Source organism: Lepisosteus platostomus, chromosome 9, assembly GCF_059453375.1.
Source record: "Lepisosteus platostomus isolate fLepPlt1 chromosome 9, fLepPlt1.hap1, whole genome shotgun sequence".
NCBI classification, from domain to species: domain Eukaryota; kingdom Metazoa; phylum Chordata; class Actinopteri; order Semionotiformes; family Lepisosteidae; genus Lepisosteus; species Lepisosteus platostomus.
The window spans coordinates 51,735,871-51,847,675 of NC_142619.1; the positions used below are offsets into that span (position 1 = coordinate 51,735,871).

The 111,805-nt window shown below is 36.1% G+C and overlaps 4 protein-coding genes across 11 annotated transcripts; 2 read left to right on the forward strand and 2 right to left on the reverse strand.

The window, feature by feature from the left end:
• Positions 1–617: 617 nt before the first annotated feature.
• cdhr5-rs (cadherin-related family member 5, related sequence) lies at positions 618–26,697 on the forward strand. Of its 2 annotated transcripts, XM_088645480.1 has the most exons (16): positions 618–828; positions 5,925–6,068; positions 7,182–7,390; positions 8,200–8,256; positions 8,535–8,627; positions 9,676–9,762; positions 10,904–11,014; positions 11,456–11,626; positions 13,462–13,552; positions 14,033–14,139; positions 14,989–15,189; positions 15,957–16,088; positions 19,385–19,463; positions 21,364–21,560; positions 24,130–24,150; positions 25,248–26,697. In XM_088645480.1, the coding sequence occupies exons 2-16, from the start codon at positions 6,002–6,004 to the stop codon at positions 26,133–26,135; spliced, it is 2,511 nt and encodes an 836-aa protein (XP_088501606.1). In that variant the 5' UTR covers positions 618–828; positions 5,925–6,001; the 3' UTR covers positions 26,136–26,697. The 2 variants fall into 2 exon arrangements, with proteins under 2 accessions (XP_088501606.1, XP_088501607.1); XM_088645481.1 differs by lacking the exon at positions 24,130–24,150 and having other exon boundaries at positions 619–828.
• A 296-nt stretch (positions 26,698–26,993) lies between these two features.
• LOC148655194 (uncharacterized) lies at positions 26,994–36,391 on the reverse strand. 6 transcript variants are annotated; one of them, XM_088645482.1, is made up of 10 exons: positions 36,104–36,387; positions 35,813–35,937; positions 34,865–34,983; positions 34,508–34,624; positions 33,610–33,756; positions 31,606–31,694; positions 30,780–30,856; positions 28,667–28,750; positions 28,320–28,440; positions 26,994–27,283 (listed from the first exon to the last, which is right to left on the reverse strand). In XM_088645482.1, exons 1-10 carry the CDS (start codon positions 36,104–36,106, stop codon positions 27,032–27,034), a joined length of 1,134 nt encoding a protein of 377 aa, XP_088501608.1. In that variant the 5' UTR covers positions 36,107–36,387; the 3' UTR covers positions 26,994–27,031. The 6 variants fall into 6 exon arrangements, with proteins under 6 accessions (XP_088501608.1, XP_088501610.1, XP_088501609.1 ...); XM_088645484.1 differs by having other exon boundaries at positions 35,813–35,932; positions 36,104–36,386; XM_088645483.1 differs by having other exon boundaries at positions 35,813–35,965; positions 36,104–36,385.
• Positions 36,392–37,241: 850 nt separating this feature from the next.
• irf5 (interferon regulatory factor 5) lies at positions 37,242–58,491 on the forward strand. The gene is made up of 9 exons (XM_088645490.1): positions 37,242–37,617; positions 49,115–49,322; positions 51,697–51,883; positions 52,302–52,327; positions 52,729–52,756; positions 55,013–55,459; positions 55,743–56,132; positions 56,889–57,007; positions 57,139–58,491. Exons 2-9 carry the CDS (start codon positions 49,149–49,151, stop codon positions 57,334–57,336), a joined length of 1,569 nt encoding a protein of 522 aa, XP_088501616.1. The 5' UTR covers positions 37,242–37,617; positions 49,115–49,148; the 3' UTR covers positions 57,337–58,491.
• Positions 58,492–59,725: 1,234 nt separating this feature from the next.
• Positions 59,726–91,175, reverse strand: tnpo3 (transportin 3). 2 transcript variants are annotated; one of them, XM_088645489.1, is made up of 23 exons: positions 90,878–91,175; positions 84,477–84,677; positions 83,047–83,120; positions 82,555–82,711; positions 81,359–81,502; positions 79,955–80,130; positions 78,658–78,796; positions 77,047–77,190; positions 76,339–76,446; positions 75,794–75,885; positions 75,564–75,703; positions 73,701–73,892; positions 71,549–71,640; positions 71,161–71,237; positions 70,312–70,372; positions 69,974–70,114; positions 67,700–67,816; positions 67,188–67,282; positions 66,688–66,844; positions 66,035–66,202; positions 65,133–65,245; positions 61,950–62,038; positions 59,726–60,518 (listed from the first exon to the last, which is right to left on the reverse strand). In XM_088645489.1, exons 1-22 carry the CDS (start codon positions 90,995–90,997, stop codon positions 61,978–61,980), a joined length of 2,769 nt encoding a protein of 922 aa, XP_088501615.1. In that variant the 5' UTR covers positions 90,998–91,175; the 3' UTR covers positions 59,726–60,518; positions 61,950–61,977. The 2 variants fall into 2 exon arrangements, with proteins under 2 accessions (XP_088501615.1, XP_088501614.1); XM_088645488.1 differs by having other exon boundaries at positions 69,974–70,126.
• Between the last annotated feature and the right edge of the window lie 20,630 nt (positions 91,176–111,805).

Consider the following 111,805-nt stretch of genomic DNA (forward strand, 5'->3'; position numbering starts at 1 on the left):
ATATTTTGATGATGTAATGAAGACTGACTGGCATTGCAAAAACAATATGTTTATGTATGGACCCATAGCAAGATCATGTCTTGTGGAGAAGAACATTACAGCTACTCTCATCATATGTAGGTAATGGTGTGTGGTATCCAGCCCCCTTCACCACTGGGACCAGACGGGTACTGAACCCAAGACTCTGGTGATATCAATGCCATTCACTAACCACCTGGGCCACATGTAATAGTCATAAAATCTTTGAAAGACTTTCCATTGTTTACCATAATGGAAAATTAATGTGTTAATAGCTTTATCTCCATGTAAGATAAAGCTCCATGTTTTCATGTTTAAAATGTGATTCCTTTATTATATTCTGCTGTCTTTAACATATTGACATATTGATATGGTTAAGATTCCTCAAAAATGTTTTTCTTTTAAAAATGTAATATTTCAGTTTGTGCACCTTGATATTCCATGCTGTTTTGTCACTGACACAGTTCTAACAGTTTTAACTTGCTCGTCTGTAAGAATTTCCTAGCTGGTAGCTGCTCTGACATGGTCGTTCTCCAAAGGCATTGTCATTATTCAGTGTGTTAATTCTTAGCTTGGCTTCTCGGTTTAACCTCCCTTTCAGCTGTCAGTTATCCTGTCCTGGAAATGCACTCTAAGCCCTTTCTGCTGGAGGATCTTAATTCTCTGAAAATACACAGCTCTTACAGACGCTCTTGTTTGAAAACCAGTGTCTATGTGAAGGACTTTAAAAGTTAGGCATGAGAAGGGCATTGCAGTGGATAGTCATAAGGAGCACACTGGGAATTTTAAGAATCTGAACATCTCTTACCGGTAAGTAATTATTTTATTTATTTATCTTCATTTTATTTTTTTATCTTTTATATTCTTCTTGTCTGTGACTATGAATACCTAAAACAGAAGTTGTGTCACCTTTCAAGTCATGAAAGGTGACTTAATAAAATAAAAAAATATATACAGGTATTGTTGACATTGATGCCATATGTGAATCAATGTACTGTTTGTGTATGTTTATGTAAATAGAAAATACGTTACTTCAGAGTTTAACATTCTTATCTCAAGGTTCCATTGACTTTCATTGACTAACATATGAACTTTGTGTCATTTAAAATGTGTATGTATTTTAAAATTACGTGTTTCTGAATGTATCTATAACTTTTTACAGGTAATTGCACTTCACTATCTCTTTAACATACTGTAGGACATACAGGTTGTTTTTTCATTAAATCTTAAAAAATATTCTAGCACATAGAAATTGAATTTAAATTCTGATTTTGTTGTTGTTTGCTTTTGTTGTAGAAATTGCTGTAATTTCCTAATTAACTGATCTTCTTTCCACAGTCTGTTTTCATACTGTAAAATAGTAGAGGTGTGTATGGTATATTTGACCACAGGTGAAACTGGTGCTGACTCCGATGGAATCAAGTCAAGTCCTTTTTAGAAAAGTTTGATCTTGTCTGTGCTGAGGCCGATGATGCTATTTGATTTACTACTGGATTATTTGGGTGTAGGGGTGGCTGGGGTAATGGGAGGCCCAGCAGGAGAAGACTGTAGAGCCTAAGATGTCTTCTGGGTGAGCATCAGTGCTGTGAAATTTAGAGGTCAAGAGGAGTAAGACAGGAATGCTCTTATTTAAACTTTTTTAATTGTGATGGTTCACGAGTACTATATCATTAAGACCTGTTAATAATAATATTAGTAATTTCTGGAATTATCTGAATTATCCCCTTATAATTTGTGTCATTTTGAGTAAAGAGTTCAGCAGTAATTGAACAGCTTGTCATGACAACCAGATTAGAAGCCAATGTTGCCTGGCACAACATAACAAAGAAGAAGGGGGGAAAAGCATTTCAGGGTATACGGTATTTGTGTATCTTAGCGAGCTTATAATGCATCCCAGTGTGAAGCTTCAATTTATATCTCATTCAGTGTATTCAAATCATAATGATTATATGTTGAGGTCCTTCACAGAATAGTCACAAAATTAGTGCATTCACATCATGGATAAAAAACAAACCTGTTTTATGGCAGTTTGATGAACAGATACTGGGCTGCTCAGTTAATGATAAAAACCACACAAGAATTAGAACTAATTGCATGTTACATAACCTTTTCAATTAGTTTTGTGTTAATGAGTTGGGGTTTTTCATCACAAAAATAAAGAAAAGAGACATGTTGCCACCATAAAATATTGCACTGCCAATAGCCTCCTTCGGCTCTGTCCCAGTGATTTCCAAATATTTTTAGTCAAAATACGCAGTGCACTTACTGTATGCTGTGCACAAAGCAAAAACCATAGCACATCCAAAGAATAAATTGCAGAAAGTTCAAACACATAAACTTGAAATGAAGGTTATTTGTTACATTTCCTGAGTAAGTTTTCAAAACCCAGTATCCAATCAACAAACATAAAAATATGTAAACACACCATAGTCTGAAGGAGGTAGTGGTGAATCAATGTTAATTAGATCTCATTACTGGTACAACAGTCTGAGCCCACCCTCAGACACAGACAGACATTCACAAACATGCACAAAAACTGTCCTTTTATGTGGGTGGCAGTTTCCTGTGTGCTCAAAATGTGTGTCAACATGCATAGCACAACCAGGTTCATGAACGATAGGAGAAGAGGCTGAACCAAATTCTGTCATAATCCTCTTAATCCATCTGATTACCTCAGTGGGTCAGGGGCCTGCATCCTGTGTCATATTAAACTCTAATTATGACACTAATCCTTAGGGCTAAGACAGCAAAGTGGAAACAGTTACTTTATTAAATGTGAATAGCCTTTGCTATGTAATGCAACTCCACAACAAAGCACTAAGCAAATTATAAACTATTTGTTTATCATTTTGATGTTACTTTATCATACCAATTTGTATTCAAAATATCAAAGTCCAACTCTATTGTACTCTAAATTCCCAACTCATTTATCTAAGTATGTGAAGTATTTGGAAACAATTATGTAATACACATCACAGTTAAATAAAACATTAAACAAAAAATATAGCTCTTTAAGTTGCTTTTGTATAGTATATTAATATTGAAGACTATGCTCATGCTTCAATATTGAGAGCCTTTTCAATATTCACAAATCATTACAGATTGAGTGCTTGTTCAGTAGATTAACCATATAATGTGTGTTAAAACAACCACTTTCCTCCACTCAACCTTACATTATTTGTGGATTATGTATCCTGTACATGTCCACCTCTTAATAGTATTACAGATTACCCTGGGAGAACGCTTTGTATCTAAGATCCTGTCATGCAGTTATTTGGTTGGGATTTTTCTGGGACATTTGCCAAATCTAGACAAAGCAGACATACTTTCACATTTTTCATGTAAAGTAAACCCTTATGTAGCAGCTCAAAGTTTCAGACCATCACTTGTGAAGACACAGTTATAAGTCTCTTATTAACACATTAAACAGACATGAATTTCACAGTAGATTTATTCTTTATATCCTGAATAGTGTACAATAACCACAAACAGAAGAAACAATTCATTATATATTCCAATGAACTACAGAGGATATTTCTTCTGTGCACAGAATGAATTATGGACAGAATCATAAATTAAGATTAGTTTGAGATTATATTTAACAAAACCTTTAAATGGACTAATTTTTGTTTTTGGATTTTTCAGTTATGAATTGAAAATGATAACATCATACAAACTGTTTAATGCTAAATGCTGTATTTTCTAGAAAGGAAATATACATTCTTAGGAAATGATAAAGTGAAACCTTCTGTCTTGGGTTGCAAATGTTGTTATCTACCAATACTATACGAAAATAAGAGTTACTGGAATTGCATATGCATTACCATATAGAAAATATCTACTTGAACATTGTTCATTATAAAATAATGTGAAACGTTTCTTTTTATTCTTTCAGATTTAATGTTAGGTAGTATTTGTAATAATGGCAAATGAGTTATCAAAATATGAATGCTACCAGAACTGAAAAACGTATTTTACAGAATATTTGAGTGAAGCAGCTGGTAATGTTAGCACCTCCTTGTCTCAAGAATGTTTGGAAAGGATTTATAGTGGTAGCAAATGCGTACACAGTGACCTCATCTAGAGCATAAAGTTTCTGCTTTGATCCTCTTAAAAGCTTGAGGGTCAAATGCCCTCCAATTAGGTTGAAATCTCATAGAAACACCAAGCACACTTTTAACCTTTGTGACTTTTCGATTTTCAGTGACATCTGGTATTTCAGCTTAAGCTCAAGTTGCTCAATAGTTGTAATTGTTATCCATTTACCTGTGACAAAGATCATGGTGTCATGTTACAGTTATTTAAAAATCAAGAAAGGTTTGACCTAACAAGGAAATAACGATCACTGTATGGCCAATACACATTTGTTTATGGTACCAGTGATTCAAGCCTTCATATAATTATGTTTTAGTAACTATAAATAAATAAGTGTGGTGGAAATCCTGTAAGATATTACACTGGAGTCACAGAAACCCAGTCAAAGATCAAAGCAGAGGATTCAGGTTTCATCAGTACTACCTACAGGTATAAGAAAAGCTCATCCTGTTTAATTTATCTGTTACACTGAGGTCTCAAGTGTACCCAAATCGTCTTCAAATCTTGTCTTTTGGCACTGTAGTTATATTGTCTGTTTGAAATGTATATTGTATATAAGCTGGACTGGGCTCTGATGTTCTGGGCTCATCTCATAGATGTGTCTTAGAACAGCATTTCAGAGGGGACGTCCCACCACATACGGTACATGCATACAAGAATAAATCACCTTGACAAGCCCTGCACTAGGCAAGGGAATGGCAGAGACAGACTCAGAGGCACACTGTAATTAAGGATATACAAAAGCTTAATCGTTGAATTAGCATACAATTATATTTGGCTTTCTTAATTAATCAGAATGTAGGGATTTACAACACAGATGCATGTTAGCCGAGTCCTTATGTGCACAGAAGAAAAAAACAGAAAGAAATACACCTTTTTAGTGAATGAGTTGCTGTAAATGGACTGAATGACTTGCTCTGTTAAGTAAATAAGAGCACACACGTGTAGTAGGAACACGTTAATCCTACCAGTAGAAAACAACTTGTGTTATTCTGTGTTATACTATGGTTACATTACTATGGTAATTTTAGGTATACTTTTAACATAATTTTTCTGTTTCAAAATATCCATTCATTTTCTGATCCCTTATCTAATATAGTCTCATTGGGGAGCAAGCAATAGGTGCTTATGCAGTATACACCCTGGACGGAATACCAGTCCATTGCAGGGCACACACAAACACACACTCACACTGGCCAATTAACCTTTGAAGTGTATAGCACCCCAGGAATTGAACCCTGAGCCCCAGAGCTGAAAGACAGCAATGCTGGCTGCTTTACCACCATAGCATCCTGTTTCAGGACTTGTCTTTTCTTATAACATATTTAACAGAAAATTCAGTTGGCACTTGGAAAAATAACAGTATCTGCTATTAAAGCCATGAAATATTGATTTTCAGTGTAAAGAGTGTGGTTCAAGAGTGTGGTGAACCAGGGTGAATGCAGGTGGTTGCTGATGGCCTTTCATTGCCTTTAATAGAGTCAACTGGCCCACCTAAAGTGCTGCCTCCAGGAGGCAAAAAACAGTCCTTAAGCTGATTCAAAGGAATTAAGTGAGATAAGGGTCCAAAAAAAGATTTTGTACAGTCAAGTTTGTGGGAGGGGATTATGTCTGCTTACTATTTCAGTGAAAGCCATTTTATCAGATTTGCTCCTGCAGAGAAGGCTATTAGCAGTATCTAAACCAATTTAAAGGCATAATGAATACAGTACCTTGAAAATCAGTGCTTGGCATTAAACACAAAAGAAAGACAAACCAAGCTGAAAAATCCTTTTTATTTGAAGTAACAAACTGCCTAACTTTCTTTTAAGGGTACTGGCCTCCTGGAATTGCCTTCAGACTGAATTTGAGAACAAAGCTGACTTTTGCTCATTCAAATCTACAAAGAATGCTGAAGATTTTGAGGATATTCCTTTGCCAAATGGCAATGAATTTCTCCTGTCATATTGTCAAAGGTATTTTTGTTTGGATTTTTATTCTGTTTATAGTGTATAGATTATATTATAAATATTGAATATTGATTAACTGTTTTGAAACAATATTTGAATTAATAGAAATCAATCTTTCTTACCATTAAAGACCTATAACTATGAAGTCTGGGCTTAAATTTTTCAGCAATTATAACAAACATAAAGGAAATAAATCCCTGGAAGGAAAGTATTTTAATTATTCTCATTACACATAGAATCAATTTATTACATGAAGCTCATTCCTGAAAAAAAAACTATTGTGTGGAGCATTTCCTTTTCAGGTAGCAAGGATCAGGATACTATCACACAGAATTGCTAGACAGCAGTATTTTAAAGTTGAGGTGGCTTTTCTGCTTTATTTTTCAAAAATATTAAAAAAACATGATTTCTAAAACACGATAAATCACAAACTTTTTTTAGAAAGAAAGTGGATGATGCCATCCCTCAACAGAACAAAAACTGTACCAAAACTAACCCCAACACACCTCTGTCCCCTGTCTCCCCATCTGCTTCCAAACCTACTCACTCTGATTACACACCACAACCTCCCAGTGAGACATCATTATATACAGAAACAACCCAAACAAACCTAAGTGAGAATGTACATTCTAAACCATTACTTAATAGTGCAACCATAGTATTAAGAGTTAGATGGGCAGAATGGCCTCCTTTCGTTTCCAACCTTTCTAAACTATTGTACACAAAGGCAAAAGCTGTATTCCATGTGTTTGTGGACCATTTTTGCACTCTCTAACGACAGATGCTTTGTTATTACAGTTCTTCCACTGGACAGTATAATTCATGTCTACTGTGTTATTATTTGAAAAGAAATGTATAAAGTCTGCTCAAACTGGTGAAGTCAAAGGGAGTGATCAACCCATCCCAACAGGACCTGCTGCTGTTCTTGGATTTCATTCTAATCCATCTTTGTTAATTAGCCTATTTATTGACTTTGTGCAAATGCCCATTTCCATTGGTGCTCATTTTCACATAACTATGAAAGCTAAAGGACAGTAGGGCAAGGTCACATCCAATAACTCTGGAAACAACGAGGTTCCAAAGTAGCAGGAAAGATCTAAATCCTTGTTTTTGTGACAGCCAACCTATGCCTTGGAGGTCAAGATATTTTTGCTGCAGTTAAAGAAAACAGCCCCAATGGAGAATTCATTGCAAACCTAAGCATTATTGGGGACCCTGGAGCCAATAGCATTCGTTTGTGCCTCACTGGAGACAATGCAGATTGGTTTTATCTAGAGAGCAAAACCATCAGGTTAAACACATCTTCCACAAGAGTACTGGATCGGGAGGTAAGATACCATGTATTCACATGTTATTTACTGTTTTTATTTTGCAGCAATAACATTTATTGTGTTAAGAGGTGTTAGTGGGGCCAGCAGGGGGTGCTCACCCTGCGGTCCATGTGGGTCCTAATGCCCCAGTATAGTGACGGGGACACTATACTGTAAACAAGTGCCGTCCTTCAGATGAGACGTAAAACCGAGGTCCTGACTCTCTGTGGTCATTAAAAATCCCAGGGCGTTTCTCGAAAAGAGTAGGGGTGTAACCCCGGTGTCCTGGCCAAATTTCTTACCAATTGCCTTACCAATCATGGCCTCCTAATAATCCCCCTCTATGAATTGGCTACATTACTCTGTTCTCCTTCCCACTGAGAGCTGATGTGTGGGGAGCATACTGGTGCACTATGGCTGCCATTGCATCATCCAGGTGGATGCTGCACATTGGTGGTGGTGGAGGGGAGTCCCCATTACCTGTAAAGCGCTTTGAGTGGAGTGTCCAGAAAAGCGCTATATAAGTGTAAGCAATTATTATAATAATAATAATGATAATAATAATAATTATTATTATTATTATTATTATTGTTATTGTTATTTATTTTTAGTTCTGTTCTTCTGTTAATGATTGTAACATTTCTGAAATTTCATGGATTTATATGAGTCCTATAACCAACAGTCAATGGTACAGATAAATAAGACCATACTGAAAAAAACAGTTTCTAAAGGTCATCGGTTTTGTTTTAAATAATTACCTCAGAAAATATTATTCTAGTGATGCCTAGCAAACTAATCAAGGTGTGTTTTTTTGTGTTTTAATTAAGGTTCAGGGATCTGTCTTGATGGCCTCCTTAACTTGCTATGAAGATGACACAATACAGGTATTTCTGCAACAAAATCATTTTAAGAAGAAATTATTAGCAATTAAACGTTACAACTTGAAAATAATGTTTATCAGGATGATGGCTTGAGTGAGTGTGTACAATGAAAACCCACTATGTACTGTAACCATGTTTGATAGCTCCATCTTATCTTTCCACCAAGATGTCTTATTTAGCAATAAAAATGTTTCTTGAACACCTTTCATCCTTTTGGAATTTATATTGTGAAATATGTTCTGTTTGTATTCTAAATTGTTGATATACAATGTGTTTTTCAGAGTGTGTACAGAATTATGGTTGAGATCTTAAATGAAAATGACAACAGACCAAAATTCCTTGAGCACTCTATTACAACATACAATATAAGTGAGGTAGGAATTGTCCTTTGAATTTGTTATGCCATACATTGAATTATTTTTTATCAATTATTTTTTGGGAGATGTCAAAATCTATTTTCAGGGATGAATAATACCTTTAAAAATAAATGCAGACTATTACTTTGCCTATAGTAAATTAGTAATGTATAAAACAGTTTTTAAGTTTGCTTTTCCTTTGGCAAAATAGAGCAAAAACATAAGGTACAGTACATCCAACATGGAGCAATTATTATTCTTCAGGCTCAGGAAGGCGACTTGCGGGTTAAGAGTATGATTTTCTACACAAAGATAATCCTAAAAACACAAGCTGTTCAAATTTAGCTTATTTAAAATGAAGGATTTTGATATTGAAGTGGTTGCAGCAGTCACCTGAATTTAACACCACTTTAATGTTATTGGATAAATTACCTGTAGAATGAAATAGAAAAGTTTACTTAGCATTAATATTCTCTAGTAGTTTATTAGAACTAAACTGATAACATTATAATACACTACAATGCTACAGCTGAGTAATAGAATGGTTATATTATATGCAAATGTTAGGTAACAGTATGTGCTCATAAGTGAGGTCATTTAGATGTTATAGCCATTTACTTTTGCATCTTTTGCAACATCATTTAATAATTTATTTTACAATATCATTTGCATTTTCTTCTGAGACAAGTAATACATTTTCAAATGTATTAGGCAAGTAGTCTACTGTATGTTAAATCCCCATTTATTAGTTGTATCTACTGTATGTTTAATGGTTTGCATTGCCCTGTAATTTCTAACAACCAGTATATGCATACTAATATTCTAATGCACATCACCTAATAGCCTTCCACAAGATAAGCAACAAATAGAATTGACTCTAAGCATACTGTACTGTATGAATAATCCACCAGAAGACCTAAACTAGTTTGTAGCTTTTGGAATCTTAGATATCTGAAATATTATAAGCAGCATTGAATTTCACACTTCTTACCTAATTAGAAATTTTCTAAGACCGTAGAAGGCATGACAGGGTTTACGTTTCTAATTTATGCCCTTTGATTTTCAGCTGACTGCTGTGAATACTGTCCTATTTACAGTGCAAGCTAAAGATGCAGATGATGATACCATAATGTATGTTATTGACCCAGCAATGGTATGTACCCTTTGAAAAATTCGCAACTCCTAGCACAGTTTGATTGAATTGATTGAGTTTTGTCATTAAATAAGGAATCCTTGTTTACAGTCAAGTTCAGCATTACTACAGTAGTGTCCAGTCCTGGTCCTTTGGAAGCCAGTGTGTCTAGGTGTCTAGTTCTCCTTAAATCAGCTGCATCTGAAGAGCTAGGAAAGGCTGTTAAATTTGTCCTGCACGCCACAAATTAGCTGATTTAGCTCCTAAAGACCACAGATGAAAATGAAACCCTGCAGATACACCATCCCTCCAGGAACAGGTGTGGATACCCTTGGATTCGTGTTATTCTGAAAATAATAATAATAATACAGTATTCATATCCTTAAAACTAAATCACAAGCAGTCATAAGACTATAAATCAATACACATATTACAAATTTGTGTATGATTTACAAAGAATTTTGTTATGAGAGTCTTTCAGCTTTGGAGTATCCTTCAACACAGTAACAGGTGCCAGATATTAAATGCAGTGTATGCCAGCAACTATATCATCCTGCAACTCTATTGAGCCCTGCAACTCACAACTAGCAACCCACTGAACTCAGCAGGTGTGAGCCTGGTCAGTTCCTGGATGGGAGACCTCCTGGGAAAAACTAAGGTTGTTGCTGGAAGAGGTATTACAGGGGCCAATAGGGGGTACTCACCCTAGGATCTGTGTAGGTCCTAATGCCCCACAATAGTGACAGGGACAATATACTGTAAAAAGGTGCTGTCCTTCAGATGAGGCAAGAAAATGAGGTCTTGACTCTCTGTGGTCATTAAAACTCCCAAGGTGTTTCTTGAAAAGAGTAGGGATGCTATCCTAGAATCCTGGCCAAATTTCCCATTGTCCTTTACCAATATTGGCTTCCTAATAATCCCCATCTATGAACTGGCTTCTTCACTCTGTTCTCCTTCCCACTGAGAGCTGATGTGTGGGGAGTATACTGGTGCACTATGGCTGCCATTGCATCATCCAGGTGGATGCTACACGTTGGTGGTGGTGGTGGTGGAGGGGAGTCCCCATTACCTGTAAAGTGCTTTGAGTGGAATGTCCAGAAAAGCACTATATAAGTGCAAGGAATTAGTAGTATTATTAATTGTCTGACATGTCTTTTTACAGCCTGATGCCAGCTACTTCAGGATTGACCTGCCCAACAGTGGGAGAGTGGTCCTGGCCAAGCCTCTGGACTACGAAACAAAAGCCCAGCTACAGTTTCTAATTTTTGCAGTGGTAAGCCAATTAAAAATTCTTCATGATTTGATTAGTAGGAATAATAGGCCAGTAATTTTTAGGAGAAGTCAGGATTTCATGAGCAATCAAGTCTATATGGTGGTATTACTATTTCTGGATCTGGAAAATTTTCAATTGATCTGTTTTTTATCTTGATTGTCCCTATTTTCTATTATGACCATATGTTCACCTCAATTTCCAATCATCTCTTTGATTTGAATAATCAACCAGATGAACACACCAGCTCATTTATTTTCCAAGATAAGATGCCAAAATAACAATGATCCATATCTTCTCATTACATGAGAAATTATACAAATGGAAACAGGCTATACAACAATACCACTTGTAAATGACTAGAGTTGTAGGCTCAAAGTTATTCAGTTCAAACTGCACTTCTGTACAATTAACCTTTAAACACCCCTTGATATCTTGATACAGGAAATGAACACTAAGCAAAAGCACAATGCTTCAGCCACCATCAAAATCAATGTTTTGGATGGAGATGATCAGTATCCACAGTTTCTTCCATGTATTCTCTTATCCCAAGACCAATCCAGATCAGTGTGCACAAACCCTATTTATACAGTCAACATCACAGAAAAAGAGCAGGTAATATAGTATTCTTACTTTTCTGTAATGTACGGTATGTACTGCTACTGGCCTTCCTGCCAGGATACTGTCAGCAAATAAGTTCTCGTTGGTTTTTCAGTACTGAAATTCTGTCCACCGCAATATATCTTAGTTATTATTGTCAACTCAGGACTTTCACGTAAAAAAGCATTGTATTGTTACTTATTTTCTGTTGATTTACATTTACTTAATTCACACCAAAGTGCATATTTATATATGGATGGTCTTCAATTTACATTTCTTGTATGCAGCTCTGTTACATGTTGTATAGCAGGTCATGCAATTGCATTTATTTAAAATATAATCATATACTGTATATAGTTGAAGAGAGTATAATTAACAATCACACTGTTTTATACTGTACAGTATATAGAAGATGTTTAAGACAGTATAATTAACAGTCATACTATTTTGGTAATGAATGCAGAACAAACATAACTACATGTGGTTTTAAATTCTACAAAATGCAATTTTCCAAAGCCATGGATGTGTGAAGATCTCTTCAGCCTCCCAAATTTACATACAGTATGTTTAAAAGTATGTTATTTAAAAAAAAAATTGAATCACCATTTGGACAATTAGTGCAACTATCTTAATGTTTTGGGATTCACGGTGCACTTCTGTACTGAGTTTGAATGTTCCCATAGCCCCTATATGTGTTGCCTGTGACGGACTGGTGTCCCACCCAGGGTGTTCTCCTACATCCAGGATGAGCAAGGAATAACTTGGCTTTCGGTAGCACCTGAACTATCAAGATGCATTATGACTGAATGTCTTTACATGCCCCTGTGTCACGACTCTTCAATTTTGCAGTCGAAGATTGCAAGTACAGTACAGATAATGCAATGTACTGTGTATTATGTTAAACATAAATGAAAAGTTCAGGTGGGTAGCTGCGTCAGCATACGCAGGCTGCAAAGAAACAAGTAATAGGTTTATTCCATGCTGGAAAAGAGAAGAAGAAGGCTCCACGGCCAATACATTGCATGTTCTTTCTTCTCTTTTCGGCATGGAATAAACCTATTACTTGTTCCTTTGCATACATGAATAGTTTATTTATTCTAGGAATTTCCTAACAGTAACCTTATGTCACCAAATGCACTAAATGCTAGTTCAAACCATATGTTGTAAAGTAGATAGTATCCCATACTGTATGTATTCTCTATCCATCTGTCCATTTTCAATAACCACGCAGTTCAATACAGAGCTACAGTGAGCCAAAGTCAAATCCAGCAAACAATGGGCACAAGGTGTGATAGACCCATGCCAGTCCATCTCAGAGCATCCAAGGGAGGGACAATTTCTGGAAAATAATTAACCTAGATGACATCTTTGGACTGTGGGAGGAAGGCTGATGAAAATTTGTACAGGCATGAGAACAATATGCAAACACCGTGCAGAAAGCTGATTGTGCCAGAATCAACCCCAGGATCCAATAGCTGTGAGGAGCAATGCCAACTGCCACAGTGTCACCCTCTATGCATTAACATATGTATTTAACATAAAAGAGTGATTAGGCTAAAATAAACCATTCTTCATTTTTCTGTTTTATTTAAAATAGAAATACTGTGTTGTGTTAAGCAGCAAATAAGACAGTGCTATAATATTTTTAGTGTGGAGGAAAATTCTAAGATAAGACGGGTCTAATAGCTGTTCTTGTCACAAATAAAAAAGGTTTTTATGCTAAAGATTTTAATTTAACAAGTTCTCTTCAGTATCCAGGACAACTCTTTAAATTCTTCTCTAGTGAACTGCAATGAAAAATACTGGTAAGAGCCTTGATGCTTTTTAAATTATATTGTCTTAATTCACAGGATATCACTCTGCATTTTTTTCCTGGTCCAATTCATGCTGAGGATGGAGATAAAGGCCTGAGAACGCAATTATCATATGCTATTTTATCAGGTTGGGCAAAAATATATTTCTCTTTAAAACACTTTGCTTTCATGGTAATATTCTATAGATAAAACATAAAGTGAAGAAATGTATTGAAATGGACTACATACAGTAGAAGGACTAGATTGCTCAGGATTAGATTAGGTCTTCTGAAAAAAGCTTGTTAGAAGTTAAAAAAGTATGTTAAAAAGTTAAAAGGGTGGTGAAATGGTAAAAAAACAATAGATTAAAAAGATGTTCCAAATTTTGGAACATCCAGGGTTTAGGATCTCAGGATACATTGAAGTCATCATCATTCAGAAATAAGAAATTAGTTGCTCAACTATCCAAATACCTTTTCATTAGACATATTGTACCCATAAACCATTGCTTTGATTATTCTATCTTTATATTATATAAAGTATAAATGTTATAGATAACATTTATTATTGCTGTGACATAATTTTTATAATTGATTTTTGTAAAAACTGTACATTTATTCTTCCATAGGTGCTGATAATGGCAGGTTCCAAATAAACAATGTAACAGGGGAAATTTTTATGACAAGACCTGTGGAAAACAGGCTGCTGACACCAAACCTCAGACTTCGAATTATGGTAAGTGACATATTTTACTAATATAAGATTTACTTAAATTACTGTAGTCATACACGTATAGAATATATTAAATGGTGTAGATTTATCTACTGTATATAAATAAGTATAAGTTAGTACCAATAATTGTTTATTTTTTAAAAAAAATCATAATTATTATTTTGCCTGTCATTGCTATATTAATTTTTAAATCCTGAAATGTCCCATACAGAGTCTGAAGAGAAAGAAAGATAAAAAAAATAATATATAATAATAGCTGAGCATGCATGCTTACTTGTTCAAAGAATTTGTCTAGTGTTACTTTCTAGAACCATTTAATACCTAATTTGCTGAAGAATTATTTGTGCACCTGGTATTTTAGTTATGAAAATAGTTTGTATTTTGGAATAAATGAATGAATGATACATACATAGTGCCTTACCAAAGAATTCACACCCTTCCTATTATGTCCAATTTTGTGAAATTACAAAATTATACACATTTCCTTAACTTAATATTTTATTCACAAATCTGAATGCTCAAATTAAAGACCTCTAAGAGGAGACACATTAATACATGTAATTACATGTAATAAATGTAATTACAAGAAATGTAATCATAAACTAAACAGAATAACATGAAATATGATGATTGCACAATTAATTGCACATAAATTCAATATTTGGTGGAAGCACCTTTGACTGCAATTAAATCTGTTAGTCCTTTTGAAAGTATCTACCAATTTTGAACACTGGCTTGGTGCAATTTTTGCTCATTCTTTTAGTCAGATTTGCTGCAGTTATCAAGTTGTTTGGAAATCGTTTTTCCAGGATTTGGATTGCTGTCCTTAACTACAGTTTTGCCTTGTCACAGGCTGCTCAGGTAGATGACCCAAAAAAGTACACAGTGGCCACAGCACTGATCAGAGTGTTGGCTGTGAACCAGTATCCACCACAATTCAACAGAACAACCTACAAGGGATTCATAATAGAAAACATCAGCCCTGTAACTTTCGTATCAACATATGGGAATACAGTTCTTGTCATCCAGGCCTATGATCGGGATTTCAGAGATGTAAGCAGGCATTCCTTTAATATTATGCAATAAACAGCACATTTCCTTTGCTCCTCTGTTACGCTGAAAGCCTGTAGAAAAGTAATACAAGTATTCATACATTGTTCTAAGTTAGTACTGTACATTAAGGAGGTTGTATTTTTTTACAAACTTGCCTTAATACATGGAAATGTTTGAATATCTATATCTATATTTATCTATATTTTACATACCAATGAAATAAGATCCCTGTTAAATACATCTTTATAAAATAAATGGCATTATAATAACTCACATGACCACTTATAACATTTTTTGCTTCAGACTCCTGGTCAGTCCTGTTCATTTTCAATATACAGAATGCCTGATTAAAAGTAGTTTGTATTATATATACTGTATATCATTTCATTTTCTTGCTGGCTACAAAATGAATGTGCTCCTTGTTAAATTCTTCATTCAAAATTGATCCCAATTTTTTCCACCTCTAATCTTAGTAAATGATGAGACAAAACAGTGAATTCTAGTTTTATGACCTTAAGGTTGTGCTGATTTATTTGATCATTTCTTTAACAATTTATTTTTTCTTTCCACTTTATTTTGCAATAGTTCATTGGCATGGAAAATAATCTAAGTAGAAATATTGAAAATGACTAGTAGGTTCAGGAAAATATACCAGTTAAAGTAGATACAGAAACTAAAAAGACAAGTTACAACTGATGATTTTGACTTATTTTAATGACTGGAAAATTGTTGCATATTTGTGGATAAACTGTATGGATTTATTTCAGGGAGTAAATCCTAGAATCCATTATACTCTGAAGCCAAAATCAAACAACACTAGACTTTATCAGATCACACAAGAGGGATTTCTAATTGCCAAAACTGATGTACTCCGTGCATTTGAAAAACATTTTCTGGAGGTAAGAAAAATGGATTGTATTTTTTTCTTTTTGCTGTGACTAGTTAGAATCCCATAACAATTATATTCAAATTTAGAGACACGTCAATGATTTAAGACTAATTAAAAAATAATTTCAGCATACTGGATTGTCTTTCACTAAGAAAATAACTTAATATTTTCACTTACTAATTAAATACCAATGTATTAATAATTATATTACAACAATTTGGACAATATATTATTGTCACTACCACCAACCTGCCTAGACCAGCCCCCAAGAGGACTAATCAGTTTCAGCAGCAGGGTGATAATTATAAACACCGCCGCACGTGTTAATTCAACATCAGACGCTTTACCGTGCGGCAGGCTGCATTATTTAAGCCTCTCTTACCCATGTATCGCTGCTCGGTAATGAGTAAACTTCTCGTGAGCTCTACCTAGCGTTTCGTCACCTTTTCGTCTTCCTGGTATTTTGACTACACCTTTTTCGCCTTCGGAGTACGGATCTAGCCTTGCCCCTCGGATTGTTTACCACCAGTGTCGTTACCAGATTATTACCTACCGTTCTCTTTTCGACCTCGATTCCGTCTTACATTTTGGATTGTTTGCCACCAGTGCCTTTACCGGACTTCGACCTACCTTTCGCCCTCTGACTACGATTTAGCTCCTTGTTGGCTTCCTAACCTCCCAACGACTCCTGCCTCTGCATCGGATCCCTATCACCTCTTCAGAGTGTCATTACAATTATTTTCTATCACAGTCACCACTCGTGATACTGTATAAACAATAATCTTAAATTCTTTTTAACAATTTAAAATATTGTAGTATGAAAGAAAGTAGCTGCCATGAAAAGTACTTAAGCTACATGTCTTAGTACAGACTGCTACAGTTGGAACTACAGTATGCTAAGACGCTTTGTCAGTTTTGACAGGGTATACTGTATCTCCTCTGCCAAACGTGCTTGGTATAGAGTAGTTGTAAAACAACTTACTTTGTGTTATATTCTGGGTAATTATTGGGGTTGTGTGTATTAGTAGGTTAGATACCTACAGTACATGTGATTAAACTAAGAATAAAGGTTTTAAACATGAAACCAATTAATCAATTTGATTGGTTGCTAGTAGTTATAAGATATGAGGTTCTCAGTCAGCTGTTTCTTGTAAGAATTAAGTATCTGCTTTAACAACTGTCACAATTGTAGTCCCTCCCCCTTAAGGGCGCTCCGGCTGTTTCACTTTTGAGTTGATTTTGTGCACCTGCTCCCGGTTCCTGCCTCCCTATAAGAGCCAGATGCGCACTCTGTTCCGGGCTCTGCATTGCTTCCCGTACCAGGCGAGTCCGGGACCGGTAGCGTCTGGTCCCATTCCCCCCCTTGTTCCCCCAGACCCTCCACCGGATCCCACTCCGGTTTTTAATCCTGTTTGTCTTCGTCTCGGATGGACCGCCCGGCTTTGGACTTTTGCCTCATCTTGGATTTCCCTTTGGACTCTGTTTTGGATTGTTTGCCCCAGACTCACCCCCCTGAACACCTGCGCACTATGGACACGCCCCCTGTTTTCATTCCTGACTGCATGCCTTTTGTTTTCCCTGTGTTTTCCTCACTCATCCCCGGATTGTGTCATCTGCATAGGGTCTCGAAAGAACATGGCTCTGTAGTTTGTTCTAGACTTCTACAAATCTATGGGGAATGAAGAGCCTCTAGTTCTCAGTCTTAAAATCACTTCCTCTTTGATCCTAGCTGAGTTCAGTGTTTCCTGTTTCACTGTTATGTCTGTGAGTTTTTTAATAAATATATATAGATCAAGTACCTTTTCTAGTGATCCACGCAAGCTTGAAATGAACCATCTCCTATGTGCCTGCCTTCTTTGCTTACTGCTGAGCTAGTAAACAGACCACTAGTTTCTGCATTAATGCCTTCAAAAATTAATACAGTATGTGCAATACTGGCAGAGACATACCCAAAATGACTTGCAGAAGCAATTGCTGCCAAAGATGTTTCCACCAAATTTTGAGTTCACAGGTCCTAATACTTATTCAATTAACATATTCCATTTTTTTCTCTCTTTACTTTGCTGACATCTATTGTCAGATACTACTGTTAAAAGCCTGTGCACAGCACTGCATCTATGCAGACAAGGGAAAACAAATCAAGAATTGTGATACATACAACAGTGCTTGCTTCCTTTGAAACAAGTTGTACTAACACAACAAGAATCCTATTTCAGATCCACAGGCCTATACGGCTTTATATGAATGCAACAATCTTTCAGTTTTACCAGTACAGAATATGATAGTGAGTGGAACAGTCTAAAATATAAATCAACACAGAGGTTCTCACTCCTAGTCCTGGGGAGCCACATACCAGCTTGATTTCATTGCAGTTGCGCTTTTTGCTTTAACGAATCTTTAATTGAGCCAACTAGTATTTGACCAGAAACTTTGAAAGTATTTTTCTACTCAAAGGTTGGAGATGATGAGTAACACAAGAATCCCAGCAGTTAAAAGGTAACTTCCTACATATTTAATAACTGAAATAGCAAATTAGTTCAAATTTTACCTATTATTAGGACTATTAAGGGTTTAGTTTAGTGCTCAGGTGTACATAAACAAGCAAGAGTGTGAGTGTCCAGAGCCAGGATTGGCCCTGGATGAACTCAAAGCAATACATTTATACATTTTAAATCATTCTGTGTTTTTCAAAAAAACTATTACTGTTGAAAGTGGAGATGAGTGGTACGAATTTCACTTTCAGTTAGGAGCTCAGAATCAGCAGAATCATTTCTAATTTTTAAACTGTAACAGAGCAGTTGGTTCTGGAGTTTAAAAACTGTCTTAGGCCACTAAACCGCAATGTTAGGACACTCCAGAGACACACAGAGAAGTTAAAAAGAATTTGAAATCGGGCAAGTTGATTTTCCTATATAATGGTTCGACACTTGACAGAGGTTGTCTATTCAGTTTTGGAATAGATAAGACAATATTGTCAGAAAAGGACACAGTCTCATGTGGGGACATTAATAAAAAGGACAAAGCGACTGCTTCTGTGTCAGTGGTGCTAGTAACAACAAATGTTCAACAAATTTACCTGGTCAAACAGGATCAGTTCCAGAACAAGGGTTATTGGAAAGATGAGATGATAGTGGGTCATAGTACAGTTGGAAAAACTATTGATTTCAGGGTGTCCCCAGTTCTTTACTTCCTCATATTATACAGGGGTTACATTTGCGGAGGTCCACGACCTGCTACCAGGGTAAGAGGACCTACTCCAGGACCTAATGCCACTATAACTACCTGAATTGACAATTGTTTTTGCAGGTAGTTGCTACAGATCAAGAATCAGGAGAAACTGTGAAAGCCTCAATTGATATTGAAGTTCTTCAGAAAGGTCAACAAGGTACGCCTTCTATAGTTATGAACCATTTATTCATATTCAGTTTAAAATAAAATAAATTATTAATTAAACATTCTTCTGTTTATTTCAATATGTGATTGAAGGCCTTATTTCATGCACTGTTGGTGCTCGATTTATACATCCAAAGTAGTAATATACTTTCATAGACACTATTGATCTTTTTTAGGCTTCATGGGTATCAATGACAATTATTTTTAAGTAGGTAATTAAATAAGTAACCTCCTGGATTACCCTGCTCTCAACTGAAGCAACATGCTTTGGAAATTGGCTTACCTCAATTATCTTCTTAAGTGTCTGACTGGTGCTCAAAATAGGAGAGTTTAATTATTTGACAGAAGTATGCCATGCTACATCCTGACAAATTGAGGTAACTCTCGGCTGCTGAAAATAAGATAATACAATATAGTCAAGCACAAAAGAAACCAAATATTCAGATTTAATAGATGTATTAGAGCTGAGTATTGCAGTTGGCTTCAGCAAGAGTCAGTATAAAACTCCCAAAGTCCCCACACATGTTGTTTTCCTTTATACAGTATCTAACAAGCCAACAGCCATATCAATCTGCAACTCACAACTGGCAGCCCACTGAACCTAAGCAGGTGTGAGCCTGGTCAGTACCTGGATGGGAGACCTCCTGGGAAAAACTAAGGTTGCTGCTGGAAGAGGTGTTAGTGGAGCCAGCAGGGGGCGCTCACCCTGCGGTCCATGTGGGTCCCAATGCCCCAGTATAGTGACAGGGACACTATACTGTAAACAGGCGCTGTCCTTCGGATGAGATGTAAAACTGAGGTCCTGACTCTCTGTGGTCATTAAAAATCCCAGGGTGTTTCTGGTGAGCGTTCTGATGCACTATGGCTGACATCGCATCATCCAGGTGGATGCTGCACATTGGTGGTGGTGGAGGGGAGTCCCCATTACCTGTAAAGTGCTTTGAGTGGAGTGTCCAGAAAAGCGCTATATAAGTGTAAGCAATTATTATTAACATACATCAGTGAATAAAATAGGCATACATTCTCTCTGATGTCATGTCAGATGTCCTTTGCCTGCAGAACATGGTGAATTAATCTCTCAGCATTACCTATAAATGGCCTCTAAGCAGGCAGGTCATTTTCATATGGACAGTGAACTAATGTTATTCTGCTGATGTGGTACAATCACATCACAATCACAATCACAATCAGCCAATACTGCCTGAAAACAATTTTTCAGGTGGATCAGATGGATTTATCTGTCCTGTGCTGGTGTGCCTTCCAAGATATGACCTGTCCCTCAGTGATCCAGTTTCCTAGTTTCTTAGACTAGTTTACTAATTGTTGATTAATATTATTTTGTTCTATAGAAGTGATCATCTTTTATTCAAGCAGGGCGGGGTCATATATTTTGCTGTTGCTGTATGAGATTCATATTCAACTCATTTGAGTTAACTTGACACAAATAAGAATTTTGAGCACCTGATGTTTAGGAAATTGCACGATTCAATCTCAGAATGTGTTTATCAAGAGGTACAATAGGATCAATTCCATCAAAACATTATTCACGTCCTTAATGAACTAATGACATAAACCAGTTTTCATTGGGCATTAGTTAATACACTTTAATTAAGCTGTTATCATGCTGTTGCTTCCAGGATACAGGAAATGAATAAAATATACTCCAGGGCATTTGATATAAGTTTGAATAAGTAATTTAAAACTGAGAGATTCTACATTCAGTAGGTTTGCTAGACTATATTCATTAATTTTCTAAGTAATAATCAATTGTTGAAAGGAAGAAATTGCGACTTGCTATATTATAGAAAGTTCATTACAGGATATAGGAGAGTGGTAAGGAGAGTGGAAATCCAGCATACTACATGTATAATATCTATTTTTCTGAACTTCAGTTCCATTGAGTCCCTTCAGTGGAAGAGAAAAACTGTACAGCATGATGAACATGAACGTACTTGGAGGAAGCATGGGAGTAGCACTGCTTCTCCTGATATTTGCTCTCTGTGTGTTTCTTCGGATCGCAAAAAATCGAAGACAGCATCAACACACTGCAGACAGAGCTTCGGTTGCACTGGAAAAACACCCAAATGTGGTAGGTCCAAGTTATTTGACCATTTCCTAACATTCTCTCAATGACTGGACTTGCAGATGTTTCTGAGAAATAGAACATCAGTTGAAGTGTCAAAAGAAATATCTTGCTTTAACTGTATAATGTATTTGCATTTGAAACCAAGAACAGGAGTAACATATTTACTGAAAAGGTTGTGAGAGTATAGAACAAGCTACCCCACCATGTTGGTGAAGCTGAAAGCCTGGTTTCTTTGAAGAAACAGCTGGATGAGATCCTTGGATCAATTAGCTACATTTACTTGTAATGCTTTTACTCAATGTTATATTCATATGTCATTTATCACCACACCAAGTCTACCCCTTTTTAGAAAAAAATCAGGACAGCGCTTTCGTGATTTTTCAAACACAAGACGAAACACAAAAAGTAGTTCAAGTGGGTAGCTGCGTCAGCATGCATAGGCTGCAAAGGAACAAGTCATAGGTTTATTCCATGCTGAAAAGAGAAGAAAGGAAACACAACCTAGGCTCCACACCTAAAACGTTGTGTTTTCTTTCTTCTCTTTTCAGCATGAAAGACAGAAAGTGCCTTTATTTAAATGAGTACAATGAAAGATGCATTCAACATTTCAGAATTGTGTTTTCCTTGTTAGGCAAAAATCAGTTGTATACATAATGTGGTCATAAATATTTCTCATTATGGCACATTAATTTTGGAATTTTAGTTTAATTGTCTGTGAATAGTCAATTGTATTCATCATATTAATAGAAACTGTTGCACATGAATCTCTATGGTTTCAGAAAAGTTCAGGTCAGTAAGTAAGATAAAAATCGAGTTCTGACGAATGACTTCTTTTCTGTACATTCTTCCTGTATTTCAGTAGTAGTTTATACAGTTGAGTTTCACAGTAAAGTAACATGATTACTGAGACTGTATTGTGCAGTTAGAAGATTGTTATAGAGCCCACTCCTCCCTTAGTCAATTTTGGGAAGTGTGCCCCAAGCTGTTTTATAATAATGGTAATGCATGATCCTTCAGGGAACATAAATAGACACAGCTATATTTCTGTCTGCATGTCTAAGATGTTTGTCAAAGCTGTTTATTATATATTATTATTTTCCAGTTACTATTGGATTGTATTCAGGATGCAATAATAATTGAACTACTTGAGTTAGATCTGTGACCTTTGTATGGACGAATGATGATTTTTTTTCTATGGGCTTCTGAAAATTGTCTGTTGTTTATTTAAGTAAAGTTGGAATGATACCATCAGACCCAGAAGACTGGTTAATTTTAAGTGCTTCTAATACCATCAGGCTTCTGCCACTACTATACTAATACTTTTTAATCTAGAATTTACTGTAGATTTGCTCATACTGAGGCATGTTATATATTTCTTCTGTAGTAAAAACATGAGTAAAATTATTCATTTAGCCATTTCCTTTTCATCATTTAAAAATGTCCTATTATTATATATGTAATACTTCATCCACTACTGTTCATTTGTGGTTTTAACACTGAGAAAGCATTTTTTATTTTTTTATTCATATTACCCTACAAAAAATTGAAAATTAAAATTAAAAAAGAAAATCTGGTGTTCATTTTTCACTTTTGTCTATAGACTTCAGGCACTGACATCAAACTAAGCTAAACAGGATAATGGTATGTTCATGGGTCTTTTGAGTGCCTTATTATCCAGTAACAAAGACTTGGCCAACATGAGATTAATGTCAGCTAATTGTCCCACTATTTTTCTACCTTCAATATAAAGTGGTTCAATGTGGTCAATTCTCATTGTTCCAAGAGAGTAGAATATAATTGCCGTAAAAATAAAATACATAGGAGCTGTACATATTAATATTTTTTGAGTGAAATGCTTATTAGAGTCCATAGTGAACACATTAAATTCAAGTGAAAATGCCAGTTTAGACTTTACTGTCCCGACACTTTTGGAGGGCACTGTATTTTAGCCTCCACTTCTCTATGTGCTGTATCTCTTGTGTTTTCAAATATCTTCTTTTAATTTTGCATGTAAGTTCTTGTATTCCACTTAAATAGATATTGTTATTTTTAATTATTTTAAAAATGTGTTTTCATTTCTCTTTGAATTGTTCCAAATTGATTTATTAATCCATTTGGGCCATTGCTTTCTTACTTTTCTTTTTCTTTAGGAATAAACAAATTCAGTTCTTCAAGTATAATATCGTGTTTCCATTAATTCTCTACCAGTTTTACGTATATTTAATTTCATGACAGTATGGCTTCCTGAAATTTTAAATCATCATTTTGTACGTGTCAGAGCATGACCCTAGTTCACTAATGGCTCTTTCACCTCTATTTCAGTTGATTTAACTTAATATATAATTTGAAAAGACTGAATCAAAAGAGATATTTCCCCTTGTACTTATAGGTGCTCTCAGTAACAAAGCAGTCATTAGCCATTAAAGTAAGGGGATCATCCTGATTGCCTGATATAAGCTTTATGGAGTGAATTACATCCTAATGATGCTACAGAAAACAAGAATGTAATACAAATAATCTACAAACGTGTTTCTCATTCCTGCTTTTTTCTTTAAAAATGCTGCTTATATAGAGCTTAAGGTGGTTCCAGTTGGTGAGTTTTGGGTTTGTTAGATTTCAGTGTTGGTGAAGTAACAGTGTTTGTGACAATTAGATATATAATCTGTTTTAAGATTGCATTAATAACACAAACATGATGGCTTCACTTTTAAAGGCAAATCTAAAACAATATAAAACATTATTTGTTTTTAATAATACTTTTTTTTTTTCGTGACAGTATTACTCTTCAAATATTTTTTATCCATCAGAATTATCAGAAAGCCTCTCTTCCCATAAGCCACAGTTTTAGTTCCATAATATACTGACCAGCTTAAATAATATGCTGCAAGATAAAGTTTGACTAGTTTATGTGACATTGCTCAAATGTTTTAAACCCCAAGAAGCCCATTTTGGAAAAACAAAAAACAAATAACATAACAAAGATTTAAATCAGGATGTAGGATTTCAGAATTTAGTAACAGCCACATTCTAACTGTAACACATTATTTATTCACTGTCTGTCTCAATATGTGGCAAGTCAAGGTAACAAATTCCATCTCTGTACAAGAACATCACTTTCATCATACGGGTGGTTCATTGTGAGTGACAAAGCTCATTAGAGAGACACTAGGAGGATGTGACATACAATAATACACATTTTATGCACATTCAAGCCTTAGGAATGTGCTTTGTCATATTGAAAGAATATGATGCAAAACACCAATGGACAATGATTGGGGGGAGTCAGAAATGTATCACACCACACTAGACGTTAAACTTCCTCTACTCCATCTGTTTAGGTTATTAACTCAGGCTAGACAAAAATCTATACATTTCTATACCATGAAAGGCAGAAGTAATTGATAAAAAATGTTAATGCGCTTGAAATAATATTGCAAGAAAATAAACCTTCACCTACAGTACATGTGGTAAAAGCTGGTCAGTATAAAGTCTTTGTTATTAATGTTATAATTTTCTATGCTGCGAATGCAAAACCTAGCTTTCATTTACTACATGATCGTCTTCATATGGTATAGCTTAGTCTTAGGTGAAATGTCTTCTAGAGAGATGGAAATCCCTCTACAACTGAACCACAGACTACTGTTATACCTACGTTTTATATAAACTGCTTGTCTTTTCTGTAATCAAAAGGTGAACCCTGGAAGACCCATGCCTCTGGTTGAGGAAATCTCCTATCAAAACGAAGGGTACTGTGACTTGGGTGAAGAAGAGACAGCGTCAAACATCCATGGCAAACAGGGGGTTTACGTTAAGAAGGAAGACAATATAAATGTCAAAACATGTAACAAACAAAAGGAATTTTTAAAATTTCCAAATAATACAGTACATTCACATAAGAGGCCTGCACAAGAATCTGAAAGCACGTCACCATCTATTGTGTCCAATGGAAGAACTACAGAGCGATCTGGCTGTAAATCCGTTTGGTTTAATGATGATATGATAGTTAAGGAACATGATTCTACCACCAATCAAAATCCTGATGATAGTACTCAAGAAGCTAACCTTCAAATGGAGAAAACAAATTCCCAGATGGCCAATGTTGAACCATCAGCACAAGACCAGTCTGACAATGGGATGTGTGAAAAAGAGAAGACATTGGCGGAAGGAAGTACAGGAGAGAAGCATGACACATCTGAGTCACAGGATGATGACAGTCTCCTAAAAGACTTAGAGGAACATCACGACTGTGCTGAGGAAGTGCTGGAAAACCCTTATAAAAACATGTGCCCTGCGATTTGTGTTATGGGTGACAAAGTAGGTACCACTGAAGATGAGCACAGCAATGGAACAAACTCTAATGATGACCTGCAGTTAGAAGACCCAGAGTCAGGTCAAACAGAAACAGAGGCTGAAGCTTTTTTACATTGTGGAAACCCTCCAACACATAATGATGAAACAGTGTCATCAACTGCAGAAAATGAATCTGTGACAAAAGGTAGCAAGGCACAGAATCTGGACTACGACAGCACAACACAAACAGGGCTTTTGTTTTTCGTAGAAGATTCCATAGAATTCTAAGAGTTTTGATAATGTTGAGCTGAAGCCAAAAGTACTGTGTTTACGGAAAATCATTTCAAATATATTTGAGCACTTTTTAAAAATGAATAATGATCCTCCAAGTAAAATATTTTAATTAAAAATGAATACACAATTACCTCTTTTTATGAGTTCTTATGTATTTGCCACTCAAAAATTGCTAAAGAAATTTGATCGTTTTCAAAGAAACTTGTGTCTTGTCGGAAATTATTTTTGAGATGTGAACAGCCTTAATATATTTTATGTCTGAGCAGGACATTAAATGTCATTGCAATGATGAAAGAGTGACATTAAATGAAATGATATCGGAAGTATACACAGTGCTATGATAGAGCCTTTGTGATAAGAAGTTTCTAATGTCTCCTTTGTTGTTTATTTCAACTGTATGGAACATTATTTATCATTTAGTCATCCACACCTTATTTTATTGATATAGATTACCATCAAATCACTAGGTTTGCCTCCAAAAGATTGTATAACTTTATTAATAACAACTGTGATGTGATATGAATGTAATAAAGAATACATTTTGTGACATTAAAAATAGGATGGTGTTTTTATTCTAAGTAACAATTGTGCAGGAAAAAGTGCTTCTTATTTCCATTAATTAGAGAGCAGCAGTATGAAATAGTGGTTAGGAGCTCTGGCATCTAGACTGGAGGTTTGTGTGTTCAAATACATGTGTTACAATAAGAACAAAAGCAAGGTATTTCACTCAAATTTATTGATTCTAAATCCTATGCTACAATTCGAGTGGGACTCTCTAGGTCACCAATGAAAATGTGAATTTCTTCATTGATTTATCTGGTTAGCTAAGGAATCAAATCCAGGATGTAATAATAGGTTTAAAACATCTTTATTAATTTTAAAGGATTAGTTTACACGTCTTCTAAATAAGTTGATGTGGATGTCTTATTTATTTCTACAATTCTAAAGGCTTTCACAATCACAGCTATACGCTGCATGGTTACTCTCAGCATGTCAAAAAATGGATTAAACAGATCCCTTAGGCTTGAAGATACATTGAGCAAAAATATCATCATGGGCTGAAATGCATGGCTAAATAAAACAACCAAGAGGGGTTTTATCACATGATCCCCGAGTGCTGTCATTATCCCCACGACTAACACCTGAAAAACAAATAAGAACTTAAGAAAAGTTGCAAAAGGAGCAGATGATTTGGTTCAATGTCTCAAATAAATCAGCTATTCCCACATAGCCTGGATCTAAGTAGCTTTTCTTTCAGATATGATTTGTACCTCTGTAATATGTAATACGTATGAGCATTGACATACAGGCATCTCAGGTCTAATCTAAGGCTGAATGCAGTGATGTAAAGTGGACAGAGCCTTACAGACAGAGCCACTAGGATGACAGAAAATGATCTCCTGGGAAGTTACTGATTCTCTCAAAAGGTATCATTCTAGTTTCAAGTTAAATAAAATCAGATGATGTTTTGAGTGTTTTTTTTCACTTACACCCTATATAAAGTGAAGCATTCTTCAATCCTGTAATTACCATCTCATTTATGGCACTGCATTTAATCTACGCCCCTTTAAGACACTCCTGATCACCATCACTTGCTGTGTTCTAAGTGTGATTGGCCTGTTCCTGCACTGATACTAGGGCTTACAAATGTCACCGTTTTATCTTTGACACAATATTTGACACATCTATCTGCATACTTCTCTAGCTCTCTCTTGGGAAACTGTGCAATGTTTCCCCAATCCCAGTCCTGGAGGCCAGCACACTTGCTGAATTTTCATGTCAACCAAGATTAATTGCTTAATTGAAGGCTTAATTGAGCTAACATGGTGCTTGTTTGAAATATGTACAAGTTCAGTTTCCTACTCAGAAATATATAATTGTATATAACTATATTACTAGATAGTTAAAAGGCAACCAAAAACACCCAATCAGTTCATTTATCCTATTATCAAGTCACTTAAAGTTTCAGTTGTACAACTGAGAGCTTGGCAGTAACAACAAACAGCAGGTGTATGGACCTCCAGGATCAGGATTGGGTTACAGAGCACAAAACTTCTTTTTCTGACATATAAATTTCCTTATTAAAAGAAAGAAATCTAAATCCATTCTATTATGTTATAAAGAATTAGGCTAATAAAAATTGTAAAATATAGTGATAACATCTGTTGTTTTACTTACATTACATAGAGATTGACTAACAAAGTCCAGCATCTCAATTAGAAATATCATGATGAAGTAAAGGGGAACTCTTAGGATCCCAAACACCTTTCTCCAGAACTGATGAATGACCATTTTGAAGCTGCAAAACATTTTTTCACAGTGGAATCGAGTTCAGACTAAATAATCACATAAAAATCACAGTTAAAAAGTTCTACCCATAGTACATTATTAGAGTTCCTACTCCTAAAACACCACAGAAATGAACAAATGCGGTTTGCACCTCTAATGCAAATTCACAATGAATCCTCACTTTATAAACTTAAGTGGAGTCGACTTTGAATTTACTTTTTCAGCTTAACCTGTACCTGTCAGTCCCTTCAGATACACTTGCGTCTTCAGGTCCCTTTCTAGATTTATAGAAATGCTGTTGAGAATTATCATACATTTGGCTGCAAAGCAAAATAAAAATAAGAATATGAAGGCATGTGGCTTATAAGATGGTATGCAAAAACTACAAGTAAGTTAAGATAAGCAGAATAATGCATACTCTCTTCTCAATAACATCTAATTGTGCGCTGTCAGTGTTTCGGCAAACAAAAGCCTTCATCAGGACATGTGTACTTGAATGAATGAAGATGTTATATCAACTAACATTAATTAGTTGGAAACATCACATATAAACGTAAGCTTCAGTGCCCGAATCATTGGGTATTAATGTGGAAAATCCCAAATGTTTCCATTTTAAAAAAAATACACTATTAAAACTGACATCTTTCCTAGAGATGGGAACTTTCTCAGTATTCACATTCAATGTCCTCCACATGTATTCATACCCCTGATGAAAAAGCAACTATAAACATCAAATAAACAAAAGTTTTACATATTGGATAATGCTTCTTGCTTAAACAAAATCTGGAAAACATTTTACAATACTCTTAATAGCATTGCACAGATCAAAGTCATACTTATTATTAAAAAATCAGAAGTCCATAAAAAAAGAGTTACATTTGTTCACACCCCAATAGTTAGGATTTTGTAAAATCTCTAGTAGGGATTACACTAACTATATGTCTCCTGTAGTGTGTTATGAGGCTCTGCCACTTCAGAGGGGAAATTTATTAACATTCCTACATGAAGAATTACTCTATGTCCTTCAGACCCTGCCATCTTGAGTTACGTACAAATGCTCAATTAGATTGATGACTGGAAAGTGAGAAGGTCAGTTGAGAACATTTATTTTGTGTGCAGTTAATCATTCCTTTGTCAAACTGGATGTATGCTTTGGATCATTGTCATGCTGAAGTATCCATTTTAAGCCAACCCTGAGCTTCTTGGCAGAAAGAACAAAGTGTCTGGAAAAAATGTCCTGGTACATGTTTGGAGTTAATGATTTTCCCCTTCTTGACAAGGACCTGTAAATGCAAAACCACCTCAAACCTTAATACACCACCCACAATATTTTGTAATGGGAATTAGTGTATTCTCAATTACCTTTATTTTAGGTCAAACATAATGGTGATAAGCATGTCCAAACAACTCCATTTTCATTTAAACTGCCCATAATAGATTGTTTAAATTCTTCTTCTAAAGATGTCTAGTTTGAGTTGCCTCTTTTAGTGGTTTGCCTCAGAAGAGGTTCCTTCCTTGCAACCGAGCTATGAATGACACATTCACACAAGCAACACAAAATGGTCGTTTTCAACACTTTGTATCTTGAAGATACCATTTTGTTTCACAAATTATCTCCCGAACCACTTGTGCCACAGCCCATGATGGCACGATACACTTACACTCTTTTTTCCTGGCAGGTTTTCCACTGTACCAGTACCATTACAGTTTTTAATAATGGACACTAAAGTGGAAAATGATATATTCAGTTTCTTTTTAAAAGCCATCTCCCAACTCATGGGTGTCATTGACCATTTGCCTGCATTCTTCAAGGTGCTCTCTGACCTTAACCATGATCATGCTACCGAGTACAAACAGCAAGCCTTTGAAGGCATCTCTGTAGTTCTTAAAGTTTCCTTTACCATCCCAAATACAAGAATGTTATTTAGAATGGAGGCTTTTAATGAATTTTATTGAAAAGAATACTTAGAGGTGTGAATAGTGTAACTGTGACCCTCTTCTTTTCTGAAATTAAATTAAGTATTTATGACAAATATGATTTTGCTCTTTGCAATAGTATTAAGATTACAATATCACATTATCAAATCCGTAGCTCATTCTGCTTTAGGATGTTTTTTGCTCCTCTTTCATCAAGGTCACAAATTAAACTGGACGGCACTGCATTTATATAAGGAAATTACATTATTGGCTTCAACAGCAAAAAGCATGAAACTTAATCAGTGGATATCTCATAGATAGCACAAAGGTTTCAGATTGTACAGTATATTGTCTGTATATGAAATAATACAGCATACCGCTTAGGTACAATACATTACTAAGCTTTAGAATTGCAGTTTAGAATTTGCTTACCCTTCATCACTGTAACAGACATTTCCAAAAATTTGATCTTCAGGTGTTTTTTTCTCTGACTCTCTATTTTCAGCTCCCTGTGTGAATTCAATGTTGTCATGATGTATCTTAGTTTTTTAATGTTAGAATTGATCATAAAAGTATACATAACTGTATATTTACAATACTACAAATGCAAACATAATGTAGTGATAAATTTAAATATCACCAAGATTACAAAGCGAAAAAAGAATTAATCACCATTCTTAACATGAAATGTTATTACATTTTTGAAACAATGTTTTGCATTGATAAAGGTTTCAGAAGAATAGAGTGCTACACAAATTACATTTGTAGAAATAATGTAGAATGTCTATGCACTGATAAAACAATACTTAACAATACTAAAAAAATGATTTTTTGAAGAATGTAAGGTAGCATAGGGTTATTTTGAATGGCAAGTATAAAATACTGAATAGTTTCAATCACATACTATGTATTCAGAATGAGAAAGATTTAAAAAGTTTTTTATCCCAACTTATCTAAGGGCTTGAGATGAAGAAAAAATATCTACAAATAAAGCTGACTAAATCTTGAGACAAAAAATGGAGATCTTCAAGAAAAGAAACAGACACCTCCAAATACACATAACGTAATTTTTTAGGTTCCATACTGGACAAGATTACCGGATGATGATGCGCTTTGAGACAGAAACAATATGCACTGCTATATCTATATATGATATATAAAGTATAAATGATATCTGTATTTCACTAATTCCACATTACATTATTACTTTGGTGTATATAAAACCATTAGCCCTGTGATAATTCACTTTGATACCAACCTGGCTCTGCTCAGAAGCACCAGCAGTTCTCTTATTGGGCCTCAGGCTTTCTCTTCTCATTATGCCAATGGTTCTGAGAAGTTTGTTCCCTTTTATATAAGATTCACAAGAAATATAAACCATATAGAGCATGATCAGTTCAGTAGCATGATCTTTAAAAGACCATAAAACTACAATGAATGCCAAGAATAGGGTAATTATTATTCATATGATCACGACTGTATGGTAGGTATGAAGATAGGATATGTCATTAAGGGAAATTACATCTTCAAAAGTTGGTAAACTGCAGCCTTATGCAGGAGTTTTTACTAAACCTTGTATCAAACAGTGTAAATAAAACAGTGTAATTTGTACAATTACTGCTGGACTGGAAGTTTTCTTGCAACTGTTGGCAGAAAACATCTCAAATGATAATAACAGCTTTCTGTACAAAAATATTTTCACAGTTCTTTCAAACTTTTTCCCCAACATCCCTTGCAGAGCATGACAATAACACATGATTCTAATTAACACAAAAACAATGAAACATATCACTATGGCCAGCATGAGTAATAAAGACTGCTAAATTATCAGCATGGCTGAAGGTGATCTGCCTATGAGACAATATACCCAGAGATAGAGTACTGCTTCAACAATCGGCAGACAAACCCAAATAAACCAAAAAAAACAGCTCTGCAAGAGATAGGTCACATCATGGAGAACAGAAAGTTACTTCATCATCTCTGGACTGTCATTTCTATCCTAATCACACATGTAACAATCTTCTTACTGCAGTGTCAATAGCACAAGAAATTCCAGGAAGAAATGGCCCACGCAGAAAGACAAATTTGCTGTAAACATGCTTGGAAGCTGTGCTAGGTTGAAAGATGAATTTACCCTATTCTGTAGGCCAAAGAATGTTTGAAGCTGAGTCTTAAGTACAATATCTGGTTAATCTCTTAACAGATCTTAACAGACCTAAAGTGATCAGGTTGTGGTTGGGTGTTATGCTGACTGTTGCATTATTCAAGCCAGCCACCTGGGCTATGTTATGATTTGGTTGAGAAACTCTTCTAAAACAATAATGCCTTAGGCCTTCCTTTTCAGCTTTCTTTCCTAGCCTGGTCTAAAATAACATCTGTGTGACCCATTCACCAATGCAATCACTAGCAGTCAACCACAAGCCGGCAACAGCTGCACAGGATGAGTAGTGAAATATTCCACAACAGTGTGTCAAGAGACTGTGTAGCAGTGCTGCCAAGACTGCATTAGGTAGGTAACACCCAATACTGATTTTGTAATTCTTCCATTTTGCCACTGTCTTATGTTTCATACTGAAACATATTAGACCTCTTGACATCTAGAGACAATTCTCTACTTCATTTGTATTTTCATTCACATTTTGAGTGATATCGTATTCATGTTTATATAAAGTGAATACATTAATTAATTATTCTTTTGTGCATCATTATAAAATAGCATGTCAATATGATGGAATCATCCTCTGTGATTACATTTTTATACATGAAATGATGTAGTAAATGCCAATATCACACTCATTATATGTAATGGGAGTCATGAAACAAAGTCATCAAATTTTTAAATAGCAATGCGGACACTGAATTATTATTGTTTTTAATGGGTAATTCTCACACAAACACGTTAAGAGATGCTTCCTTAACGTCTCTTCCTCTTTGGAATAAAATTAAGAAAGTAGTGTGCCTTAATATTTTTGCAGTTCAAGTGAGTTAGCTCTTTAAAGATACTACCGCCAAATTTGCACAAAACAATTTTGTAGTAATATAATTCTCCTATGTGAGATGTTGACTTAAGTTTTATATTTCATTATCAATGGCAGTACTAATTAAGTCAGGCCACTAGACAACTCTTCAGAGTACTAAGCAAAAAAGTGTCTATAGGAAAATTAACACTAAATCCATGCAAGTCATATAAAGAGTTATAGTATTAAACTGTATTGTTCTGCAATATTCCAAATTAAGATATTTTAGAAAAAGAGCAACTAACCTTTTGATTTTTGTTCACACAGGTTTTTTGGATGAGATTCATTCCCATTACTTTTAGCCATAAATAAGTATTCATGTCCATTATACACTGACGTCGTACTGAGAGGCATTTTTGTATTTTTAGCACAGACATCACTGGTGGTTTCCTCTGTAACATATTAATAGGAAACAAGGATGTGCAACGTTGTGCAGGATCCCTTAGTTGTAAAATTATACAAAGCAATGCAAAAACAAAATGGAAACCTTTGATTTTTCATGTCTATTTCCTGCCTAAAAAGTATTATCCATTCATCGATTTTCTGACTTCTTTTCCCAATACAGGATCACAGGAGAGCTGGAGCTTAGCAATGGGCACAAAGTAGGATTCGTCTGTTATGGGAATCCAGTCCATCACAGGACAGACACACAAACACACACCAGGGCCACTTTTCCCAGAACCCAACTAACCCACAATGGCTATCAAAAACATTCAAAAATTGTGATTTTTTCTAGTGATCGACATAAACTACTGTACAACATCAAAGTGACAGCAAAATTGTCATGTCCAGTCCATCGCAGGGCAAGTCGAGCCAATCATACTTGGGGACAATTTGGAGGCTACGGTAAAGGCCGAGAGGGGAAATCTTGCCAGCAACCCCTAGTCTTATCGAGAAATGGCCGGGGATCTTTAATGACCACTGAGAGTCAGGACCTCGGTTTAATGTTTCATCCGAATGATTGTGCCAACTACAGTATAGTGTAATAAACCTTTACTTGATCCTTTGCAGCCTATGCATGCTAATGCAGCTACCTACTTGAACTAAAACAAATAATAACTGATTGATAAAATAATCACCCCCTTTACTATGAGACCTAAAGTAAATAGGCAGAGCAACCACTTCTCTTTAGAATTGACATACCTTGTACTTGGTCAAGTGATGCAATACAGGTGTTGATATCATTGTGGGTTTCCATCTTTTGATGTTTGGAGTTAGAATCCAAAGAGTTGCCACGATTCTGTATTACATTTTTCGGACCTTGGCCAAGAAAATGAAATAATGTTAACTTTCTTTTATTTATCAGAGTCTGACAGGGTGTAAATAAAAGCAAAGCCATTAAAAGGAGAAGCAGGCTTGTTCGAGTTACTAATTAAAAAGAAAAGTAGCCTTTTTTATTTTGCGCTCAGTTTCCTTTGGAAATGATCAATATTAGTCTATTGCTTCTTGTGTTTGCAATCGCTCTGTCTTTGAAACTTCTCCTTTTGTTTAAAAGTCTACCTTTACTCCCCTCACGGCTGTCAAGATTTCCTGTACAGAGAAATGGCTGGACCACACTATTCAGTAGCGACCCTTCTACTTGCTGCAAAGCACTGATGAGGTCAATACTAGATGACGATCTGAACAACATTAAAAAAAAGAACACAGAATTTCATTAAATACAGCAAAAATGAACAATTAAAGGTCTTGGGTTTTCAAATTAAAAGCAAAATCATTATGTAGGTACAAACTTCTAACCACAGAAGTGTTCTCATTTCCATTGTATTATGTTTTGCCTATCAAAGGCTTACCTCTAGCATCCATTGTAATGTTTACCACACTGCTGAAATACCTGTCCTGATAAATCCAGCTCAAATGACTTAACATAGCTGTGGCATAAAATGTAAAAATATTTCCCATATTACAAACATAAACATATATCATCATATTAACACATATTTTGGGAATTTAATGTAATAACAGAAATGAAGCCATATTTGACAATGCACAGCTTTGCAGGTTATATTTACTACAATTAAGATATGGCTATATACTGTAGTACTAATATTTCACAGTACCTAAACATCAAGTGTTGCATATACAATGTAACATAATAACTTAATGCATATATAATAGCTATAAGCTGAAAACTGTTTTTCTTTGAACATTAGAATTGCCTTCTGAGTAAATTGTCTTCATTTTTCAACGACCAACTATACGTCTTTGATGAACAGTCAGGCACCTAGTCTTCAAATAAAAAACCTACCTTCCTTTAAATAATTTATAATTTATAATTTTATATATTGAACAATCAAAATGGCGTTGTTTTTTTCTTCAAATTAGGGATTTTTTTAAAAGAATATGCGTACAGTATACAACACATAAACGAGGAACCCTACATTGCTTTAAATTTGAATATATACCACACACGACACATCCGATTAAAAACAATACCGTATAAAAAGCTACCTGGTTTGGTTTAAGGATGTCTGTTGTTTTTCAGTATTTTGGTCTGATACGCTGCTACAGGCTGCTTTTTCGTTCTGGATGCCTTCATCCATATCCCACGAGATTACACTCTCAGAGTCACTGTCCTTTGAAGAACACTTAAAATAAATTACACTTAAAAAAAGAGAAAACAGAAAAAAGTTATTAAGAAAACCTCACCAATACACAATTAGGCTTAAATGCGAATAACCATTAATTTGTTTTTACCTTAAATTTACCTGCTTGTTGTAGTGTTTGACAGACTTTACTTACCATTTTGGATTAAGCAAATTAAACACGTTTCCGTTTTTGTTCAATCTGTAAAACCCCAAACAGCTGATTTAAAAAATCTTTTCCGCAGTCCACAGCTGCTGCAAGCCATGCAAACATTATAAAAACTAAAATAATACCGACTGCAAATGGGATTACTAGTATTTCAACAGTAAAATCTATGCTCATATTACGTTTGATAACTCTAAATTAACGGTATATTGCCAATGTCCATTACATCTATTTGGAATTAAACATCAAATGGAATTTGGAAACTTGTAACAAAATAAAAAACATATCACTCGGTAATTTGATGTTGGTTGCTATAGAAACTACCTAAACATGACAGAGAGTTTTTCAAATAGAGGCCTTAAAGTGTTGGTATGTTTCAAGTGAAAAAAGGACAAAAACAAAAAATGTATCTGTTTGCGGTATAAATATTTCAGTAAGACAGCATTACCACAGTCCGGTAAATGTAATAAAATTGTAGCAGTTTAATGAACGTTGATATTCACTAATGACAGAATATCAGATAAAAAGTTTAGTACAATTTACTGGCGTTATTTTATCGTGAACTTTTGTCCAGAATCCAAACGTTTAACTTCGTCTTTACTGCCATCTAGTGAACGATAGAGAACCTATCTCTCAATAATGTTTTAATAAAAATGATTGTAAATGTCCTATGATGTGTTTGTACTGTAAATGTCTGTAGATGTTGTGTTGATTGTATACGCTTTGGCAGCAATGTAATTCATCCTTCATGCCTATAAAGCTCTTTGAATTGAATACGGGTAGGCAATACCTACGAGTAGGCAACTTCACAAAATACTCTTCATTCTTTGAAACTCACATAACCTCACATTTTGAGCAGGTGATATTATTGGGAACCGATCGTTGTTAATAATAATAATAATAATAATAATAATAATAATAATAATAATAATAATAATAATACACGACAAACATGAATTATTATTATTATTATTATTATTATTATTATTATTATTATTATTATTATTATTATTATTGTTATTGTTCTTATTATTCAGATAGACATCATTACAAATTGGGAACAGGTAGTGCTGTTATAGCCTGCCTACAGACGGTCATACGAATTACCTAGCAGCTTCCGTCTGAGATTACTTTTGACACCCGGAAGGGTGGTACTTACTGTATGTAAGTTCTGCAAACTTCGCGTCACTTTCACATCATGTTTTATATTGTGCAACAAAATCAGGAAGAACAGAGGAACTTTGTATTAGTAACTCGTTCCTTTTATTTTTTTTTTCTTTTTGGATGATTTATTTGAGACGCGACACTACAAGAAAGGGGGTTTATTGAAATCTGCCCGAGACAGAGCGGACGCAATACGTTGGAGCCTGTTGTCTATATATGCAGTGACACCTGAAGAGCCTTATTTGTACTCAAAAGGAAACTGTTAAGATCGCACAACAGGAACGAAAACTAATTAAAATAACTACCAGAAGTAAAACAAACGTTTTACAACGAAGATTTAGGTGAGTAAAATGAAATTCAGATTTTTTAAATTAATAAATTAAATGTTCTAACTTTATAAAACATGTAGAGAAATGTTTGCATATCGTATGCATTTCGCAGCGTTAAATGCACTATGTACTTTATACTTAACAATTAGGTAATTTATTTATTAATCTAATGTGATATGCTGCAAATATGACCTCGCTGTAGGTTCGCTCCATGTTTCACTTTTGAACCAAGCCAATAATACGCGTGATCCAAGTAAATGCTATTTTTTTTCTAATCTTTTTTCTTCCATGTATTTGCTGTGAAATGCAATTTAATATTTTATGTACGTGTAGTTTAATTAAATCGACACTTCTGTTATTATTTTATTATTATCATCACCTTCGAGTCGATGACGAATAGATAATTAATGGCGATATACAGTAGATTTTAGAGAAACCTTTATTAGGCGACCAGAGAAAAGTTATGAAGTGTATTTTCTCTGTGTTTGTAGTGACATCTCAAGTGTTTAATGCCATTGTGTTAGAGATACTGTATGCAATATGGAAAAACAAGGGAATAATATTAAAAGAGCTTTAGTTAACTGGAACGTCATCTAGGCTTCTGGGGATCAATTCAAATATGATCTTCATTTTTAAATTAATATACAACTTTTAATATACGCCTGGAAACTGGTGTTTAAAATAAGCAGAATTTATTCTTTAACTTCTGTTTAACTCGTGAAACCTGAATTTATTTGTGGAGTTTTTTGTATATAAATCTGAAATACCTTTGTGATGGGAATTATGTTGTATCATATTTTTATTTTAAGAAGGCAGTTGCGCTTCTTAAATTTAGGATACTTCAAGATATGTTGTACAACATGTCAAGTTTTATATGAAATAAGAAACCATATTAGTTTTGTCAAAGGTGAAAATGATTCAGGATTATTAAACAGTGCCTTTAAGCAAGTTAAGTTAAGCAAGCAAAGAGAATGTATATATCAGTCTTGTAATTAGGATTCATCCAGTTCCTGCAATACTATGGTTGACCTGAAGCAAAGATCATTTGAAGACTTGGGCACTCAAAGCTTCCACCATTTCAGTTATGCTGCTCACATGGTTATCATTACAAGCTTCTGGAAGGGTAGACCTAAAGCTGAACGTGGTAAAATATGCTAGCAGGATGGATAACTGGGAGATAAAGGGGAAGACAATTAACAGTCTTTAGAAACCATGTCATTGAACTAGGACTGTCTACCTAGAATCACTACTTCTAATCCTTTTTAGGCACAGAGGTAACAAATGGAGTAATTCTTACTTTGTTTAAAGAATTGCTTTGCAGCCCACTGGCATCTCAAGAAAAATTAGTTGGAGAGCACCTTCATGTGGAAAGTGTTAATATACCAGACAGACCAGGCCAGTCTGCTGTGTTATTTCAGATTGGTTCTAGATTTGTGTGTGTAAAACATAGATTAAGATAATAGAATTCTAGTTTGTCTTTGTTTCTGCTTGATCTGGAAGACTTTATCCTTTCATTGGAGACTGCTTCTTAAATACCAAGATTATTTAAAGTGCATAGTGTTTTTTGTATGTTCTGTATAAGCCTTTTATTTCATCACTTAATTATATTATTCAGTTTCATTAGATTATTCTCCAGATTTCTAAATTATTTAATCTTTGTGCTGTACTACATCAGTGCTAGGGCAGACATATGTTTTTAGAAAGTTTTCTCAAAGGTACCTTCGCAAGTGTGCCAAGGTGACAAAATTATTATTTGGTTTTGCATAAAACATTACAAAAAAGCTAAAACACTAATAATCTTCCCCATTGTATTTCCTGTCAGCTACTATGATACAATCAATTCAGTCAGGAACAACAGTCCAGAATGAAATCGAACACCTATTAAAAAGTATTCAGTACCGAAAGAAGTGAATTAATTTGATATTACAGATTGTGTAACCAAATCCTCCACTTTAAAAATGATGGTTCTCCATTTTCTTTTATATGCTTTTTATACAATGGTAAGCTGAATTCACCTTAGCCACTGCCATGTTTCATGCATATAGGCCATTGTGTATGTTTATTAAATGCTAATTCTGTACCTAATATACAGTATATGTATGTATCATCAGTGCTACAACCTCAGTTTTTTTATCTTAATCCTTGGGACAGGTGTAATACTTCAGTGTAATTCTTGTAATAAAAGTAATGTTCAATCACAATGTATGTTTTCTTGATAGGCTTCCTGTAAATCCCTACCCACATGTTTTCACAATGAAAGTGAACGGCAAGTAAACTAAAGGGAAGGTGCAATAATATTTACCATATGTAGAGTTCACTGGCCAAACAGTTTTTGAAGTAAAGTAGTTAGCAGAGCAGCATATATTTTGCCAAGCAGGTGATGGCATGCTGTGGGATAAAAAGTATTACTGCAGTATGTCATTTGTAAATCTGAAGCAAGTAGTAGTGTGGTGAAATCTGCCAAGTTTTCAAGTAAATCAGTGTTTTTATTGCTATGATAGCGGCAGTTTGAAGTTTAAGATAAATGATGGTCAGACGGCCATCCTAGTTTGTACAACATGGTGCAATAGCGGAAACCCTGTTTCACCATATCGTAATTGCATTGTCACTACAATGAATGTTGCTGAGATTTAAATTTGACAAACAGTTTTTGGAGCAAAGCATTTTTCACCAAGCATGTGATGATCTCGTAAATGTAACGGGAGCCGGTCCTGTAAAGTGCGTAGTTTAGGACCCCGTGCAGACGGTATAATCTGGAAGTGACTGGAGTAGGACACCGGGGGAAGGAGAGCGGGATCAGGACGGGATGACAGACCGGGGGGCTGTGATGGCAGTGATCCGTTGCTCGGAGGGCGTGGCGAAGGCGTACGTGTCCGAAACAGTCCAAAGGGGAAATCGGGGCGCAGTCCAAAAAAGAATAGCCATGAGGTCCATCTGAGACAAGGAACAGGGAACTTGGAACCAGGAACACAGAAGTTAAAATCAGAGTGACGAGGCCAGGTGCTCTGAGCCCCGGACTCAGCTGGTCAGAACACCGTTTGTAAGCCGTTTGAAAGGGCAGTGCTGGTTGGAATACAAAGCATTCACAATCCCACCCAAAAGAATCCCCAAAACACTGATGCAGATTTCAAATACAGGCTAAGACTAAGTCATTTTGACTGCAATTATGCCAGAACCACAAATAATGTGCATGTAGCATAGATTGGATGAAACGTGGGTTTTATGCAAGCTTGAACTTGTTTGATCAAGTATATTTGGATATACAGTGAATGAAAAGCACATGTGCTGTAGGTGACAGAACACAAGTCAGTGAACAGGTGGCAGCCCTAGCAGCTACTAGCAGTAGTAGCACAACCTAGCCTGAGATTGGAACTCTGTGGGGGGCAGCAGAAAATGTTGCTGTGACCCAAAAGAGTAGCCTGATGTGAACACCATAAGAGAGCTGCTGCTTCCTGAGGTTTGCTAGATGGAATGGATGAGAACATTTTCCGAGTTGAACCCCCAAAAAAGATGGAATGTCATCTACAGTACACGTATGTGGCTGGACGCTTTGGGAAGGGAAAGAAATGAGGGCCAACGCTGACCAGTTGGATGCCAACCAAAAGAGGTGTAAATGGGGTGGACCATGCTTGCTGGACCACCGGTGCTAGAGGTATCGTGGGGATGAACGAGAATGTTCTGATCTGGTGCAAGACAAAAACTAAGCAGCCTGTCAGCTGCATACAAGTATACTGGGACAGATAAGCCAGGTGCTGTGATGCCGCACGCTCATACCTGCAAGGTGGAGTGGGAATCAGCGACTGGTGGCTCCTGCAAGCAACAAGAAAATAAAGATTGGGGAGAGGGAAGAGACAAAACAACAGTTAAAGGCAGAGGTCATAGGTATAGTAATTTGGATGCTTGACTAGACTTGGAGAGAAAAAATGGAAAGGGGGGAGAGCAAAGGGATTTGGAAGAGAGAGAAGGGAAGGAAAGGGGGGGATCAAACCGCTGCAGTTGTGATGATTCTGTAAGGCTTGCCAACATCAGGAGAAGTGAGAGAAAAATGCAGATGGCATGGGGACCAGAGCCACTTCCTTTTAGTGAAGAGATGAGGCTGAAGAGAAAGCAAGAAAGCAATCTGATCCTGGATGAATGTGATGAAGTTAAGGTCCTAGGAATGCTGAGTGCGAAGCATAGCTGTCTGCAACAAAATACTATTTCTAGAAGAATCTGCATGTGCAACATGGGAGTTTAATGCGTAGGAAAGCGGACATGTGAGATTAGAATTTGATTTCCACCTGAACTTCATTTCAATAACACCATTGGGTCAGTACAGTGGTACCAAGTCAATAATAGTTTGAATTATGTTATCAAAATGGTGGGCAGACAGGCCTTGTGATTTATGGGGGAAACGCATTTCTTCGAGTTAAGCTAATTGGTCACATAGTGCTTGAACAGGAATAGTTTGTGCAAGAGGTCACGGAGCACTTTGCATCATTTCAGGAAAAGGTTTGTGACCTAGTGTGGGTGTAGCAATTATCACAGCAAACATGCAGGTGCAGCTTTAAAAAAACTTTGTTTTTTTATATATCTTCCAAGTTTCAATTCAATCAAATGAGTAGTTCATCTTTTAAGATTTTGAAAGCGTTTTCAAGGTCTTGATTGAACCAGGATCCAAATTTTTGTCCCCAATTCCATATGGATTATCTGTCCCAGTATACTTAGTATGAATTTTGCAAGGCTGTCTAGTTTGTGAATGCAGTGTCAAAACTGAGAATTAAAAACAGCATAAGGAAATCTTTAACCCAAATTGCTAAATTATGTTAAAACAGTAGTTTTTTTTATTTATATTCTATGCAGAAATACTTCAAATAATCATAATTCTTGTCAAAATTCTTAACACTTTGAGAGGCCATATGAAAGGAGTTGGTGCCTTATGGAGCACAGAAAACTGAGCAAGCATGTTGGTTCAGTGATATATTGATAGATTCGCTTTTGGATAAAAGAACTTTGTGTTGTGCAATGGCTATCCTTTTTGTCTTCATACAGGTGAGGGGTCAAGTTAAGGTTAAATGGAGAAAAACACGATGGCCCACTGTAAAGTGAAGTGGAAATTTAATCTTTAATAAGTACCATGTTATCTTAAGAAAGTGAAGTAACATGAAATAGTATTTTTTTAATTTGGCAGTAGTGCACAGAGGCAGAGTTATTAAGTTTATTTAAGTGGCACACTCTTCCTTCCTCATTACTTTCCACTCCTTTGCCAAGACTTGTTTGGATTTTTAGAATGATTTTTAATTGTATTGACTGGAATTAAGGGGTAGGTTTAGGTTATACATCATCTATAACATTATACCTTCCAGGATTTGTGAGTTCACAGCTGTTTTGTACTGTAGCAGATGCATTAATAAGTGGTCAGTGGCTGGAATATTCAAATGTTTTTTTGTTATTATGTTTAATAACCATAATTGTTGTTAATGATTCTGTCTTTAGGTGCTACAATAAACATTGTGTGTGTTATATTAGTTATGTCCTAGTTGCTCTGTTCCCACACAATAATCTGCTTTCCAGTTAACAAAACCTATGGTGTTGGCAAGCATATGAATTTTGTTCAGCACTCAACAGCACTTGTGTGGTGTAGTCAGACCATAATAGATTATATAATAATATATATTTTACATATATATTACATATTTATCTATAATGTTAATTTTTTAAGCCACGTTAGTTGTAAAATTTAAGTAAGTTGTTAGATTTTATTTTTATACTGAAATAATTATCTAAAAAAATGTACACAGTTCATTTTCATTAGGTAATTTTTCAGTTATAACATGATATAGCAGGTCCTTTCAACACTATACATATGATGTATAAAAGATTGTACTTTTTTGTCAGATACATAATTTTAACATATTTTCAAAGTTTTACTTGAATCCAGTACCCTTTTATTTTATGCACTTTTTTAATATTGTTGATATATCCTTGAATCTCTTTTAATTTATAGAATATTTTTGCACTGACATTTTATTGAAAAGACATGACTAAATTAGGTAAAGTTATTATGCTAATTAACATTTATCATAAGCATTGTGTGTGGCACCCATTGGAAGCAATACAACCCGGTCTCTGGTGATTTAACACTCATGCAACAAAGTGAATTGGAGTGATCCTTGTCAATCATGAATCCGAAATCTATATGCTTTTTCCTCCAAAATCATACATCTTTCATCCTTCCATCAATATTCTAACTGCTTCATCCAAGCCAGGGTCACAGGGGAGCCAGAGCCTGCCTTTGCAAGCACACAGGTGCAAGGCTGGGTACAACCTGGACGGGACAAACACAAACTTACACACACTCACACCAGGGCTAGTTTTCCCAGAAGGCAATTCATCTACCACAATGTCTTTGGATGGTAATAGCAAACCAGAGCACCCAGCGGAAATCCACAAGAACACAGGGAGGACATTGAAACTCCCAGCAGATAGCATCCAAAGTCCAGAATTGAACCCAAGGCCTCAGCACTGCAAAGCAACAAAGTTAACCATTGGCACCCTGCCACCCATTTTAGTAGAGTGATAGTTTTCTTTTGATGTTCAGTGTAGTTTCATAATCCTTCCTGTTCTTATTAGCCTCTTGGATGGCATGCCTTTTCTGTCACAGTTAAGATTCTGTTTACAAATCATGGTTAAAATTACATGTCATTGCCTATAAGCCTCTGACATATGACAGTTGATCTGAATGAAAGTGTAGTCAAATGCTCCCAGCATAACATGTAAGTGTTTCCATTTTTCTGGTTATCCAGTTGAATGAATGGTGAGAGGAATTGTTCACTTTAAACATTCAATTTTTAACTCATGCACTTTTTCAACAGGGGACAGAGCTGGCGGATTTTCAAATAATGAATGGAATGTCTTGTGTCACAGTGAGGAATCAGAGTGATCTTTCTGCTTTTGCTTTTCACAACTCAGCTTTTATTTCATTTCTGTATTTTAACCTAATTAAAGCAACATTCCAATTTCTTATTAAAGGTCTGAATCTAGAAAACCAAAAAAAACCCAACTAAAGTTCTCACTTCCTTTTTTTTTTAAGCAGAGCAGCCTTTTTGGATAAGAACAATTAAAGATACATACAGAACTTTTTACAGTATGTAACCTTTTCTTGCACCAATGGTCTGTGGTTTAAATGGACTATCTGTGCGTGAAAAAAAATGATGATGATGACATGATCATTTTTAAAAGTACACATGCTCCATTAGTTTCACAGACCTAATCACAGATCACAGATCATTAGTACTTCTCTTGGATTGGCTAATGTTAATTTAGCCCAGTTTTGTGTTTCATATACTAATAAGTAAGTACAAGTTATTTTTAACACAGTAACTGTCTACGTAGGGGTGGCACAATAGCACTGTGGTTAGAATTGCTGCCTTGCAGAGCTGATATTCTGTTTTCAATTCTGGATCTGCTGTGTTATCTGTGAGGAGTTTGTAATGTATGTTCTTTCTGGATGTTTTCCTCCCACATTACTAAGAAATACTGGTAGGTTAATTGGCTTCTGGAAAGTAAATGGTCCTGGTGTGAGTGTGTACAAATCTGTGATGGGTGTCCTGTGCAGGCTGTACCCCCACCTTCCACTCATTGCTTGCCAGGGTGAGCTTCAACCCTGAATTGGATGAGCTGTTTAGAAAATTGATTAATTCAATTGTCTGTGTACATAATGATCCACAGGACTTTAGCAAATATTCAGACCAATTTCAATATCTTTTAAATGTTCTTGAAGCAAGATGTTATAAATGTAGTTACAAGTATTCTAAAAATGTTCTTGACAATTGTAATTTTATTTTTATGTCAAGTCTTCACAGCAAAGGACTGACCTGACCACCAGACAGAACTATAAATGCTTGCTTCTGTTTGCCTAGTCAACAGTTAATCAGTGACCTACTGTATAAATGTTTTAGCAGCTTGTTAGTCCTTTCTGTTATTTTAATAGTCTTTCTGTGTGTAGCCTACGAAAGAGTGGAATGGCATATTTTTCTGTCCAGGTGAATGATTAAAGTAGTCTGAGGCCTGGTTATTGTCATAAGCATTATTGTGCACTTTCACTGGCAGTCAAACAATAGTTTTCAGGAATTGCACTTGATAAAAATAAAATTTCAGTGGTGCTACATGTAGGTATGATTCTAATAAATCAGAGGTCATTAAAATACTACTAATGTCAAATGACAAAAATGATAAGATAATTTGTACTAAATTGTTAGTCATACATCAAACCCATTATTGTATCAACATTTTTCTTTGTGATACACCTTGTGAGTTGTGATATTCTAGTTTCTGCTCATGGATGTTGTAAGGCTACAAAAGGGTGCAACATTGTTTGTGTCAGGATGTGTGTTTTTTTAGTTACAGAACAACAAAAATGTTTTATTTTACACTTTTGTACAGCTAATAGAATGAAAAAAAAATTATCATACATTTTAATAAATGAAAGGATTAGTGCTTTATAACATGTAATGTCGTGCATGCCTTAAGGAATGCTTTTCCTCAAGGAAAAGGGAGAACTGTTAAATGTTTCAAAAATGAAAATAAGTTGTGACATTTTTTAAAAAAGAAAATGGAAATGATTTAGCATGCCAATATGAATGGCATTATGTTCAAAAAGGTTTATTAATAATTAGTAGTCAGGACCTGGAGCCATTTCAGCTCTATTAGATATTTTATTCTATTCTATCGAAAGCGACATATTACAGTTAATCTTAAAGAATGTTTTAGATGTAAACGATTTGTGACATACTGACCACTTTGTAATCCACCTACAAATTGCAACCCACAACTTCTTTGGAGCTTGAAAACCAAAGAAATTAAGTCAAAACAATAAATACATAAATACATGAGAACAACCAACAGTAAGCTCAATTGTGAAATGCCTTTCATTGCATGTATGCTAAAAGATGAAGTAAGAATAAATTATACAGCGACTGCTACTAATTAAAAGCAAAAGCTATATGAACAGTGTCAGAAACATCCACATAGTTCTGTGTAATTATACTTAAGAATTTTCCAATTGAAATGTTGAACATTGAAAATTTTTCTCAACTATTTGCCAATATACAGGTGTCTGCATTCCAGACACTTTAATTACAGATATATAACATATAACTGTTGGTCATATACAGTATTATTTCAGACTTAGCTGCCCAATATTACAAAGGGAAGAAGATAAGAGCTGATACAGAAACAATTATGCTGCGTATTTTCATTTATAATCTCCAACCATTATCATAGAATGAACCCCCCTGATTAACAATAATTTGAACTGCTGCAGCTCTTGAAAGGAAATCTTTCAGTCCTTTCTGCTTTCTTGGTCAACAGCATGATGTGTGAACATTTTTCTTCATTTAAAATTTTCCTTTAAATTTTGGAGGGATAATGTATTGGCTTATTTTGTGTCGTGTGATATTATGACTACTGAATTCCACTGAGATATACTCAGGAACAAGATATTGAAAGATTGAAAATGAAAGGTGGGGGGTGGGGTGGGGTGGAATTTACTTTTTTTTTAAAGAAAACGTTAAGAAGTAACACTTGGGGAAACTCGAGAATGAATTAGCTGCTGGAAAAACACACGCTGAATGGGCTGAGTGGCCTTCTCAGTTGCCACCATTCTTGTTTTCTAACCAGTAAACCGCCGTCTAAACCCTGTGCCGTTCTGCAAGTGATTACATTGTTATAGTCGTCTGGCAAGCAGGGAAAGAAAGCAGCCCCTCCAGCGGCATTAAGCAGCTGTGGGCCAATATCCATGCCTCTGCTGCAAGTATCTGCCTCATTGCTTTGCAACATGTTACAACATGCATGTGTTGGTACTCAACGCCTAAAGCTCACTCCAGCACTCAGCCATCATTCCGTGTTGGTTGATATACATATCTTCCATTTAAGATGGCTTCTGACGTTGGGTTATTGACTTTTGCATAAGGGGGATTTTTGTATTTTGTGTCCTAATTAGCTCTGGAGGTGTGTTGAAAGGTTAGAGACCAATATAAATTATAGTATAGCTTCATTAATCAGTGTATTTTCATCCCTTGGAAATTATGTGCTGTGTAATATGCAGGTGGCTTTTCATGCATGTACAGTGTGCTGATGGCATGCTTTTGGCATTGCCCAGACACAATTTTGCATATTTTGCAAATGAAAAATGTAATAGCTGTGCCAGTGACTGAGATCGCACCACTCAGAAAATGGCAAAAAAGAGAATCAATAAAAAATAACAAATTTAGGTTGTTTAATTTGAAAGTAAAAAGCATCATGTGCTTACAGTAGTACTGTCTTTGTACTTTTGCTTTTGTAGTTTTGCAAATGCAATTTTAGAACATCTCTTTCAGATATATGTCATGCTTTTTTATCTGTTTGATTCTTCTTTCCAATTGTAAGAAGTACAAATTGTTACTAAAGGCTGACCAGACTTTCTTAACATCCTCATGCAGTATAACTTTGTTTGCCATTGGAGTTAAAACAGTCACCTTCACTCTTTTTGTCTTGATTATGTAAGGAGAATATGTATGGTTAGGTTTAACTTTATATTATCAATGCAGCTTAACCATATAAGCTTTCTAAATGAACATTGGGTATGCCACTTTTTTAAAGTACTATATTGCCTTAGTTTGAAGAATGTAAGAGCTAACAGCCTATTATATCCTTGATCTGGTGGCAGTCTTGTCGATTAATTGACAGATTTCTAAAATTCTTACAAGCTGAATAACATACTGAAGCCTGTGGTCATCAGGGAAGTTCTACATTATTAACTTTGTGCCAATTCAATTCAATTCAACTTTATTGTCATTAAACTTACACAGGTGCATAGTATAATGAAAAGTGTTTCTCATTAGTCACTCAGGTGCAGTATATAAATAGGACAGAAGATAAGACAATAGACAGTTACACAATAGCAATAAAAGTAACATGTAATAACATAACATAAATAACATGTAATCAAGTAATCGAAACTGTGCAAAATTCCGCAAACAGAGAAAATTTAACAGGACAAAAACAGTGCAAGGTAATTCTTGGAACAGTGCAAAAAAAAATAGTATGGTTAAAAGTAGTATGGTTAATTAATAAATATTAAATATTATTATGCCTGTTACAGTTTTACTGGGCTATCGAGGGGACAGTACAATTTCGGCTTACATGTGTGTGTGGTGGTGTAGGAGTACAGTCGTTGTGGGTACAGGAGGACGTTAGGAGAGATCATAATAAGGTGGAAGGGAGTGGGGGCGTCACCAACTTGACAGCTCTGGGGAAGAAGCTATTTTGGAGTCTAGTTGTGTGGGACTGGAGTGACCGGAACCTTCTGCCAGATGGTAGGGGAATAAACAAGTTATGACTGGGGTGAGTGGGGTCAGACATAATTTTGGTGGCTTTTTTCACTAAACCAGCTTTTTTCATTAAACCAGTGCATATGCAGGATTTGAAATATTTAGTTAATGTTCAGATTTTTGGTTCTAATAATTTTTTTCTCGCTATTCTCGTGCAGCTCCCCCCTTTTTTTTCCAAGCAGGTTTTTCATCATGAGCATTCAGCCTCGGAGAATCCGTCTGAAGCCCTGGCTGATTGCCCAGGTGAACAGCGGGAAGTACCTGGGGCTACAGTGGCTAGACAAAGAACAGAAACTCTTCCAGATACCCTGGCGACATGCCACTCGTCACATGCCCACCCTGGAGGAGGAGAACACTATCTTTAGGGTGAATCCCTTTCTATCCAGATGGTATATTTTACATGTGAAAGCTGCAGCAGGTGCAAAGACAATATTTCTAAATGCCAGTGTGTGCTGGCAAACCAGCACAAGGATGACAGAGGTGCAAAATACTAAGCGTCTCTAAATACAAGTCTATCAGATATTAAAAGTAAAAGCAAATCTACAGATATCACCCCTGTTTTCTTAGTACAGCTAGATTTACTAATTATGGTCAAGCAGTGTGCTCAAAGTTTTCTGCTTTACTTGAAAAGATAGATTCAAAACCATTTAACATGCTATATTATGCTATTATAGTCTCTTTTGCATATTCTATTAACTGTCTCATAATTTACTGTTTTATTGAGGAAGTAGAGTAAAGGTTCCCTTAATAAAAGTAGCCCTAATTCTCTAATAAATGTCAACGTCTTCTCTTGGGACTGTATAACTAACATGTCAGTGTAGTTACTTGTAATATTTTAAAAATTTGCAGCATGCATAAAATATTTTTGTTTTTGATTCTGGCTGAACAGTCAAATATGTTCTTTGACAAACCTCCCAAAGTCAACAGTGTATGAGGCTAGGTAAACAATGTGAAAGAGACCTGGTGACATCCACATATTTAGTGTGACAAACCGTCTCTCAGATGACTCATTGGGAATAAGAAAAAAGTATCTGGCCCGAAGAGAAAGATTGTACCACCATATACTGTATAATAACGTTTCCACTAGTCATCTGATAGAAGCTTAATCTTCTTCCAGGACCCTTTGTAATGTAAAAGAACCACCTGAAAATAAGGAAATAAAACATGCTAAAAATGGTACTTTTGTTTCCTTCAAAGTAATGACAGAGTTGTATATACACATGCACTAGACATAGAGATGAAAACCTTCATTATATTGCGTATACTTTTCTTTCTTCACGTATTTTTGTCTGTGAGTTTAAGGGAATTCCCGTAATTAAGTGACTGGCTATTGATTTTGTATAATTGTAGCTTTTGTAAATACTAAGGCTATTTGGAAATCATTTTAGCAGACTTTTTTTTCTGGTAAAGCTTGAAAGGTTTTTAAGACTTATTTTATGAAATAAGGGTTTTTGCCAAATTGTTCCATTAAAAAAAATAATTCTGAAAAAGAATTTAATGTTCTCCACCTTGCTTTAAAAATATTAAATAATTTCCTGTTTCCCATAGAAAATAATAATATTTGTTAAAAAAGGAATAATTGCAAGAATAGGTCATACATAAGAAAATGGTCTGCTTTGATGACCTGTGAGAAGCTAGTTTAAAAAGTATGTGCTAAGTAATTTTTTTCATCATCAGTTTAAGTTTCAGTTCATTCTTGAGATTAAGCAAGAGTACAAGCCATGTCTTGTGGTGTGAGGCAAGAGAAGTACTGTGGAGTTCATTACCACACATTTGGGGATGTTTACCATCGATAGAACATTAGTGTTATTATTGGACACTAAAAAAACAATAGTTTTCTAAGATGTTTGCACTTTAAACTCTGGACTGACTTCAGAATTGATCTTGAACTGTAATCTTGGAAAGTACATTTTGTAATGTTTTTTTTTAAATAGACTTGAACACTTTTTTCTTCATTACGTTCTGCAAATATAACACTTTTTTATTTAATGAGGTTTATAACGAAAGTTCAGGGATGACCACAGACTCAGCTGTCAGTAATTCCAAATCAATACCGATGTCAACTCCTCACCAAAAACATTAGAAATATGTATGTGATCCCCTTCTCTCCCTCATACATGTCTTTTTGCATCCCACCTCCACCCCATCTCCAGTTTTGCAGCTGCCCCTTGGTCACTCGTCACTCTGCATGGGGCACCCAGCCTCCTTGTCCTATGGCCAGGAGGTGAAGTCCTCAGCCAAGAGTGTTAAGCTATTGTAAATAAAAGACTTCATAATCCTTTCAGTATACTCAGTTCTTAGGGTGTTGTTATTCCCGGTGAAATAAAAAGTAATACGGAAAATCTTGATATATTCTAAGACCTTTTACAAAAAATAAAAAAGCACGAGATCCATTCGTTTGTGTAAGTAGCTGCTTACATAGGTGGAGTATTTTAGAATCGTAAGAAGGTGCAGACAAAGTTGGAGTGGTGCAAAGCTAGCACAGATTTGTAATGCATAAGACCTTTTAGGAAAGAAAAGTTCGTATCATGCAGTGCAAATCAGAATTGGAGGTGGATTTGTTGTAGAATCTAGTGAGCTTTTAAACATCTCTAGGAAAAGGTAAGGGTCAAGTTAAGAACTGTGGAATCCTTTGCTGTTTCAGCAATGCCTTCTCACCCCCCCCCCCTGCAGAATAACTGAGCCATCAGTTAATGCTGTCATGACCCAGTAGTTTCAGTTGCGCGTTCCCATCTAACAGGCCTGGGCACTGGAAACTGGGAAATACCAAGAGGGCCTGGATGAGCCGGATCCGGCAAAATGGAAAGCGAACCTGCGCTGCGCCCTCAACAAGAGCCGTGAATTCAAACTGAAGTATGACGGCACCAAGGAGACCCCCGTTGAGCCTTACAAAATATACGAGGTGTGCGACCAACCGTATAACGGAGGTAACGGCAACAAAAGAAAAGTGAATTTCTTCTGCAGTTTTACAGAAACGTTCTCATGGGGAGTAACATAGTAATTTTTTTCTAAGGAACTGCTAAACTTATATAAGCAACAGAACTATGACATATAATCATACAAGGACCTCTTTTGGAATTCCTGTCTTTAACATTTTAGAGTACTGATGAGTTTTTGTCAAATGTTTTTAGTATGTTCTGCTAAAGAGTTTAGACAGCTCCACTAAGTGGAGTCAAAATGAACTGTATAAAATGTTACGGAGAAGTCATGACAAATATACTGTAAATTACATTTTATGACATGGTTCAAGTACAGGTTTCATTATTAGGATGTTGACATTTTTCTTTGGTTAATTTTTGAAACACAACACCACTAAAGGAAGCTTGATTTTTTTTAAATCCTCAGATGCAGGTGAAGATGAAGATGATGAGGTAAGATAAACATAACTTTTTGTTATATAATAATAATGTAATAATAATATTCACAAAAGAGCAGTTATGGATTTAAACTCCAAATAAGTAATAACTACACTGAAATTAGGCTGAGACAATTTAAAAGTCTTAAATGGCATTTTCTGTGATCACAAAAGAATGGTAAATGCATATAACTGATTCTAACGAAAACAACATCGGTAACAATATGCAAGTTCTATAAGGTCAACAAGCCAGGTGGATGAAAAAAATTGTGGGTTAGTGGGTTAGATAAAAGGAATGTGTGTTTTGAATTTGTACAGGATATATTTAATTGTGATACCAGAATGTCTTGAAATCTTCTATTGTATGTAAGCTAATTTACTTTAAACTGTAATTAATATTCTTATTTTTATTTTCAGCTACCAAAAATATGTGGACTGTCTATTGGTGAGTTATTTTACATCCTGCACAGGATATATGTTAAAAATGAAATAACACAATGTGCATGTGGTTTAAGCTGCAGCATTTTCTGCTAGGACATTCCTGTATTATGTAACTGTGGCAGTTTACTATAGCAGTCTGGGAAGGCTGTTCTCCTAGATAATAAAAGTGCTATAGAGATCAGGGTTTCATCTTCATTAACTTGGCTGGGTAGCCTAATTCATACTCCCACTACTCCCTCAAGACTAAAAAGGGTTCACCACTTTTAGCCTGTCAACAAAGAACTTTCCCTTAACCCTGGGAATATAACGGGTTACTTTTATCTGTAGTGATTCCAGAATTGCAATATTTGTTATTTAGTGACCAAACCTGTATACAGTAGTCTAAAGTGGTCTGGTTAGTGCATTGCACAACTAACATTCCTTGGTGTAAATGTATACTTATAATGATCTCAACATTTTGTTTGCCTTCTTATTGCTTCGCTACATTGCCTAGAAGATAATGTCAACACCTAAGTCTTTTTCATAACAAGCCTCTGTGTTTGTATTACAACCATGCAACTACCTACACTTGTATAATTTAAATGTCATCTGCCAGGTGTTTGCATTCTATCTAAATGTATTCTGCTGTTTCTGCATAGGTTACTAATCCACCTATTTTGATTCGAGCTACAAACCTTAGTTTACTAAGAATACCAGAGTTTAGATCAGTGATACAAAGTAGGGAAAACTATGGTCCTAGTGCAGATCCCTGTGGCACTCCACTAGTTATATCACCCCCAGTCTGAACACTCACCCCTTAGCAATGCTCTCTGCTTTCTCTCCATTAACCAGTTCTCAGTCCGAATATAAACTTGTCCACAGATTCCTGCTGCCAACAATTGTTTCGTTTTTATAAGGAACTTCTTTTCTGAATATTTTTGGGTAAACACTGTTTACTTACTGTGTTTATATTACAAGAGATATTTAATGCAAGCAAATTGCATTCATGCCAACATCGTTGTAGGACATACAATACCTATTAAATATTTTTGTACATAAAAAACATCATACACCATAATTGTACAGACTACAGCAAAGAGACTGCAGTCCAGTTTTTAAGCGTAATTTCCCTCCTTATCGACTACCTGTTATGACAATGGTTGTCATATTTCAAAGATATAGTCATGATGGAACTCTCAAACCCTAGAATAAATTTGGCAGGGGATGCTACTTTGGAAGGGTGGAGGGGTATGAATTGGTATTAATTGAACTGCTGGCTTAGGTCTGACTGACATGGGGTGTGGAAGAGAGGGAAAATGTTGGATTCTGTTTTTTATTGTTCTTTTTCTGTTTTCATGTTCTTTTTCTGTCACATGTTTATGTTCTGTTCTATTATGTTAAATCATCCTAGCAGTGCTTGGAAATGTAGTACAATATTATAATTTACATAACTTTGTACAATTTTCATCTCATTTCTACAATGAAATGTCCAAAGAAGAGTGAATGGTATTAATCAAGAACTAAAATCTATGCATAGTTACATAGACATGTTTAAAGAAAATATTATTTTGCTAGCAACAAGAAAGATTCTGTTTTGGATTTCAATTAATAGAGTAAACCCATATCACCAATTTAAACTCTCCAAAACCTTGAGGACACTGATTACTGTAAATTAAGGCCTGGGATCAAGTCTTTTTTACATGACCATATTCCTGAAGGAAGTTTTCCTAAATTTTTCAACAAATGATTTGTGTGGCATAAATGATATACTAATAACAAAGGAGTCCTATGTTTTTATACAGGGTATTATCATCTTCATTATTTCCTGTTAAGGTATGATGCATACAACTTGACACAATCATTTATTATTTTTTTAATACAATATCATGAACCTCACTGCAATAACAATCATCAAGAGAGCTCGAATTCTTATATAATTTCGTAGTACAAATCTGGACAAATACATGAAGTCTAACAATTGGACTAAATTAAGTCTTTGGCTTGTCTGCCAAATGCGGTACTTGATACTGTGTTTCCTTTCTTTGCTAATCTCAGAAATCCTCTGGGCAGGCAAACGCTGACACCAAGTACCTTAATGTTTTAATTTGCAATTCACAGGTGGATTGAGATTTTAGTATCCTAAACCTTTTCACAATGGTGACAATCTACAGTTTATTACCAGAGAATGGACTTTACCGTTCCTGATAGGGGTTTTATTATCAAGGAAAGTAAATCAGCTGCAAGAATTTAACTTTTTCTTCTTCTTCTTCTACCCCTGCAGATCCCATAATAACAGACCCACCCAGTTATTCACCTTATGCCCCACCAAAGACAGAGGTACCATTCATCAACCCCTCAATGAACAAGGGCTTCGGCCCTAGCACCCTTCCTCAAATGCCTCTTCTGCACAACAACATTACTCCCAACCCCAATGGCAGTATTGCCATCGGAGAAACTCAACACCCAGCAATGACTTTATCTGCGTTCCAGAACAACGTTCCACCTATGGGCAATCTCAGACATGGAGGGTTTCCGCATACCAACAGTTCATCGGGGCAAGGAGAAATGAGTCACGGCACACTTTCCCAAGGGCACACTGAAATGCCACAAGCGCCAATTCTACCTGGCATTGCAGATAGCGACATGCCTGCTGAAATACAGCCTCATGGAGAAGTCCAGTCGCAGCCTTGCATTTATGATCTGCTTATCAATCCCCACATGCTTCCATGTAAGCCATGCTTTTTTGTTCTTGTACAAAATCATCAGAATTTAAACTCCTGTGTACAGAAAGACTGCTTATTAATGTCATCAGTTGAGATAGGCTGCTGCCATTAATAGTACTGGATTTTAAGTGTATGTTCAGTCCTTTCTTTGGCAGGGAACAAGTCATAGAAAAAAGAATAGCTTAAGAAATGAACTGTTCAAAAATCATCAGATGTTACTTAATGGAAATTGGCATAGAAATGCATCACATTTTATAATTTAATGTTTTTTATGTTTTTGCATTACAGTAACAGACTTGGACATAAAGTTCCAGTATCGTGGGAGGCCAGCTGGAAGCCTGACTGTAAGCAATCCCCAGGGTTGTAGGCTTTATTATGGGAACCTGGAGCCCACACCTGAACAGGTGGATTTATTTGGACCTGTGACGCTGCAGCAGGTGCTGTTCCCCGACACAATGGAAATTCCTAATGAGAAGCAGCGATATTACACCAACCAGCTCCTGGATGTCATGGACCGAGGCCTCATTCTAGAAATCCAGGGGCAAGATATCTATGCTATCCGCCTGTGCCAGTGTAAAGTATACTGGTCAGGGCCTGGTGTCTCTGAACAATCTGGACCAAATCCTATTGAGAGAGAAAAGAAGATCAAAGTTTTCAGTCTCAACAATTTCCTTCAAGGTTAGCAGAACCAAATCCTCCTTCACAAAAGTTGAAAAGAGTGGATTTCTGGTTAAACACAATAATTGAGCTTAATTGCTTTTTAACTGTGATTAATCCTTCAATTATTGTGTTGTGTAGTTTCGAATGATTGAACATGTGAACTTGACAGGTGTGTGTAAAGATCTTGAAACCTCAGATTTTCTCTTTGGAATTTCACTGTGATGGATTGACCTTAAATAAGATTCTCATAAAACTGAAAATGATCGAAGGATTGTATTTAGAGAATTACTTTTAAAGGCTTTTGTTCCTGTGTAAAATAAATTCCAAAAATATGTTTACGTGAAAATGCCTATACTTTTTAAGCATCTAGAAATGTTGAGTACCAATGACAATGTTTAATCCAAACTAATAAATATAACAACAATGATATAATAAATATCAGTCAATTGTTGCTTGAAATCAGTCAATTAGAGCTTTAAGTAATGATAGCTTTTCAGATGCAGTATGAAAAATTCCCTGTGAGCAGGTTAGAGAAAAACAATTTAAACACATTTCATTGTTATTTGCAAGACTTAAAATGTTTTTTAACAGAAAAGAGAAATACATTAAATGTTACCAGACAGTAATGGATTTTAAACTAAGTAGCGGTCAATTTACTGAATATTTAGGTAAGCAGCAACTGAACATTAGGTAAATATTTTTTACAAGGCACTTCTTAAAGAATTTAAATACACGTTGGTACTCCAATTGTTTTTTTTTTCTTTTATGTTACAGGGCTGATCTTGTACCAGAAAGGTGAAAATAATGCACCACCTCCTTTTGAAATCTACTTCTGTTTTGGGGAAGACTGGCCAGACAGAAAACCTATAGAAAAAAAGCTTATTATTGTCCAGGTAGAAACACATCTAATGTAGAATAGGAATTTTTGGAAAAATATTTAAACACGCACATTAAACAGGGATTCCAAGGCAAACTCTGAAATTAAATTAATTCTGTATTTATATATTTTTTTATACTTGCTCAGGTGATTCCTGTGGTTGCTCGGATCCTTACAGAGATGTTTTCTGGGGAGCTCTCCTGGTCAACTGATAGCATTCGCCTTCAAATCTCCAACCCAGACCTCAAGGACCAAACAGTTGAACAATTTAAGGAGCTTCATCGGCTTTGGCAGAACCAACAGACTCAAACACATTGGGGACTTCATCCGACTACCATTAACTGAAAGCCATCCCAGATGAATTGCCTGCATGTGTTTGAAACCATTAATGAGAGCACAATGCTGTATTTAAGGAATAGAAGCCACTGTTTAATCAACAAATAGACCTCATGGCAAATACTTTACCTTACTCATTTCCAGTTCATTGTACTTTTAATTGCATTTCAAAACCTGATGTCCACCTTCTTGCATTTCCATGCCCACTCACAGTTGGATATAGGATAACGTTATGTTTCTTTTAATAGCATGAAAGCTTTCTTTTTCATGTTTCATAATAAAAAAAGATTCAGTATTTCTCACATTTAATCTCTGTGTATGTAAAATGACTGAAAATGCAACGCATTTAGGCATGCATGTTGAAAATGTTTCAGTTATACAAAATCATATAAAAAAAGAGGATTTAAAGTACAGTCCCAAGAAGTCTCTTTCTCAGGGAACACATTGGTTATTAAAATGACATACAAAAAGTTCACTATGGGAAAATTTAAATTGCACATTATCAAAGTCTCCATGGTAAAAATCATGACAGATTTTTGCATATGCTCCTTATGCAAATTTGCTTCCAGATTTATTAGTATAATCACATAAGATACCAAACCTTGATCATTGCTGCTTAATTTTTTTAGTATGTTATTTTCTTAGTACCAGTTACTTTAATTTCTTACCTTAAACTTGCTGGTGCAGTGCTATATGAACACTTTTCTGTTTGCAACCATACAAAACTTGCTGCCAAGTTGTTCCACTTCAGAGAAAAAAAAACTAAGAGAACATGAAAGCGTCCGTGTTTACATTTATACTTCTACAAACAAAATAAATCTAATTGAAACCAAATGGCATTAACCTCAGTATTCGATGCATGTGATGTTTATCTGCTGCATAAATCACCACTGACAGACATTGGAAAAGAATACATTTTTGCACAACACTTTGTGGGGAAATGTAAATTTAGAATTTAAATTGTATGACTCATTTAAGATTTAATTTAAAGTTTATTTTAAATTGTAAGGTACTTCTACCACAAAAGCATTCATAAAAGTATCAACATGTAGAAACCTGACAGCATGCTGTGGTTAGTAATTGGTGACATTGTTTATTGCTTAGCAGCACACTGATATGAGTAAGAGTTCATGCTTTTTTTACACGAGTAAAAAATTAATGGTCTTCTGTATTAATGTTTCTTAACCCATATGCATCTGCTCAGTTATCCTGTAAAAATCTAATGTAAAATGTAAAAATCCAATGTCTGGAGTAGTAGCAAAATGTGAAACTTGGTATGTTTTTCTCAAGCATGCATGTCAAGAATATTCTCAGTTTGACACTTCTTAACAAATCGCCTTTCAAAAACAAAGAATACTGTATCTCCAATTCAGAGGGAATGGAGTGTGCACCAAGTCTTCCTTAATCGGTATTGCCCCACTTCTCCAAGTCTGTTCCTTTCACTTAATGAGGTTTAACACTGAGCTGTTCTCGTATTTAAATCATGACTGCAGCACACATACACCAATTAAGTAATTGTTGGAAGTAATTCATGCTTTATCTTAAAATCTTTAGTTTATCCATGCATCGTCTAACCACTTCTTCAAATTCAGGGTTGCATCACAGGATAGCAGAATTGATCCGGGTCCAGAATTGAACCCAGGACACCAGCATTGCTGACCACTGTGCCTCCCTGTTTAGTTCACATATTGAACTAAGCCAATATTAACAAAAATTAGACTCTGAAGCAGCAACAATGGTTTAATTTATTTAAAACCTATGGAGTTTGGATGGGTTAAAAAGTGTTGCATGTGCGTTTGATTTAGTTGCAAAGGTGGCACAAAAGTACAAGAAGACAGTTTGTCTTTGAGGTTCTATCCATGAAAGTGTGAAATACGGTTACTGGATTATAATGAAAAATCAGAGACAAAGCTGTGCAATCCAGCTTTGGCTAGGGTTTAAATGTAAGATTTTAGTCTTTTTTGAGATTTTCACTTTATAATATTTTCTCATGACCTATCAGCTATCATTGCTGTTCCTAACTTCAACAGATTGTATCTTTAAACAGGCCTTTTAATTTCTCATGCAATAAAAACCTGTTATGAACTCATCCAGCTTTGAATCAAATTCTACAGGGTTTTTGCTGCAGAAAACTGTGACTTGAAAGAAGTCTGTTGAGTCACGTGAAGGCTGCAATTACATGACTAATAGGAGAAGGGAGTTGCTCCAAGGACACAGTGGGATGAGGCAGTGTGTAGCAACTCATTTGCAAAAGGATTTATGCTAAGATTGCCTACGAGATTACACTGCTACTGAAAAGAAAGGTGACTTGACTTAAGACTCGTTTGACCAGTTCTTTGCTGAGCTGCACAGAAAAAAAAAATCTCCAGCTTAATGAAACCACAAAACAATGCTGAAACAGGTTGTTGTCCTCACTTTTATTATTGTTCACGAGATGGCTACAACACCAGATGGAACAGCATGTCGGCACAACTCCTACAACTCGGCAGCCACCATCTGATAACCTGAATTCCAGGCAGGCTGCTACAGAAGAAAGGAAACAAAAAAAATAACAGCCAGAGTCCACTGGTCAATATGTTACAGCTTGGCCTGGCATCAGAACAATAAAACTCCAGCCAATGTTTAAAAAGGTAAAGGTAATGGGCAGATGAAACTTCCCACCACTATTTCCAAATCCCAAGGGTGCTTTGCAATTGGAATCACACGGATTTGCTTTTTTATGGCACAGAGAGCAAACCATGTTTGGTCATTCTAAAGACAGTTCAATGAAAATAAATCATTTCTTTTTAAAAACTTACAGAAGTCTTTTACTTGTTTTTAAATACCAGGCACATCCATTTCTTTTTCCACAATAGATCCATGATTTGTGGAAATCCAACCAATGCTGAGCAAATTACTATTTTTTTTTTTAATCAGCAAAAGTTCCTTATCTAGCACAGTCCCCAGGAAAGCAGTCTTCCCTCATGCTGTCTGTCCAGCGGCAGCCATCTGTTCGCCAGGCTGATGGATGCGTTGTACCCATCTCATTCTTGCAACCTTTGTAAAGTAAGTCACTAAATGCTGAGAATTGCCCTCATGGCTTGACACAGTAGGCTGAATCCCATTCTGTCCTTCGTGAGGGAGTTCCCTTTTTATTTGCAGTCACCATGTTCTATAATGTTACCTCTCAAAGTTGCAAACAAAGGACAGTCCTAAAAAACAAAAGGCAAAATTACCAACTTCTTACCATTATACACCCAGCAAATTTCTACATGTAACACTGAGATGTGTAATTACAGTAGTACAATGAAGCAAATCAGCAGACAAAATTAATCACACCATTCACATCAAGTTTTCCACGTACTAAAATTCCAAAGTTGTGAAACATCTGGTGAAAACTGAAAACTTACAATTTAAAATGTATAAGGGACATGCTACAGTGTTTAATCGGTGACATCTTTCCAACTAAAAAAAAAAATCAATCCTATGAATCAATTCTACCTTTCATACTCCACTGTAATCACTGAAAAAAAAAAACATGCAAATTTAGCCTAAAAATGAGCTCGTTTTTTGGACCAAAACTTCAAAGCAATTGGATGGCAGTCTGCCTGATGAATACTGCTATCGCTATATAGTATAATCTGTAATAAAACTAATTATATACATGCAAATATGTTGAAAGGTTTTCACAACTGTACATTTGTACAGCAAATCATTATGCTTTTGTGACCCTTATGTATACAGTCATCCCTTGTTTTTCACGGGGAAAATTTCCAAGACTTTCCACGAAAATCAAAAACCCACGAATATTTGACCGCCCTCTCCAAAACAGCCCCGGTCCCAAAAAAACATTTTAGTATTCTTTTTCTAATTGAGGGTGATTAAGAGAACATTAGAGAGCATATTGCTTGATTTTTCGCATTTTTTGACACGTGGAAAGGTAGGGGGAAGATGAAGGAAAGGCATAAAAGTCTTGGTAACAAATGAATAACTTTATTCGTAATTTTTCTGCCCAATAAACAACTTTATTCATATTTTAAGCGTTTTTTTATACAGTTTTTAATGTTTCTTTGTTATTAAATCCCTTTTAGTCATTCAACAAAATCATGAAAATGAAAAGCATTTTATTTTTCACTCACTTTTAATGTAATTTTGCAATTGGTTCACTTTTGGTGGTTGGAGTTTCGTTTGTTTGCAGAAACATTGTGATGGGGAGCTGCTTCTGTTTTTCCTTCAACTCCTTGAACAGATTTTCTTTCTTTTAACGTGTCTAAAAGTGCAAAATTTCTCTGCCCAAGTCATCACATTCTTGCGTCTTTTAGGTCCAGGATTACTAGCACGAGAACTAGAAGCACGATTAGGTCCCATATTTAATCAAAATAACGGATATGGGGCACAAAAAACTTCACTTGAACAAGGAAACGCAGGGATTTAACGGACGCGAAATGGCACACAGGCGGACTAATATATAACGCGGGGAAGTACAATAAATGTTTTTTTGGGGAGGACGACCCACGAATTACCAAAACCGCGAAGTATGAACCTGCGAAAAGCGAGGGATGACTTTTATTTTTAAATTGTAGTATTTGTAATATTATATGTTGATATCATGTACGTTCTAACAACACCTGTCTTATTCTTACCTGGTCTTTTGGTGGAACGTGCAAACAGCTATCGGAACAATCTGGTGAATTCTCTTAGTGCCCAACAGACTTGTTTGCATTCTTCAGCACTGCAAATGAAAAAGAACATCTGCTATTGACAAAATTAAATTTAGTTGTGACAAGACATTTTAAAGGGGATTTAGCATTAAAGAAAAATACATATACAAGGCTACTTACATTTTCATTATATATAATTATGGTATTAGGAATGACTGAGAATATACAGATTGGTTCAGAAAAGGAAAAATGTATTAGTTTATATGACAGTCATCCTTACATCAACATACATTTGCAACTAGGTATTTTTACTGGAGCAATTTGGATGAAGTATCTTGCTCAAGTGTACAACAGTGCTGTCTTATTTGAACCCACAACCTTCTAGTTATAGGTCCAGAACCCTAACCACTGCTCCACAGTGCTGCAACTGATGTTTTTCACATAAATTATCAATTTTCTTCAACAGAAATTTAAATTCCTTTGCTTCTGCTCATCATAAAGCACAGGAACAAACAAAATAGTGAAACGTTGAAAAGAAAAGATGAGACGAAGAACGTAAAGGGAAATTATCATTTTAAATGAGTGACTCAAGTTTCTGTTTGTAGAGGAGAGGGCAGTTTCAGCCCTCAGCAGCAAAAGTTATTTTTGGAAAGAATTATTAGTTACAATAAGTGCGCCCTATACGGACATAGTTTGTATTGAAGCACAGTGTCTGAACACTCCTAAAGTCCCGTTCAGACTTGCCCAAGAATCTAGATTACTGTTCCATGTAAATTAAGACTTTCCTGACTTTCCACTGGAACAAAAATTACAATCACTTGCTTGTCTTTGCAGGCCCAGGTAAACCCCCTTAAGGAAGTTCTGCGTTTTATGAGTCACCAAAGAGCAGCTTTCCAATTAATGTTGCTAATGTTTTTTTTTAGAAATGCATTCTTTACACAACACTTGGTAATGGGACTATACGCCTCAGTACGGTTTTGTGTTTTGCAGATGTGAAAGACTGTAAGACAGTCACGAAACACGAAAGGAGGAGGTCATGCCTTTACTTCCTCACCACTTCAGGTCTCTTGGGAAACCCCAACTTATACTGAAATACCTCATCTTCATAAAAGCTTTTACATTTAGCTTTTTGCACCAAAAGCAATATCAAACTTAAATTGCTTCTTTAAAAAGGGTTATGAAAATACAGTTATGAGCCGAAACCAACATCCTGGTATTTTTTCCCCAAACGGTTAATTTTGCCTTGTGTTAGGGTCAATAATACACACTGAAATGGAAGATTAAACCTTTGAATCACACAATCTGATTTATAATGCTTACCAAGACCCAAGATCATGGATGTGAATTTGTGTTACAGTAATGTGCATGTCTGTTACATATCTGTCTAAGAAGAACAGTCATTGAAAATATTTTGAAAAATCTGCAAATCAGCTTTGTAGCTACAAGGAAGTTCCCAGGTCCTCTCTGTACCCAGTAAGCAGTATTAGAGAAAAACATCACATTGTTTCAGATGGGAAGAGGAACATAATTGTGTAAGAAGGCAGAAATTCTGGTATTCATGAAGAAAACACATTTCACTAACTGATGTATCTTAAAATATAGCAGTGAGCTGTTACATAATTCTGATGTCTTATATTAAAATTTGACTTTTAAAGAATATTTAGGCAGTTGTTATGCTATATATATATAAACATTTTATATTCATCTTGTGTGTTCAGCTTTGACTGTGGTTGTACTTATATTGCAGTGAAAATGAAACTCATACCAGGGTATCCCTTTCTTGTTAATGCAGTGGGCTTAAATACATTTAATTCTTTCTTAATTGTGTAACATGAAAGATTAATATTGGGATCTTTCAATTAATCAAAAGCTTGATTGTCTGATTTACTATGATACAATAAGTATTGCACACACTCTTAAACTAGAGGGGAAGAGAGTAGCACATTGACAAAAAATAGAAACAAAAGTACAGATAGCATACAAAATTGTATTTATTTTAGTTTGTGTTCATGGCAGCAAATGCAGGAATATTATTTGAATTGTATCATAAATAGTACATGTTTATATAGTACTATTCGTGGTCATTGTTTTATAGCAGTTATGTAGAAGACTACAACAGCATCTGTTCCAACTGCATTATTGAAAAACTATCAGTGCAACCCTACAACAAGTAATCAAGGAATGCTAGTTCTTTATTTACGTATTTTTGATTCATGCAGCATTTTCCAGGACCACACTGGCGGTATTAATCACGAACTACCTTTACAATTCTAATAATTATCATTATTCTATCTGGATGTGGATATTTAGTATTTAATGACTAAGAAATCTTTGCTGTAGGGTCCAGATCTGTCCTGCTCATGCCTGTCACCCAGCTGTCTTGTGAGCCCATATGATGGCCCCAGGCAGCCATTTTGGGCTGAGCCGGGCCGGGTTCTCTCAGTGTTTAAGGGAACAACCATGGGATCTAGTATGGATCATTCTTCGTAGAGCAACTCAGCTTAGGCCAATTTGCCAAGGGAGTGCAAAGCTCTCGACAACACACCTCTAAGGCTCCCGGAGGCACTCAAGACCCTCCACCACGACAAGGCCTTGATCCCAGGACAGACTCAAGTGAGCCAGCTGAGGTGGTTCTGGCATCTGCTGAGGATGCCTCCTGGGTGTACTGAGAAGAGACCTTGAGGCAGACCCAGGACATGCTGGAGAGATTATATCTCTCAGCTCACCCGGCAATCAACCAGGAGGAGCTGGAGACTATTGCTGGGGAAAGGGAAGTCTGATCATCCCTGTTCAGCCTGTGTCCATGACCCGCACCAGGAGTAAGCGGTTAAGAAATGAATGGAAGTCTTGAAAAACTACAAAACTGAGAGTGTCCTAAATTAAGAAGTGGTATATATTTCTGACGCAGGTTAACTCACATGCAAATTAGGAGTGTGTGAATCGCGACCTACATGTATTCCAAAACATTTTTAGTGCTGGTGGTCAAAATCCAATAGGCAATAAGGTCAGAAATTCACCTTACACTAGGCTCAAAATTATATTTAATTTCCAAATAACATTGACATGAGAGATATTTGATAGGATTGTGTGTAATGTAAATCATGCAAGGCTTTCTGAACCTCCTTTTAACAGCATCAGATCAAGAAAGAGAAGACTCCAGTTTACCTGGTTACTTGTTTGTGAAAGTCAGTGAGCTGCTTGTGTGTCACAGTCACAGCTCCACCAGAAGTCTCCTTGGGAAGACCCTTTAAAGCACTCTCCAGCCAGCGGCAGAATGTCTGTTTTATAGAAAAACATGCATGCAGTCATTAACAGTTCTCTTAGGTGCACTGGAATCAAATCATAAAAAATCTCTTAAAATGACCAAATGTTCTTAGAGAGCTGGAAAATATGCTCTCAAAGATCAAAACAGATCCTACATCCTAAAGCAACCCATGTAATATGATAAAGGTAATTTTCTTACATAGTGGAAAGTCTATCCAAGTGTTTATAAAAGGAATGTTACATTTCATTGCATTTTTCTGATGCTACAACATATTAAAATCCAAACTGTAACATGTATATGTTGCCTCAGTGTAAAAGTTTTTCAAAAAATTAAAATTCTTTGTTTCACACTGGCAAAACATTCACCTCCATCACTAGAATGAATGTATTTGAAATGCTGTGATGTTTAATTTGCTGTTACTGGAACAGCTAGATCTGATGTGGTGAGCAACAAAACTATAGCAACAGAACAAAATATATAGCAACAGATAAAAGGAAAAGTTGAGTGTAACAAAATTAAGTTTTAAAGAGAAAGAAAAGCTCAACTTAAAAAACTAAGACAAAAAAATCAGATTTAAAATCAATTTTCTGTATATACAATGCTGCCCTCTTGAGGAGAAATTCAAAGGCTTTCTGTACTTAGCTCTATTAAAAACACTTGGTCTCATCACTATTCATAAGACTAATTTTAAAGAAACAAAAACAGACATCACTAAACATCAGTATTTGTATTCACAGTAACCTATACATTTTTTTTTTATCAACAAGTCCTTTTCAGTGAGTAGATGCCACATGGAACGTACTGGCCGATCAAACAGCATGATTTCCCAGATGACCTCTGCCACATCAGGCAGCGTGTAGGGGGGCAGGCAGAAGCAACACGCATGTATCAGCTGGCTCACTAGCTGCTGCCCATGCTGGTTCATTGCTTGTTGAATCAACTGCTTGCGCAACTCAAAGTCATCTTCATGCTAGAAGACATACATATATAGAGATTGTTTTAACCCTAGTCATGGAACACCAAAAATCACAAAACGTCAAACCTTTAGACCAATATTGCAGAAATGACTCTGAACCTAGGAATGACATTTGGAATGACAACAATCATGACAAAGAATAAAAGGCTATGGGCTGGATGTGCTTAATTGTTCACTACAATAAGAACAACTAAGCATGGCAAATAAAAGTCTGTTAAGGAATAAAGTGGAATAAATGTAAATTCTTAAGTGATATTTAATTAAAGCTAAACCATGGCATGATGTATGAACAGTAATACTTCACAGACCACTACAACTCTTGTACTTCAAGTGAAGGTTCACTTCACTGAAGCTGCTGTACTGTGTGATGCTGCACGTGAATGACACTAAAATATCTGCAGTACAGTTTATATTCTACAAACAGGTTATAACATTTTAATGTTTATCATCCGTTTCCTCTCTTGTGGGGGAGAACTCACATCATTAGTGAGGCCGGTGTGAATCAGATCCCGCACAAACTTCATCACGCTACAGTTTGCGTCCCGATGGTCAAGGGTAGTGGCAGCAATGGCACACTGGATAATATGGATTATGATCTGGCTGCCCAACAGGGTGACAGGACTTCGCTGAATAAACCTATAGGTACAAGTAAAATCTGATAGATAAATATACAAATATGAAGAACAAACCCAAGAAAAAAAAACTGCAAGAATAAAATAAAACATAAAACACATAAGGAGATAAACATCCTGGCTCTATTTCACAGCTAGTGAACTACATTCCTATGGATCAAGAGCAATCACCTACGGTCCTTGAGCATGACAGGGTCCTGTAGTTTTCAGAGACTGATGATAAACATATTGTCTGCTTAGCTGGACTGTTTTAATATTTTGTTCCAGATTTTGAGCAGACAGAGTTATGCAGAGACCTAAAACCTGTTTGATTGTCAAACTGAAAATCAAACTAAAACTGTTATTACCTTGTTGCCAGTCTAAAGAGATCATCCACGGTATCAGGGTGATTTCGGAGACCACTGGGCTGTTCCAGCAGCTGAAAGGTTGGCATACACAATGCCTGAAAAAAGATCATCGGATTCATTACTTTAAATATCAATCTATCAAAATCTTGAGAATGCTTAGTGTGTAACATTTCGGTTCATATGGACTCGTTATTCCAAAGACTACAGAATGCAAACAGACTTGATGTGTAAAGATGGAAAACAAAATATTAAGTTACTGATGGGAAAAAAAAAACGATGAAAGTACTATGGGCTATATTTTTTTGAGTAGGTCTGTGCAATTAAAACAATGCCAAGACTTAGATTAGGAGCATGTATATAAATATAAAATATCCTAAATTTCCACAGATAAATCAGATAAGCAATTAAGCAAAAGCAATAAAAATGCCTTAAAAAAGAACAAAATAATTGGAATTAATCAAATAAATGCAAAAAAGGTCAGACTTCAAACCAACAAACAGAAGAATCAGTACCTGCAACATATCAAGAAGCCCTTGTCGACAACCTTCCTCCATTCCATACTCATCCACCAGGATACTTCCCAAGTACAAAAAGCAAGAATGGGGATAAATCTGATACACATTCACCATCTGAAAAAAATAACAGAATTAGAGAAGTATTAATATCTCAACCCCTTTTTTATTTTTAATATTTTTTTAAGTGTGGTCTTAAAAAAGGTACAAGACAAATGGCAAAAATGTTTAAACTGAAAATAACAATCTGCATTATTAATTATGGAGAAGAACAGTGACAAACAAGAGAAGACTATCCAATCCCATCTAGCTCATTTTCTGATTAGCAGCTAATTAATGCCAGGATTTCATCCAGTAGTTTCTTGAAAGGCTAAAACTACGTGGAAGCACAAGGGCCTCTTCTTTATTCAAAGGGTTTGGGAATATTGAACAAACAATTTAGTCAAGTTGATGAAGCTGATGCCCTGACTGGCTTTCCATTTTACCCATGAAAACTGAATTATCCATAGTGCAAAAAGAAGAAATGTTCACAGTCCCTCAAAAATATTTGTTTTATATTTGTGAATACTCTAAAATATTTTAACAACATGTACAGTAAGCAAGCTTGCACAGCCAATGGCTAGCTCTAGTCAGATAGTCATGCATTAGATTTTCTGAGGTAATTTCCAAAAGGAATTGAATAACAGGAAATAATCTCAAATAATTCACATACTGAAACAACAGTAGTGTAAATACAGCGCTAATTAAGCAGATGTGAGCAGTGGTATGCAGCAGAGATCAGATTTAGGCCTGTGGCTCTCCCTGATCAACCATCTAGCATAACCATCTAGATTCTGGAATAGTTTAGCAAATTATATCTGCTAATGATACTAAAATAGGGGGAGTGGCAAACAAACAGCAGCAAAAAGACTTAGACAAGATAACGGATTGGGTCCACTCTTTGCAAATGAAATTCAACACGGATGAGTGCAAAGCCATCCACACTGGCAGTAGGAACATACTATGTGCATATCATATGGGTGCTTCGGAGATGATGAAAGTTAGATACAAGGGGTCTGGGGTTTTTATGTAGACTCTTCTTCTGTGTTCTCATCAACTCAATATGGGGAAGCAGTATTAAAGCAAAAAAAAACTGCTTGGGTACACAGTAAAAAGTGTGTAATTTAAATCAAGTTTAGTTATGCTTTCCAGGGAGGTGAATACAGCCCAATAACTTTAAAAAAAAATTGCTTCCAAGTTACAAGTGCAAAACTGCAGTCTTTAAAGCACCAAATCAGGACTTTAACTGGGCCACTCAAGGATATCCCCTTTCTTATTCTTAAACCACCGCGGTGTAGCTTTGGTATTGTGCTTTTGATCATTCTCTGGATGAAAAGATGATTTTCATCACAGCTTTAGCAGAATGAAGCAGGTATTCTTTAAAGATTTATCTGTACTTTGCTCCACTCATCTTCCCCTTACACTTAATGTGCTTCTCAGTCACTGCAGATGAGCAGACACCACATTACATAATGCTGCCACCACCATTCTTGAAAACAGGGGAGGTGTTGACTGGGTGACTGTTTGCAGTAGACGTAACATTTAGCATTTTTCATTCTTCCTGCATTTATCAACTCAGCATTTAGGCCAGAGTTGTCCTAAATGCGCCTTAGTCGTCATGGTTGAATCTTTGCTTAAAACCTACACCTGACTAAAGGACCGTAAAGACTGTTGTATTTATTATTAAATCATAAGAAACACTTGCAGAGAAAGAGAAGTTGTGTGCCTCATTAGGTAATTAGGTAATATTTATGAAATCACATCCATTTTTTGTTTCATACTCTCCATCCTGTTTTCTGCTTTGAATGTGTTAAGTAGGTTTTGAATATAACAAATATTTCTACATCAAAGTATAATGTCTACAAATATTAAGGCAACAAAGGGAAAACTGCAAAAACTGTAATACTTTTGCAAGGCACTGGATATTACTAGACTTATAATGCTGAAGCAATATATAGATATAACTATACTCTGCTCTATACTTTTGTATTGTAAATTTTAATAGTTAAATGTTTTTCATGTGAAATTTGCATTGGACAGATTTATAATCATTCTTCTTTCTTCCTGTAGGACTGTAGAACAGCTATCATTTTATTTATGCAGCATCCTGACTGCTATTACTCTAAACATTTTCAGGTGCCTTAATTTCTGACTGATCTGCAATCCACAAATCTGCTCAACCGGAGTCAAACCTCTGCCTTTTGAGCAAGCATGCTCATGCGTGGCAACACCAACCTGAGTGACCAATGGCTGCAGCAGGGCCGCCGAGCCCTTCCCGACGCAGCGCACAGCAAAGCGCAGACACCGACAGCACCGCTCCACAATCCTGTTATCTGCCTGATGTTTGTTCAGTGTCTCCGACAAGACAGGCCAAATCTGCACGACAGTCAGTAAAACGCAAATTGAAACGTTACTGGTTTGTAACTGGAGCTGTGCTATTCAAGTCAAAAGATCTCCACAAGCACTTAAAATTGATGTTTAACAATGAATGATCAAAAACAAAAGAGACAGACTTATCAAAAATTGGGGATACCTAGAAATAAATGTGAATTTAAATTAAAATAGTAACTTACTTCTTGAATAACTTTTTGACATGGATGGGTCTGGCCATTTTCTACTATAGGGTTTGTGTGTCTGAAAGCAATAAAGATGTACAGAAATTAAATTTAATGGCAGATTTTCAGATATGTTATACAGTATCTCTAACATCTCAGAGGGTTTACTGCATTTTTTCCCCTCTATAATACAGATACTGTACACTTCAGATTTATTCATATTCCCAAAGAAAAAAAATAAAATAAAATGAGTTACTGATTGGATCATATGATGTCTTGCTTAAAACAATTAAAAAATGTTACACTCTAATGTTACACTCTAAGTATTATTTTAATACTAATGTTACAAATCTAAGTATTATTTTAAATGAAATTCAACAAACCAAATCTCTTGCAACATTTTGATCTTTGGAGGTGCAATAGAAGCTTCTGGAATTATACAAAGGCTCTGAAGGTTTCTCATTTTTCAGGGTATAACAGAAGACAGAAAATTAGCATGAATAATCATGGTTAAGGTTAAGGGAACTCTCTGAAGATTGCAGGAAAACTGTCATTGACCTCCACAAGCTGGGGGGTAGCTAACAATATTCAAAAAAATGCAGAAACTGTATTTCCACTGTAGCATTCACTGGGAAATTCAAAGCTTCTGATACAGTGCCAATCCTGCCAGTCGTGTATTTTATTCGAAAAGGTATATCCTATGATTTTATGCTGAAAGAAAAAGAAATAACATTTTATTGCCATTGTGTTTTTTCTTTTCCCTACAGCATGGAATAAACCATTACCTGTTCCTCAGCAGTCTACACATCCTGACGCAGCTACCTACTCAATCTTCATGTATTTACCAAACAAATATTTAATGCTCACCTGAAAATTACTGCTAATCTATCTAGCCATACTGTGGGATCTGAAGATTTACCATTCCTGGGCTCTTGGGAGAGAAGCTGTTAAAATAAACCAAAGATACCAAATTAATTTCAGGTTACCCAGATCTTCACATTTCATTAATTACCAAGAGATAATCCAAAATAACATTCTGGTTAGATCTCACAAGGGTTTTTGAAATAAAATCACTTCTAATAAAGCAGACAAATGTTTATGAAAAAGTGAAAAGTTTAAACTTCAATATTAAAAGGACAATACATCTAAATATTATATACTATATACAGCTCATATTATACAATTTGAGTTTAGGAGAAATTTATAGAAGGTTTATGCGATCCAAACAACAAATCAAAGCAAACAGAGCACTAACCTTTTTAAGGGCTACAACCTGCACTGCACAAAGATCACTCAAACTTTCAGCAATTTTCTCAAGTGGAAGTCGGGCTAAAACTAATGCAGTGCCTACATAAAAAAAAAGACACGAGCAATCAAAACACAACGTTTTTTGAAAATGGGGAAAAAACAAATAGAAACTGAAAAATAAGAATAACAACAAAATATAAAGAGTTAATCTCACAACTCTGTAGAGCTGTGTGTATTATTCAAGTTTCTTTTAACCTGTGGGGATATTGAATTGTCACTGTTGCTCTGTGTTTAGTATGGTACTATTATGTTTCAAGTACTAGTCAAAATTAAGTAAACACCAACTATAATGAAAGCAAGGGCTTTCAAACAGCTGTGATGCACGAGGTAATTGAGAGCACACTCGGGGTCATGTATAAAAATGGTGGACAGTCCTGGCTGACTATAATTAAGACTAGAATGGCAGTAAGAGGACCTCAGTGGTTTTCAATAAGTTGTGATTATTTGGGGGGTTTGGCAGATGCTTCAGTGACCAAGACAGCTCAGCCTTCTGATGTTTCTTAAGCAACACTGGCTAAGGAGATGTCAGAATGGAAATCTGAGGGAAAGACATAAGTAGCAAAGAGCAACAGTGGGCAGAGGTGCACACTCCAGTATCAGGATATCTGTGCATTAACCCTAAGTGCAAGGCAAAACAGGCGAGCAACTGCACATTAACTGCAAATTTCAAGCCAGTTTCATTACAATTGTTTGCTGAGAGCCTCAGAGAGTGGGATATCACAGTTGGGTTTCACTTTACAACCCACTCAACCAACCCTTTTAATGCATATTTGCCAACTGAGTAGGGAGCTGCGCTCCCAGAGAGCACAGGCATTGGCCTACTGAGTAGTGGAGAAAGGTGGTAAACGAATCATTCTTCACGACGTTCTTGATAACAGACGATTGTGTGGTGCCAGCCTAAAGAACTCTACAGCCTTGAGTGCTTGGTTCCAATTGTGAAGGGATCCATGTTTCCATTATGGGTTTCCATTATGCTCACTTACAAGCCAAGATCAATTAATAAATGACAGTGTCCTCAACCACAAAGACTTAGTGGACCAAATGTTACAAGTTTAATAAAAACTTTTCTCTCTTTACAAGCATCAAATGTCATATTCCTGTTCATTAAGCACTTTGAATAGCCATCAAACCTTTCGGTCATGGGGAAGTTTAAAAAGAGGTTAAAAGGAAATAAAAAAGGGAAGCAAGATGGGTAAAAAAGACAAAGGACAAGAAAAGTATGTTGAAGAGAGGTAAAGTGACAAGGTACTGGGGAAATATGACTTTGAAAAGCAGCTTTAAAGAAATGTTTTTTGTGCCTTAACAACAGACTAAGATTTTTTTTAAATAATTTTGACATCTGTTGTTGTGGTATTAAAAATGCTTGTACTTGGAAGGACTCCTGATTTTGTTGTGTCTGCTCAAAAAACTGTTTTCTTCTCGATAGCCTGCAAGAGACTAATGTTACAATGTGTATAAACAAAAAAGGGAAGGCTGTACTGGCTGTACATGGTGGCTCAAAGTCATATTCAGTAACGTTACACTGGTGTTTCATTTTTCGCCCACTTACTACTGATCTGGAACCACAAAAAATTAGACAACATGCTTAAATATGGCATGCGCCCTGACAAACTTTGGCTTCTGGGAATTATGTCTTTTCATCCAAATGTGTAAGCAGATTACATAAGGACTGAGCAATTTGCTCATTTTGTCTCTGGTTTGGAACTCAGAATTTATTTCTCGCTCCTCACTATGGCTTTAAAAGGGTTTATTTGAAGATATTGAACTGGCTCAAATGCTTGCACTTATACAAATTAAAAATTAATACTAATATTGCAAGTTCCTGTAGACTAACTACTGGGCACTAATATTAGATACAAGTTCCTTTTTAAATGGTGTCTGCATTACCACAATAAAACAACCATCTAGAAATAAAATACTCGGAAATCAGGAAATAAGCTCCTTAAAACAATGTGTGCACATTTTTCACTGCATTTGTTTTTTTACTGAAATGCCAACCTGAACAACCATAATTTTAAACTGTTGGGGGAAAAGACTTCTTTTTAGAAAACATCAATCTAATCTCGGGTAACCGTTCATAAGCGAATGGTGTAAATAACCTTTCAGAAGCCCAATAGCGGCTTCAGGAGACAGAGCGAAAGAGTCCAGGGCCCGGGCAATGTCCAGAAGTCCCTGGAAATGCTGTGCCATGTGGTCCCGGCACACTGAGCAAATGTTGTGGATTGCTTTAGCAGCTGCTGACGCCAGCGGCTTCTCCCTCAGACCCTTCATTAAATAATTTAACACAGGATCTGGAAAAAAAAAGGAGACAACACAAAGTAGTGGGATTAATCACGAACTTCACTCTGCACAGTAATTTAGCGATTCAGGTAGTATAGGATTGGTACGAATACCTTTCTGGCACAATAAAAAGTTTTGAAACACTATTAAGGTTTCACAATGAACTATAGCTAAGGCTTAAATGTAATGAAGTAAAAAATGAGTGCAAGTGCCATTTATACCCTGACGCTAGACACAATATGTTCTTTTAAGTATGCAAGTTGGTTGCAAATTCCTAAGCACCAGAAAAGCATTCAGCCCAACCCACACAGATACGCAAACAGGTAATTCTATAACAAAAAGTGTGCGAGGGAAGTGCCTTTAGCGTACCATCTGAATGGGAGGCAATCTCATGTAGATAAGTATAAAGATGATAGAGATGGAAATGAAACCTATTGGCTAAGTAGTGATGAAGAAGTAGTACAGTATCTTGAAGACAAAGTCACACTAGCCGATGAGTGGCAGAAAAATTGGGACACAAAACTACTGCTATAAGAGACTTCTACCTTCACGTCAAGCTTAAGAGTTTGAACCACACTGTTTTTCCCCGAAACTGACTAACTGCTACTGACAGTAAGGGCTTGTCTGTTACAGACAGCAATGAGGATACTGATGGAAATCAATGTCCTTGCCAATGCTGCATTTCCTTACAATGTATATTTAGAATCCTTCCACTACAATTTGCTGATTGACAATTCTGTATATTTAAATCTTAAACGTGCCCTGTGATATGGTCTGTTTGTATCACCTATGTATCTTGAGTAAATGTTGGAACTGTATTGTTACCCTACAGGTAACAGATTTAAGAAGTATAAAAAACTTCAAAAGAGCACATTGTTAGCGATGTACAACAACACTGAACTGGGGTATTGATTATAGTGCATTCTTATGTGCATGTACAGGATGACGTTGTTACTATGGGAGATTTTATACCCATATTGATCTTGTGTTTTCAAACAATCAAGAAACAACAAATGTGAAAGGATCATGAGGCAACTGTGGTTATAACAGGTATTATTTGAAGTACATTATAACATTGTAAAGCCTAAATATTTAGGACAGCAGACGACGAGGAAAGAAAATTATAGCTAAAATTATAGCAGGAAAGGATACAGGATGAGAAGAGAATTGATAGCAACAGCTTAAGAATTCTGCTTAAAGCACAGAACCATTCATCCAGTGTGCAAGTAAATCAAAAGCTAGGAAGCAGTGGCCTACATAGCTTAATACACAGAAAAATACATGGAGAGAAAAGCTGTTTAACCACTTGCACGGGTAAAACATGCTACTATAAGGGCCAGGAGATCTGCAACCTCCACAGTCCCTAGCTGCTAAAAACAAATGACCCCTCAAGCTCTGGAGTGATGCCCGTAACTTTTTAATAATGTTGCCACCAAGCCTAAAACTGTAGCACTGTAGAATGTGAGTAATTTTTAACCCATATGTAATATTTGTTAAAAAAAGTCTTACACCATTTTGCTGCAGTGCATCTAGTCATGTAACTGTAAATTAACTTTTCGACCCTTTTCGGTATATAAGACAATTACACAGGAAGGAAACATTTAAAATAGCCAACGTACAATAAACGTATAACTGCTTACAATACAATATACACTAAGACTTGAAAGACAATTACTACATACCTAGGAAACGGGGATTACGGTCAACAACCTCGCTCATCTCTCCAACTAACTCAATGCTTGTGTATCTGACCGCACTGTGCACAGTCTGGGGCAGAAGAACCACTTGTTCGAGCATCTCCGTAAGTGTTGGGTTATTCTCTCTGCAGATGGGAAAAAAAAAAAGCCAACAATGTCATATTCTGAATGTTACATGTCAACTTATTCACAAAAAGAATGGAACTCATACTCACGGATCCACGCTCTTTGCTATGGCTGCCATTATGAAAAGGACCGCCTCAGTCACCTCCCATGGTGGATTACCATCTTTCAGAGTAGCATACAACTGCAAGAGTTCCAGCAGACAAACATTTTCAACTTGAGCTGAGCCTTTACTTAGAGAATACTGGCAAATGTGGCTTAACATGGTTTGAGAAGAAACTGGGGTGCATAATTGCCCATACTATGTCTGAACAGCCAGCAGGTTCAGATCAGTTTATTAGTCATATGTGTACAAGTGTAATGAAATACTGTCCTATCTCTATTCCATCGCCTCTCTAACACGGGCACATGAAAAAGCTAGCTCAAATAACGTAAATACGTTACTTTGAAACTGTCACTGAATGAAGAATAAATCACTCATTTGTCAGAGCTCAAAGATTAGGAGTGATCAAAGATTTAGATTAACCATCTGAAATTCCAAACTTCTTTCGAAGGAATCAGGAATAACCTTTATCTGTAGCAATCAAATAACAAAAGACAACAAAATGACTAGAATAGAAATTGTTATTAAAGGCACCTGTGAAAAACATTCCATGGAGCCAACCAAGAAAATGACATCCTTCACAAGATCAGAGACTCTCATTCGGAATTCTCCAAAATCATCTGTATCCTCAGGTATTCCTTCCTTTTGAAGAACAAAACTCAAGTAAAGAAAAACATTTTCAAGTTTTTCAAAAACTAATTAAGAATAATCTGGTTGTTACAGAACATGTTTCATGAGCATGTGGCACTGTGCAATATGACATTGACCGCTTAATATATAAATAAGACATACTATAGCACTAGGCAAACCACAGCATTACAGTTATGCAAAGCATTACAAAATTAGCTTTTAATCATAAGACTCTAAGGAACTAGTCTTGTCTGATGACTCAAATAAAAATGAAATGCTGCAAATATCCGATATGTGACTGGTACTACAGACATGCCAAATGAGTACATTAGTAGGAATACAAAAAATTAATTATAGCAATGTTTTGATAGCACTGTTCTGTTTGCACAATATTTAATATAATCCATGGGCATTGTTCAAAACCTCATGTTCCAATATGTCCACCAGAGTGATTGGCCAATTAGCATTAGATTTATTACAATTAAAAAAGTATGATAACACTAGAGTGACTGAACACATGTAAAGCAATGCAAATGGATATATAAATGAATACAAGATGAAAGACAGAGACATGATGGAATTTCAGCAGGTCCAGTAACATAGGTCACTCACATGGTCAGGGTCTAGCTGGCAGTGCCTAGCCAGCGCGTGCAGCAATCTCTGGATATACGGTCGGAAAATCGCATGGAGCACCGGGTCACTTTTATATAGATGCTCTCCTAATCGATACCAAAAATTAAAGGAGATCTCCACTACCTACAAAAGAAGGAGAAGAACAAGGACACAAAAAATGCATTTAGATTAGCTCACTCATAGATCTCAATGGATTGTGCGGCTGCAAGGCTATTATGCTTAGAATTGGGTTATTTCATGATCTCTGAACACTTTTTTTCTGCCGTGAATTGAAAACATAGAAAACATATCACATAGATACCACTTAACGCCTTTGAGTCAGCTTCTTAGGAACGTATCTGAAATGGGACACTGACAATCAGGATGGGCTGACTCATCCTAATCAGAAACCAGGACGTCATAAATTGGACTCCTTATGACGAGTCCAGTGAAGAAATTCTCACTCTGTTGCGTCTTGGTTCACCTCTGAACTGGAACCCCAGCTGGCGGCCACCTGCCCTAAACGCCAGAGTGATCCACTATTGACAAGAATACCCGGTGGGCCCAGATGACGTCACCAACAACCGCCTCCCATGACGACAAATTAAAAGGCTCCGAATGACAAAACCACGTTCTCCAAAGCCCTATCAAAATGAAAGCTAAATAATAACCTGACAATAATATCTACTGCAAACTGTAAGGAACAAAGCGAGATGAAAGAAACTGTCCAACAGCATTCTGCCCAAGGAAATTCTGTGACAAGCTCCCCACTATAGTTCTGCCTGATCAATGAACTATAGCTGGACTTTTTTAGACTGCTGTATATCAGCAAGTTTCTTTCTGCTTAAGTTTTTATGTGGACTTTCCAAGGTTTGCAATTTCGTGCACATTCCAGGAAAGTGGATTTCAGCATGGGGGTAAGCAGAATTCCTTTGGCCTGGAACCAGTGGATAAGGATTAGACGCTGCGACCAGAACCAGCACTCCCCTCCACGCAGGACGTCTTTAAAACTTTTATCAAAAAAGCCTGACCAAGTGTTCCTTGGATGAGTATACATTTAATGTTAACAATTAAGATACCATAGCAAACAAGTGTTGGAACAAGAAAGGAGGTGATTATTTACTTTTGAGTGAAGAAATATTGAAATAAATTGTACAAGACTGATTAAATTACTAGGTTGGCTAAAATAACGACTATTATAGTCAGTGTAAATTAACCCTGCTATGGTGAATATTTTTTATCCCATTGTCTCATTATCTCATGAGTAAGCAGTCATTTGTGTCATGGCAGATTGATTCACACAAGCATAAAAACTATTTTGGTTTATAATCTTTTACTAAGAACTATACTGAAAAGTCCTTCTATACTATTTTTTAACTAGTTAAAAAAACAACCGAATTAGCTATTGATGAACAAAAATATTTGAAGACTCAGAAATCACTATCCACTGGACAGAGAAAGTCTACAAACTACAAAATTCCATACTAATGTCAGTTTAGATCTTTTATGAGACATCAAATGAAATGCTTGGCGTTTCTTATCAATTTTCCAAACAAGTCCTTTTTCTACTTACACTTTACATATTTTACAGTTTTTAGTGCATGAACTTACTTCATACTGTGGGTGTCCTGCACAGATGAGAAGAAGCTCTAGTGTTCGAAGGTCTCCCAAACCCTGGCCAGGACTTCTTACTATTGTCTCCAAGAAAGTCTCACAGAGTTCAGTGAAAATACGGCAGTAATTCAAAACCCTGCAGGAAGACACCAAGTTATTGGTTAACTGGGACACACACAAATACATTATTTAATATATTGGGGAATCTGTCTTCTTTTGCTTATTAAATGTATTTATAATGCATTTACATTTAGAATGAAGTAAACATCTTAAACCTTTACCACTAACTTTAATGCACCAGTCAGTTCAGTAAAAGGCATCACAAAAACACCGCAAAATATTAAAGTTATCGGTCAGAATAAAACATTTCTAAAGGCAGTCAAAAAAAATGAAAAGGCAAAATAAAAACAGGAACTTGAACGGAATCAAGCAACTTTTGTTTCATGATGAGGTTCAGTAAGAGCACATAGACAATTTTGGTAAAAACAAGCCAAGATATTTAGGGGTGGGAAATTCAATAGTAAAATCTTCTAGTCAACTATGCAATTCACAATCAGCAACTGACAATGCCAAAAAAAAGGCAACGCAATCATCAAATTAAACAGTTTTAGACAGAGTATACTTTTTTGACAAGTGAACAGTATCACAATTGATTCCTATTCAGCACAGAGTCCAGCACCTTTTAACATCTTTTCTTGTTCGTTTATCTAGAAATGTAGAAACTGTAACCATGGAATGTTACGATAATATATTGTGGGAATCTGTGCTGCTGGAGAACAAATCAATACCCCTATTTTTATTGGTTTTGTTTGAAATGGCAACATACAAAACATGAAAAGGTTATTCCTAAGCAGATTTACATTTTACGGTAACTAGCAGAACAGATCAGATCCTGATTACTTTTGTCATGTTAACAGCACTGTCATATCCAAAGTAAAGACAGCTAAGAACAAATTACAGTTCATTTTTTAAAAGGTCCAACATTGTACATTCCTGTAAGACATTTCAGCAGTACAATTATAAGAATTAAAACTGTGATGAAAGATTACGCATAACATTAACACAGAGAAGATGAAATTATGACTTTCTGATTTTAGCACATACTGTTCTTCTAGCAAAGCATGGACACTTCTGGAAGCTGCCCCCTTTCCATGACGGCATCACATGATGCAAGATCTAAGCAGTTAAGATCACAGGCATTGCCTGTCCTTGTGCAGTAGGTTCATGCTGTACAGTTCTCTGGAAGCAAGAAAGTTTAATAATGATGAATGCAAAAAAAAAAAGAATGCATTACTTGTCTAGATCCTCCCGAGCCACTGCCATGTGGTAGGCCGTCTCCAGTGTCAGGACCCCTTGGAATAGTTGCAGTGCTAGGGGCATGTTGTTGTCTACATTCTCTATTGCATACAGAGCAGAGCATACGCAATCTGAGGCTGCCTCGTGCAAGTTGGTGGAGGTTTCATCCCTTTGCTAGAAAATGGAAAAAGAAAAACTTAATTCACATCTGATTGTTCTTCCGTAAAAAATGTTTAATAATATTAAAAATAATAAGAACCCATATCCTGTGTTTGCTTTCAAATCCATTTTTACCTTTTCAAAATACCGCATAATGTCCCACATTATAATGCTTCACCATTCATAAACATGCACAGTGTTATTAACAAGAACATCCACAGTGCTCTCCCAGCGCTGCTTCCAGATCAGCACTTAATGTTATAGGAAATACAGATGTGATATTTAAAGTTCTTTAAAGTCAGAAATAAGATGATTTAGGATAAGCTTTTAGCTACACGTGAAAGATACCTAACAAAAATCAAAAGATCAGAAAAATATTGAAGAATGAGATGGTATCTTTTTGCACCATCAAAGTTAAAAAGAAGGGAACTACACAAGCTCATCAACATATTTTCTGAATGAAAAATCTAATATTTTGTACAAGACTGTTAAAATCCATTTCTAATTATAGCTGCACTATTTTCTTTAGATATACAATTCTTTCTGCCTTTTAATATTTTTGGTAAGACTGTGTGGGTCAAATGTAGACAGAACTCTATGAGCAAGGGTTTGAGCCTGGGTCATGTTACCAGCTGACTGTGACCAGGATTCCCCAAGAGACGGCGCTTAGCCAATAGGGTGGGATTAGTCGGCCAGGGCTCTCTCAGCTCCCGGTGACACAGTGCCCCAGCAGCTTCCTGGGTATTTGTATGCATGTAGTTTTGCTGTTGAGGGACACGTCTCATAACCTCCAGCTAGGATTGGCATTGCCTGTAGTGTGAATAGATTAATGGCTCGAAGGTGAGTCGGTCAGAGAATACACTTCCCGTGTGTGGCTTCAGGGTTTGTGGGTGCAAGCCGAAATGTAAAAAACAAAGTTCACCATTTCCAACAAGGTGGGTATGACAAAAAATAATATGTGATTCTTAACTAAAAAGAGAACAAAATAGTATAAAACGCATTTGTAAAAGTAAAAATTTTATCAAGTAAAAACTGTTTTACCAATCTGTAATGAGAATATACTATCAAGATCATCTTCCGTGAAATGCTGACCAGTAATATCCAATTCTTCTATTTTAGAATCTTTTCTAAGGAATTATGCAAAAAAAAAACATCCCACATTTTATACATTATAATAACATAAATGTGCACAATTACACTTAAATGATTTATATGTAGGGTTAAAACAGGTCTGATCACTCACCAGCACCTGGAAGAGTATCATTAGCAGCTGGTTGTTGGCCATGAAGTTACTGTCCAGAACGCCAAGGTTAAACCAGCTCCCAAGGCAACGGAATACCTTAATCAGCATCTTCTCATCACTCCCTGTCTTTTCCACACAAGACATCTGAGAAAAATAAAATCAGCAAGCCCCTTACTATTCCTTTAGGCATTTATCCATCTGCAATACTCCTAAGAAAGTCTGAAGGCCAGCTTCATTACTGAGGTATTTTAAACAAACATTTTTTGCGTGGACAGATCAGTTCTGCAGGTTTTGGAGGGTTTTTGACGGAAGCTTATTAGCGCCGCAGAGAGAAAAAAATGATTGCATTAAAACAAGGTAATACTGCATTTAAACAAGACAGTGCAGCAACAGGACCCTCTTCATAAATACATTACTGAGTTTGGCTCTGGCTCGTGTGCCCTGGAATTGTTTATGGCTTTGTCATGCATTTCCATATGTCTTTACACTCGTGTATGTGGAGAACAACACAAAACTGATTTCTTCTCCTTTCCAAATGACACATTTCCTGCTGTTTGCTTTGTAATTCCAAATACATCTGATGTAAGCATAGGGTAAAAGCTTTTGAGGTTTTTGTGTGATCAACCAACAGAAACCGAGGAGAGACCTCGGTAATAGTAGGTATAAGGCTTACTGTTAACTCATCATAAATATATTCGGTTCAATGTTTAAGGATAAAACAACAACCCATCTACGTTTCTGCAGTTTCACATGAAGAATAATATACTTTCGAAAAGCTTTGCTGTTTCCGCTTCTCACAAAAGTGATGAAAATGACACACATTTAGGACAGGAATGCTTAATCACAGGGTGTTGTACTTAATGTACACAGTACATGTTGCTCCATCACTCTTAATTAATTTGCACAAAAAGGAGTGTGAAGATTGTTGTTAATGACAATCATAATTTGTATGGAAAAATATTATTGCATATATATTGCAAGATATGAATATATTAAGCAATATTGTTTATGAAGCAATTATCGCATTTACATGCAATGTTATCTTATTTAAATGTAATAAATAGATTTTTCTCCATGGCTCTAATATATATGTTCTATAGGATTTATTGGTATTATTTTATTAATTATACAATAATTACCATTGAAGATGGGAGACCTATGCTGCTGACTGTTTTAATGAAGGACGGTTTTCTTACCAGCAGAGTTACAACAGTGCTTGAGTAATACGCCAAGTCCTCAATGATCTCGGTGCGGCGATTGGCACCAATCCGGAGGGAACGGCTATGCACCTCTTCAGGTAGAACAGTGAGGATTTCAATCAGAAAGATGAGCGAGGAGACGTCGTTACTGTACCTTAAGAGGGGGGAAAAAAATCAATTTTCTTTAATCAGCATTTCTTCCTGCCCCCTCCAGTGTAACACACCAAAGCACAACAAAAAATTCACATCAGTGCTCCAATTTCCCTCTCAATTACAAGTGAAAAAAAATCAGGATACAAGAACAAAATATTCACTAATCTAATCTTTAAAAATATGTAATTTTTTTAAGGAAAAGGACCCCTTACAGGATTTGTATTACGAAAATATTAAAATATACACAATTAGTTTAAAACATAAAGAAAGGCTAGTTTATTTTATACTATTCACTATGGTTAAGAACATTAAATAAGTACATAATATTAGGCTTACTTTTCAATAAGCGTTTGGACGCAACCTTTCCAGGACGCCATCTGTAGAGCAAGATCGGCTATTGCTAGAGCAAGCTAAGGAAGAGACAAGAAAATGTATATTAAGGGCAATAAACATATCCCGTTTTCAAAACGATGACATAATACTGCTGAACATCTGACATAACTAGTTTCAGCTTGTATAGTCCTTTGAACAGTACAGGCCAAAAGCTTAAGAGTGACAAATGAAGTATCTATTTATTGGAGATTAAGACATTATTGCTCACTTCTTTACCCTGCTGCCTAAAATATGAATCCTTCCACACTTACCATATAATTTCCTCTCTATAAAAAAACCCTAAAAACATAAAAAACTTTAACAGCTCAGTGCATCCTCCTTTCATGAAGAAAGCTGTACAGTTGGTGATGTGCATGTTGCCTGACACATCATTGGCTTTGCTGAACAGACAATTGACTTCATTTTCTAATTATCTACAATGTTTCAAAGTTTTTTCCAAAGCCTTTTCAATAACAGTACTTTTACAGTCACAGATGTAAGGCTGAATTTATTCCAACATTCTTTTCTACAGACCTTTAAAGGTACAATATTATACCTTTGAAATCTGTTAGCACAGGTTGGATCAACCCTGAGAGCTAGGAATTTAACAGCAGGATATTGCTCCTTTAACTGGCTTTACTGAAATTCTAAAAGAATTTTATCATTTTGTTCTCAAAGTATTATGTCTGCTTCCCAATGTGGATGGGTTGTATTTCTTTTAGTTTGGTACAGCATTGTTGTTAATGTTTTGCCAAAACACTCTCCTATTGCCAGTAACTGGAATAACTAGCCAAAACACAAAACGTTATTTTTTTAACCTTTAACAATTACTTCAATGTTGAGATGACACCAATAACCTTGGAATAAACTCGTTAGCATTAAGAAGCGATACTGTCACTTAAATAAACAAACATTTCCCCTCCCCTCTTTGACAAACTCCATCTTAAAAGTGTTAAATACTAAGACCTGATACTCTGAACAGCTGATTTGTCTGACCTGTTCACTCTATGGGAAAGCCTAGTGTTCTAAAAACCTTTGTAAGCAACAAATTACCAAACAACAAGACCCTTCAAATGTTGTTCATGTTCTGCATTTATTTGTAAATGTGGAGGCACATGTTCATTCATGGTCATGTGAAATAAGAAAAGGATAATTGCAAGAAATCCAATGTCTTGAGCTTCAAAAGCAATCCTTCAGCAGCTAGCAATGAAGTCCATATTAAACATATTAAACTAAGGGAAAAAAAAGGAATTGCTGCTGTCACAACTCATTCTCTACTACAATACTGGAACACTTACTTTACCACTTATATGTACCCTAGTTACTTACTGGAACAATGCATTCTAATAATTGTTTTTATTTCTTGTATCTATATAGCAGAAATGTTTTTTTACCTGGGTGACAATAATTGGAGAGAGGTCTTTAAGGTTTTGTATGTGTGACAGCAGTGAGTCCCTCAGGGAAATGTGCGTTTCTGCAGGAAGCTCGTAGAATGAGGTCTGAATTTTCATCTTCATCGTCTGTGCTGCAAAGTAACACGATTCGACGTCTTGTTTTATCTGGAGCAATTGATCTGATATCTCCCATGCATACATCTAGGAGAAAATGAGAACATTATCAAGTTAAAACATGAATTTATAAAGCTAACATTCCAACAACAGCAAAAACAAACTACTACAATGTTGTGATACAATATCCTGTAAAAATGTCTGCTTACCCATTGGCAGGCCTGAATGTTGTCTTGTGGACAATAAGAGAATAAGAAAGGTTGCTAGAATGTGGAGACAATTCAGCTTATTTTGTCTGGTTGATAAATGCTAGCTGATTTCAGAATCTCATCCAGCTACACTTTTAACATCAGAACAGCTTCTCATAGACTCCTAGAAATCCATAAGTAAACCATTCTTAGCTTACCTCTGATTACATTTGTCCTAAAATCACTTGTATGAAAGACCTAATATGGTTATACAGCGCTTGATAACTCTAGAAAAACCTGTCAACATCCAAGTACATTATCAAATGCTGAAGACAAAAATAAAAATAATCATAAAACAATTTTGCATGTAGATAATTGATTTCACATATTTCTCATCTGCTAATACAAGAACAATAAGTATTGCTTGAGAACTGATTTTGAGAGAACATACACAGTATTTGAATTTAATTTAATACCTAAATTGCAAATAAGACTGTAGAAATGTTTTAGTCAACCATCATTAACAAATACTGAACTACTGTATTTTGGAAATAGTTTTGTGCAAAATTTGATTAAAAATGTATTAGTACAAATGTAAGCATTTTAATTGTCATAACTTAAAATCTTGTCCTGACGGTAATCTGCTTTTTAATTTTGCCCGTAGAGGAGGTCCGATAATACTCTGTTCAGAAAGAACCCACAGTCGGGGTCAGGTAGGCTTGTGGAATGGAGCACATTATAATCACCAAACACCTGCCGTTTTTACGCCAAATGCTGGTCTGAAGTATCCTTAGATATAACAGGTCATTCATACAAACATGCATGGCGATAAATGTCTGAAATACATTTACTGGGATTGCTTTTAGTTTGTGAAACACTTGAACTGCTTCAAGGGAGCTTTCTTATCTTGTCACAGAATTTAGGAGCCTGCACTGCAGATATCAAATGTGTCAAGTGCGAGCAGAAGAGTTTAAAGTCTGCCAATTGTGAGCAAACACATGGTGGTTTACACTGTGGCTGATGACATTCAAGCAAAAGGGTCTCCCTCTCTGCTCCGGAGAGTCCCTGTCTAACAGATTTTATCTTTAGCTGTTTAATTTAAAAAAAATGAAACACCTGATCAGGTTAATAGGTGAAAATGTTAAATTAAGTACTTTAGAGAAACTTTAACTAAATTCATACTGTCCTTAAAGACCAGTATCTCCTTAATTATAAATGTAGTTTTAACAAATTATAGACTTAAATTATTAATAACTTCCAAGCATTCCTAATCTTTAACAAAATGGTTATTTAAAATGATCCATCATACTAACTCTACAGGTATACTCCAGGAACAGAGTATGAGATGCATTATCCAATACATTTTTTAACTTAGGTTAGGTTAAAATTATCTATGAAATGTAATAGGTAAGGTTAACTAGCCTTGGGAACTGGATTCAAAACCTCTGAAATGTTCCTTCTGACTGTAAAATATAGAATTATAAGCATCTTTGGCAATGACTTATGGTCAGATGTGAAAATTATACACTAAATCCCACCATTATGTGAAATACTATACAAACACCTAGTTCTGAGATACTGTAAAACCCATACTAGCAGTTAAGAAACTCCATGTGCAAACAATCTGTAGATGAGAAGAGTCTTCTTCATTGTAATACGAGATTCACTAAGCTTCAAATCACAAACTGAGAGTTGTCACTTTGTAAGGAAAAATGTATATTAGACAACTTTCTCATCCGTGTCTATACATGTAACAAAAGCTCAGTGTACTCGCTGTACTAGGAAAGCTTAAACAGGAGGTACTTGAATTTTTAATGTTGGTTTCTGTGACCACAGTTATTCCAGGGAGCAACACAACCAAGGGCACTGAAAGAAACTGCCTCAATGCCTAAGCCACCTGCCATAGTGCCTGTAAGAGTTTTAAAACATCTTCAGCACACACTGCTTATAACACTCTTAAAATGCCATAACAGCACATCTGATCTACAACCCTGACACACTTTCAGTTCAGTTTGTCATATGCGCAACTGAAATGAAATGCAAAGGAATGGGTAAAGGTTTATTCCATGCTAAAAGAATTTGTGAGCCTTTTCTTTTTAGCATGGAATAAACCTTTACCTGTTCCTTTGCAGTCTACGCTTGCTGACACAGCTCCCTACTTGAACTTCTACAGTGCAGTGAAATGCTTATTTGCATGCATGCTACAATACAAAGACATTGATGAAACACCAAACTTAAAACACAGAACAGCGGCAGCAGCAACAACAACATCAAAAACAAAGTTAAATATCATACACCTTAAATAAGTCAGCACAAGCAGTGTGCAAAAAAACATCAGTGTGAGTCAGTGGTAGGGGTAGAGTTCAGTAATCTGACAGCTTGCAGGAAGAAGCTGTCTCTGAATCTGGAGAAACATGCCTCTACGCTCCTGTAACACTTACCAAGAGGGCAGGGGACAGAAACGTGAGAAACCAGAATGATTGTTAGTAATACTCTTAACCTTCCTGAGGCACTAAGTGTCAGCCACCCCACCTGTTCAGTCACAACTCAATTTTCTCTCACACACACAAGTGGAACTGAAGTAGGATTTGTTACTTCAGATCAAATGGTGGGAGTGTTTTTCTTCAGGTTCACGACACAATTTCCAATGCGTCTTTGGGAAATTCTGGAATTAAGGGTTTTCCTACAGGATAAAGCTCTGGCAAGGTGATAACCTCCACCATCCTAGCTATCCAACAGCTAGATTACTTTGCAAGCCTGCAAACTAGCTATCTTATTATTGTAACTAAATGATATTATCCTGAACAAGATATTATGAAGTAGTTTGATTATATAGGGTTCATCAAAGATGTAGATTTCCCATGATGCTCCCTATAATGCATTGCTATTTGCTGTTTTGTGTCTGCATCAAGCCATCGTGTTCTTTTTGCTACTGCGGTGCTGTTAATTTTGCACTGACTGAGTTAATACATTTTTTCCACTTGGAAAATTAAATGGATTCCACTCATTTTATTATTCTTTAGAAATGATTTTTATCACCAAGTTGTGCAAGTGAAGAAGGAACCCAGAGTTTGCCTGTGACCCGGTGATCCATCTGCAAGGAAACCCTTCATATTTTTTCCCAAGTTGATTACTGACATAGCTCTCAAGGGTCCAAAACTCCAATGTGTGCGTTTTTCTATCGAAAACTGAGATTGCATATGATATTGATGGGGGGGGGGGGGGGGTACCACGCCTACAAACACATTGCTTAATTAATGGAATTAGTCTCGAAAACATTTTCAAAATTTTACATTCATTACTTAATTTGTTAAATCAACCTAAACTTAGATGCAAATGTGAGATTTCCAGACTAAGGCATGAGATTTGGTTCCATTTCGTGACACTTGAGAGCTATGTTTACATACCATCTCAGCTGCTGGCTGACAAATACTTGTACAATACATTACGCAACAGTATTTCAATATGGATTCTTGTGTAAAATCATGTTATCTTGTGTACATGACAGCACTGAAATATTTCATTCACTGTGAAATAAGGGGTTATAGTACAGAACAAACTATTGTTCTCTCACCAGTCTCTCTTCTTTACATGGTTCATGAGCTTGTAAAGAAAATAAAACACTTTGCAAAAATAATAATGAATTCCATAGCAAAGGCACCAATGTCATATTTTCGACAAAGCCCTAGAAAATGTGTCCTCATTCACCTTAGTGAATCACCTAAAGTACAAATGATAGAACTCTTTTCAATCTCATTCTGAAAAAAATCTAGAATCTACACTATTATCTATACCAGAACCTCAAAGTTAAACTTTCTCTGCTTGAGGCTTTAGTTTCAGGTTTTCTTCCCATATGCAAGTCAACACACTTGCAAGTCCTGACAAACACTTGACCTTGTCTAGGAGGGTCTCTGGAGATTGAAGATGTTAAATCCATCGGGTCATTACACCCTACCTTTTTACCACTCAATCTTACAAGAAACGGACAATACAGTGCAGTCCGAAAGTATTTGGACAGTGACACAATTTTTGCTGTTTTGGCTCTGTACTCCAGCACGTTGGATTTAAAATGAAACATTGACTATGAGGTTAAAGTGCAGAATGTCAGCTTTAATTAGAGGGTATTTACGTCTATATTGGGTGAACCACATAGGAATCACAGCCCTTTTTATCCAAAGTCCTCCCATTTTAGGGGACAAAAAGTAATTGCAATGTGCAAAAAAACTCAGCAGGGTATTTAAAACAGGATTCCTTGGGTATTCAATACAAGATGACACTGCATTTAGCGGAAGGTGAAAAGCATAGGGGGCACTGAGACAGGGGCGTGCCACCTCCTAATGTCAAAGAGCCATTTCCTGCCACCTAACTCTACAAATTACCCAAAATCAGAAACTTGAAAATAATATTATGAAGATACACAACGTGTAAGCATAACTTTATGGTGTATAATAATATTGAAGAACCAATTTCACATTTTCGAGAAAGCCCTGGAAATTTTGTCCTTTTTTTGGGAGGGATTTTGTGAATCACCCAATATACAAACTAAAGAACTCTTTCTCATCTGCTTTTGAAAAAAAGTCCATTATAAATCGAGCATTTTGTAGAGAATGTTTAATTGCTGACATACTGTAGAAGAAAGTCAGTTTAAATCAGAGACAGCAATTTTAAATATGATTCACTACGTGTATTCTATAAGGAAACAGAAACTGCTCACAACGTGAATGCATTAGTCTTATTAACTAATATCACTAAATCAACACAATGTTATGTGATATTGGTAGCAGAAATATATTATAAAAATGGTAAAGTTTCTGTAAGCTAATTGCTTCTTCTGCATGTTAAAACAGGGTTATTTGAATTGTAAGTTTTACCAACAGGTTGGATAGCCAGATTTCTGCTTGTGATATCGAATAAAAAAAACAAATATGGACAGGAAACTTTCTACACAGGCAAGAAGGTCTACAGTACATATTGTTTTGCAAAGAATCAACTTAATTCTTTCAATAGAAGAAGAGATGGGTCATTGCGGCCTAAACAAATTTTGTTTCAGATATTAAATTTAACACATTTAGAGAGTTGGAGGGATACGAGTTTAATACATCTCGGGTTCCCATAACTACACACTTGCATACTGGTTAAATGAGTGCAGCTCATTTCAAGCATACCTTCAGCAAATATGCGCATGTTAGCACAGCTAAAATTAAAATCGTTAATAGTTTTTGCTCTTCATCAGCGATCTTGGCGTTCCTGTCTCCGCATAAGTACTTACGCAAACGTTAGGGGAACAGTTCCATTTCAGATTTGGCTTAAAACTATATTGGGAAACACTTCTAGTACCAAAGACAAAGGTATAACAAATAAAGTCAGACGAATTTAGCACTTACAAATACATTTACATCTGACAACAAAATGCAAATATACCCTTTAGCCCTACAGCTCCTCTACTGAACTGTTTCAGCATTTCCTGCTGGCGTTAGCCAATAAAAACGCGGAAATCAAAGGGAAGTAAGTTGAAGTGAGAGAAACAAATGAAATCCATCACAAATATATCTGTTACATTCTTTATGCGCATACTTTATCTACTCTACTACCAAGCGTAACGTTAACTAAAATCGATAACGAATACTTGCACGATTTTCTACATATCACATGCTCGTTTTGGAAACACACAACTAAGCATGGTCAGCACCGATCCTTCTGAATATTTCAGTTAAGAACAAATTAATACGTATTATGAGATATTCTAAAGTAACGTTCATAAAATAAGGTAATTGCTAAGTAATACTTATGTACAGACGAAGTAAATTAATCTTGTTTTCGCCATCATCGCTGCGATTAGGTCCCACAGGAATCCGGATGGGAGACTGCATTCTGCTTTTCCATTTGACATAAAATATCAGCAGTATGCGTATATTACAAAAAAACATCACTTTAATCTTCGTCGTCAGCACGATGCTTGTAGTTAATGCAGTGTCGGTGTAGTGAAATAATATGTTTAAAAATGTAAACATAGTAAACATTTCAGCTGTCCTTTTGCATCCACCGATAACTTCCTCGAAGGCCACACGAAATCCCCGGAGTTTCCCGAACCCCGCTTACCGATCTCTGCAGCTCTCCGAGCCATACGGAGGCTCTCTCCTTGCCGGCGGGGTCCGGGTCATGATAAAGAGCCTGTACGGCCTGATACACCAGCGAAAGGGAAGGCTTGCCACCCTCCATGCCGCCCCCACTTTTTAACTAAGTAAAAATAGTTATTAATCTTCTATATGTTATTTTCCAGAAAGCTAATTTGATTACTGTAATGATATTTATTCTGATCTTGTATTCTCTCCTCTGACCGCCATCTCAAACACACAGAAACCCCGCGTGTGCCTGGTAAACGCCCCCGTCTGGAAATAGACTACAGGAACTATATTCACTCTGCACCGAGACTAGGGGGTTTGTCTTGTAGGTGCACTCAAAAATTTAAACGTTTGAGAAGACGGCGTTCATGAAGAACAGTGAGCGAGTCAATTGACTTCTTAAGACTTTTTAATCCCCTTTGGTGCCAGATTACATTTCTGCTCCGGCATGCGTTTTCTATTTCTACTCTATAGAATCATTTTAAAATTAAGAATACATTTAAGAAAAATCCCTAAAAAATTTTCAAAAATTATGTTCACAATGTTTGTTAATTTCCTTGGCCAACACTGTTTACGGTTTACGAAATCAGGTGTAGAGGAGTCTTCTTCTTCCTATTATTATTATTATTATTATTATTATTATTATTATTATTATTATTATTATTGGTGGTGGTGGTGTTATTAATAATAACATAAACATTATTATACATTAGTTGTTACCCTGTAATTAAATTAAATGCTTCCATACATTATCAGAAAGCTGCTTGTGCACAATGATTCAGAGACCCCAATGAAATTATGCCACAGGTCTTTGTAAGATGGGAGGAACACTTGGAAAAACTCATGTGAACATGGGGGAACATGCAATTTCTACATGGTGTATACTGGTACACAGATATGAATACTGGACTGAAGATTTTTGAGGCAGCAGTCCTAAACATTAGTTCACTTACTGCACCAACCCAAAATGTATCTATAGTTCGCAGTACAGAAAAATCATGTCAGTGAATGTAAATTCACACTGTACTTAAAATAGTATTAAGAATTTTACAGAAAAATCACAGACATTTTGTAAGGTGATGTATTTTCTTGTTAGTGTGTTGTTTAACATCTTGGAGAACTATCAAGCACTCATAAGAATGCAATATTATTGTCTTACCTATCGAAGAAAGAATATGAAAACAGTTTCCAGTCTAGGATACACATTTTTATCTTTAATACATCGTCATCATAAAATGTCAAACATTATTTGATTTATTAAACCCAGGTGAGCTTCTTACAGACAAATATAGCGATCAGAATCAGAGTCTGCATTCTGGAGCTGCGAGACAGTTAGATAAGACTTTATTGATCCCGAAGGGAAATTGAGGTGTTACAGCAGCCCAGCCCAAGACAAGCAAAAACAGAATAGACTAAAAATTAAAATAAGTACAGCAATACAAAATAAAATAAAAATAGAGTTTGGTGTGTGCAAAATATGCTAATAGCCACTGCAAAACAATAAAATATGTGCAAAATGCACATAGGTATATACAGATTGATAGTACCACAGTATAAACAGTATATTAATGCAGCTGAGATACGGCAAACTTCTGAATGATGCCTTGTGCTGGTATCGAAGGTCTATAACAATTTTAATAGATCTAAATATGGAAACAAAAGGTCTGTACTGTTACATTTGTCAACAGGAGGCACTTCTTTACACAAAGGGTTGCGGGAGTCTGCAACACGCTACCCAGCCATGTTTTCGAAGCCAATACTTTGTCTTTGGAAGAACAGCTGGAAAAGGTCCGTGGATTAGTAAAATACTCAAATTAAAGGAGCTGTATGTATGGAATTCCCTCTTATGATTTGCAGTCTTTCTTTAATAATCGTCAAGTGACATTCCATGATTCTAGGTTGGGGGGGTGCCTTGAGCAGAAACAATTGTAAAGTTTACCTTAGTTATACCTAGTTCAGGTGGGTAGCTGCGTCAGCATACGTACAGTAGTCTGCAAAAGAACCAGCAATAGGTTTATTCCATGCTGAAAAGAGAAGAGAGAAAACACTATACCTAGGTATACCTGGTATACCTTACCTTAGTATACCTAGGTAAGTTGTGGATTAATGATTGTCAAGGAGCAGTACCGACACACAATATAAAATCACACTAAGAGCACAGAGAAGAAGAGAAAGAAGAAGAAGCAGGAGCACGAGAAGAGAGAGAAATCCAGAGGAGTGGAAGCTTGTGCCAGGCGAGAGCCCCTACTTCATGATCATCCAAACCAAACCTGACTGGAGCTAAGTATCTGAACCTTGTTAGAGAGAGTTTGCTATTCTGTGTTTTATAATAATTAAAATAATTGCTTACACTTTCCGCACATTCCACTCAAAGCACTTTATAGATAATGGGGACTCCCCTCCACCATCACCAATGTGCAGCCCCACCTGGATGATGTGACAGCAGCCATAGTGCACCAGAACGCTCACCACACATCAGCTCTCAGTGGGGAGGAGAGCAGAGTGATGAAGCCAGTTCATAGATGGGGAGTATTAGGAGGCTGTGATTGGTAAAGGCCAATGGGAAATTTGGCCAGGATGCCGGGGTTTCAAGAAACGCCCTGGGACTTTTAGTGACCACAGAGAGTCAGGACCTTGGTTTTACGCCTCATCCAAAGGATGGCGTCTTTTTATACTATAGTGTCCCTGTCACTATACTGGGGCATTAGGACCCACATAGACTGCAGGGTGAGTGCCCCCCTACTGGACCCACTAACACCTCTTCCAGCAGCAACCTTAGTTTTTCCCAGGAGGTCTCTGATCCAGGTACTGACCAGGCTCACACCTGCTGAGCTTCAGTGGGTTGCCACATGTGAGTTGTAGAGAACTTGGGTTTCCTAGGTAAAAGATGCCTCAGAAACGTCTTTCCTGCTTAGGGTGCATTTTTATGGATAGGTATATAGGCTCCCATTTATTTTGTGGCATCCGGGGTGCAGAGAGAGAGATTTAACTACAGGTTACTTTGTACTTAGTTAGAAGGCAGCTCATCTCTTATGTGGCCTCTGTAGGCATTAAGAGTTTAAACCACTGCTCGGGCATTTTGCGAGAAATCACTTACAAGTTGGGGATTATGAACAGTTATTTCACTGATTGGCTAAACTGCTCGGTCAATTCCTGATTTTCACCAATTTCTTAACCCCCCCCCCATTGGTAATAATATTAGAGTGGGATATGATGAGGATCTCTGCAGGAACCTACAGTAGTATGAAATTAGACTGACAGAAAATGCAAAGAGTGTAGACTGAAGCAGTGAGTGGCTATTCTGTTTCTGCTGGTCTAGACATTTGAGAGTTAATAATATCAAATATCAAATGATTGTTCACTGAAATGTTCTCAATAATTTGCATTTCAGTGTGTTTTTCAAACTGAATAAACATATGTTTTTTGCTTTCGATTTTGTGTTGATAAGGTTTCACTTTCTCAAAGGGTGTGAACTTGTCTGATATCTTTCTGACCATACACAGTCACAGTCATTTTGAGCTGCTATTTATATTTTACGGGAAGAGAATGAGGGAATGGGGTTTATAACTGAAGTCTGGTAGGAACATTCGATCTTAATCTCATCCACTTCCACTATCCTACATCTATATTTCTCACACCCTGGACGTCCCTTTCACAGATCTCTCTCACACCCCTCTTTCCACCCCCTCTATACCGTTGCAGCACCTCCCTAGCTCCTCACAAGTGGGAGTGGGGATTTGGGTAGCCTTGTTCCTGATTCTTGTAGCTGGTCCGCCTTTCTCTCAGCCAGGGGAAGTACGCTGAATACTCTCTATACACCTCTCACCCCTCTGTCAAATTTGCTACTGAGACTATGTTGCTGTAAGCTTCTGACCAGTTCACCAGTTCAGAGTAAGAACAAACACAGTGAGCCAGGTGTCACCTGAATGTTTCTTGGACTACAGGACATTGTACTCCTAGTATTAAATGTATTTACATGCCATTATAGATTTAGCATAGGATGTTATGTTGACCAGTCTGCAGGAATAAACTCTCCAGAAAGAAGTGTCTCTCTTGTTTTGTTTTTTTTGTTCTTTTTCTTTATGTTACACAGGTGAAGGTCTTGGCCTGTCTCCTGCTGAAAATGATACATTGAGAATACTTCAATTCATCAAAATGTTGAACATCAAAGTGACAGCAAAATTCAATAGATCCTAAATTATAAATATAAAACAGAAAATGAACAAGAAAAAGGTTTCTTCAGTGCTGAAAAGAGAAGAAAAGAAATAAGATGGTTCAGCTGTGTCAAGGCCTGAAGAAGGCTCCACAGCTGAAACGTTGTGTAACTCCTTTTGGTCAGATAACGAGCTGCTGGCAAAATACATTGTAATACCACTCATGAGCACACTTTCAACAGCACACCTGTAGAATATAGTAAGGATAGTTGAATGTTGACCAATTTTTTAAAACTGTTTGAGGAAGTTAAGGCACTATTGTACCTTCTTTGTAACTCCAGTTACATGCTGGGACCACATTAAATCATTAGTAATGAAAGTACCCAGGAGCCTGAAGCTGCTAACCATTTCTACAGCCAGGCCTTTGATGTCAACAGGGGTGTGGTCAACCAGCTGTTTGATTTTGCTGGCGTGGAGGGAGAGATTATTGTCAACACACCACTCCGCGAGGTTCCTGACCTCATCCCTGTAGGCCATCTCATCGTTACTGGTGATTAGGCCGATGATCATCGGATCGTGTCATCAGCATACTTGAAGTTGGAGTTGGAGCTGTCTGGCCACACAATTGAAGGTAAACAAAGACAACTGCAGGGGACTAAGCACGCCCCCCTGAGGGGTATTTATATTTACCATCAGCACGGAAAAAAGCTTTCGATCGACACTCAGTCTGTGGTCTGCCAGTGAGAAAATCCTGAATCCAGCTGCAAAGACAGGAGCTGATAACCAGATCATTAAGCTTGACTGGTCTGGATGGAACTACTGCATAGTGTTAATGGCACAGCTGTAATCAAAGAATAGCATTCTGTGTGCCTTTATCATCCAGATGAGCCAAGGCAGTCTGAAGTGCCAGGGAAATAGTATCGTCACTGTACCTGTTATGCCTGTATGCAAATTGAAGCACTCAGGTAACACAGTGTTCTTATTTTACCCGAAGAAGGCCCCACAGCCTAAATATTGTGTTTTCTTTCTTCTCTTTTCAGCACGGAATAAACCTATTACTTGTTCCATAGTGTTAATATGCCTTATGACTAGTCTGTCAAAGCATTTCATTGCAGTAGATGTGAGCGATACCAGTCTGTTATCATTAAAACAGATCTCAGTATTTTTGTTCGGCACTGGTATGGTAGTGGTTTTCTTAAAACACTTGGGAAAAGAAGATTGTAAAAGTGAAAGATTAAAAATATCCGTAAAAACCATGGCTCATTGGTCTGCAGGACTTAAGGACCCGTCACCTTCTGTATGTTCTGAAAGTTGCCCTGACTTCAGCCTCAATGACAGACACGAGGCCATACCAGCAGAGGGCTGGGAGCACTCGAGCTGGTGGTTCTGTGATTTCCTACTTGTTTATCCCTGAACTGTTTGGCTAAGGTCTATTTCAGTAATGACCTTTGAGATTGATACTGCAAACATGAAAAAGTCCATTTAAATTTACTTTATTTAATATCAGGGATTTTCTGACACCACACACCTGAATCACCCTGACTTGAAGTGAAAGATGACTTTTCCTTGTTAAAATCACATAACCTCAAAAGAAAAAATCCTAAATTTCTATTGATAATTTTTTCTATGCTATCTTATGTTTCTGTGTTGCATACAATAGTTAAGCATATACAACAGACAGCTATGAATTCATAAATTGTGCTATAAGCTCAACTGTAAATTAATGAATTGTTAAATATTGCTTTCTAGAACAAAGTACCATTGCCGTATAAACTGAAATAAAATCCGCTGTCCAAGTAGCTTTATCACATACAGATATCTGAAACTTATTGTAAGGTTCAGTGTTTGGAGAGTTTACAATACAATAGCATTGTTTGATTCTGTGTCACCCCAACCTTAAAACGAATGCTTTTTTTTTACAAGGATATACAAAATAATGAAGCAATGCACCTGACTTGATAGAGGGTTAGTTACTGTTCATTGTGTTTTAACATTATGATCTTTTTCAATGGCTTAACAGTGGCATGGTGGTTGCAAATGGTTGTGTTACAGCTCCTGGGACCTAGGTTTGATTCCTTGCTGGGGCGTTTTCTGATAGTTCTCCATGTGTTCTTCCTGTCACAGTTCCACAATCTCACCACCAGAGGGCACCCCAAGCTTTGCTTGCTAGTCCAGCTGCCCGCAGAGCACAGACCAAGCAGACTACTGTAGCCAATCCCTGATTGGCAAGTGTACCTATGCCTCCACGCCTCCCCTCCTCAGGCCTATATAAGATCACTTTATTAGCCATATACACTTTCTTGCATTAGGAATTCGTCTTTTCACATACCCCAGCTTGCTCTCCATGAGACACAGACACACAGATAACTCTGCTTCCCGCTCTTGCAGTGTTAATTCGTACTTCTTTGTTGGGCTCAAGATCTTGACTTTCTTGAGGTTTTTTTTCTCTTCTAAGTATTTTCCTCCTTGTCCTTCACTCGTTGGCTCACTCCTTGTATTTGTTCCCGTTGTTTGTTACCTTGCAGCTGTTGTTTATTGTTCCCTGCTTCAGGTGTTTTGTGTATTCGCCCTGTATTATCTACCTGGTTCTGGACTTCAAGACTGTTTCAAGACTTCGGTTGTGGATTGTGTTATATTGTTCTCATCTGGGCTGTGACCTGTGATGAGAGATACTGTATGCCATGCACTCTTTACCAACTGGATTAGGCTCACCATGTCCCTGTAAGAATAGGTCTGTCATGGAAAATGAATGGATAGATACGTTTTTTGGTGCTTGACTGCCTCCTCAGCTTTAATATAAATAGGAGCTGCAGTAGCTCAGATGGCAAAGGTGTCTAGCTCCTGACTGGAAGGTCCTGGGTTCAATCCTGGGTAGGGGCAAGTAATGGAACTTGCTCTTATTCCTTCCAGATAGCTCCCAAGTCCACTTAGCCTGCTTTCCAAATAAGCACTGGGGGTTAATCCTTCTGGGGTTAATAGACTGGCCAGAGTGTAATGCTGACCACATCACCTCTGCTTCCACTGTTGGATAGTCAAGAAAAATTGTGGCCCTTGCCCCTTGTTCCCCCATGGGCCTTTATGGCCTGAAAAGGGACCTACTTACCTACTATTGTAAGTAACCAATAATTATGCCGACATGTCGATTATTTTGCGAGTGTTAACAAATTAAAGGTGTCTGTTAGTTTGTCAGTGTTACCTGTTCTTGTCAACTTTCTGAATACTTCAAATGGGAAATACCCAGTAAATGCAGGGTCTAGTAATAGTGTCTGCAACTGCCTTGTTAAATTCAAGAATCCTTCTCCAGGTTCTTCCCTTTCCACTTGTGACTACTCTCTCTTCCGCCGTGGAAACTGAAGCATTGTTTCTCTTTAGTGAGATCTGCTCCATTTTGACCTCATAAAGCCTCTTAGTCAGGCGTCTGCACTGGATGCAGGAAATACCCCTCAACTTTCACACCAGTGAAGTATTTTGTATGCAGATACAAGAAAAGACAAGAATGCCGTCACAAAACATGAAATAAGCTTTTCGGGTCCATGCAAAGCTTCTTAAGATATTTAAGAGTCAAGCGCAGACCACAAAACAATAACATAAAGACCGAAGTGAGCTTTTCTCCTTAAAATACAGTATGTGTGAATGAGGTGGGAGCTCCTGTCTGGGATCTGTCTGTTGACTTTAATGTTTAATACTGTGCCACAGTTCTGCCTGTAACTATGAAATTATGCTCTCAAAATTCTATTTAAAATAAAACATACTAAATACTCCTTAAACATGTGAAAAGAAACTATATATTTTGGGTTGACAGAAAGTAACTTTTACCAGAATACAATTTCTGAACTTTGTTTTTCAATTACCTTCTCACCCTTCTCATGTGGTCAACTACTGCACTTCTTCTTTCACAGTCATATTGTTATGAAGTGTCTTTAAGAATCTAGATACAATGTGTAATGCCTGGCTATAGTCAACACTGACAGATCTTGAGAGCTTCAAGGCATGAGGATGTTTGCTGAGATGTACTGTAGGTACTGTAGGGGTCTGATCTAAGAAATTACAAAATTTACTTTGGTATACCTTGGTTAATTAAGATATGGGGAAATGATTAAGTGACCATCATTAGTCCAGGAAGACAGGAGTAAACAGGCAGGTAGAGAAAAAAGGGGCCAGAAGATACAGAGGAAGACAGGAGAGGAAAGGAAGAAAGCAAGATCAGATTGGAGTATAAGAGAGTTACTGTAAGTTTTTCTGTAAAAAACAGCCTCTCCTGGTTGGTGTTTTTTAGAATAGGCTCCCATTCATTCTGTAGCATCCAGGTTTACAGAGAGAGAGATTTTACTCTCTAGTTCTTATTCTAGTTCTTAAACTGTTTAGTAGGCAGCTTTATCTCTCCTGTTGGCCTTTGTAGGCATTATATAAGAGTTCGAATACTTAGCAGTCTGGGGCCTCTGTGTAGGCCTATCGGACACCTTGTCTGTAAATTTGTTCATAGTGTAACCTGTATGATGTATGTATGTTTAGGTAGTGTATAGTTTAGCGTGTCATTGTCATTATTAATACAAATGTTTATCCCACTTTGCCTGAATTATTACTCTTTTCACCAATGCTGTGGCAGAGAACAAAGAGCTCAGGTGCCTCCTATTATACGAACCTCTCAGGTATATCATTGACAAAATCATTTACACGTTGGGAGATTGGAGTATTTACTTTAAGTATTGATTTATTTGCTCATTCATTTCAGATTTTGTCTATTTTTATAACTCTTACTTGTAACACTATGTACATCTTTGTAAAGTATTTCTGTGGCAGTTCATTTTGTAACATTTGTTTTTCAAGACGAAACAACAAGGAAAAAATGAGACAGATAGTATAATAATCCACAGACAGAATACAGATGCTCACAGACTAGGACAAAAAAGGTTCATAAAGGGACCATGTGTTATCTTCCTTTACCCTGTAAGACGGTGCAGTAAAACACACTGATTTCTTTAAGTTTTATTAACACACTTTATATGTAATATACTGTATTTAAAGAATAAAAAAAAACATTATTATGACTCATTCTCCACAGATAAGAACTTCAAACTTTTCTTTATCTGGTCTTACCAATACACCATTGAATATATACCAATAAGCTATGGCATACATAAGCACACAATCAACTTGTTCAATACATATAATGAGTATCCATCCATTAACTTGAATGAAAAGGTCAAGTCAAAATCCTACGCTCCATTAAGCTCAAACGCATGTGTGGTCCTCCCCTAGCCCAGGTCGTATTATACCCATGCACTGATAAATCACAGCTTGGTTATATTACAACCCCGGGTCAAGAAAAGACTTGTCTTCACAGGGACCTGTATGAATGGAAAGGTTATTCCTAACAATCATTACCATTTCACATTAATTTATTATCACTTTATTTCTTTACACTTTATTTATCAAAGTAATTTCAAATTCCCAAACTCTCTTGTGAACAGTGAAATGTCCATTCTGGATTAAATTTCAAGTCCTGTAACTCAGGTACACCCAAATTGTGATGTTTAATTTGTACAGCACAGGACCAGTCCTTCTTTTAAACTTAGGCAGAGCTCTCCCTTTCTGTGACAATGAAATCTAAACTGAAATCTTCACTATGAACTATAATAATAATAATAATTTCTAATGAATGAAATTAATTAATTCTTCTTATTCTCATTCTTGTGTAAATAAACAAACAAACTGACAGTGCGCCACCACTATGTTGAAAAGCAGGCAATTTTGAAGCTGAAAGAAAATTAATAAATCAGAACCACAGCATACTGAAGAAGAAAATAAAGGTATAATTACCAGTCAGTTGGTTAAGGAAAACATCTGTGGAAGGGAAAATCGATTAGAATTGGAAAGGAAAACAATGAAACAATTCCTGTTCTTATCACCAACAACATCCAGAGGATACTGACATAGATGTTGAAATACCCTGTTCACAGAACACTGAGACAGCTAAATTAAACACTACACTACAAGATTTAAAACTTTCCTCATCTGCATCAACAACATAAAAGCCAGGTTATAAATTGCTCCGAAGTACAAAGATGAACCAAAGCTTGAACAACCTTTTATGGACACATGAGACCAAGACCAGCTTTAACCAAAATTATGGAAAGGTCAAACTATGGAAATAGAAAGGACCTGCAAGATTACTAAACAACACCTCCTGTTCTGTGAAGCATGGTGGAGATAATCTCGTGCCCTGTCCATGCATGGTTCCCTCTTGAACTGTATACTGTAGCTTGTCTTTATTGGTGATGCATCTTATGATAGAAGCAGCAAACTCAATTCATTCTGAAATCTCCTAAAACATTCCTTACCGGGTAGCTCTTCACCACAACCACAACACATGCATGACAATCCACAACACACGGCCTATGCCAGAAAGGAGTAATCAGGAAAGTGGGAATTTTTAGACCACGCCAGTTTCTAGATTTAAATTCAATTAAACATGCATTTTACAGGCTGAAAACAAAGTTGACGTCAGAACTCCTCAAAGAACTCAATGAGGCTGCAGGAAAGCATCTCAAATGCTTACACTTCATGACTTAGGCTTAATGCAGTTATTGCCTCAAAGGTACAGTATATGGGGCAACCAAATACCGTAAAATGTACAAGACTTGATATTCTTAAATTTACTTACAATGAATGTGACATGTTACTAGTGGTCCCTTGAAATCATTGGATTAAACATAAAGCACGTCTTTTCTATAATATTATCAAATGTATGCATGAAATAACCTCAAAAACATATGTAGTGTATCACACTTATCATTCATAATAATTGTATTTTTACAAGTACAAATTAAATCACTGTAAAGCAAAAATAGTTGCACTTAACTGGAAATGTCCTAAAGATGAACAGTAACTTTACTTTTTAGAAGATACTGTACATCCATAGTACATTTCCAATGAAGTGACCATAAGTTGTTACTGAAACATTAAAGCACTTGTTTCTGTGACAAGAATATGGTACTGTAGTTTATGTGCTTCAGACAATCATTAAAACAAGCATTTCCCATAATTTAGATCTCTATAAAAAGCAGATCTCCACCTAGATTTTCCCACCAGCAAATCAAATTAAACAATGACTATTCAAGTAACACAATGTCAGATAATAGAAAGAACAATTTTTTCTGTTAGTAAATAAATGTCAGTCTGTCAAAAAATGCCTATTCAGAATATTTCACACAAAAAATACATATTCAAAACAAAACTAAACATTAAAGAACATTGAAACATTTTATGAAACCCATTGAGTGTTCTATGTCTGCATGACTATGAAATCTGTTTCAGAACATTCAATAATTACAGTAATTACCTGCAAACTAATACTAGCCTAGTAAAAGTCAAGTTTGCTACTAAAATATGCCACAGAACAAGACCCTAGGAAATGAACTGTTTAAAAAAAGGAAAAATGACATACCTGTATTGTCTGGGGGAGTAAAAACAAGAATTGTAACATTAAATATAACAGGGAGGGGATGAAAATAATTAAAGTAAATGAAACAAAAAACACAAAACAGTCTACTGAAGGGAAAGAGGAACAAGAGACATGACACTAGACGATGGGGGAGAGAGAAGGTAAAATAAACAAATGGAATGGAAGAGAATAAGACAAGGCTGTAATCAGCCTGATGGGCAGTAAAATGGAAAGATGCTGGGAGTGAAGATGGTTCCAAATTGGTGTCTAACCCTTGTTTATCTGCTCTTGGATTAGCAGGCTTGACCCAACAACCACATATTAACTAACAAGATAGATCTGGCACTTTGTCCTTAATCCCTCTGTTACATCCTTTAGGTTTGGGGATTTGAACGATTGATTGTTTAATCCCATTTCAAGATTACAGCGATCCTATTGCTTGTACACTGTTTTGCCTGTAGTGATTTCCTAGATTTAGCGCGGAATGCACTATTAGGGGCACTTAACTTTGCGTTAGAGAAAAAGAAAAATTGTGTCACCATGCTGTACTATGCATTTGTACTTAAATTAACACTCCACATGAAAAAATAAGCAATGCTTCATTTTAAGCATGTAGCTTTTTTTCAACATGGGGGATGTTCCTGTATGCCACCTTCTTTTTCAATCAGAATGTTACAAAAATGTTAATAAATATTAATTTTAAATAATTATACTTGAAAGCTTATTATTTGCAAGGGTGGAGAAATGTGTTATTCTACTCAAATATTTTAAATAATTCATTTTATTACATTCTGTAAAACATGTATTGTGTAGCATATGAATCTGTGATATTGCCATGACACTAACTAATTAGGTAGAGATTATGATCTTTATTATTGACTGTAATGAATGAGGTCTGTGCAGCATCGACAGGTTGAGCAATAATAAATGCTTGGGTATTGTACTTTCCAGTCAGAATGTTGTAAAGTGTATTTTTTATGCTGTAATGTGCTACCTGAAATAAAAAATAACTTAAATGTATAGTAAATTCGACCTCTGCACTTTGCAGTTTTAATTTGGTGCATCAAGTCTTACTCCATATAATAACAAAATAATGTATTAATAAAAAACTTCATTGGACATAAAATATACTGTAATTTCTATTCAATTTAAGTATTCATAGCCAGATGTGTTTTGCTTATTGTGTCCTACCCAGGAACTACTTAGCTGAGCTTTTTAACTAATTGGTACAGCTAAAGAGATTTATGTATATTTTTTATGTCTTCTTTTATTACATAAAATTATTTTCATTGCAAATAGATCTCACAGTAGTTGTATAGCTGCAAATATACTTTAGGTTACAAATCCAATTTCTGAGCTTGTGTCAGTCACATGCCAGTGAACAGCAGATTTGCAAGGTAAAATCCTCATTTGCATCCGTGTTAGCCTAACCACGAAACTGGGTCTCATGTGTCTTTGTCCTATACTTTGCAAAGTAAACTAATTTTCTTATTGCTGATATCAAAAATGATCATGTGGACTCCAGATTCAAAATATGTTGTAGAATAGAATTTAGAAATATTATAGTGGGGTTGTGGAACTGGTGAATACTCAAATTGGGGTGATGTAATTAGTGGAGTACCACAAGGATCTGTACTGGGACCACTTCACTTCTCAGTTTAAATCAAGATTCTGGTGTAGTTGGTAAATAAGTCATGTTTGCAGATGATACCAAACAAGGAGGTTTAGCAAACACTCCAGAAACAAATGAAATTAAAAAAGATTTAGATAAAATTCATCATTAATAAACATTTGTTTAACCAAGTATGTTGAGGTTATTACTCTTTTTATCAAAGCTGTGCCCAAGAATAAAGAGTTCACCTGCCTCTAATTAATGTATATCAGCTGCTCAGGTATATTCTGGAGAAATCACTTACAAGTTGGGGGTTATGAATATTTATTTTTACTTATTGACTAAACTGCTTGGTCAATTCCTGATTTTCAACATGTTTGTAAATCCCCATTTGTAACAATACTGTATCTTCCAGACATTTGCCATACAATGCACTCAGAGCTGGTAATCTTTCTTTCCAGATCTTGAAATCTGTTACTCTGTTATACAGTTATACCTTTAACATCACTGTGTTCAGGTAAATTTCCATCTCCACAAAGTTTGGGTAAAATGGAAATGTATCTGAAAAAGTATTCTAGAGCAAAATACCAAGTGTCCCTGTTTGTACACAACTCAGGGGGAAGTTTTATGAATAGAACACAGCCTCTCTCTCATACTGCATCTCTTGCATGTTCTTTAAGAAGTATTATCCTGCTTGGACTTTGAACAAATGTCTACAAGCTTGTCAGCTTTTAGTAAATTATTTGCTCATAAAGGCTACTTCTGTATGTGGCCTGCATGTCAAATGTGTTGCTGTGCCCCCAAATGAAAAAATGTACTGTAAAAATGTACTGCTTAGATCACATACTGTAACTGGTATGATCCGAACAAAATAAAATCACATTTTTAAAATCCACTTCAAATATGTTTATGCATTTCTCTACACCCAGTGCCAGGTGTAATTCACAAAGTGCAAATAAATTGTATCTGCTAAAATAACTGCCAATGTACTGATAGTTAACAGTTCTTGTAAAACAAACAAATGAGCAAAGCAAAATGGTATTTTAAATCTGTAGGTTTATAAGTAAATACAGATACTGTAAAATTTCAGATACTTTGTTTTATTTTGCTTTGTGCAAAGTAGTAGTTTGTCATAAATATTGATTATCACTTGACTTGCTATAGGATTAGCCCAGCTATTCATTATATGTACAGTATGTTTGTTGAGAAATGCACATAACCTTATAACATTTGTCACTGGAATATCTGCACACATGTACCTGGAAAGTTCTGTATATTTTTATAGAAGAGTCCCTTAACACTGGTATCCATCTCAGCCTTTCAGTTTCTGTGTTTTATTACTTTAAATTTAAGTCTTCTGTAACTTTTTGAGCTTAGTCCAGTGATAAATTGCAGGTTTTGCAAATTATGTTACAATTGTTAGCATAAAGGAACAGTACACCAGGTGGATAATAGGTGGAAATGTTTGTACTACAAAATGAGTAGGCTATCAAATCCAGTGAACCTGCCATTCTTTATGTTTTTCTGTGCCTCTTTTAAGTATGAAAAATTGGGACACCTAGAGCGGTTATCTCATAGAAATTATTAGCTCAAGTTCAAAAGGGATAACAACTGGTGAATCACACAAGGCTGCACCATCATTATAAAATTAACCATATACAGTATATGAAACATTTGTCTCAAGCATTCATCTTCACCACCTTGCACTCTTGTTCACTCTGTCTGAATGGGGTTCAAACCTCCTCCTATAGTAAGGAGTAGCTAGGAGGCTACCCATTAACCAGGGGGGTTAAGCCAAACTCGCTAAGTATTTCAAACATTCACAAAGCATTTGGTTATTGGATGCTGTTGACCCTAATAAAATTTATTTTGCTGCTTTTATTATTTTAATTTTAATTATATATATATATCACTTTAACATAAACACTATCAATTTTGCAACTGTGACAAAGGTCGAATTAAGATCAAAAATGATTTGTAGATACTCATTGGCAAATATCAAATCACCCATAATCCTTTTGTCAGATGCCTTAGATTTAGGGGTTTAGGAGATCTGTAAGGTAATCCAATTTTATGATTACAGTGATTCTTTTGCATTTGTTGTCCTGACCTGAGGCATTTTCTAACTCTTCCCATGTTGTGAACGCGAAGGCTATGAATTCAAGTTTGTATTTTAGACCAGACATTTTCTTTAATTATTTTAAAGGTCTGAAAGGGTTTTCTCAAAAGTGACATCTTTTAAAGAAAATGACTACAATAACCAAATCTGTTTTCAAAACATTAAGGTTATGTCTGTTAACCTTGTCTTTTAGGAGACCAAGTGTTGTCCTTACCAGAACTATCTGAATTGGCTACATTGTTGCATGTTTCTTGAACCATGAACCCCACTGAAACAAATCTTTGCCTTCACAGTGACACCTCCATTGACCAGTTGTATGGTCTCAATGACAGAAACCTTAATAAATAGTCTTTTGTTGAACTGTCGGGTAAAAGAAAATTCAATGTGTACTACATACAGAATACTGCCATTTGTTGTTCTCTCGACTGTATTTAGAGAGGACAGCTCTTGTAGTTTCAAAATAAAACTAATCTAGATCTTGGTCAGCTGTCAGTTACTTGGATGGTAAGTTGACTAAATTCTCATACTTATAATGGTCAGCAAGTCCGTGTACTTCAATAATAGAGATCTCCAATATTTCCCCTGTTTTCTGACAACATTTATCAAACTTGGATTGTTCCTAAATAACATAGTGTTCTGCCAAAATGATCTCTGCATGTCTATCAGATCTTCATACCACTGTTTTTGTTCCTCTGCCAACAGAAGGGTATAGTGAATAAGTCTGTTAGTCAGCCATGAAAACTGTAATGCTCCCTCAATCCTGACTTAGCACAGCATATCCACTTTGCTATAAACATAACTCTAAAAAATGAAAACTGCATGGCTGTTAAATTAAAAATATCCGATCCATCGAATTTTATTTACTTTTTCAGTACAATTTTCACCTTTAATATTATTTCATTTTGGTCTAAAGCAATATTATTCTGGCCCATGTTTGTTCAGGTTATTTTCTCATAAAATATTTAGCTTTTGACACCATGTTGCACATTTATCTACAGTAAATACACTGACCACATCTAACGTGTTTGGAGAAATAGTAACCACACAGGAATATATGTAAAATGTTAATGTAGCTGTACTAAGGGTTATTATGACCTACATTTTTGTTAATGTTTATCAGTTTCGTGTAGAATGTGGTGGGAAATCTGTTAGTGGTGGGTGGTGAACTGTGTGGAAAATGGAGGTTTTATGTAATAACCTAAGAATGGTTACAAAGGAGAGGAGGCCGTCCAGTCCATCCATCCTGTTTGGTAGTTAGTAGTTAATTGATCCAAGCAACTCATTCAGCCATTTCTTGAAAGTAGCCAGGCTGTGTAGCTTGTTCCATACTCCCACAATTCTGTCCCTACCTCAAACAATTCTGTCTCATACTCCCACAGCCCTGTCCCACACTCCCACGACCAAACCACTTATGTGCCATAGACGTTTTCATTATATTTCTTAAATTCCTTTACAAATCTGTTTTCCTTGTTTGGAAACTGACACAGATTGATAGAAGTGCCACTAGGGCAGTGGTTTTTGGGTTGTATTTAGTTAGCACATAACTGTACTTTTACTGATTAAGAGTGGTTTTTTTTTTGGTTTAATGTCTGCTTTTCTCTCTTGTTAAGGTTTCCTTGCTGCTCTAATGTAATTAGTACAGCAGGCAGCAATCTTCACAGATTTGAGTGACACAATGTTACCAGTAAATTGTCCACACAGTCAACAGGAAAAGGTGGAGGTACTGCTCTTTTCCAAGTAGTTTCGGTACCTGGAAAAGAGGGATGGAAAGAGGATAAAGGATAAAGGAAAGAAAGACAGAACACCACAACACTTGGCAATTTGCATACAATCGTGGTTTACTAGTCATTAAACAGTATTGTACTTACAAATTCTTGGCAATATTTTTTTTTCATGTAGTTACTTACTTTCTATGCGATTTCAATGATTTTATGTTAGATTTTATACAATTTTTTTCCAGGATTCTGTCTGATAGACAGAAAGAGGATCTCAAACTCAGCTCCTCATTGGCCTGCTGTTCTAGCTTATTCCACCCAAGCCATTAGTTACATAGTAGGTCTGCCTATGCAATAAACTGCACAATTGTAACAATTTTAACCAGGCATACAGTATATAAATACAAGTATATCTAATGTAATTGTACCTTGAATGATCTTAACATTTTGAGTAATCAACTGTAAAAAAACTTAAGAAAGGTAGTGTATATGTCCAGTCAAGATAATTAATTGTTTAACTGAGTAGTCAAGTTGGATTGATAACTACAGAACACTAGACTTTCCAGCAATTGAGTTTTAGACTGCTAGAATTTATTTTGCATGAAGAGTCCCATTGCATGGGCCACTTATGGGCACAGCAAAGTTCTGTGCTGCCTAGGTGCTATAAATAGTACTACATACATATACTATGTATACTAATATGTAGTAATACTAATATGTAACAAAACATATTAGTATTATCTCCCTCTAGGACCAGGAAAGGTCTGGTGTACACCTGGGCAGTACAGTGGCACTTTGGTTATCATTGCTATCTCACAGCACTGTTTAACTCCGGACCTGGGCTGCTATCTGTGTGGAGTCTGTATGTTTTCCCCATGTTCATGCGGGTTTCCTTCTGGTATACCAGTTTCCTCCCACAGTCCAAATAAACAGGCTAAATGATTTCTGGGAAAACTGGTGTGAGTGTGTACTTTTCCAGGGTGCTGCTTGCTAAGATGGGCAAACCTGAATGGGATGAAGTGGTGAGAAAATGGAAGGATGGATAGTCTAACCTGTGTGTATCTGTCCTCTGATTAGCAGGATCAATTTATAATCTACCAACAAAAGAGATAGAGTAGGTGTTTTGTACTTAATCTTTTTATCACATCCCTTAGATTTGAGGTTTTAGATATCTGACAGGCAATCTCATTTAAAGATTACAGTGATCCGTGCTGCTCATCTTCTGCCATGGCCACAGCCAGCAAATTACCTTCTCCTTCCACACCCAACTTAGGAAGACCTCATACTGTATGAACAGCCTGTTTGAAGTTGTTACATTCCTTTTACTGCTTATATTCATGGTAGGTGCAGCCTGGTATTTATTTAAGTCAATCCTAATTAAGGTGTGAGCTGCACTCACAATTCATTCATGTTTATTTACCAGGGTGTAGTATTCCATGTTTGTTGTGTGAAACAGAGTTTGCAGTGTTGGGATAATTCTGGTGTATAATGATGATAACAAAAAGCTGTACCTTTATATTCATTCTGGGTTTTTCTGAGTGTTTTTACCTTCTATTTATTTGATGAGTTTAATCATGCCTACACCCCTTTTCTTACACAAAATCACCATAACATTATAGGGGTGGCAATCTAAAATATGTAATAACAGACTTAGGAAGCATTCCCTTATGTTATTTTTACATTTGATAAAATTGTATTTATGTAAAAAAAACATTATAAAAATTTGTCTCCATGTTTCACATTGGAATAAAAATCCAATAAATAAACTATAAATCAGTAGTGTAAATAACATTTACATTTTGATGTTTGTACATTGAAGGTAATTGTGATATACAATATAATACCACTGTAATATTATTGATTGTGTATTTCTACTGTAATGAAGTTTATTAAAAAGAAAAATAATTTCAACAGAATTATGTTTTGCTAACCTGACTAACCAGAAAGCTTAACCTGTCAGCATATTTTCTTATTTGCAGAAAATATTAAACCAGGGAATCTAACATCATGTTAGCTTAATCTCAAAGCTTTAGACTTATGGGCAGTAAACAGTCATGATTTTAAGGATTTATGTTGACCAAATCAAGATTTTGTCCTAAATATACTGAACCCCGTTGAAACATAAAACAAATTGAATTCACAAACTGGATTCAGACACAAAGTTTCTGATGAATTACCTTACCTGGCACAAAACATGGTTAATTATGCACACTTAGGACTCCAATTCAAAAACACAAATTTCTATTGTTCCTTGAACTATAGCTTTAAATAATAATGATAATAAGCCTGAAAGTTACATTTGCCATTCACTGCATTTGTATACAAAAATAATCTCAAAGTTTGTTTCTACATTTATATACTTTTGGACCTATTTCATTCATAACTAAAATGTATCCCTCAGGTGATATGATTTGTGACAATTACCTCACATTACATCAGATCAGGTCACAAACTGTTTCACCAAATGAATAAAGGGAAAAAGTTAAAGAGCTCAGATTGACAACCCCAAAGCAGAATTAAACCAGGTTTCTGGAATGAACATGCCTATTCTTACAAAAAAATGTCATGGGATCTTTAACGACCAAGTAGTCAGGAGCTCAACTGAATGTCCCATCTAACAAACAGCTTCTTCTTCAATACAGTCAAAATACTGGGACATTTGTTTGGACATTCTAGTCCAGAAGGAAGGGTGCTACCTTCTGGTAAATTGAAATAATTTATAGCAGCAAGTTGGTTTTCCTTGGAGCTTTCCTTTTCTAGTATTAAGTAGGGCAAAACTTAACTCCTACCCAAAATACCCTAACTCCTGATATCTGCCAAGATCAAGCTGGGAGATGGTTGCTGTTGAACATTTCTCATCAAATACCACAAGCCAGTAAGAGCTTCTATTTTTAAGACATGAAGACAAATGAAGCAAATTTGGTAATAGGCCTTGAATAATGTCATTGTAAGCCTTGCTGGTGTAACTCATACTGTCATATATAAACCCAGAGATATTATCAAAATACACTTCTCACAATTACCTAGTATAATTCTTCTGAATGTATTCTACTGGATTTCTAAAGACATTAACTGGGCAAAACACAACACAATACAATCAGCAATTATTCCAATTACTTGGAATACATTTCCCAAATCACACAATGAAAGAAGGTCTAAATATAGCAAAGACAAAAGACCAATTGCTTAGATGTTATTTTAAAATATAGAAGTCTATTAAGTAGTTTAAATAAACTATTTCTTATTTTTTCACCTCTACATAGTGCTAGTAAAACCCACTGATTCCATTACCTGTTCTACTATTCAGTAGCGTTTGGCACAGTAGATAGAAGATGTGACCATGGATCTATTATGTAGTACCTTCTGCATCTAATTTACAAAGCGTTGGACAGCCCTTTGCCATCCACCTGTTACCTTAGAGAAGGCATACCCTTTTTTCATTTCTCTTTACCCATCTTACAGCACATCAGATCAGTGTAATCAGGTGGGAGGGATCTCCTTTCTCTTTCTCTTACCTCGTGTTCTTCCAGCAGATGTTACTGTATCTCTAAACCCTATCCCCATTCCTTGACTAATATACCTATATTTTAAAATCAAGGGCGTTAAACACTAGTAGGCCTGCAAGCCTGCTATCCTGCTTCTCCTTATGCACTCAACAACACAGCTAGGGAAAAAAGTAGAACAGCTGCATTTACAGAATATATACTAATGGAAAAATAAAACGCAACACCTCCCTCTCCACAGTCTTGCCCTCCCGTCTGTGTGGAACAGGCTGAAGAGTGACTCATCCATGAAGAGGACCTGATGCCACTGCTGACGGTCCATCGCAGCCTCTGTGTGGCCCGAGCCAGTCGGGTGTGA

Bases quoted from the DNA above. Each gene is read 5' to 3' on its own strand.
- cdhr5-rs (XM_088645480.1), top strand. From the start codon at position 6,002: ATGCTGAAGATTTTGAGGATATTCCTTTGCCAAATGGCAATGAATTTC. The intron at 7,391-8,199 runs GTAAGATACCAT...GTTTTAATTAAG, and splicing joins CAAGAGTACTGGATCGGGAG to GTTCAGGGATCTGTCTTGAT. The intron at 21,561-24,129 runs GTAGGTCCAAGT...CTGCTTATATAG, and splicing joins TGGAAAAACACCCAAATGTG to AGCTTAAGGTGGTTCCAGTT.
- LOC148655194 (XM_088645482.1), bottom strand. The intron at 34,984-35,812 runs GTAGCTTTTTAT...AATGTTGTTCAG, and splicing joins ACATCCTTAAACCAAACCAG to ATCGTCATCTAGTATTGACC. The intron at 28,751-30,779 runs GTAAGCAAATTC...TTTGCTTTGCAG, and splicing joins GTCTGTTACAGTGATGAAGG to CCAAATGTATGATAATTCTC.
- irf5 (XM_088645490.1), top strand. From the start codon at position 49,149: ATGAGCATTCAGCCTCGGAGAATCCGTCTGAAGCCCTGGCTGATTGCC. The intron at 49,323-51,696 runs GTGAATCCCTTT...CCCATCTAACAG, and splicing joins AGGAGAACACTATCTTTAGG to GCCTGGGCACTGGAAACTGG. The intron at 51,884-52,301 runs GTAACGGCAACA...TTAAATCCTCAG, and splicing joins CGACCAACCGTATAACGGAG to ATGCAGGTGAAGATGAAGAT.
- tnpo3 (XM_088645488.1), bottom strand. From the start codon at position 90,997: ATGGAGGGTGGCAAGCCTTCCCTTTCGCTGGTGTATCAGGCCGTACAG. The intron at 75,704-75,793 runs GTGAGTATGAGT...TCCCATCTGCAG, and splicing joins ATAGCAAAGAGCGTGGATCC to AGAGAATAACCCAACACTTA. The intron at 62,039-65,132 runs GTAAACTGGAGT...TTTCATTTGCAG, and splicing joins TTTCACAAACAAGTAACCAG to TGCTGAAGAATGCAAACAAG.